This window comes from Leptonotus elevatus, chromosome 2 (assembly GCF_054856555.1).
Source record: "Leptonotus elevatus isolate MCC_2025b chromosome 2, RoL_Lele_1.0, whole genome shotgun sequence".
Taxonomy (NCBI): domain Eukaryota; kingdom Metazoa; phylum Chordata; class Actinopteri; order Syngnathiformes; family Syngnathidae; genus Leptonotus; species Leptonotus elevatus.
The window spans coordinates 5,793,911-5,938,089 of record NC_141240.1 but is presented as its reverse complement, the minus strand read 5'-3'; the positions used below and the strand labels follow the sequence as shown (position 1 = coordinate 5,938,089).

The following is a 144,179-nucleotide window of genomic DNA, read 5'->3' as shown; positions in this document are numbered from 1 at the left end:
AAATACACCATTCTCTTGGGAACAGTTAACTGTGCATTCTCTTCATATAATTTTTTTTGTGTTAATTTAAATGTACCGTGTGCGTCGTCTACTGAACGAGGGAGTGAGTGAGAGTGAAAATCTGTGCAGTATTTGCTCAGTACTTCGCTGTGGTGTGTTGCTTTTCTTGTTTCAATTCGGACATTTCTCCACTTTCATATCCTTGTGCCTCCACGCCCCTTGAAATCAATTCACATGGAATGAATCATTTTGGCTGCACCTTAAGCAGAGCAGTCTTTGTTCCTAGTCCTTTGCTTACATGACTCATGGCAGTCTTTACTTTCTGAGGCCTGAAAACCTCAAGGATCGAAATAATGACAGGATCACGAATAAGCCCAAATTGAAAAGATATGTGGTGTTCCTAAAGTCCTTGTTTAGGCTTATTTGTGCGCTTACAAAAACGTCTCACTTCCAGGAAGGCACTTTACCAGGTGGACCCACCATACAGTATACATTGTGGCCATGTACACTGTGAGAGTTGGATGTCTGCGTGTATGTGTGTGTGTTTTGCTACCTGGTCAGGCCCTTATTTTACAGAACTAATTTTTTCATACGTTTCAAAAAAAATTCTGCCATACCTTTTGACAACAACAACATGACTTGTGTGTGGGTCAACACTGAAAAAAACTATTTTGAGACATTATTGCTACAGTTTATAAATTATGTTACACATAATGGTTTGAACATTACAGACTGAATCATGTTTGCTTAAATTGTGTTGTACCACCACCAGGAAACACACACAATCCCCTTTCTCTGTATTAGGTAAAGAATTTCTGAGCTTTTCATGCTGCTGTTTCTGTCATCATTGTCCCAGTAACAGGGGATGATGTTCATCTGCTAATCCCCCCCCCCCCCCAACCTATCACGACAACTCTAAAATTCCAGCCATTTTACCAGTAGTTAAATTGAGAACAGTACAATCTTGTCTAGCTTCTTTTCCAAAATAGGCGAAATAGCTGTGCCACCTGTACCTTTTATATAATGTGAGATTGTAGGAATTTGGCAGAATGTTACCCACCATTAAATGTAACAGAAAAAAAGCTCAACAGTGCTCAGTCAGCGGTGACTTTCTCAAACAAAGCACAAATCTACCCATGCCTCATGGTAGTTATCTTGTTTAGTGACACAAATGACGGTTTGTTACCTTTGTAATAATTAGTCAAAAGCCTCAAACGGTCCTGGGCTTTTATTTCTCTTTTGGTTGGGGTCTTGTTCTCTACGATAGAATGCTTGCTGTTTCGAAATGTGACTTCCATGGCAAAAAGGCATTTCGATACAGTAGATTAGAGATGATGAGGACCAAAGAAAGTAGTTTATTATAGTTCAGATTCAGATTTACACACTCCCAAAATCTGATTTCAATCATTAATTTATAAAAGTTACACTTCAGTGTAACTTCCTGTTTATTTTTATTTTTGTCTGCAAAGTGGGACTAATGCTGAGCTCGAAGCCTCATTAATGTGCTCTACTGGGCCCAAAATGTATACTCCTATACTCCATCCTACTTCTTCTCCGCAAGTAGCGTCATTCATCACTGTCAGGGCGTGACACCCGCCTGTAAATGTCAGCAAGTGTGCTGCCAGAGCGTGCCCTTCATTTCACAGCTGGCGAGTAGGCAGCTGTTAGTGCCGGATTTTATTAATAATTGTGAAGTGAGTTGCGCTGATCTGCCTCCTTACTCAGCGCAAGCGTGTAGGCTGTGCACATTCAAGGGTGTATATGCCATTTCACGTCCAGATCATGATGGTGCCGCCATGCCTTTCGAATGACGAAGCTTTGCTCACATCAAGGCTGTGGCGTGTGTTTGACCTTCCCTTTGAGAGGCCATTGAAATTAGGGGTGGGACGATACGGGTAACTCACGATTCGATATTGTGACGATATGTGGCCCACGATAACAATAATATCACGGTACACGATATCTATGATTTCCGATATGTTAGAATTTTTCTCAATATATCACGATATTAAGTATGTGAGTGACAGTGGAAACTTGCCAACTGTTCTTCATCACCAATAGTGTCTAGACGCAAGTTCTTTGCCACTGCTTCTGCATACTTTACCGCCATTTAGAGGATTAGCGCCCCTATAAACAGGACAGGGGAGACTAAGTACTGACGGTGATCGCAAAGGATCACAAACGTCACAGTTCAGATCGGATGACGCATTTGAGTCACAGATCTAATCATATTTTGGAGCAGAAAACAAAACAAGTTAAATAGATTTATTTTATAAAACACTCTTGCCCATTAAAGCTACTGAACATAGAATATTCCATTTCGAATCACTACTGCCACCTGCTGATGAAAAATTAAACTGCACATTGTCACATCCGCAGACAGGGCGCGGGAAATTCTAACCTGAATCCAGTCTGAAAACTATTGGCCAGAGGCTTGCAGGAGTACCCATTGTGAACAGCTAAGGTGTTAATCTTAGAAGGCATTTCAGTCATAAATGGTCAAATAAAAAGCTTATTGTAAAGTTATTTTGGGGAAAAAAGTTCCATATTGTAGCTTTAAATAAAAACAAATTAACTGAAAATGACCAATATGGTTTTAAGGATTTAGGAACACAACTTTAAGTGCAAAATATACATTCTTATTTTATACATGCTCCATGCATAAAATAACAAGGTATTAATGGCTTTAAGTTGTGCTCCTAAAATCTAAACGGCAATATTTGACATTTTGAGTTGAATGTTTTTATTTATTGGCAAAGTTGTTTTAAAATAAATGTAGAAAAAGTTATTTTATTTAATTTTTTTAATAATGAAAAAGGCAATTTAAGGACACATTCCCTTCCTTTAAACATGGAGAGTGAATTACAAAATACAAAATAGCGTAGGTCCAGGATATTGAACTTTATATATATATATGTGTGTGTGTGTGTGTGTGTAAAAACAAAACGATACTATTGTTATCGTGATAGTTAAGTTTGGGGAAAATATGTCATCTGGAAATGTTATTGCGACAGGCCTATCTGTAGCTCTATCAACACCTCAAATGCAACATGAACAACCTGGCAGCATCTGTGTACTTTAAACTGTTCGTGCATTGCATGCATAATCTGGAGCCTTGCGGATTTCACATCTTGACACATCATGACACAAATTATGGTCCCATGTGAGTTAAGGTGTTGCCTCCGTTGCCACAGTGATGATGGCAGAGAGAAGACAGAGCTGTTGGTTTCCCAATGGTGGGAAGGGGGGATGTGTGCATCCTCAGTCTCTATGGCAATTACGACTAAGGGAACATGGAGTACCTCCATCATATGGAGACAAATGCAGTTGATGTTCTTCTTCCACGTGTCAAATTAATTTCACACATTTGTATGTGATGGATTGAAAGCAACACTGGGATCAGGAGGAACTGCTATTACATTTCCTGCCAACAAACTATTGTTTGAGGCTCTTAAATTGCATATCTCATAAAAAGATGATTCGATACTTACCTCGATACATGGGGTGCGTTACAATTTAAGGATGCAACGATTGTAAATTGTAATGATTTCATTTGGTTCGTCTAATCAAAATGATTTTATGATTCGAATCAGTTTTTGTTAAACCCCTAGTGGCGACCAAATAAAACACAATTCGACAATGCTGTGATGCAGCACTCCAGATGTGTTAATTATAACTTGTCATGTTTGATGGGACAAGAAATGTCACAGATTGTACGCATGCACACCAGGAAGTGTTCCCCTTGGGTTAGGACAAAAACAAACTAACAGCCCCCCTCCCACCACCCACACCCTGCTCCCCACGGCAGGCATGGGCCACACTGATAAGGCTGCGTAATTAATAGCGCAGCAAGACCAAGACCCAGAAAGGGGGTGGCCATGGTGGGACAACACTTCAAAAAATGCGTGGTAGCTATAGGGTGTTCTTATCGTGCCCACAAATACGTTAAACGCTTTCAAGGCTTATGCTGAGGAAGAAGATGTGTGTAACATTGTTAGTTGCTGTGGATCTTGACACCTTAAAAATGCTAAATGAAAGGAAAACTTGACTGATGGATTCAGACAGGAAGTATGATGATGAGGTGAAAGCATGTTTTGCATTTCATGATTTTACTTTCCTGCTGTTGCCGTTTGTCTGCATAACCACTAGGGGTGTTAGAAAAAAATAATGTTGGAAAAAATAGATTCGGCAATATGTCGCGATATTACAGCGCGCAATTCTTGAATCGACTCGATATGCGGCCGAATTGATTTTTAAACATACATTTTTATGGGAATATTCAACAAAACGTCTTATTTAGGGTTAGGATTCACACACAAAGCATAGAAGAATGTTACATTAATGGAACATTAAGCCTTAATATTTTATTTCAGTTCTGTTCAAACATGAAATTAGTATTTTCTAAATTTGAGTAAAAAAAATAGCAATAATCAATTTATAGATTCGTATGGGGATTAATCGGTATCATATCGAATCGGGACCTATGAATCGTGATACGAATCGAATCGCCAGGTACTAGGCAATTCACACCCCTAATAACCACACAATATGCTAAACAATTATGTCATTAGGAACTATTGGGGTGTTTCATGTGCAAACTGATCATCAGAGAGATGACAAGCTAGGCTGCAGTCCTGCAAGCGATCCATTAATCAAGCGACCTTCCTTCGTCATCCCAGGAGAACTCGTTGTTTATGTGAAGCCGTACTTGAAGTCACCACAAAAGGAGAGAAAAAGGAACAGTATGTTGTCTCGATTCTCTTGCATAACCTAGCACACCAACAGCGTAAAATATTTGGATAGAGCTAAACCTTTGACGGAAGCCGTCAAAACGGCCATTTTGACACAAAATATGGCCTTTTAACTTGTGTATAAGTAGATGTAAATACCTGGAAATAAAAGCTAAAATTGGCTCATACAGTATTTTATCTTTTGATTATTTTTCTGCAAAAAAATAGAAAAAGTAATTGGCATCACTGTTCCAATACTTTGAAAGCAGAGTGCTTCATATTTCACAATATAATCTAAATCTAGCAATAGTTTGGAAAGCATTTCGATTAGTAGCTGCCTTTGTAGCACCATGTATAATTTCTACTGCAGAAGAATTTGCACGCCTTGCATTTATGTGCCTGGAGTTTCTGCTGACTTAAACGGAACTATGTTCTCCGGGTCAAGCTCATATAACATCAGTCCCAGTTCCCCTGGTTTATTCCCTGCAGATATCGCAAAATATATCATGGCAGATTGAGACTAAAGGGAGATATTTTGTCTGACTGGGTTTCTGTCCTAATCCTCACTGCCCAGATTACCAACCCCCGCTCTTTAGTGTCCTGCACAATGACAGGATTGAGAAGCAAAGATAGGAAAGATGAAGACAGAAAAGTCATTCCTATAATAATAAACATTCATATTTTGCCCTTTACAGGCTTTCGGGCCGTCTGTAGAGTTTCGTGCAAAGATATTCTCGCCCTTACCATTTTTTAAAATGTATTTGCAAAGTGGGCTCAGTGTAGCATCTCATTGAGATTTTGAAAAAAAAATTGCCCGACTATCCATGTCCATTCATTGACTATCCATTCTGTTCATCCTAATGTGTATCTCCTAATTTTCCCCAATCCCTTTCTCGTGTTCGGCCATCTGCTCAAGCTTGTTGTCAAATCACTCCTGGTTTGCCGTCATCACACTCATTGTTGTCTCTCTACCCACTCCTGCCTCCGCTGTCATCCCGGGACACTGATTTATAAGCTTGCAAGGGACGGTTTGGCTCGCCCATTGCTTTCTCCTCCAGTAGAATCAGTGACGTAGTAACGGCAGTTGAGGAGCAGGAGGGAAATGATGGGCGTGGACATGACTAATAGGCTAAAACAGGATGAAACAAACCATTTTCATTCGTTAGAGACAGGGTTGGCAACGAGTCGCTTACCTGGATCCCAGGCAGAGAGAGAAAGTGACATATCGTGTTCGATAAGGGACAGTGAGAGACCAGAGGCACAGTGGATGAGGTCACCGTAAGAACTGGACATTGATTAAATGATCGGACACATAAAAATGACTCGAGTTGAAAGCATTCAACTCTTTGCCCCAAGTTTTGCTGCTTGTAGCAAAATTGGACTTGATCTTTTAGTTTTCCAGTCTCAGACTGTAGCACGCACTATCAGAAAAGCAGAACCCATAAAAAACACTGTTGTGCAGATGGCTTAGTGTCATAACTGATGGAGTTTTTGTGTCAAAACTGATGGTTTTTAAGTTGCCATGTGTTGCAGTGGAGGAACACTTGGGAAACTGCGTTACTTTAAGACACAAGAAAAAATGTCACTTTGCCCCCTATTTTTCGCGTGCGTTTGATCTCAAGATACGAACATAGCTGCTTCATTCATGCCACGCCTCAACAGAGAAGAGGATGGGCTTTTCCTTCTCGAGTGACGCACGCACACAAAAATAACCATTGCTAGTAGGGGTGTGAATTGCCTAGTACCTGGCAATTCGATTCATAGATCACGATTCGATTCAATACGATTAATCCCGAGTCTATTAATTGATTATTGCGATATTTTTTTGGCCTCAAATTTAAAAAATACTCATCAGTAAACTTGTACATGTACACTGTAAGATTTGTATGAAAATGTATTTATTTATCTGAAAATGTAGGCTTATAACTGAGCCACTGCATTTAACAAACAGGTTGCAGTCTGTTTCATGTTTGAACAGCACTGGAATAAAATATTAAGGCTTATTGTTCCATCAATATAACATTCTTCCATGCTTTATGTGTGAATCCTAACCCTAAGTAAGACGTTTTGTTGAATATTCCCATAAAAAAATCGATTCGGGTGCATATCGAATCGATTCGTGAATTGCGCGCTGTAATATCGCAATATATTGCCGAATCGATGTTTTCTAACACCCCTAATTGCTAGTCAATCTGGTGGTTAGTGATGCTAAAATTTCGGCTGATCCTAATTATTATTTCTATGTTGGTTCACATTTGAACTGCTGTAAACAACTAAATTGACTAACAAGATAAATCGTAGATTTTTCTTGGCTCCACCAATCATCCAATCAACGAATCCCTGCTTATGATTGGCTCTATATCAATGCTACGACATGACATGCAATTGGCACCTAGTATCTATGCAACCTTCGCACTTATTTTCTGGGCATCCAGCATTACTTGTGAAGAGGACTTCATGCCTTAGACTGCACTGGGTGAATCAGTCTGCAGGGGGGAAGGAGGCTCCATCTCATAAAACAACATTTGTTTGCCTGCCAGGGGCTTCAAAACCATTAACAAGATTAGGGCGAGCACAATGGAACTGTTCCCTCTTTTCCCTCCCTCAGCTCCTACCCCTCAGTATTCCCTCTGATTTTGTTCAGGCTGATTTAGAAATACAATGCCAACAGTGTTTTTCCTGCAGTGGCTCCTAAAAAACAAAATTATTCAATTCAGGCTATCCTCTGTTGCAGCTCACGCGCACCACTACATTGCTCTTGCAGTGATGGAGAAATTTTGAGATTTGACTCAACAGAGAGATTATACAGTATATATAACATGATGTTGATGGAGAACATGAAAAAGCCTGCAACGAAGGAAGAAACAATCAAAACCCCAGGCTCTGAGGAGCACCAACTGCCTTGGCCGGTGAAATGAAGAGACAGAGTAGAACGACAGAAGGTAAATAGATAAAACGAGATAGCGGAGTTTATCAATGAGAGGGCACAAATATAGCTGTATCAACAACAGTAAAGTTCCATGATGACAGCAACGTCGTCAATGCTCCCAACACTTACGTCCTCACCACCACTGATGACAAGCAGATGGCTCCAGAAACGGGAAGCACAAACCACAGGAGAGAGAAAGAGGAAGAGAGGGGAAACAGGTTAACAACATATACGTCAGGGAAAAAAATACTGCCGATTACCGATTAATTAGCCAATTAAAAACTATATATAATGCATAAAATAACAATGAAATACAAATATGCAGTAGCCAGAAAAAATCGCAATCAAAATATGTGGTTGTACAACTTTCAAGGAATATTAGTGAAGTGCAAAGTATTAAAATGAATACAACAGTGCTTCAGGTAACAGTTAGTAATACCTACAATTTAACCAGAGTTTTAGCAACACAAATTTGTCCCCTTGTTCTAAAGGCATCAATTTATCCAACAGTGGTGTCCTAATCTGAGCACTTTTTACCCATGTAAAAATATGACTTGTAAAGTAGAAGGAATAAAGAATGAATGCAGAGGACACAAAAAAGAAGTATGGCATCATGTCGAATGGAGACTGATTCTTAGAAGACCTTGCTTCAGAGGTGCCGGATGATAATTTCAGTTTTATCTGGGTTTTAGGAAATTACCAGTCATCCAGTTTTTGATGTCTTTGAGACGCATGCCTGGAGTTTGGAGAACTGACTGGATTCATTCAGTTTCATTAATAAAAGTTGCTTGTAGGGCTGGGCGATATGGCCAAAATATAAAATCTCAATGTTTTCATTCATTCAGGGCAAGTTATGATTTTAATTGTTTTTTTCTAATAAACCCAACAAACATTTATTTAAAGGTTTCATTTCTTCAAAATAATAATTCCTGTGCAAAATGTTCAGACAACGATAATGTGCAGTACACTGATTCTAAATCGGTTTCAACAAAATTAACATTCATAGTTTGTGCTTAAATGCCACAATTAAATATTCGGTAGCTATTGTTAACATGTCTTGTAAACCACCCATCCACCATTCTGCCAATATTACAACTCATAATAACATTTGGATGTAAGAGAACATAAGAACAGCCGTTTTTTTAATAAACCAGAAGACAAAACTCAATTTCACGGGGGCCGTGGCTCAAGAGGTTGAGAGGGTTGTGCAGTAACCGAAGGATCAGCTAACTGATTCCTACTGTCTTCAAGTCATGTTTTCGTTGTGTTCTTGAGCAAGACACTCTGCTCTAATTTCGTAGACTAATGTATGTGAACTAGGCATAAAAATGGGCACATCTCAATTTTCATGACAGTGGAACACGATTCTGTGCTGTCTTGCACTTTTCTGGGCGTTCCGGCGGACACAACTTCTGTGCCTCCATTGCATCTGGCAATTTTGTAACAGAAAGTAGACTGCTGTCAGGTGCATTTGATGGAGAGGTGCAGGCAGACGAATCGGCGCGCCACGTACCTGTGTGGTGGATGTCATCATATAAATTTGATAATAGCGTGGGACAAACCCTCTAAATCATTGTACGAATCAATTCAGTGAATGTATTATTATCACACTAAATACCTTGTATATTTTTAATGCAGCACCCCCCTGGTGGTACAATAATGAGTGGTGAGGAGCGCACAGTGGTGCGGTCCCACACACGTCGTGGGTGCAAGGTGATTTCAAATTGCCCACATCACATAATCTGGAAGGGGAGATCTGCCGATGTCATTCACGGACCCCAACAAGTCTATTTCAGTTTCTGCGATGTCAGGCCCGGCGTACTCTGGTTGACTGCGCTCAGAGCACTCCTCCCTTTTCAAATGAGGGTGGCAGTTACGATTGGCCGAGTTACTTGCCGAGTCAATGCCGAGCTACTTGTGTGTTTCAGTCAACAGTGATGTAAGCCGCTATCCTGCAGCCAGGTTCTCAAAACATGCCATTATAAAAAAAACCTCTCACCTTGTCTTATAGGTGCCGACAGATGGTTTGACGGGACTGCTAGCTGAGCCCCAGGTGGCCATGTTCTGCGGTAAACTCAACATGCATGTCAATGTGCAGAGTGGCAAGTGGGAATCAGACCCCTCAGGCACCAAGAGCTGTGTTGAGACCAAGGAAGGCATCCTGCAGTACTGCCAGGAGGTAAGAGGCTCTATTTATATTTGTCTATTTTCTGTTAGTAATCTTGGGGTCACGTGGAAGTGTGGAAAAAATAGGTAAGCGAGAAGCAGCCAGAGAAGTAATTTTCTCCCTGGGCGTTTTATCATCTCCATTTTTGATGCAATCGGTACTTGAGCTGCATTTAGCCTATTGCTAGTTGTTATAACATGGTTATTTTTGTCGCAGTGAGCAAACAAAAACAAAAAAAGAGAAGAAAAGAACCTGGTTCATAATGTTCCCTTTAGCTGACTATAATAAGGGGCAGTTTTTGCCATACATTGTGTATATTTTCCATCAGATTTACTGCATGACCTTATTTATTAGGGAAAGTGTGTACATATCTGTGTCCAATAAACAAGCCCCTTTCATCCATGTGACTTATGCCACAAGCTCAGTCTTTAAGTTGATAACAAAAATTAAGTTTAAGTAGTACAAAAGTGTATTTTGTTGATTATAAACTAGTTGCTAGTAACAGAAATGTTACACAGTGAAAATGGGTTATTTAAAGAGATGACACTCATGATGTTGTGCACAGTATCTGTCAAGGCGCCACACCAATCAATATACTACATTAAAATTGTACCACAATCAACAGAATCTTTGAAATCAGCTTCCCTTTTTCAGAGGAGATAAAGAAGTATGCATTCAGAATCAACAGTGTGATAACCTGTCCGAAAACCTTAGACAAATTATTTCCATGTGCAGGTTTATCCAGAGCTCCAGATTACCAATGTGGTTGAGGCCAACCAACCCGTCAGCATCCAGAACTGGTGCAAGAAGGGTCGCAAGCAGTGTCGCAGTCACATGCACATCGTTGTGCCCTACCGCTGTTTGGGTGAGTTCAGCTTTTGCACTGACTCAGGTGCTTTTTTTCTCCCAAGCAATTGTTGGCAGACCCCTACAATTGACAATTTGGATTGTACAAACCCTAATTCCAATGAATTCGGGACATGTTATAAATGTGAATAAACTAATATAATGATTGAAATCCTTTTCAAACTATGTTAAAAAGTGAATACACTACAAAAGCAAGATATTTAACTCTTTGACTGCCATAAACGTTATAAAACGTTTAGCATAAACCTAGGGAAGGGCGCCGAGGACGTTAAAAGACGTCCCCTATGTTTTTTTTTTTTTTTTCAAAAACGGGTGCAGGAAAGCCTTGGGCAGCTGTGCTGAAAGAATCAGGCTGATCTGATTAGTCAAAGACTCGTTTTGGCCCCTAGAGGGCAGCGATGACTCTCTTTGCACAAGGTTGGATGGGCCGCCCACCGTGGGCGTCAGTAGAAGACGTGAGGCGGAGCTAGAGTGTTGAGGAGACAATGGCTGATCCAAGCCACAATGGCTTGACCAAGCAACCGGTTACAAGCAGCTCAGCTTGAGCATTTTTTTCAAAGACGGAAAGCATCAATCAATACTAAAAAGCGCATTGATGTCAACGATGATGATGACAACGAGCTCTACGCCAAAGTTGGAAGCTTTGGCGTGACTGTTATGAACACGTAGTAAGCCTCACGGCTAAGCGCGGCTAGCGCGGCTAGCGCTGCTAAGGCCGGAAAACGCGCACAATAGCCGGCCGGGTACTTCTACACAATCGGACATTCGATCGGGCGATGGAGAGTTGGCATCGACCAATGCAGATTGATGATGATGATGAAGATGACTCTACGCCAACGTGACTGTTATGAACACGTAGTAAGCCCCACCGGCAAAGCGCGGCTAGCGCGGCTAGCGCGGCTAGCGCGGCTAGCGCTGCTAAGGCCGGAAAACGCGGAGCTGCACAAGCGGACATTCGATCGGACAATGAAGAGTACCCCGAGTCCAATGCATATTCATCGGAGGAGCGGGTACAGTCTGATCACGGAGAAGACACTGTTTCTGGACTACGATGCCACCATGAATGGAGTGGATAAAATGGATCAGAACATCTCCGACCAACCCGGTATAGCAACTGAAGGACACGGGGAAGCGAGACGTAACACCACCGTAACGTAACCGTAGCATGATCCTGATATTAGACGTGATGACACACTGCAGTATATACTTGCTATTCCCCGGAAAAAAACGGCCTGCAAGAAAGTGGCACACGCGAAGAGGCAATCTGTTGTGCAAATGCTGTTACGTCTCTTTGCACGCAGGAGAGTGTTACAAAAAGAAAAACTGTCGTTGAAACATCCACATATTTGTAAATAGCACCACAGTTGCACACATTTGTAAATAGTTTGCCAAATTGTTGTCAAATTGTTACACTGTTGAATGTAAATAAACGTATTTTGCTATCAAAAAACACTTTTTCATTCTTGGTGGTAGTGTTTTATAGAAGTAAAGCACTATTTAGGTGTTTGTGGCATCATTCATGGACAAAAAGAAGTGTCAAATTCACTAGAATGCATGAAATAATATCGTTTCACTAAAAGCTTGATTTCTCCGTATTTTGGTCCAACACGGGCGAAATTGGGTCAAACTAACCATTTTCTATTGTTGATTACTAAAGAACGGAATAAGGTAGAAACAAACTCTTTTTTTCTGATGAAAGATGAAAGTCCAATCTTTCATTTGGTAGTACGTGTGTTTCCATAGTCCAAACAGAACATTTTCTGTGGACCTTGAAAATCAGTCAAAATGCTTAAATCGGCTGGCACTGGCGGCATCCCTTTTCTGAAAACGTCTGGCAGTCAAAGAGTTAATGTTCAAACTAATGTTGGGCAATATTTATCATGAAGACTTCTAACCGTGGTTATTGTCATTTGTCACATACAGCAAACAAAATAAGTGACAGAGAACGCTTGTTTAACGAATAAAAGCATTATTTCTGCACACTTGTATCACACAGCTGTCACTAGGTGGCAGCTTGAACAAATGGACATAGCAATACGGTGCCAAAGTAAATGTAACGTCTATCCATACATACATTATATCAACCGCTTGTAGTCAAATTTGATAGCAAACAAGGTGGATAAAAGCAAATAACAAATACTACTACTTTGAAAAACTTAACTAAAACAACAAACCCATAATTATTATTATTATTATTTATTTTTTTAAAAGCCACTTCAAAGCATGCTGGGTACTCCTTCCCAATAATTTCAAGGGCTAACACAAGGCTTGAAATAATCGGTTTGTGGATCTAATGCATTATTAGCCTTATCAGAACACGTATTTGAAAGTTTTTCAGAAAATTGAACTGTGGAAAAAGAGCTTTGCTGGCATGCCTCCGTTACATACAAGCGGGTATTCAAGTCGAGACGATCGTTTCTACTACATCGCAACATAGCAACAAGCTTTGGCAGGCTACTGCACGTAAACATGTTGCGCTTCCGCTCCTAAATTGGTAATCACAGCCTCCATGACGGCGTATAAGAAGTACTTCTTTAGTTACAAGTATCGAAGTTCTCACAAACAGATTACGAGGCGTGATTGACGAGGAAAAGATGGAGAAGCCTTGCTAATTGCTATGTTAACCGGCTAATGTTTTCATGAAACTGGCATTAATTTAATTGCTTGGATGATCGATTACACTTTTTACAAAGTTCTCGCTGGTACTGCTTTAAAGTAGAACGTGTCCAACTTTGAATAACAAAATGGCAGCCATTTTAATGAGTCTCTGGAGATAAAAACTAATGCTACACACTTAGCAAAATGCTACAACATGCTTAGTTAAACAGAACATGGTGTGATTGTTATGGCGTCCCGTATGTCAGCCGGGAAGAGGAAGATTAAATGTATTGATAAGCGATTCAGAGCATGGATGGATATACGAAAAGCAAATACATTTAATGTCACTCAAGGTTATTTGTTTTCACAATGCAGTCCTGACATTTGATTTTGACTCTTGAAATCTGCATGTTTTCAAAATTACATAAAGCTCATCATAAAAAAAAAAATCTGTCTGAAACTTTTTATTTTTTTTAATCATAAATACATTTGTGAAAAATATATCGGTTATTGTGCCACTTCTGTTAACATTTGATAATTTTATATAGCAGCACTACTGGATGCATATAACTTGAGTTAGTGTATTCAATTGAATATAGGTTTAAATTGATTTGCAAATCATTTTTATTGCTTTCATTTACATTTTACACGTCAGGATTTCAGTACGGGGTTGAAGACCCAAACGCAGGGATTCGAGGCAGGAATGCTTTAAAAAAAAAAGGGGGAGAAAAAAGGAGTTTAGTCAAAGAAAAAAAAGGGCAAACCAGGTACGAGTTATCCAAAAAACATAAAACCAACACCAACCAAGTCCAAAACAAGTTCAAACAAATATGGGAAAATGACTCGACTTGACTCAAGTGGGAACAAATGGCAATCAAAAAGGACGAGGACACAACATTGACAATGAACCAAGGACCGAAAGAAACCAAAGAAATAATTACACATACTCAGGTGAGACAACGAGAGACATCTGGACAAGACACACGTGGCTGACGGAGCTGATTGGACAAGCACGGGTGAACACCAAACTTAACGAGAGAGACGACACCAGGGACACAAGGAAAATATGACAAGTGAAATCTAACCAAAACCAAAAGCAACAAACTCGAAACATGACACACGACATCCCAAGCTCCAATTAATTGATATTAGAATTTGAGTTTTATATAAACCTGCTTGATTGGGTTTTGTCATTTAAGTTGCATTGTTTGTCACTTTTCTACATGTGACTGCCACCTCTGGCCGAAAGCGTAACTGCAGCATCTGTGTCAAGCTCGTACATTTTTTTCTTCAGTTTTGGAGTCTGAGCTGGAATTAAGGCTGTGCTGGAAGCCAGCCTCGTATTGTTTTGTTTTTCAGTTTCCTTCCCAATACATGTCCACAGGGCAGAGATGGGAAAATCAGGTCCAGAAAGTAAAAACACTGCCACAGTTTGGCTTTAGCCACAGGTGCTTCTACTCAACTGGCAGATAAATGAGCTTGGGTGAGTAGAAGCACCTGTGGGCTTGTGGCTGCAGCCAAACAGTGGCAGGGTTTTGACTTTCTGGACTTTCCCATCTCTGCCGCAGGGATGAGCTTGACGTCACGTTCCACCACTCTACCCCTCCCCACTCCCAAGAAACCGAACACGCCACACTGAAGGGAAGATACAAGCAGTCCCAATGAAAATTAGTCAGAGATCTTTGTACTCATCTGGGCATTGGTGGAGCATGCATGATGTAGAAAACTATTTTAACATTTTAAACTCTGCAATGCACCTTTAAGTTTAATGCTATTTTCACTGGCAAAAGGAAAATGTGACAATGTTAGTAAGTGAGTGAAACTAATTTGCGTAAATGAAAATTGGTTCAATAATTTTTGCCTACTAAAGAGTCAGACAAACAGGTAAAGTTATTTGTCTTGTAAAAGGTACAGTCAAAGTTGCTCTCTATCTGGATGTTGTAACCCATCTCTGAGTGGGCAGCAACCATGTCACGCCCCAGAAACCTACTCTGATCTTGTGACCTTGGTCAGTCAACTTACTGAAAATAGGCTTAATGTGTTTTTGGTTTGGAGGTAAACTCAAGTACATGTAGAATACAACATATGTATGCAGAGAACATGCAAGGCCCCCAAAATCTGTTAAGATTGGTCCAAGGTGGAATTGCACTAGTAGAGTCCTTCTTACCATATCAAACCTCTTCCTTTGAGGACGTGAAGGTGAAGCAGTGTTATTCAAACAGAAGACAACTGACCCGTGTTTTCCATAGCTACAAAAGGGTACAATACGGGAAAAGTGCTACCATGACACCGAGCTGAAGTCGCATATTTATTGTGTATTAAATAGGGATGTTATCTGTGTTGCAGTGGGAGAATTTGTGAGCGACGCATTGCTGGTTCCTGATAAGTGCAAGTTCTTGCATCAGGAGCGCATGGACCAGTGTGAGAGCCACCTGCACTGGCATACTGTGGCCAAGGAAGTGAGGACAGACCCATGCACACAAACATCACTTCTGTGTCAGACAGGAAAAATAGACCTTTCTTCTCACGCTGTCCTTGTAATTTTCAACAATTCTGTAGTCCTGCACAGACCGGACCATGAATCTCCATGACTACGGAATGCTTCTTCCATGCGGTATTGACCGTTTCCGAGGGGTGGAGTTTGTGTGCTGTCCAACAGAGGCCGAGCGTGACGCTGACAGTGCCGAGCAGGATGGCGACGATTCTGATGTTTGGTGGGGTGGAGCGGAGACGGACTATTCTGACAACAGGTACAGGCATGTTAAAATGCAGAAATTTGAGATACCTGAGAGCTCGTCACTCAGCTGGATCACTGAAAGATTATAATAACGTAGTTATTGACACATGGGCTGGTAAATGTTTCAATAAAGGAGTGATAGTCAGCCTTTCCAGCCCATCATAAAAGTGTGCAGTGCTCACAGACAACTTAAGTATATTTGCCAACCTGCTCCATTTCCTTATGACTAGTCTCACCCAAACACAAGGGGGAAATTAAAGCAATGCCCACATAAGGGGGAGGTCGAGTTGATGCGTATGATTGTTACTACATGTGAGAATTTCATAGTGAGCATACCAAATTAAGTTGTTGTCAGAAGTTTACATACATTCATTAAAGTAATGAATGTCAGTCATTTGCGGCTTTTAATTTTGATAGTATATAGTCAAGTTTCAAAAAACTAAGTTAAAGTTACATACATGTTATACAAACTTGTGTATTACATAACATATATTCACCTAAATCTTTGAAAGTGGTGATGAATGTTCTAGAATGTCTTTTAGCTCGACAGGGCCAAGCCCTTTTAACTTCTTCTTGGTGAGTGTGGTTGATTGCAGCTGGCAGTTTCTCTTTAGCAGTATAAAAACGATAGATATTTTTTTACCAGTATGCAAAACGCTGGGGAATTCCAAAGATGTAAGAAGAACTAAAGAATTGTAGATTGAAATACACTGGGGAAGTGTTTTTGAGCGATACCTAAACAATTAAAAATTCCAACATTAATTAATAAAAGTTATCTGGATGTGTCACAACTTTGACAAGATCTTGGCGCTACCCTCAGGTGAAAGGAAATTGCTTAGGATGTTAAGAAACAAGACAGGAACCACTTAGTTTCTAGCCTACCATGAGCAGGAAACTACTGAAATGCAAATACTTTACACAGTGAAACAAGTTTTACATCGCATGGCCAATCAAGAAAGAAGCCTATTCTTTACAAACGCACATTCAGACTTGACTGAAATTTGCAGCTACCACCTACATGGACAAGCCAAATGTCCATCCATCCATTTTCTTAACCGCTTATTCCTCACTAGGGTCGCGGGGGTGCTGGAGCCTATCCCAGCTAGCTTCGGGCAGTAGGCAGAGTACACCCTGAACTGGTTGCCAGCCAATCACAGGTCACACGAGACGAACAACCATCCACACTCACAATCACACCTAGGGACAATTTAGTGTTCAATTAACCTGCCATGCATTTCTTTGGAATGTGGGAGGAAACCGGAGTACCCGGAAAAAATCCACACAGGCACGGGGAGAACATGCAAACTCCACCCAGAAAGGCCGAAGCCCGGACTCGATCTCACGTCCTCTGCACTGGAAGGGCGAACGTGCTAACCAGTCATTCACCGTGCCGCCCCAAGCCAAATGTGTTCTGGGAAAAAGTTATACGATCAGACAAGACAAAGATCTGACAGCAATACCGAGTTTGAACGTGCATTGCACTGGATGGAGTAATGAAGGAGAAGGACTCCCTGAACATTCATTCCAATATCATCAGCTAGATGGCTGAAAGTTGGACACCTTGGTCTAACAGGTCGATGATCTCAAATCTGCATCTAACCTTGTTTTGGAATTAATGATGGCTACAAAAAGTGTCTGGTAGAGGTCAAAGGGAATGAAGAACGGTTCTAATAAGCCTAAACCTAATATGACATTCTTGCCTCTTGAACGGGTGTCTGCAAACGTTTGGACTCAACTGTTCCCTTAGTGGCTGTACATGATAGTGTAAGGCAAATGTAAGTGTTTAGACAGTTTCACATAATATTCTTTGTTTGAGTTTGATTCTGTTGAAAGATGCGGCAGTGCTATTTAGTGTTGTTAAAATGTGGAATTGGTGAAAATGCATGATTCACAGCATTCACATGATAAATGATGGATGATGGGCAATGCTGCACAATAAACCAACTCGCAAAATTACAGTATTGTGACATGTAACAGGAGCTTCTGTCCTCATCATCCTCTTTCTCGGTTCATTTTGATTGCCCTTTTCCTTCCCCATCTTCCTTTCCCCTTCCATGCCTTCCTCTTTGCGCTTCCTCTCCCAGTATGGTGCGGGATCCAGAGCCAGTTGAGCAGCAAGCGGAGACCAAGCAATCTGTGTTGGAGGAAGAGGCAGCTGAGGAAGATGAGGAAGAGGACGTGCTGGACAATGACCAAGATGGAGATGGGGAGGAGGATGAGGAAGACGAAGAGGAGGAGGAAGACATGGCTGACACGCTTGATGATGATGATGACGACGATGAGCCAGCCGCCAATGTTGCCATGACAACAACCACCACCACTACCACCACTGAGTCAGTTGAGGAGGTCGTCAGGGGTGAGTTAGCACTTCCGTTGCACATGTGTTGTAGTCTTGTCTCATCTGGAAAATTGTGTAGGTAATTCATGTTAAACTCAAATAAGCGCCATAGAAATATTTTTTTCTTAGTGCAGCACTTTCAGTTTTCAGTGTGTTTTACATTCAGTTCCAGCTACTGAATATGATTTGTTAAACGCGTGGGGGTGGGGTTTTTTTTGTTTTGTTTTTTTGCGATAAGGGTGCAACCTGTTGAGAATTCAAGTGAATATGTTAGTAGATCATATTGCTAGGTGATGCAGTGGATGTGGATGGTGACAGGTTTGTGTGTATACTCTCCAAGATGTGTGCTGGGCCAGTGCAGAGACTGGTCCATGCCGGGCCATGCTGCCCCGCTGGTACTTTGACCGCCAGGACGGCCACTGTGCTCAGTTTATCTACGGCGGCTGCGGAGGCAACAGGAATAACTTTGAGTCGGAGGAATACTGCCTGTCTGTCTGCAGAAGTGTCAGTAAGTTCTGCGAGCAGCAGATGACCCAGACCTGCTACCCTCTTGACGGAGTGCTGCTTGTTTGACTCTAACCTCCAGCGAGATGCTAACTGCTCCTTCTGAACTTTCCCTACCTCCTGCCTCTATTTTTTGCTAATATATTAACTTTTCCTAATCTTGTGTGTTTTTAATATATTGTCCTTCATTCGATCTTTTGCGAGAATATCAAATAGTTATTCGGTGAGGAGCTAATTTCAGTGTTTGTAAGGTCTGTTATGGATGGATGTGTTTTTCTTTAGAGTTGTGAGCAGAGATGGGAAGTAATGGAGTGCAAATACATTGTTACTGTACTTGAGTAGTTTTTTTTTAGTACTTTGTACTTTCCTGGTTATTTATTTTTTAAACTACTTTTTACTTTTATCAGTTACATTTTAACATGAGTATCTGTACTTTTTACTTGATACATTTTCAAAACAAGGTTGTTACTTTTGTTTTTAAATGCATAAAAACGATTCAATAACTTGACCTCAATGTCGCCTGGCTCCGCCAATCATATGAAGCGTTATACACGGGTCCCCTTTACATCTCAGCTTGTGATTGGCTTTACGACACGCTTTCACATGACATGCAATTGGCTAGATTAGAACAACTCAACAGTGTGAACTCAACGCAGGGCAAATCAGAGAGTCAACTGGCCGATGTATCTCCATTTTTGCCCTATTGTGTGGAATAAGCGGTTAAGAAAATGGATGGATGGATAGCTAATATCTTTTAAATTGACGTAGTAGGAAACATCCGGTAAAAATACTTATACTTGTCAAGTACATTTCAGAGCCTATACTTTTTTACTTTTACTTCAGTAATTTTTTGAGTGAGTACTTTTACCGACGTTGATTTTGACACAAGTAATTGTACTTTTACTCAAGTAGAGAATGTCAGTACTTTTCACATCTCTGGTTGTGAGTTTAGTCAAAGTGAGAGTTTATTGCAGCAACCTATTAATGCTAATATTCACATGGGTTCAATGCCTCTGCTTTGGCCAAGACTTGTCCCGAATTGTTGGGGCTTGCCATGAATGTGGTGGTGATTTTTTTATTTTTTTCCCTATGGAGGCCGGCTGTTTTTATAGCTGTACGCCCACTTGACGGACGTTTAAATAGTGAGTAAAATCCTTTGAGTGTTTTTTTGTGTCCTGTGCAGTCACGCACTCTGAGCCGACATAACCAATTTTGATTGATGTCTGACCTTCATGCCCACACACCAACCAAGCACTTTTTGATGGTTCTTACTGAAGATAATCAATTCTGCTGATGACTAGTAATTCAGGTTTCACGGCATGTGTCTTAGTAAGATGTTCCACGATGTAGGATTAGTTTGAGCTCAGTACTTTCAGATGAGCGATACTCCACCCTGCTTTTAAAAACTGGGAGAGTGTTTTAAGGTTGTCATACAAAGGATGATGGGTCACATGAGGTGTTTGGTTTGCTTTCCTTTTCAACTCGTCAGGTCTCCACTTGCTATCATCTTGTTTACTTCCCTTCTTCTTGCCCTATTTTGAGCTCTATGTCCTCTATCAGCCGCACGTGACAATACAAATGATGCTTTATTTGTAATCCCAGTCCTCGTCTCCTCTTCTTTCCTCTTGTTGACACAGTCCCCACAGCCACACCTGGCTCTCCTGACGCTGTGGACCACTACCTGGAGACGCCTGCTGATGAAAATGAGCACACCCATTTTCAGAAGGCTAAAGAGAGCTTGGAGGCTAAGCACCGTGAAAGGATGTCCCAGGTATGCAAAGACGTATGCATATGATAGGATGATGACTTTTTGTATAATTAATATTTAGTTGCTTCTTCCATTAGAATAGTCAATAAAGTGTATTAGTACATGTGATTGTAGCGCCAAAGAAAAGAAAGGTTGTCTTTATAGCTGGGAAAATGATCAATGTTTTCTTTTTTTAATAATAAGAAATTGGGAGCAGAAAAGTTGTAGCAAAAACGGATAAGTGCATCTGTTAATCTTCCCCCGGGTGGGATGGCTGAACCGATTCTATTTTAATTTAATTCCTTAATGAAGTGATTCGCAGCAGATGGTGCGCACTGCACAGCAACAGCTTCAAAGCTGCAGACGAGGACACCTTGTGCAAAACTTGGAATGTCATATCCTTGTGCTGGAGTTTGTTGGGAGCGTTTGTTTTTGCTCAACTGGCTTCAGGACCCGCATCATCAGGTTTAACACAGTTGACTTCCCCTTTACAGACGCCGTTGTGTGTCGGGTGCAGGCCTGGGCTTAGTCAGAGAGGATGCAACAGAAAAGAGATAATACTTGCAAATACTGTATCATTTCTATGCTCGCAGTCAGCAGTGGAACGTTTGTGTAATTTTGTGACTCTGGAGAAACAGTCATGCCTACAAATGCTATTAGTAAAGTATTATTTTTCTTCCACGTGTCTCTAAAGCCCTATAATTGCAGAAAAGTTTTTCCCTTACTTTCACCAACCCAAACACAAATTGTTTCATAAAAGCAGTGTTGCAGCAACAATGTCATGTTATCACTACAGCTCTGCTCATAAACTGGAGATTGCATATTGGGGTGGATCTAATGTGTGAAGCATTGTTAAAGCAGTTGTTTTCTTTCAGCAGTCACACAATTACTAGCAATTTGTAGTTCATGTACATGATGTTTCTCTCTACTTGTGTGCAGGTGATGAGAGAGTGGGAAGAGGCTGAGAGGGAAGCAAAGAATCTTCCGCGCGCAGACAAGAAGGCAGTCATCCAGGTTAGAATATGCATCTTGTGAACATTTCAAATGCTGGCTTAGGAGATTCTTACCCGATCATGACTTCAAATGTTTCGATTGTGCATTTAGCGTTTCCAAGAGAAGGTGGAGACACTGGAGCAGGAAGCGGCCAGTGAACGGCAACAGCTGGTGGAGACTCACATGGCCCGAGTGGAAGCTCTTCACAACGACCGCCGCCGTTTGGCTCTGGAGAGCTACCTGACTGCGCTGCAGCAGGATCCCCCCAGGGTACACGACACACACACACACGCACACACACAAATCCACTATTTGAAGTGTCACATTTCTGTTTTCTTTCTGTTCTCCTGACCTGTGTCACGTTTTTCTTTTAACAGTCGCAAATATATATATTTTTTTTTTGGAGCGATGATTTATAAATGAGATATTTTGAGTTTGCCAAGTCTACTGTGTGTATTGTCCCCTATTGCTGTTCTCGACTTTCTCGCTCTATCTTCTGAAGCACTGAGACCATGTCAAGGCTAAAGCGCTAATGGAAAAGCTTTGTAACTGACTCAGACGCCTCAATTTCACAGTTCATAAATTCTAGTTTCATCGAATGTGTATCCAATCATGCTGTCCTGAGCCGCGTTCTGCCTGTCGCAGCCTCGTCATGTCTTCAGCCTGTTGAAGAAGTACGTGCGTGCTGAGCAAAAGGACAGACAACACACCCTTAAACACTTTGAACACGTCCGTATGGTGGACCCAAAGAAGGCGGCGCAAATCAGGCCTCAGGTATCACACACACAACCCCAACATTTGACTCTGAGTTAGTGATGAGTAAGTTGAAATGTGATCTTCACTATTTCAGTATTTATATCATTTGTGACATTTTTTGTTTGATGGGGGGCTGCAACATTTTTCTAATAGTAAAAATGGTTGCCTTGGCTCAAAGATTGGGCAACACTTCCTTCAATGCACTTTAAATGTGTGTGTGATGGTGTATGTAGGTGCTGACGCACCTGCGTGTCATTGAAGAGCGAATGAACCAGTCATTGGGACTTCTCTACAAGGTGCCCGGTGTGGCTGATGACATCCAGGACCAAGTTGGTACGTTTCACGTCACTCTATCCAAGAGAGTTTCAGCCCCTTAGTGTTTCGTTGAAAATGTGACATTTAAAGTGTAAGTCAATCTTAAACATATCTTGACAATAATATGTTATATGTGACCTCACTAGTCTAAACATGACATTGTGATCGACTGAAGATGACATCAATGTTGCTCAGGTAACAACCAATCACAACTCAGCTTCAGAAAACAGGTGAACTGTGATTGTTCGTTGCCTGAGCCCTGAGCAACATTGATGTCATCTTCAGTCGACAGCAAGTGGCAAAATGGCCGCCCCCTGAGATGGATAAAAATGGCTGGATTTTGCTGCCTAACTCGTATTCCACTAACACAATACTACCCAGAATACCATATTTAGACCAGTGGGGCTGCATAAAACATATTATTGTCAAAAAATAATTTGGGGTTGACTTCTCCTTTAAGCTTTTACAATGTAACCTGAATTATGTAGCTGTCTGTTTCGTGCCCAAAGACGTGTTCCTGTGATTGTATTACTTGTAACAGCAGGATTGAAAGGGCTAAATTCCATTCATATTATTCTTTCTTTTCTTCTTTTTTTTACTGATAAGAACATTGCATCTATTTGACCCAATTCTTGAGCGCATTCAAATTAAATTGTTTGTTGGGGAGATAAATCTGCCTGTCATCCCTTACTTTTTTCTCCCCATGCTTATTGGAGTTATATGCGTCACACAACCATCTGTGTCTCTGAGACTGTGACAGTCTGTAGTGCACTATGGATGATGCACAAAACCTTAGCAAGAAGCAAAAACCATGGATCACCGTTGAACTCAAATTTTGAGACATTATTGGAATCTTTTGTGTGGTTAATTTTGTGAGATGCAGTAATTTCTCGTTTTTGGGACATTTACCATCACTAAAAAAGTGCATCCTGATTCCTTCATTATATTTGTTTTATGAAATCAACAATGAGATAATAGTCCAGTAGATTCTGACTCATCCGTGACCCATCTCCTTGTGATTTTGTCTCTCATCAGAGCTTTTGCAGAGGGAACAGGCTGAGATGGCCCAACAGCTGGCCAACCTGCAGACAGATGTGAGGGTGAGCTACGGTAATGATGCTCTGATGCCCGACCAGGAGCTGGGAGATGGCCAAACTGAGCTGCTGACTCAGGAGGACACACTGGGCTTGGGAGGAGTCGGCTTTATCCATCCCGAGAGCTTCAACCAGCCTAACACTGACAACCAAGGTGATTACTATTTGGTCATTTGTGATAGTCGAAGTAACGAGTGCAAGTTGTACGAGAATCTGTCCTTCATAACTGAAGTGTTTCCTTCCTCCCTACAGTTGAACCTGTGGACTCCCGCCCCAGTCTTGAAAGAGGTGTCCCCACACGATCAGGTGGGCCTGCATGAAACATTTGTCTCACTGTTGTATTGGCAGGGGTGTCAAATTTCGATCCAGAAGGTAAAAACCCTGCCACAGTTTGGTTTTAACCACAGTTGCTTCTAATCAACCGGCAGGTAAACGAAACTGACTCCCCGGGAGAAGAACCTGTGGCTAAAGCCAAACTGCGGCAGTTTTTTTTTTTTACTTTGTGGACCTGGATTTGTCATCTCTGTTTATTGCGAGAATTGGCAGCGGACTCACTCGTATTTATATGAAAACATTGAAAATGTGTCTCAACTCAACTTAATTTATAAAGCACTTTAAAACAAGCATTGCTGTATACTCAGTGCTGTATATAGAACAGAAATCCGTCATGCGGTAAAGATGAGTAAAACAAGAACAACAAAACAAAACAAACATTGAAAGTAAGTATACAAGTAAATTCAAGTTGGTACATAGACAGTTGCAAATGTAAAAAACTGTTTTGCTTTATGAGGTTTTTATAGCATTAATGGCTAGGGATGTACCAAAATAAAATTTTGGGGCCAAAACCAAAGATGAGAAATGCTGAAACGCCCCAAAAAAATGTTACCAATTTTTTGTTATCATTGCATTTATTATAATTAATTAAAATGATAGACATGTTGCCGATTGCTACATTAAACACCAAACGCGGGGTGAGCAACTGCGCATTTTAATGTACAGTAGTTCGCACCGGCGGGCACGGATGCATGCGGTGCGGTGCAGATGGCGCATTTGTAGGCTATTTGGAGCGGGACACCGTGCCGCGCACTTAAAATCGGCACATTCACATATTCATATTAGAGTAAAATTTACACTTGGAAGAGAGCAAAATAAAATAAAAAAGATAAAAGTCACTTAGGGTTGAGGAACGAGCTCACGACCTACAGTTTGGGAGATTGCCACACTACCACCTGAGCTATGCCACGCCTACTACTGTTTGATTACCTCCAAGGGGAGACTAAAAACATCGACAACAGCTGACATGAGCGATATATTAAAGTAGCACAAATGAGCATTTGGTTTTTGTTGATTATGGCGGCACCTTTGGACAAAAGTGGTATTGTTTTCCCTTGAATTTCCCTTGAAAGAACCACATTTCCCATGAGGCCAAGCGGTTCATCATGAAATCCGGACGTCCAAGGTGTCCGCAGTTGGACTGAATTACATTGTTTCCAGTGGCTCTTTTCTATTTTTTTCTTCATACAGTACTGTAACGTTTCTCAACTATGTTAACAGCAGACGGTGGTTGTGAGCTTACCCTTCTTCACACAAACGGCTGCGCTCCCCCCCTCCCTGCCTTCCCGCGATGCATTCACAAACATTCGGAAACAAGAAAGAACACACCTTTTGTGTTGCGTGGCTGGTCGGGTCAGTGTGGAAAGGCGAACTATCAAGCTGATGGCTATTTATTGCTACCACGCAATTTTCCAATAGCTAACATTAGTATAATTATTTTTGATTTGAGTATGGAAAGCTACCTAATAAAAAAAAAAGCTGAGGCAAAGGCAAAATCCCCCCCGTCTTTCGCCTCCCCAGAGTGAAATCCTCCAGGTAGGCTTTTTATCATCATTATTATTGTCGCCTCAGACAAGACTCGTTTCTTGGGGTGTTTTGTAGCTTCTGCATGATAACAGTAATCGTGCGTAGACGTTTGACTCGACTTCCGTCTGGAACGACTGGGAAAAGGACGTATGCCGTAAAGCAGTTGGCACGTTTGTAGTTTTTTTTTTTTTTGTGGCAGAGTTCACATCATCCACCTCAAAGTTTTTTAGTGCCAGTAAAAATGATACAGACCCCTCAGGCCATAACAAAGGTTTCATAATCTAGCTGTAAGTCAATGTTTCATCAGCAGAATTATGAAAATATGAATTGAAGGTTCAATTTCAAATCCTATTTAGTATTGCTTTAACACACAGCAGGAGCTGCATGGCTCAGGGAGTAGATCGACTGTCTCCCAACCTGAAGTTGTGGGTTTGCTCCTCAACCCTTGAGTGACTTTTTTTTTACTGTCTTCCAAGTGTAAATTTGACTTTATTTACAGTGGAACCATATAGACTCAGTTTAGAGTAAAATTTACTCTGCAGAATTTACTGTGTGCCTCTGATTAAACCCATATAAAGTAGTCACATTTTACAGCACAATCCATGGTTCATAGAGGGCTTTCACAGCATCAGAGCAATCTCGTTGTTCAAAGTGTTCAGTAAGGAGAAGGGTACACATTAATATCCAAGGCATTAAATATACCATGGAACACAGACAAAACAGTCAGCTCTAAAACTGAGTTTAAAAAAATAAAAAATAAACGGTCAAGGAGGCTGCCAAGAGGCCGACACACACATTGAAGGAATTGCAGGGATTTCTGGCAAGTACAATTTAGTACATGTGGCAACCACCTCCTGTCTTCTTTGTCAGGGCTGCTGTTGGATGGCAAGAAGGGCGGGCTTATTTTTATGAAGAGAAAAATCCTAGACTGTCTAACTTTTGCAACAAAAAAGCAAAACAAAAAAACCTTCTCAAACTTATGTAGGAAAATGTGTTATGAGCGTCCAATGAAACCAAGGTTGAACTATCTAGCCTTAATTTGAAAATGGAAGATTTGTTCAAACACAACACAGCTCATCACCAAAAGAATATCATAGCTGCAATGAAGCATGGTAGTGGCAGCATCATACTTTGGGGCAGATTTTTCTTCAGCTGGAACTTGGGCCTTAGTCAAAAGGGAAATACCAAGAGTAACAAATTCCAGTCAGTGTCAGGCTCTTGCTAGAAAATTTAAAATGAAGAGGAACTTCTTGAGCATGACAATGAGCCAAAGCACACATCAAAATCAACAAAGGGATGGTTTCACTATAAGAAGAGCAACATTTTGGAATAACCCAGCCGGAGTCCAAACCTGAATCGGATCGAACAGCTGAAAAGGACTTCATTACACAGAAGAAGCCCTTGCAATCTGACACATTTGAAGCATTTTTGGAAGATGATTGAGTGCAGTAATAAAAGCCTGAGGTGCTACATCAAAGTATTAGTTTTAGGGTGTACATATTTACACAACCAGTTACAGTGGAACCTCGGAGTTTGAACGTCTCGGAACTCGTACAATTCAGACTTCAACCAAAAAATCGGAGTAAAAATGGCCTCGGAGTTTGAACTCATTTTCGGAGTTTGAACACCCAAACAAAGCAAGCTAAGCCGTACATGCCTTAAAAACGACTAGCCGAGTGAAGCCGAGCGGAGCCGAGCAATGCCGAATGCTCACGTTGCGGTAGTTGAGACGATGCACTGCTCATTTCCAGTCAGATTGTGAATACTCCCGCAGGTGCTCCATACTTGCGAGTGCATTTTGATTTTTCCACGACAATTTTCTTCGCCATGGGCCCAAAGAAAGACAACATTGCCAGTGGCAGAAAAAAAACCATAGTGCTACAAACCACAGTGGAATTAGGAAGGAGATTATCGCGCCGTTTTTACTAACGTGACTACTTCCGTAAATACTGACACAAAGACCCCGCTTAGCTGTTCAACAACGTGCCTGACGTTAAACAACGCACGAAAGAACCGCTCAGTAGTCTAACAATATGCCCAATGTAAAATACACAAACTCAGCACTGAACTAAAGATAGCATTAACATAGCATTTATCATCCACTGATACCATCACACCACAAAAGCTAAGCTAAAGTATTTTTATTGTTCAAATACTGTACTATACTGTAAATGTAAAAAAAAACAAATAGAAATTAAAATAGGATTTTTCTGTTTTTGGACCTTAGGAACGGATTAACTGCATTTACATTATTTCCTATGGAAAACAATTTTTGGGAGGTTGAACAATTCGGACTTTGAACACTTTGCAGGAACGAATTATGTTCGAACTCTAAGGTACCACTGTATTGTTTTTACCCCCGTTTGTTTTTCCATTGAGTTGTGCAGATTATAGGTGAAAAGAGTTTTGTAATTTATCTTGGTCTCTTTGTACAGGGGTGTCCATACTTTATATATCAACTGTACTGTATGTATGCAAGCAAGCGCATGACTGTCCCCATCCATAATAGATGACATTTCTCCTTCTTGCCAGTGACTGGGATGAAGATGGAGGCTATTCCTGAACTCCGAATGGAAAAGGGGGACAGACAGAGTACTGAATATGAAGTTCACCACCAGAAACTGGTAACCAAATTTGCTTCGTCTGCAATGTCAGAAATGAAAAGATACATTTGCTGACACGTGCAAGCCCCGCCCTCACCCACCCACCTCAACTGTCTTCTGGTAAATGCCAATGGCTGTTGCCGTGGAGATGGCTGTCCATCGACACCCATATGGATGCGTCAATCATCTCTGTAGTTTAACATCCCCCCCAAAAAAAACATTCATAACAGATTAAAAATAAGAGGGCTACCATTTCAAGATGCAATTTGTCTTAACATATTACCGTACTCAATTGCAGCTTGTGAATGCATGCGTGTCAACATGACAAGTTTCTCTCCTTCAGGTCTTCTTTGCTGAAGATGTAGGCTCCAACAAGGGTGCCATCATTGGCCTGATGGTTGGCGGCGTTGTCATAGCGACAGTGATCGTCATCACCTTGGTGATGCTCAGGAAGAAGCAGTACACCTCCATCCATCACGGAGTCATCGAGGTCAGAAGCAGCTGACGCGTGTATTGGGGCGGGTGATGGCCAAGCTGTTCTGGTGCCTACATGTATGTTGCGCATGTGCATGTGTGTAACCCAGCATCTCTCTGGCTCCACTCCAGGTGGACGCCGCTGTTACCCCCGAGGAGCGCCACCTGTCGAAAATGCAGCAGAATGGCTATGAGAACCCAACCTACAAGTTCTTTGAACAGATGCAGAACTGAGGGGGATGTCACGCACGCACACACACGATGACATTTCATTCCACACCTTAAGCACCTTCCCTCCCTCCCTCCCCTTCCCCCCTTCCCAGAGTAGAGTGCCGTCAGCAGTGCGTACTGAAGCAAGCAGTGACGGAGTACATGGAGCTTTTGCAAGCCGGGTTTCTTCCACGACTGCCTGGGCGGATATTGTGGCCAAGACAATTTGCACCACGTTTGTTCACTTTATTGGAGCGATACGCCTTTGACTTCGAGTTTTTATGTTGCTCCGTCTGATGTATGAGATTGGCCTTACCCAGTGCAAGCAAACCCACCGTTAATGGAAGAAGCCTGTTCTCTCTAAACTGATCTAGGGCCAGTATATTGTATTTTTTTTTCTTAGCTTGTAGCATATTTAGATGTGAACAGGAAAATCTGGCCTCTGATCAGCAGGACTACAGTTGCATGGCTCCATGCACCTCAAGTGCTCCATTTTTAATGAGAAAAAAAATTACTTGGTTTTTAATACAATATAGGCTAAGGTGAATCTGCATTTTACCAGGAATGAGGTCCAGTCTTTTTGTCTCCCTTTTTTGCACCACTACTGCACTCTACTCTCTACACTGGAGAATAATGACCGCAATTAATACCCCCACCCTACAACACCCTGCACCCCTTTTCCACACCCACTCACTCATCCATCCTTCTTTCTTTTATTTGTGAATTCTCATGACAGCTGGGCTGTGTTTGGTCACACAAGGCTCTTAAGGCTAAATATATGGAGTTGATAATGAAAATGTTGATGACCATGCTAGTAATTATGTATTCTGAAAGAACTGGTTTTATTTTAATTTTCTCTATGGGTTCAATTTTGTTTTTCAAAAAAAGAATGAAAACAGAGTGTAAAAAAAGATGTAAAGTCATTTTTTTAAACTTGTGTGTGATGTGCTGAAGTAATGCTGAAGTTGTAGTCGTTCCTATGTAGTGCATGACAAAAATGACAACAGGATTTCTAAAAGAAAAAAAAAAGATCTTAACACTGCTCTCTCGACCGTCTCTCACTTATAGATTATGCTAGCAAGATTGTACATTTCGTATCCTCTCGTGATTGCGTGACTTCAAACCATGATGAAAAAAAGATATAAGTCTACATCAACAGGCTCTGCTTTGATATTTAATACACACTTAAAACTGATCTGTGATTTTTTGAATTTTAAGTGTGTTTCTTTGTTTCATTTTTTGTTCAACATTTTCAGTTTTCTTGAAGGAGAAGGAGGAGCTGGCTTCATCTGTATATTATTTTCAGTTAATTCAATGTTGTATCATCATAAAAACCTGGTGTTAGGGGCCCAGCCCTTTTTCATTTTTGCTTTGAAGTTCGACTCTGGATTTTTTTTCTGCAAGGTATCTTATGGGTGATGGTTTGCAGGATTCTAGCAAAGGATGGGTTAGAATAACGTGTGCATTTTGTCATTTTTAGTCCAGTGTTTTGCTCTTTTAGCTGGCATTGTATCCAATTGTGGTTGAGCAATATGATTTTTTTTTTTATGTCTGTCTGCTGATAGGATAGGTGGAGCGCTGACGGGAAGGAGGGGAGATGTGAGTGATGTAGAAAGGAAATGACTTGCAGTTCTGGTTGGATAGCCAGGCTGGCAGGCAGACTGTATTTATAATGGGTTTTATGTCATTACCCCCTCCCTTCCTCCTCGCCTCTCTCCTTTGCCTTTGTTTCTCTTCAGGCATGCTGCTCACATCTCTATGCCATCCATGCACATTCGAGTTTTCTACTGTCTGTATATTGATCATTGTGCTGGAGCTGCTGGGACTGAGAGAAGTTATGAAGGCAAAGCTCAAACATTCATTTGATTCTAATGATAACAGTCACAAAAGCTGACAGCTCTTTCCAACGGCTTATTGCATCCCATTATCACATTGAAAGTCAAATGCGACCTCTCGCTGCGGTAAACATTTAAACTACTTATGAATGGTCATTGAATTTGTCTTTGGCAACAGATTTGTTGGCATGCTGTCACGCAAGTGCTCTCAAGAAGCACGACAGAGGGTAGTAGAGTGGAATTGTTCTGTTGATTGCATTGGTTTTTGTTCCGTGTAATATTCTGCAGACCATTTGCATTGACTGGGGAAATGCTTTCTACACTGTATTCCATAATAAAGTTTTGAATGTACCTACAGATGTGTGTGTTTTTTATGCAACATTGCTTCCATCAATTTGATATGCTTTGTAATACTGTATTGCACTGTGACTAAATATTTGGAACTACTGCCACTCAGATAAGTCTGCGTCTCAATCTTTCTGTTTGGAGTTAGCATGCCATATCCTTCTGTACAATACATCTTTCCAAGTGCCGTAGTACTCCACTTCCTCCTACAGTACAAAAACATGCATGGTTTTCTGAAGACTCTAAAATGAACGTAGGACGGTGTGTATAGTTGTTGGTGATCAGTCCTGGATGAGTACCAGGTTCAGTTATAAATAAAATGTACATTTGTTAAAGGGGAAGTCTAACCCAAAAATGTCTTTACCATAATATGTTCTATGCAGTCTCACTAGTCTAAACACGGTATTTTCGTTATTACCTTTGTGGAATATGAATTAAGCAGCAAAATCCATCCGTTTGTATCCATCTGAGAGGGGAGCCATTTTTGCACTTGCTGTCGACTGAAAATCACAGTTGCTCAGATAATGACCAATCATGGCTTGTCTGTTTTCTGAAGCTGAACTGTGATTGGTTGTTACCTGAGCAACTGTGAGATCCTTTTCAGTCAGCAGTAAATGGCAAAATGGCCACCACCTAAGATGGATAAAAACTGTTGGATTTTGCTACTTGGATTCCACAAACACAATGCTGTTCGGAATACTGTGTTTAGACTAGTTGTAAAGGAAAGTTTTTAGTTGACTTAACGACGCTTAAAAGAAAGAAATAATAAAAATTTCCCATGCAGGCCTAAAGGTTGCATACTCATACAGTGGTGTGTCCAGGAAGTGGCCAAGAAGCCCTATTCCAGGATCTCATTGGCCAATCCAGAGCAGATCCTTCTCCATTTGTCTGTTGGACAAGGCCATTAACCCATCATATTACAGGGTACAACATGCTGATCTACTGATGCACTGCCAAGTATCCCTTTCCAAATATACTGTAAGAATGTTAAACGAGTACACGAGGACTAATCTCCGGTCAAAATAGTGTTGATCAATTAAGTTTAGATGCAACTAGCCTGGAAATGGACCAACCGTTCAGGAAACAGGATGGCCACCACGCCTCTGACTACATTATTTGTTTAGTACACATTTTTCAGTTACGTATATATGACAGTCACTGCATTAGTCAGATATTGATATTTGCAGTGATAGTATGAAATATGATTGTCCAAAGATTTTAGAATTAAGGGCACATTCAGCAAAAGTAAAACAGTTAGAAAATTCAAGGCTTCACTCAACTCAAGTTCCTTCATGGATTAGCCATTTGTATGATTTTACTGGAGCTTAATTTGCTACATTTTTAGTGGGATGCTTTGGTGAAATAAAATTTAATTTAACGTGGAATAACTTGTAGGTTAGCGCACTACTTTGCCCAAAACGCCACAGAGTCTCTACCTGGAGTAGATTGGCTGGTTACTCTGAAACGTCAGCACGTCTGCCATGTTGAATGTGTCAGATCTGTTCTTAAATGTCCCTGATTTCATAAGTGACAACCTACAAACTAAGTGCACAAAATGTATGCCTCTCATTTACCCATTTCCACATACACTAATATTTGTGAAGCAAAAAGGAACCGGACACCCAAAAAACAAAACAAAATAAACAACTCTAAAGCTGATAAATATATATTTATTAAACTCCCTCAAATAATAAAGTTTTCATTTTGATACTGATTTAATAGTATTACGTGTACTCTAATTATATTCAGGAACTAAATACAGCTACATTTGGTCAGGAACACTATCATTTACACATCAGGTGAATTTTTCTGTATTTTTGTCCAGCCCACCATTGATTTCCCACAATACAACGCGCGCAGTCCTCCACATTTGCTTGCTGGGTTCCAAGTGTCAAATCCAAGGTGAGTATTTTTCTACATTATTGGCATCAATTGTTTTAACGGCCTCCGTGTGCTGAATACGAGGTTAAATGAACATTGGTGTGTTTAGAATGCCTGTCGTTGGCGTGACTCATAAAACGGTTGAAGAAACGCTGCTGTTTGTCGCGCTAGCGAGCTGAAGCTAACATCACGTTAGCTTCAGTCGACAAATGAAGCCAAGCTGAAGCTAACTAGCCTTTAGCCAAACTCAAACGACCTTGCATTGAGTATTGGCAAATGGCTGTTAATATAAACATAATGAATAAACTGTGACTGTAACCAGTCTTTGACGCTAATGCACTAGCGTGCTACTGTAGATAAGTATTTTCTGAAAGAAGCTAACGTGTGCGCTACACAGTACATACATGCTAACGCTTTGCGAATTGATTCCGTTTGCTTCTCCTTGACAAAACCTAAAACCTTCAAGGAAATTTGCATTTAAAAGTGGGACTCGGCGCTCGGGAGTTAGTGTGTGTCTAATGCTTAGAATGTGTATCACGAGCTGAGGTTTTCGGCTGCCGCTTCGTAACGCTTCATGTGTCCGCCTTCAGATGGCGCTACATCGCTTCCTCCAGCTGTCCTCCATGCTGCGATCCGCGGTCAGTCTGACCCTGCGCAGGAACATTGGCCTCTCCGCTGTCGTCCTGAACCGGGCCAAAGAGCTGGACCCCGTGCAGAAACTGTTCCTGGACAAGATCCGAGACTACAACACTAAGAGCAAGTTAGTCATTGATAAGTGAAGAACATTCTGCTTTTCGAATGAGTTTTCACTGCAGGCCCAAGTGCTCAATTTCACATTTGGAAGATGTATTGACACAATTTGTATCCTAGCGCAATTTTTGAGTGAAGCTTGAACATAAACGTTGATGGAAGCTACAAGCTGCTGATTAATGGGCTCGACACACGATAAGCAGCCGCCGCGGCAACATACGTCACTCGTGTTACAACAGATTTGATTGACTATTAAAATTGGAGGGAATCTAAACATTTTCATTGTAATGTAAACACATACGTTTCACTACAGTATGTAATTCCAGTATGAAGATCCATCCATTTATTATTATTATTATTATTATTATTGTTATTAACTGTTACAAACACGGTAAAGAAAACTTACCGGACAAATGAACCCTGTACCAACAAGCTCGCATGCACCGGCCTTTTTGTTGACGTCACGGAAATTATTGCGTGACGTATTGTACAAAATAATAGTTTTTTGTTTGTTTTTTACAAAATGATAAACGCTGCTAAAATTACCTCATCCATTTTGCTGGATAGCCTACTGTGTAGCATGCCCTGCCTGCGTTCATTGGCTCATCAATAAAACTTTCACTGATTGGTTGAAGCCCCGGCGACAGCGACAAAAGTTTAACCTGTTTCAACTTTCTAGTATCGCGTCGCGGGCCTACGTGTGCACGTCTACGTGTATGCGCACAATTTTTCACATGCACGAATGTCGCGTGTCGCTGAGGGGGAAGGCGATTTTTGCCTTGTCGCCCTGCTTCCGTAGGAAATGAAATGAGAGCGACGTCGCCTCGCGTGTGCAGAGCCCATTATTTTTGTTGCAGCCGGTCTCAAATTTGTAAAAAAAATGACATTCCCCTCATCATTTTCCGTTCTTCTTTTTTCAACATTTAATGCTGTGGCTGCCCCAGGGCTTCTGGTGGCATCGTGGATGCAGGACCCTCTTATCAGAAGAACATGTCCGAAGAGGTTTCTAAACTCGAGAGGCTATATGGTGGTGGAGACCTCACCAAGTTCCCTGACTTCAAATTTCAAGGTGGGAAATGTCTCCATTTCACTGTCTTGTCCTATGACAAAGAGCAAATGATGTTTATGTTAACTCGGGGTACATCCTTTGCCGTTTCAGGGCTCTACTCTAACTTTTACAGTGGTAGCACTGGTGCAACCGACTTTTTCAGTATTCCTTTCTTTGTCTCATTCGGAATAACTGAACGGTACTTTTGCAAAAGGCTCTGAGTTTCAGAACTGTCGGAGTGTACTTCCGATCGCACTCACGGATAAGGAAACGGTGCTCTATTATTGCAAAGTGCAGGGGGAGACTGGCTAAAGTAGTGAAAAAGATAGCGACTTTCAACCACAGTTTAAACAATGAGACTGCAGAGAGAGCATTAAAACATGCACTTAAAAAAAAAAGGGGGAAATAACTTACCAGCACACACTGAAAAGCTTGGCTGCATTTGCGAGCATATCGGTCACAGTCTTGAGGCCAGCTTTGCTCTGGAAACTAATTGTTAGAATTTATGTTGACGACCGTTCATGTTGTGGATAATTATCTGCCCAAAGCTTTTTAACATGGCTGTTCACGGTTAAATTCTGAAAACTATTGACCCAAATAATACTATATAATAGTCCTGAACTTCTTCATTTACAATTTTTTTTTATGACATGATCAACCGTTCTTTTTTTGTGCTGTGATTTATCTTCATCTAATAATACTCAAAAGTTGTGACGCCATTCAAGCAAGATAACTTTTTTTAAGCATCTTCAAGTTCTTTTGGGACCCTTTTATCTCTGTGCTCCAGTGTTTTCAATTTGCGTCCTTTTTCTCTTCATAACACATTTCTTTTGTTGTCCAAGTTTCTCTTGTCTACTTTGCACTAATGTTTTTTTTTTTTGCATGTTTCTTCCCCCTCCATAGAACCCAAGCTTGATGAAGTGCCCAAGTGAATGCTGTTCATCTTGTAAATCACCAATGTATAATATTTAATAATAAAAAGAGCTATGATGGTTGGATCATTGAGAGTTCCACTGAGTTGTTTGTAATGACACAAACTGTAGTAAAAGTATAATGTATTACTACTCATTGACGAGAGGAATTCTAGCCGTATGCAGGCTATCACACCAAATATGGTATATATGGCACATAAAGTCACAGTGTCATTCCTATTGTCTTGGGCTGCCGTTCCGTTCCGTCTTCAATTCCGCTTATCCGTGGTCGGGTCGCGGGGGCAGCAGCTTTAGCAGGGAAGCCCAGACTTCCCTCTCCCCAGCCACTTCAGCCAGCTCCTCCGATGGGATCCCAAGGTGTTCCCAAGCCAGCCGTGAGACGTAGTCTCTCCAGTGTGTCCTGGGTCGTCCCCGGGGCCTCCTGCCGGTAGGACATGCCCGGAACACCTCCCCAGGGAGGCGCCCAGGAGGCATCCGAACCAGATGCCCCAGCCACCTCAACGTGGAGGAGTAGCGGCTCGACGCTGAGTCCCTCCCGAATGACCGAGCTTCTCACCCTATCTCTAAGGGAGAGCCCGGCTACCCTGCGGAGGAAACTCATTTCGGCCGCTTGTATCCGGGATCTTGTTCTTTCGGTCACGACCCACAGCTCGTGACCATAGGTGAGGACAGGAACGTAGATCGACCGGTAAATCGAGAGCTTTGCCTTTCGGCTCAGCTCCTTCTTCACCACAACGGACCGATACAGCGTCCGCATCACTGCAGACGCTGCACCGATCCGTCTGTCGATCTCCCGCTCCAACCTACCCTCACTCGTGAACAAGACCCCAAGATACTTGAACTCCTCCACTTGGGGCAGGACCTCATCCCCGACCCGCAGAGGGCACTCCACCCTTTTCCGACTGAGGACCATGGTCTCGGATTTGGAGGTGCTGATCCTCATCCCAACCGCTTCACACTCGGCTGCAAACCGCTCCAGCGAGAGCTGGAGATCACGGCTTGAAGAAGCCAACAGCACCACATCATCTGCAAAAAGCAGAGATGCAATGTTGAGGCCACCAAACCGGACCCCCTCAACACTCCGGCTGCGTCTAGAAATTCTGTCCATAAAAGTTACGAGTCTTGGGCTGCCATTAGATTTATTTTAGCAGATGTTTTTATTTCTACAATATCACATTCTTTAAGAATATGTCGAGAATTTCAGTAAAGCCAACTGCTTTGATAGGCTAAAATGCCTTTTCATGTACGGTGCCAAAATAAACCTTATAAAGATTATGGAATGAACTAGTGATGCTTCCCAACCGGCTTGTAGTAATAGTAGGTATGAAAATTCACTGCTAACAACTTCAAGCAAGCCAAATGTCATCTGACCTAGTTGAGTGTCTGCTGTCACTTTGAATCGGTCTGAAATGACATCACTTTAGGGTAAAGATCAGAGACACATTTTATCCTCTCCAGGGTGAATATTTGAAGCTCAAAGTTATGTCACATGGGGCACATTCCATCTGACCTGTTACCTTCCTGTGCAGCTTTAATGTCAAGCCCTGGAGACACACCAAACAAAAGCTTACTGTGATCTGTGGAAATTGTGATCCAGATGTAGAGAATGAATAAAAATAGAATGGCATAATGACATTTTCAGTGGAATGTAAGCTTTGAACTGCAGTGCGTCAAGCTGCTAGTCAGCATATTAATGTGTTCCTTACAGGTTCTTTGGGAATACAGCAGTAATGTCACCATGTGTGGTGGTATACAGATAAAACAACAAACAAAAAGCAGGATTACTCATTAGTTTGTCACCCATGATGCACATACAAAGACGATTTAAATAGAAAACCTTTTTATTACTGATACAACATTCAAATAAAATTATAAACAATCCATTCACACTGTCTAAAAACTGACACACTTTTTTAACAGTGGCACAAAAAATATAAAGACAGAAAAGTAAGGCAAGGTTGTTGTTTTTTCTTTTCTTTTTTTACAAAAAAAAACATCAATTGATATATATATTTATATATATATGACAAATAAAAAAGGCACAAGGTATATATTGTATATATAAAAAAAGACCATGCAGGCACATTAGGATGGAATGGGATTGGTCTTTATAAATGACTAGAGTGACTAATTTTCCTGGGCTGGATTTTGTGTTGTAAATATTAACACAATGGACATGAGGCCCTTAGAACACTTGAGGCCCTCGGAACACTTTTGAGGCCCCAGTGTTATAGAATGGCGAGTGGAGCAATACTGAGGTAAACGACTGTTTGTTACAAAAGATTGATAATGCAGTGGAGCATCATCTTAAGAGGATTGTTTTAATGCAACATAATTCCTTAAGGGAGCCAGTCTTTGGTAAACGAAAATATAGGCAGTAAAAACAATCGGCCGGTTTAGGAAGTGTATAAACTAAATTTGGGGGGAAATCCAGTTCCAACATTGGCCACCAAGGGGTAGCAGAGCGACATTAAAGTACTGTATATGTCCTGGAAGTCCACATTAGGCAGAACTGAACAGGCTATGCACACAACTACGCAAGAGTATAAAGCCTTGCAAATGTCAAAATTGACCCATCAATGCCCCCCAACAAACAACGACAAAACAATAGTTCATTACAAATAAGAGCATATAATTGGAAGATCAAAAGCTTTTTCAGAGTTCGCAAGGCTGAGAATGAATCCAGAATCCAATATTGGCACCTTTATCAACAGGCTAATTGATGTCTTGTCAAGAGGAAGGCCAGCTTCTCACAGCATGAATGACTGTGTGTGTTTGAAATCCTGTGGCTGAAGAAGACAGAAAAGGATGTTTGACTGAAACACACCACAATAGCTCAGACATTTACTTAATCAGTTGTGTGCGCACGCTGCTGTTGAATAAAGCGGCCTGCACTTGATTAGCAGTTGTTTAAAGCAAAACAAACAAACAAAAATAAACACGATTAGCTTTCTCTGGAGTTGCTATTTTGATGAAGCTTTCTGTTCTCATTTGAGGTATGTAGAATGGAGTCCACATATCTTGATAATTAGGACGACTTTGAACGTTGGCAGTGACTAGAAGCTGGCTAGCGGTGTAACTGGTTGTGTTTATTGTTTTGAAAATGAAAAGGACTTTTTCTCTCAAGGGCAAAAGGGGGGCTTGACCGATACATAGGAATGCTGAAAAAAAAAATCTAAATATATTTCAGAATATCAAATAAAATACTTGGAGGAGCTCAAGTGAGGCTACTCATATTTGGGAAAGGGCTATTGCTAGCTCCCGAGCCTCCACCCATCCTCGGTGTAGCGCCATCCCTGACCACTATAAAAATGACAAGAAGAGTTTGCAGCCAGGGGCGGAGCCATGTGGTTGGCCAGTTTTCACTCTCTGGCCAGCCCACATCAATGGGAAGATTTTGATACCTGTGACTTTTCTGCCATTTTCACTTGGATGCAATGTTCTTGGACCCCTTGATACTTGGCCACGATTCATTTAGAGTAACTCCAAATTTAAAGAATAGACTGACAACTGATCTGAATGAAAACTTTAAAAGAATCTACCGGAAATGTCATCCAAAATCATTACTCTTACGCCATAGAATGCAAACAGTACGGCAGAGAAGGCATTGTTTATCATATCATCAGGCTAAGGGAGTAACGGAATACATGTTGATTAGTTACGTAATCAGATTGCAAAAAATATATATAACTGTATTCCATTACAGTTACAGGAAAAAAACATGTAATTAGATTACAGGTACATTTATTAAAAATGGGGATTACTTCAAGGGATTACAATTTCTAAGATGAGAGAGAGTGCAAAAGAGGGTGGGAGAGAGAGAGAAGGACAGAGCGAGAGAGAGCGCATGCACGCCCGTGCGAGTGGGACTGTTGCTACATGTCGAGGAGGTGGGAACAAACGAACTGACTAGTCGTGTCCTCCACACACGGGCAATTTGAAAAAGCTTCACGGACGGGAGGAGGAAATGGCGACTGGTATTCACTGGAACTTACTCGGAGCGAAAGTTTGAGCTGAGAGTCCAGCGGCATGCTATGCGCTGTAGCTTCTTGCTAGCTAGCCCGCTAGCCTACAACCATAATGTGAGTTACACCTCCCAAACAATTCTTCCTCCCACCAATTCACTATTTAAACATCATACAAAACATATACACGGCTAAACTTGTGACTGGGATAAAAGTTCATTTATCTATCTATCTATTTATCTGTCTATCCGTCCATCTATCTATCTATCTATCTATCTATCTATCTATCTATCTATCTATCTATCTATCTATCTATCCATCCATCCATCCATCCATCCATCCATCCATCCATCCATCCATCTATCCATCTATCCATCTATGAGGTGTGGTTGCTTTTAGTGACAGTTCGAAAACAGCATATGGCCTTCAATCAATCAATCAATCAATCAATAGCCTACATGCTTTTTAATTACACAAGGATTTTTGCTATTTGTAGGCTGCCCGGGTCCCTATCACCCGCAAATAGCAGGGGCACATTGTATGGAATATATATTGTGGAGATATTTATTTTTATTTTGTCTTCATGAGCATACTCAATATTGGAGTAATCCAAAAGTAATCCGTTACATTACTTTAATATTATGGTACTTGGATTACGTTACTAACTACATTTTCTTAGCAGGTAACTTGTAACTGTAATGGATTACATTTTAAAAGTAACCCTCCCAACCCTGCATATCATCCACATAGTCATGTTTTCATGAAATTAAATGCACACATATACCAGTCTTACCCAACACTCATAAAGTCAAGTCATCTTTATGCCACTGAGCAGAGGAATGTTTGCGAACGTAGTGAATGTTGATTTCTCATCAAGGTTCGTTCAATGTTCACCAAATGTTTTAATGTTTTTCCTTGTCCTAAAGGACATGTTCAAAAATTTCTTGTGACAAGAAAAACATTAAAACTGTTGGCGAATGTCTTGCCATTCTTTAGGGAATTTGCGACCTTGAAGGAACCCTGATAAGAAATCAACAATCGCTACCTTTGCAAACAAAAACGTTTGCCCCCTTAGTGGGATACGGACTTCAAAGCAGCAACAAACCAAAACAAAACATATTTAGAATTATGAAGAATGAAGAGATTTTTTTTGTCATTGTGCTTTTTAGATGTGATATGAATGAATGAACCATCAATCACAGTAAGACCGTCTGTTATAATTTGAACACTCTGATTTGCTGTTAGCTAGCCAATGAGTGCACGTGATAGAATTGTACTCAAACACTAAACAACGGTTAAGCTGAGCAAAACATTGGTTTGTATTACTCCATAGATGTGTTTCTGTTTTTTTCATGAGTGTGTTAGACCCAGTTCTGTATATATGTGCCTTTTATTTTATGAAACCCTGACTGTGGAGGGTATGATAAACAATGATTTCTTGGTTACAGATGGGGTTACAAAAAGTGATGATGTGCGCATATGGCCATCCGTCAGTGAGGTGTTGTGTCACCCTGGCCACCCCACTGAAAAAAAATTCTGGCTCTGCCCCTGTTTGCAACTGCACTGCTGTTATGAGATATGCTAACATTTAGCCTGTATTTTTCTATTTTTTTTATCATCTGACGATCCAATGTTTTTGTGCTCAGGCCAAAACACCGGGGCTCATTTCATTCCTCTAATTCCACGTTTGTAGGTCCTCGCTCCTCTGTTTACATGCTAGCACCTCCCACCGGGCATTCCATCGAGGACGGAAGAGATTCCCTTACCAAAAAGTAGTATATTTAAGTATGCTTGAAGTATACTCAAAATTAGGAGAGTATATTTCCAGTTTACATTTCTTGTACCTTTTGGAAGTATACTCCACCAAATAAATGTTAAGTGTACTTGTAAGTATACTAAAACTTATACTAGAAGTTTACATACTGTGGTATATACTCGTGTTGTTCTGATATTGGTGTCGGGAGAGGGCCCGATACCACATTAAAACAGTGGTATTGGCATCGGCAAGTACTAACAAGTAACATGCCGATACCATTATTTGTGACGCTAATATAGAACTTTGGATGCATCATCTTGTGTCTTGCTTGTGCACGACATTCACTGATGTGTGATGTGTTCACTGCATGCCGAGCCAACCAATGGCAGGGCAGCTTTTTCATATTGAAAAAACAAACAAAAAACAAACTAGGTATCGGTACAGCAAAACTGGGTATCGTAATCGATATCGGAGGCCAAAAAACGGTACTTAGAATGTACTTGTACTTTTTGAAGTATACTAAAAAATAGGAGAGTATATATCCAGTTTGCTTTTCTTGTACTTATTGGAAGTATACTGCACCAAGTAAATGTTAAGTCTACTTGTAAGTATACTAAAACATATACTAAAAGTTTACATACTGTAGTATATACTTGGAAGGTACTCGCTAAGGAACCAAAATTATAGGTTACATTTATTTAAATAGCCCAAAAGATCATGTGACTGGATAGCCGAGAGGTTAAGGTTTCGTACCAGTGTTTCTGTCAATTCATCACTGGGCTTTTTGCTGTTAACTAAACTGTGGACATAAGTGTACCACAAAATATACTTTCAAGTGCACTTAAATATACTATAAAGTATACTTAAAAGTATGCTTAAGTATACTTATTAATATACTTTATAATATACTTAAGTATACTTCTAAGTGTATTAAAATGTTCCAATTCAGTCTTACTTTTAGTACAAGAATAAGTACACTTGAAAAATCTTTTTAGGTATACTTAAGTATAGTCTATATTATATACTTTAAGTATACTATTTTTGGTAAGGGTTATCACCACAATGTCCCCTTTTTGCTTTACGTGAGATTAAAGTCAAATATCACCACTGTTACGCTTCACAACTTTGCAGATGCAAAGACGAATACGATTGGTCTGTCCCAAAACCTGCATCCGCCCATTTGAATGTGAACCATCATAACTGTAAGCCAGACTAACCACTTGTCACTGTTCTGCCACAATATATTTGATATAGAGAGAGATACTTACTTCTTGGGGTGGAGGGATATAGTTGACATTGGACCTGAAAGACAAAGTAATGATCAGTACCACTTCAGATTTTTTGACAAGAGAAGAACCTTGATGTCCGTTGGCCTTATCCTGACTCGTATCCCGTCCTTTATCTATCGCTTTCAGTTTCTGTCATGCCCCTCAGCGTTACACTCACGTGTCCTCAGTTCTGTTCAGGTTTTGGCTGCTGATGTGAGCGGCACCATGACACTCGGAGATCCAAAATGACCTGTTGGGGGGGTGGGGTTGGTGGTCAGGTTGACTGCTTTAAACGTGTTCGAGAAGTGGGCCTGATTTGGGATTGGCACCGCACACCATGCTTTTTATGGAGTTGAGATCATTACCATGCAGCCAATCATGATGCGGCAGCGCCAATGGGGATGCAAAGGTGAAAGTGGTCGAGTAATGAGCCATTCACATGCAGCAATCCAACCTATGAATGCTTTTTGCAAATATTTCTTAGGTGTTCCCCAAGGCTCTCGTTTAGAGCTACTAGATTTCTATTTATTTTCTATCAACATTGCTGTGTGAGTGGACTTTGTTTTTGTTAAATATTTGTTGGAATAAATGTACATAAGTTGTCCCATATTTACTCTTATAGTATTGCAAAGCATGACTCATGCTCTTGCAGCTGCAAAACAGGAACTGTGCAAGATAGCGGCTGAAACACTTTGCGGATGAAATGTTGAATTTTGACTGTTGAAACCTTCAACGCCGAAGAAAGACACGTCTGTATTATTATCTGCACAATGTATCCGTGACGGCTGCTGCTGTGTGTTCACCCAACCTTTAGTGCAACAACGACTGTGTCCTAAAATAAATAAAAAGAGAGGGCTGGGCAGAATGTGCTTCAGAGCGGTATGAGATTGTAACTGTGCACATCTCTGTCCGTTCTCCTCGCGAGCAAAAAAGAATCCAAGTCTCTTGTCTTCCTTCCTTGTCTGTTGTTTATTAAATGTTCTAGGTTGACTGAACCTGATAATAATGTCCTAATTACAAGCCACATATGTTGTTTAAAAAGTCAAACTATATCACTGAGCTGCTTCCCTGCCCTGTTAAATTGTGCTTACAAATTGTGCATCGGAAATCGTGTTGCATTGTCTTGGGGTCTTTGTGAAGAAGTGTCTTCTATAAATAGGAAGTTGACACTGACAGCTCCAGTTAGCTCAGTGGGATAAGCATCAGACTTGAACCTAGACAAAGAGCTCTCGCATCAGCGCTGGCTCTCTCCATCAAATACTGCGCAGTAACAAGCGAGTAATCAAATAATGTCAAGCGAGATGGGCCAAGGGTGGGGGTGGGGGGGCGTCGTGCATTTCTGCCTCTATGGCCAGCCAGGCATGGACTGTACAGTGTAAAGCCATCCCTTGTCACTGTGCGTTGTCATGCCAACGTCTAAGTAGAGATGAAATAATCCATTTCGAGTCACTGTCTAATCAGTTTAATAGGCTGCAGTGATCTCAGATCTCCTTGCTGATTAACAGTCACTAATTATTGTGCGTATAATTGATGCTCTTGTCCAGGAAAGTTTTGACACAGTTTCACTGGATATTTACATGTGTCAGCGTCAATCGACCAGCGGAAAGCAAGCCCCTGCTAAATGCACACATATAGACACACGCACAAGCACAGCTGTCACTCTGCTCAGGCCTGACTCAGCACGCAGACGCGACAACAGCCCCACCCCACCCACCCCGCCCCCCTTCCCTTCAATCCTCTGTGTTTACGATATTAGGCCGTGTTTGCTCACGTCAATGTTAATGCAATCACAGAGCTCTTACCTTCCTCTGTGTCCTGCTGGCGGATTATCCCACACAGCCATGGAATGGAAAACAAGAGTAGACATCACTTTTTTACTCAGAAAAAAACTAATAATGAAGAGCGGACAAACTCACGCGTGAAGAAGCCGTTGCGGTGCATGAGGAAGCCCCCGCATCCGCACACCAACACCACCAAACAGACCACAAGCACTGCTACCACCACCGCTGTGATGTTGACATCCTCTGGAAGGAAAACACAAACAATAAGTCAGGTTGTGCTAACAGAACAAACTCCAAACATGCGTTTTATGTTCTCACATCAAATTGGGATCTGATTCTATTGCCAACTGCACTCTCTCATGCTAGCAGCTAGTTGCTAAAGGTGAGCACTCTTTAATCTTTTAGAAGCATGGTGAAAAATGTTAGCGGGTTTTCCTCTCCACTGCTCCTCTGATTTTGTCCAGTGCTGAAAGGTGTGGGTGCAAACACACAAGCAGACGTGCACGCACGCACACACACACACACCTATCGTCATGTGCCTGCCCTCACACATCATGGGCTTTCCCACCCCGTTGGAAGCCCGGCAGCTGTACCGGCCACTGTCCGCTTTAGCCACAGCTTTGAACTCCTGCAGACCAGACATAGAGGAGACTGAAGCCTAATAAACGAACAATCCGAGGTGATCCTGCTATTGTGGTGTTTAATGGCCGCGTGATATCTCCACGTCCTGGCACTCACCAGCACGCCAGTGTGTGTGTCGATAAGATAGGTGGCATTGGCGTGGCGTAGGGGGATCATCAGCTGATTGTCCTTGTACCAGGTGTACGTAGCAGGCGGGATGCTCTGATGGTCCCGACAGCGCAGCTGCACAGCAGAGCCCGTCACCACCGAACTCGGGATTTCGCAGGAGGGTGTGTTGGGGGGTACTGGGGGGAGTGCACGTGCACAATGTACCAGCCGTTCTGATGACTTTTCAATGATACATTTGCAATGGGTCTTACCTAAGACTCTGAGTGTGACGTTGGTCTCGCCCAAATTGACAGAATCAAAAGGAGCGCTGATCTCGCAGCGGTACTCGCCGGCATCCTCCTGGGTCACCCTGCGCAAGGTCACGGTGGCCCCCTCGATGCTCGCCCGCCCCTCAAATGGACCTGAGGTCAGGATGTAGTGTAAAGGTTAGGCTGCTGAACACGTCACACACTTTTAGCATCACAGTATACGTGGAGCAACCATCCGTCTCTGATTAACTGCATTAGATTGTGGCCATTCAGATTCCTAATCCTTAAAGGGGAAGTCAACATTAAACATTTCTTGACAAAAATATGATATTATGTGACCTGACTAGTCTAAGCAAGACAGTCTGATTACGATTGTGGAATATGAGTTATGCAGCCAAATAAAGCCGTTGTTATCCATCTCAGGGGCGGCCATTTTGCCACCTGTTGTCGACAGGCAACAGCCAAACACAGCTCACTTATTTTCTGAAGCTGAGCTGTGATTGGTTGTTACCTGAGCAACATTGATTAATTGATTATTCAGAATGTCATGTTTAGACTTGTGAGGTCATATATAACATATTATTATTGTTATTATTATTATTGTATTATTGTCTGCAGCAAAATCCAGCCATTTTTATCCATCTCAGGGGGCGGCCATTTTGCCACTTGGTGTCGACTGAAGATGACATCAATGTTGCTCAGGGCTAAGGCAACAATAGGCATAACATGTCCTTCCCGTGATCCATCTTCATTACGCAGCCCCACTAGTCTAAATACGCTATTCTGGTTAATATTGCGTTAGTGGAATATGAGTTAAGCAGTAAAAATCTAACAATTTTTATCAATATCAGAAGGCGGCCATTTTGCCACTTGCTGTCGACTGAAGATGACATCACAGTTGCTCAGGGCTCAGGCAATGACCAATCACAGCTCACCTGTTTTCTAAAGCTGAGCTGTGATTGGTTCTTACCTGAGCCCTGAGGAACTGTGATGTCATTTTCCCTCGGCAGCAAGTGGCAAAATGGCCTCCCCCTAAAATAGATAAAAATGGCCGGGATTTAGTTGCGTAATTCATATTCCGCAAATAATATTAGTAATATATTTTTTTTTCAAGTATTAGTAATATTAATAATCAGTCCCACTAGTCTAAATACGTTATTGATGTTGAGTTAAGCAGCAAAATCCAGCAGTTTTTATCAATATCAGAAGGTGACCATTTTGCTGTTGAGTTAAAATAACATCACAGTTGCTCAGGTCTCAGGTAACGACCAATCACAGCTCAGCTTTAGAAAACAGATGATCTGTGATTGGTCATAGCCTGAGCCCTGAGCAACTGTGATGTCATCTTCAGTCGACAGCAAGTGGCAAAATGGCCGCCTTCTGATATTGATAAAAGCTGCTGGATTTTACTGCTCAACTCAACTCATACTCCACCAAGGCAATATTAACCAGAATAGCGTATTTAGACTAGTGGGGCTGCTTAATGAAGATGGATCATGGGAAGGACATGTTATGCCTTGGCAGTTGGCACAGGTGACAACTTGGACAGCGCTTGAAACATCCCAATACGAGAGTAGTGAACTCCTCCCAGCCCGTGCACCAAACTCATTACAGTAAATGACCCTTGTTGCCTAGCGATAAAGAGCAACGTGTGCCTTCTCACCTCGGAAGTGTCCGTCAAAGTATACGAAAGAAACATCTTTGCCCTTCTTCTTCCACTCAATTCGCGGGTTCTGGTCCCTCTCGGTGCGGAACATGCAGGACAGCACTGCATCTGAAATAGGCGAGTGATGAGATATTTATGGCACCAGTCACAGGAAAAAGAAAACAAAAATTCTATTTAAAGCCTTATCCTGTCAAGGAAGCATCAAGTCGAGAAGGGCCAGAGATGTGCTGCTCCCCCCCCCCCCCTCCTCACCTGAGAACTCGTGCACCTCCACCTTTTGTTTGTTGGTCGATACGGTGACAGGATGGGAGGGGCAACCTGGAGGTGGCGGGGACGAGAACAAGGAGAGTTAAGGAGACACGGAGAGGTGGGTGCGCTGACTGCACAATGCAATATTGCTTGTCATCCATTAGGGGGCAAGGTGAATTGGGTAACACGCGCCACCTTGCCCGCCAAGCGCACGAGGAGAATGCTTAATGCCGCTGTCGGTTACTGTTGCTTCATTGAGATGGGAAGGCGGGATTATTCCCTCGTCCACTTTAATCCCGCCAGGTTAAGGAGCAGCCAGCCGTATGTCTACTTAAGAGCAGGTTAAGATAAGGGCGCCCAACACCTCGCAAAGCTCACTGCAACAGCTTGTCCAGATTAACCTGCTCGGACCCAAAGACGTCGAGGTGTGTTTGCTTCCTCCGCCGCCTGCGTACCACTGATACCTCTCATCCAAACAGGGGAAGCAGCCGCAGTCTTTCCTGCGTGCTGATTGGTTTATCAGTCATAGTCCATTTTACAGGTTGAATGTGGGTGAAGGTCGCCTGAGGGGGAAGCCGGTTGGAAGCGCCGCACATGGCGAGGACGTTAAAGTGCTGCCGCATGAAAGATGCTGTCCCGTAGGTCAGCAAATTAAGGATGAGCCATGCCTTTTTGAAAAGTGCATCAATATGAAATGAGCCTCCAGAGAACTTGCTTAGCATTAAGGCCTCTAAAAAATTTCAATGTGATGCTGAAGACTTGTCAATTTTTCACAAGGAGTGCCACACAAATGCACGTCCACCAGAGGGCTGGACTGGCCATCTGGCATACAGGGCAGATGCCGGGTGGGTCCGCCTCTTTTGAGGCAGATGCAGTGCTTTTTAATGATTATTTTCCTACATTTTACCCCAAGAGACTGGCCAGCAATTTTGAGGGACAAGTCCGTTCACTCAGTTTGAATATAGATAGCAAACTGAAACATCATCAATATCACATCAGTGGCAGAACTACACGTTAGGCAGGAGTTGGGATTGGCCGGGCCGGTGGGCCAAAGTCAAAATGCCAGGGCCCATTTTTTTGTGTGTGCCAGTCCAGCCCTGGACATGAGTCATGCAGAAAAATCTCCCCTGTTCTAATTTTGACAAGTTTCCTGAGCTACTTCCCGTCCACTGGCCCATTGTTTGGGACTTCGCTGAGCACAGAGACGAAAGCAACAGGAAGGCAGACATGTTGGATTGACTTTGTTTTTCCTCAGTATTATGTCCATGGAGCAGTAATAACACACACTCCAAATGCAGCCGCTCGAGACGCTCTGCTGTTGGACTCAATTTGCGCCACCCTCACTTGTCAAACTTTCAATTAAGTGAATTAAAACTGCATACTCTCACCACCCTCCCCTCCCCGTGCCAACGCGTCGACTAGCGGAAGTGTAAAAGGATTAGGATTGTAGCCACGACTCACACACCCCCATGCCCTCGGAGAAGCATTGTCTCGCTGAAGGCACAACCCGAGGAATGGAGGGTGATACAATGAGATTAAGCGGGCACGGGAATGTATGGCAAAGAAGGGCCGATCGGCCCTGAGTGGAGATGACACGATTTAAGGGAGCGAGGGCGGGGATCCGGAGGAGCATGAATAAAAAGCGGGATTGAAGGCGAGGGAGATCCTCTCAGACAGGAAGACAATGAATGGGACAATCTCTTGTCACACAGCGAGACACGGCCCGCCGCCACCTTGAAGGGCGTCTCTTTGAGCACAAGCGGCCAAGCTGACAACATGCCCGACCGCGTGCGTGGCACGCACGCAAGGAAATGAGCGAAGCGTTTGTGCCTGCGTGCGAGGTCTCACTTGCTTCGCGCTACCACAACCGCTGTCAGTTTCAGTGGCCTCAATTAGCCACGATGGTGTTGGGGCGGACAACCAACACATGGCCTCTTTAGTCACCAGTGGAATGCTAACCAGGGATGTTAACGATATCCAAACATCACAATATGATCAATATCACGATACGGTATCGGTACGGTACGATATCACAATGTTGTGGGCAGGTTGGCGATGTAAATAAATTGCCCACGATAATGTGTAAAAACTCACAATAATGTAAAACAAAAACAAACAAAAAGAAGCTCATATTGTTGTGTTTGGCTGAAGCGGGCCAAAAAAATAAAAACTAATTTTGATGGAGATACTGAAAACTATTTGCTGGTATGATTTATAGGAGTGATAACTGCCACAGCGGCCAAAACATTCCTGTTTAATATTAAACTGTACGAATGAACTAACCACCAGAGGGTGCTAGAACTGCACAAATGGAATACAACCTCGCCTTATTAACTCATTTGCTCCCCAAAACATATAAAAAACATTATATTTTAAATATTGCCATGGTCCCAATTTTTTTTAAAAAAAATTATGCTAGAGCATACAGGAGGCTTAGATGCAGCCTCTGACTTGAAGAGGATGCTTAAAGCAATGGTAGTTATTACAAAAACGGCCAGCAGAGTATAAGAGATCAACCAGGGCTGTGTTGCAAAAAAGCAATTGTCCCAGTGTTTTAAACATATTTGTGAATAATGATGAAACTTAGCTATATTCATTAATGCTAATTGTTGGAAAACGGAAACAGATATAATTATAATTTTTTTCCTGATGAAAGAAAATACTCTAATATTCAGTGAAAATGGCTGGGAGTAAACGAGTTAACGGATGTGCTTCTTTTAATATTGTGAAATAACTGCGACAATATTGTGGCACTTAATATCATGCTATTGCTGTTATTGTTACATCCCTAATAATAATGTAAGGTTAAAAAATGACTAAGATTTAAGTTAATTTGTTAAAATATATATTTACTTATACATTTATGTTTCCAGAATTATTATTTACACATTTATACATACATATATATATTTTTTATAGGCTACAAGTAGCTAAATTAATGTGTTAAATCTGCTGTTCTCATTCACTTGCATTTACATAAAGTTTGCTAGCTCCTGATTGGTTAGTGTGGGTCAGCAGTGTTGTCGCTGTAGCTGCGTGTGTGACGAGTAAGCAGGTTGTTACAAAAGAAATCCGTCTCCATCCTGCTTTCTCATTTTAATTGATTGATTGATTGAAATTGATTGAAATATTTATTGACAACAAGCGAAGCATGTTTAAAAACATACGACACTGCTGCCAAAGGGATATAAACACAATAAAGCCATAGCCATTGCGGTCCCAAGAGTGCGTGAGTGTGTATGTGTCCATGTGCCAGAATGTCCATGAATGTATGTACATAATGTCCATAGGGGAAATGTGTGGGGGTGCCTCCACACAGAAAAGGGGGTGTAAAGGATCATACTCAAAACACAATAGGAAACGTAACAATAACTTAAACCGTTACAATATGCAGTTTCGAAAAGACTATACAACAAAGAAATTCAACCCCCCCCCAAAAAACTCTCTCCCATTCTCTCTTTCCTTCCCCCCTTAACCATTCCTTTAGGGCAGAGTAAAGAGTGTTCCATTAGCCACCAACGAACCCTCACGTGACACTAACATGGTGCTACTTCTTAAGAAAGAGACCAAAGCAGCCAGCTTTGACGTAAACAAGCCACAACCTGGGATTTTGCTTCTCGTAAGAGTTTTCTTTTCTAGAAGTTCTTCTGCACTCTGGTGGCACCAGGTATGACGCCGGCGGGCCGATGGGCCCGTTGTGCCTCAGTCGAGCACTGCGACAGCTCCGACTCACCGAGGGACAGCCACCCGCCTGCCCGAGCAAAAAATTGAAAGATGGCACGCTCGCTGCTTGGCACACGACTTTAGCCTCATTACCAGAGTGTTAGAGACGGGCCGAGGTGTTGCCAGGGTCAAAAGCATGGCTCGGTAATAATCAAGGCACTTATTCAAATGAGCAAAGGAACACGTGTGAAATGTAGGGAGGGCGACCCACAGGAAGCGTCCACTGCCTGTCTGTGTGAGCAAGATAACGGCACACGAGGTCAGAGGGAAAACAGGGCCAGGGGAGCTTGTGTCTCCGTTTGAACAAAGCCCCTCTGTAACACTGGAGCAACAGCTGTCCCAGTATGTGTGTGTGTTTGTGTGTGTGTCAGTTGAAATGGGGGATGTTGCCACAAAGTCCCACCCTTAACACTTCCTGCTTGACTCCAGCTACAATGCAACCTGCGTCAACCTGAGTGTCAACAATCAGAGAGCGAGATGATGAGTGGCGGCTGCTGGTTCATTGCAACCACATACACGCACACGCCGGTGAACTCCTGACCTGACAGGTGGCAAAATGAGGACCTAAGTAAAATGTGCGTCACTCACTGCGCTGTCTCATCACATCTATATCAATGCCACATTAGCACTTCTCCCCCGCGGTGCCAGCGATCACGCAGCCTTCCCTTGTGTGTGTCAGATTTCTTGTTCGCATGTTCACGTTTTGTCCCCAACACGCACACGCCCACCATACAATATGTTCCATTATCAGCTCTGGTGGCAGTACAACCACTGACCTCATCCAGCAAGGCAGGTGCCCACACGCTCGGGGTGCCAGGTACAAGTTGTGGGAAACCTGCCTTGGCTGTGGACAACTTGAGCGCAGAATTCACGACTAGCTGGGGAATCAAACATCTCTCGCGTGCAAATGTGTTATTATATTTTTGTCACAGAACACGCCAAGCGCGGATTCAAAAGAGTTAGTTGTGAGGGAAAAGAATAGTTTCAGCGGGCCACTTACATTGCATGAGTAAAATGATAATCGGCACACACAGGGACGTCCCCTCCATGGTCGTCCACAACTGTGGCTGAGTCTTGTCTTCTCGCGACGGGGCGACGAGGCGGATCCGTAGCCCTCAGCTTTCTTCTCGCACTTATTCGCAACTCTCCGATCATTCATCCAGCTTCCAGGGACGACACTCTTCTCTGCTGGGGAGAGTGTGGGGGCCGACGACCGGAGCGACCCGCCGCCGAGCGTCACGCGGCGCGGTCGTTCGTTCGTTCGTTGCGAGGCGCGCCTCGCGGAGCTTTCTGGTGGCCCGATGCCGGCGTCTTGGCCAGAGGAGAAGGGCGAGCCGCGAGTGGGAGCCAAGACGCGGGTCAGTGTCCTCTCTCGTCTGCCGGTTGAGGTGGAGATGGAGATGGAGGTGGAGGGACGGGGCGGGGTGGCGCTTGCTGAACGCGAGCAGAGGCGATCGAGAGCGCAACGCCGTGTCCAAGACGCGCACTGCAATGCGAAGTGGACACAACATCGCCTGGCTGGGAATGGCCACACACAGAACCAGACATTCACGTTCAACCTGAATAATAATTATATATAAAACAACATTAAAGCATCTTTCTCAAAGTGAAATCCATCCGATCAAGTAGAACTTGTCTACTACATTAACGTGGGCGTTCTAGGTTTACGACGTTCCCGTGATACGACGTTTGGGGTGCAATTGTTTGTGTAACGCCGTGGTCACGTGGCACAACAAGGCGTTTCTAGACCAGTTTTAATGTGGGGAACCTCTGGGGTCAGGTGTACAAGGGCACATTCAACCCGTTTCTAAGGCACACAACCAAGCAAGTCTACAACAGCAGCCTATTACATTCATTGATGTTATCCATGGACTTGGTTGCTGGAATATTGTGTCTTCTTCCCCATCACGTTTTGTCTATAGTTTAAAACGAACAATGAAAGACATTTTATTTCTGTAACCATAAATATAAATGAAACCGAGGCAGATATTGACAACACAATTTAGACAATAGTGTATCATCATTTTGAACAGCATAGACTAAATAAAATTGACCCCCCCCACCCCCACCCCATGAACATACATGTAGGCAACATGAAATTTGGGGTATTGATGTGTCTTGGTCAAGGACTCCACAATCGTGGAATGGTCTTCAACCGGGATTGCTTTTCTTCCTGCCTCACTGAGAGAAATGTCATGCTAATCTTAGAAACGTGCTCCTCGAAATCCATAAAATAACGTGGTATGCCTCAAGGGTCAGTTTTAGGTACTGTCTTGTTTAATTTGTATATGCTTCCTCTTGAGAATCTACATTTGGGGTGGGAAAACTCAGTCCTTGAGGGCTGGAGTCCTGCAGGTTTTGTCTATATGTAGATTCTACATATAGACAGAAATAATAAACGGCATGCGCAAGGTTCCAAAATCCTGTATGTGCCCTTGTATCTGCATGTCTCCTGATCGACATCAGTAACAATAAAAGCTATTTTTAACTGCATTGAGGTATCAAATCCTGAATAGTAGAGAACTTGCAGGGCAAAAACAGTCTTAGACGTTCTTGAGGCCCTGAGAGAACAACTTTTAACTAAATTACAAGCACTCCCTTTGAATCCCTCTTCTTTAATGTTGGAGTCATTTCAGGCATTGAGCTACTTTTATTCCACACATTCAAAATGTAACGAAAATAGGTCATCACTTAAAGAACACACATACCCATTCTCTTTTGGAGAGAAAGAACATCATGGAGACGCTAATGCATGCTTTTATCGCCATCCGGATTGATTATTGTAATGCTTTGCATTCAGATCTTCCTAAAAAGAGTATTAGGTTGACTTATTAAATAATTCAATAATATGTGTCCTGAGGACGACTAGAAGGCGGGAGCACATTTGACCAATTTCAAAATCCCTGCAACGGCAGGATCGATTTCACGGTTCTTTTATGTTTTCCAATTGTCTTTATGATCTTGAGCCTTCTTTTCTTTCAGAGTTGCTTTATACTCGACGTATCTTTGCAGTTCCTGAGAACCTCCAGATCTTGCCTTTTAGGACACACACTCCCACCTTTTCAATTATATATAAAACATAAGACTTTTATTAGCATTAATTGTACTTTATCTTGGAGGCACGGTGGCTGACTGGTTAGCACGTCCGCCTCCCATTCCAGAGGACGTGAGATTGAGTCCGGGCTTCGGCCTTCCTGGACCTGGGTGGAGTTTGCATGTTCTCCCCGTGCTTGCGTGGGTTTTCTCCGGGTACTCTGGTTTCTGCCCACATTCCAAAGACATGCATAGCAGGTTAATTGAACACTAAATTGTCCATAGGTGTGATTGTGAGTGTGGATGGTTGTTTGTCTCTGTGTGATCTGTGATTGGCTGGCAACCAGTTCAGGGTGTACCCTGCCTACTGTCCAAAGCCAGCTGGGATAGGCTCCAGCACCCCCGCGACCCTTGTGAGGACAAGCGGTTAAGAAAATGGATGGATGTTTTTATCTTTATGCTGCTTTTAATAGTTTTAGCTCTTGTATTTACATTTTAAATTTCACAGCTTTTATAGTTTTACATTTTTTCCTGATTATTTTACTGTCTTTCAGTACTGCACTGGAGATTGTGATGGTCGGTTGCCTGCCCTTTGGCTTCATATCGATGTCCTGGGGCCGCAGGGTCTGTTACTGCTCCTGCTGCAGATGGTGCCTTAAATTGGTGTTTCCTCACTTGGCTACTCTTCCCAGCCATACGTCGTAGGTCACCATCTCAATATTTTTCATCTGCGTGTGTGTTTCTGCACAAATGGGTACATTTTAACTACTGTAATGTAAAAGCATTTTGAGTTTTGATACCAGTAGGAGTATACAACTCCGATACCAAGTACTGGTCCCACTAGTATTTTGCTACACACAACAATCATAGATCATTTTAACTAATTTACTGCCATTGACGGCTATAGACGTCAACAATTCATTTGAACTATTTCTATTAGTTTAACATCTTTTGCCACTTTTGTTAACAAGAGTATGCAAATCTAGATTTTTTTTTATTGTACATTTAGAAGAGATATCAAATTTGTGACTAATCGTGAGTTAACTAGTGAAGTCATGCGATTAATTCCGATTTTAAAAATATATTACCTGACGCCCCTAATTTTTAATAATCTTTTTTTTTTTTATCGCGTCAGCCGTCGTAATTAATCGCATGACTTCAATAGTTAACTCACGATTAATCACAAATATGATATCTGTTCTAAATGTACAATTAAAAAATCCTAGGTTTTCATACTCTTGTTAACAAAAGGGGATTATTTTTTTTTTTACTAATAGAAATAGTTCAAATTAATTTTTGACATCTATAGCCGTCAATGGCAGTGAATGAGTTCAAGAAAGACCTATATATCAGCATTTTGCTGAAGTTAATGGCAAATTTTCAGGAAATTTAGGAAATTTAGTTGCTGATCATAAAACAGTAGCTGCCGTTGTGAGTACCGATACCTTGAAATATGGCTGGCTATCGGCCTGATTTGGATACCTGGTATTAGTACTCACCCATCCTCATATTTTGGTCTTCCTCAAGGACAACAATGAATGAACAGAAGTTAATGTATTCCCCAAAACACAGAAATATAAAGTGCTTTTTGGTACAGGTACAAATACATGACTGAGAACCCAACAATGAACGTTCGCTCCGGTTAGCTTGATGATGATGATGTCACCTTGACTACAATTTGGGGAGCACAATGTTAAATATAAAGGAACAAAGTGTTTCTTTAATTTTTCCGAGTAGTGTATTTGATTAGATTAATTGAGTCTGACGAACGTCGGTTTTGTTTCAAACTGAGTTGGAGTGGTCGACACGTTTTGGGATTGTTTTATTGCGCCCTCTCTTGAGAAATGTTGAAGGAAATGGAGTCATGCCAAAAACTACAGAAATGGGGTTTGTATTTGAGACACATTGCATTTATTGGTGGAGGTAAAGTTAGATATTTTTGGATTCATACACGTGATCATTCTTTTATTAGTTTCAGTTGTTGCTGCTGCATTTGCATTTATTTCTCTCTTTCTCCTGTTGACTCCCCTTGCCCACTTGTGATGCCGTGCGAATATATCACTTATCAGCCTACGGCAGGCAGATCAATGGTCCAACAGCCAATTACCATAACCATTGTCTGCTTGACTGGATGAGCGGAAAAAGACGGCAACTCCCCGACCAACTGCCTCAAGTGGCCTCGCACCAGGGAACAGGACGAGGGAGGCTGCGCAGAAGTTAATGAGTCACTTCTTCCAATGCTTTCAAGTCTGATATGAAATGAGCCTCATTGTGTGCCTCATGCGTCGTCAGGGTGTGTGGGGTCGCTGGAGATGGTTGGTGAATGTTTGAGGCTTGAGATGGCGCAACAGCTGCAAAGTGGACACATTTTCAGGCCCCTTAGGCTGTTCTCACATCACCCCTGATGATTTTGTGCTTAAACAGGCCATAAAGGACCCCCAAAGGAAGCACACAAAGTGTGAAAATGTTTCGGCAACTGCACGGTGTTCTGCTTTCTGTGCAGCACAAATATCAAGAGGGGATTTGAGAAATGATACGTTTGGAATTGCACGCAAACCAATAGATTTTCTCATTTGCCAGTTGTCTACAAGCACCTGTCACACATGGTTGACTTAATAGAAAATTAACTCCACACATTACTGTCTCATGCTCAATCATGAATAGACGCATCAAAGCCGTGCAGTGGTAAAAATATTTATAGACCATAGGAACCAATCAAATGAAAAATGGTGAAAGTCAGCTTCCTGTATCGATTGATGACATTTTATGCAACTGCTCATTCCTATCCTCAAAATAGACATTTGTACTGTTGGAAAACTGAGAACTCCAAAGGAAAGTTCTTTGGATTGTTTTTGTTTTTTTGTTGCCTTCATACGACGGCGTATTAGGGCCACGTATAAATAATTATTTTTTGAGGGGCAGGGGGTGTAATATGCCTATAAAAAGACTCACACATTTGCGAGAAAAAAACCTAGCAAATTTGCAACTTTATAGTGGTAAATTTGCGAGAAAATGTATGCTATTTCTTGATTTTTTTCATGCAAATTTGCCACTTTATATAGTCGCAAATTTAAGATTTTTTTCTCGCAAATCTGCCACTTTATAAATTCGCAAATGTATTAGTTTTTTTTCACGCAAATCTACCAATTTGTTCCTTTATAAAGTGGCAAATAAGACACTGCAGGAATATAAAAATAAAGAGTTTTTGCAAAATATTACATCACTTCTTTTCCCTCTCGTGAAAACTTGATTGAAAATGTTTAGGTTTCATATTCTGCGTATTAAGTCATGAAATGTCTTTTCTGAGGTCATGACAACCTTGACTAGCAATCTAATCACTTCTTGTGCGGACGCGCATGGATGCCAGATGCAATAAAAGTGCCCGAGATGTCGTTTTTACAAGTACAGGGGTGGCTTGACAACGGGGTGAAAATTAAAAATAGATCCAGTCTGACAGTTGTCCATCTTCTGAGCAAACTCTTGGCAGAAAAGCTAATGAGCGATCCCCTCTTCAGTATTGTCACTTGATATAAACATCACGAACAAGTGAAAGTGTAAGAAGCAGGAGTGTTGGGTGGGTGTCATGTGTCAGCGGCGGACTGGCATGGTCTCGCGGTGGCCTCAGAACACATTCAGACAGCCACCTGTCTGACAAGTGACGCACGCCACAGCTGCCAACAGGACAACCTCCAGTCCATACACACTCCGCGTTTGTTGTCGCAAATCGCTCGGGCACACGTGCGCAACACACGCTTCCAATATCACTCCAACATGCTCAGCTTCACAAAAAGACCATTGATGTGATTTCAGTGAAAACACGTGCAAATGAGTCGCCAGTTTGTTTAGTCAGTTTTATTGTTCAAATAATACATGGCAAGTGTGTGTGTGTGTGTGTGTGTGTGTGTGTGAAGAATTATACTGTTACTGGCTGCTTGATTGTGGAGCGGGAGCAGCAACAGGAGGCGGAGCCACTTCCTTAGGCGGCGGCACCTCCACCTCCACCTGTGGGTCAAAAACAGGTGATTTGTTATGAATGCACAGCTTTGCCTTTTTATCTGTTGCTTCATTAATTAACATACTGTACTTTGCTATTACTAAAGGAGACATTGTTGAAAGTTTTGATTGCAACAGCATCTATCCATATAAGCCCCGGTTTACAACGAGCCTGGTATTCCCATTAGAATGAAGCTGAACGTCCAAACCAAATTAAAATGTTCCATATAAATGCCTCAATTGGAATAAACAAGCCGAATTGCGGGCTTGGTCTTCATTTTAAATATATGTATTTGGGTATTGCTGTACGTTTGTCCAGAAGAAGGTAGGTCAAACATTTGTATTCGAATTGTAGTTTTTATTATTAAGCAACATATAGTGACCTTTTTAACAAATATAAATACTACATATGCTACAAAAAACTACTACTAAAACTAGAACAAAACATTTTACCCCAAAAAACCCTAATAAAAACAAATCTGCACTAAAAGCTAATTAAAACTAACCGAATTAAAAAAGAAAAAAGAAACACAAAAGAAAAAAAAAACCCCAAACGATTGAGATTTTTAACTGCTCTTAACCTGGGTCTTGTATTCTTCGTTATAGTTACTTTTTGTTTCATTTTTAAATTCAGTTAGTTTGAATTTGATGTTGAAGCAGGTTGACTCGTTTTAATTTTTTAAAGTTTTTATTATATTTTAGTAATTTGCATTCTTTGCAGATTTTTTTGTCAACAGTTTAAAATATTTTTCATTTAATTTTTTCCCCTCCCCATTTTTCTTCCATTTTTCGTGGAAAATGTACACTGAATGTTTATCAGCATTCTTTTGAGGAATTTTTAAAAATGTTTGACATGGCATCATCATCAACACTTTAGATTGGCCAATAACTTGTACAAATGACACCAACAAGTGTGGACTGACCAAAAGTACAGATGTCTGAAAAAATAGGAAATTTGCCAAATTGTGCCAGCGTGATATTATATATATCGCCACTCTATTATAACCACAAATGCATTTCACTTCTACGTGGATTTACGTTATTCGTGGGCCAGCCCAGTCCCCATCACCCGACAACTCTATATGAACAATTCGTCTTGTGTAACAAAAAAAGGTCACTATTAGGCATTGTGTAATATCAAGTCAAGCAACTACAATACTCAAACAGCTGTTCAACATTATTTTTCCTTCCATACAGATGTGCAGTAATATGCAGGCTTTCCCTCAGCGTTTTATGAGCCCGGCGGCTCACCAGGCTCTTTGTACTGACCCGGTTGGGCCAGTGTCCGTGAACTTGGGGTGGTCGTACACAGTCACATTCTGGCCCTGAGCCACTGTGAATGTAAACCCTGCAGTAGAACAAAACTGCTCTAATTTGGGTCTCTGAAATGCATACGGACCCGCCAAGTGTGAAATTAAAGCTTAAAGGAGGAGAAAGCTCCAATGACAACAAAAAGAGCGAACCGTTTGTTGCTTAGTTGGCAACACTGAGAAGCCACCGTGCCCAAGCTCCGCCCCAGTCGTTATGGTAACAAAAATGGACGTCCACTTGTACAAAGTAGAACCGCCCCTCCTCCAAAGTGAGTGACTTCAACCAGTGTGATAAATTGGTATTGAATGAGAATAAATTATTCATCATTAGTGCAGGGGGACAGACAAATGTCAAGAGATTATTATTAATAGAGATAGACCAATATGTTTTTTTTCCAAAGCCGATACTGATTATTAGTAGTCATGGAGGCTGAAAACTGATATTTGAAGCTGATATAAATTTCAAGTAAAAAAAAAAAAGGGGGGGGGGGAATTTACATTGATTTTTTTTTTTTTAAATACATATGCCAATCTGGAATTTGTTGTAATGTCGTAAATCATTTTTATTGAACATTTTCACTTTTCAAAATGTAGGTTTTTTTTGTTTTTACTTTTAAGACAATAGACAACTTTAAATTAAAAACAAAATGTTCAGGGTTATCAGTACATCTTAAACAGTTAAATGGAAACTTAAACAAGTAAATACCATAGCGCTCTTTAGTTTTCTACAGTAAATATTTTTTTCTCAAATTTAAAAACACCAGAAATTTAAAATATTTTATATTTTTTTGTTGTAATGTCAAACAAAAACAAAAGGTTCAGAAGGTGAAAACTGTGGAATGATATTGAATGGCATGGAATGCTGCAGAATGACCTGGGAAGAGCTGAATAATCTTCCCTTAAGTGAAATGAAAGAGTTCAATGTTTTGAATGTCACTTTGAAAGGATATAAATGTGAAATGTTGAATCTGCCATTAGGAATGCATGGGGGAAATTAGGGTACAAAATCAATAATTGTAGGTAAGCCGTGAATATTTGCAATACTAAAAAAAAATGGGACCTAGAAGGATGAATATTTGGAATATGTTAAAATTAGATTGACAAGAATCGGATGAATTATGTGGAACTAGATAGATGCCCCAAAAAATGGGCAGAATAATATTAACAAGTTTAAAGTATAGGAATAACGTTTTTTTATTATTAATTTGAGTTTTTTTTTTTTAATTGAGTTAGTTTTAATTAGTTTTCAAGGTGGTTTTGTTAGTTAATTTTTATTAGTTTTAGTTAGTTTCAGTATTAGTTATTTTTTTTAACTATTTTTTTATTTTTAAATGTGTATTACTTGTGTGCAATATTTAATAAACATAAACACTATGGTCAAAAAATTTCTTACCAGGGTTGCATTTGGGCTGAGTTAACTGAAAAAGCAGGCAAATTTGTCGCCAAGGAGCGACGTCATCTGAAGGTGCTTTTCTATTGGCTGCTGCTAGATGACGTCACTTCTGTGTGACACACTTTCAAATGCGGTTAATATCGAAATAAAAATACTTTAAATCACATTTAAAATCATCCCCAAAGGCTCATGCATCAAATTAATTACCAAAGACTAAAATGAAGGACATTTTGGCTATAATTATAGTAAGTTTTAGTTAGTTTTGTAAATATAAAATTTTGTTTGTTATTTTTGTTTTTTTTAAAAAGCATTTTGGTTTTTATTTTATTTTGTTAACAAAATAGTTTTTTTAATTTTAGTTTTTTTGTGTGTGTTAGTTTTCGTTAACTAAAATTTCTTCATCGGCACCGATAATCGGCAAGTCTATCCCCAATTATTAGGACACCTGTGACCTGTCTAAAAATCTAACGCATACATAGGACAACTCCTCGAAAGAAAGTTGGCACGCCCATCCTTCAGCAATGGCTCTTCTGCTGATTGTGAGTGAGACGCTCCGCTCTGGGACAAAAAGGACATGCTAACATTGCAAGCTGCGTGAGATGACGTCCTCCAGTCCAAAGCCATAAAAAGGGAGCAGCAGCCCTCCATGCAAATCTCATGCGTGTCAGAACTCCACCAAGAAGTGATCCACATATCATTCAATCCTGACGCTGATCCGACTCCATACGTTTGCCTTTAACAAAGTGCACTTTCAATTCCCCAAATAACAGTGGCGCTGTGAAAAGGAAATGTAGGCCGCGCAGCATCGTATGTCATCAGCTGCCAAATCAAGCGTGCCTATTAATGAGCAGTCCTTTTCCCGCACTACACACTCAGTGAGGCAGTGATGCACAGAGAATGCCAGAAAGGCTGCAGCAGAAATGTATTCTGCCTAGATAGCTCCATCCAAAATTAACTCAGCCTCGTTTCATCAGCAGGGATTTATGCATCTTTGCTGCTTCACTCGCAATCCACTTGTGTCGCCAAGCACCTCGTGGAGAGTCTGGAGAGATTTAAAAATACTTTTCGGGATCCTTCCTTGATGTCAACTTCACAAACGGGCGGTTTGTCCTTCATGAGCAGGATGAGAGCCCTTTCGCAATCTGTGCCAAAAACATAAACGCAAAGCCATAAAAAAAAAGACGACGTTAAATCCTCGCCTCTGGCTACAGTGTGAAACGTGGAGTGATGAGGGGCATCCAGGGTAAGGGCCTGGCTGGATTTAGAACAAGCGCTAATTTGGACTAGCATCAAGCATGGAGACCCGAGCGCTGCCTCGCTAGTAACGGCCCAGCCTGGGCTGGCAGCAGCGCGCTCGCTTTGATGTTTCCTGTGTGAAACAGGGATGTTTGTTCTCACCAGTTTGACTGCTCGCTGCCTCAGTTTCCTCCAGACTGTATGGTGGGCCTGCATCAACAACACAACGTGACTAGCAGTCACATGGACACACAATTCTGGCCAATCACACGTGACAGTTAACATATCCGCTAAACTCAAACATTTTTTGGGATTGGAGTCATCCATCCTACCTCCAGCTGCGACGGCAGTGAGAGGCCCTGCGCGCGGCGATGGAGGCCCCAGCGCCCTGCGCCCAGGCTGTGGAGCGCCGTCACCTCGTACTGGAAACACAGGCCTGTTCTGGCCACCAGGGGGCCCCCGCTCAAGAGAACATAATCAGCACACCTAGGAAACAGTGAGGGAGGGGGAGACTTTAGTTAGGCTTGGCATTTTTCATCACTTCTGACAGCAGTCGTTCGTAATATAATAGTTTCAAATAGCTCCAAGTTCTGCACTCAAATGATTATTTCTGTATCTGTAAACAGGTTATTTTATTTATTTTGCTGTCTGCCATTTTGCAAATAAAGTCTTCTCATCCGGAACTCAATTCAAGTCAATTTTATGTATACAGCGGAAGTTCCCAACCAATTTTTCAAGGCACTTAGCAAATGGAGCCGGGCAAAAATCTAGCTGGATGAGTAAGCAAAAATTCAACATCACAGAGAACAAAGACTCATTTTGGAGATCCGCCTGCCTCAGACCGAATGGGACTTACAAATTACACTGCATAGTTCAAGTGACCGTTCTGATGTTTTGCTCCCAAGTATGGAGGACCAAAACTAAATAAATGAAAGTAAAAATAAAAAAACGAGATTCAAAAAATAAAAATTTATATAAAAATAAATACAAAATTAAAGATATAAATATAATTAAATATCAATCAATAAATAAAAATGCTCTGCTCTCACATTTATTTATTTTATGCTGCAGACGCTCTGTCAGGTCGAAATGTTATTCAAATAAAGGGGCGGTCCTTGGCGTGTCTTGGGTTGGGTTCCGCTGTTGCAAATTGCCTTTCAGTGTTTGAGTGAGCGGCTCGGCGAAGAAGGAAGTCTCGCCGGCTTGCATTGGTGATCTCCAGCAATGGACGACTATCTTGTCCACTGTCAACACGACTTGCGACTTGAGTTGCTGGACAACAAGTCGTGAATCTAATAGTGAATCTTGAGGTCTTCACACTAATGGTGATTGTAAAAGTCAGAGTTGCTACAGGTTTCTTCTAGTTAAATTGAAGACTTCTAAAAACTTATTTAAGACCATTAAAAAAAAAAACTAAATTTTTTACAGCCTTATTGGCAAAGAAAAAACAAATTTGTGAATTTGCGTTAAAATTATTTCTCCAATGTGGAAATGTGGAATTTATTGATTGATTTTGTTTATTAAACATATAAACAAGTAGCAGAAAAAACCAAAGATAAAAAAAGGGAGAAAAAAACCAAAATTTTATACAAGCATCATTAGTTACAGTTTATATGCTCAAAAGGGAGTAAGAAGAAGTTGAAAACTTATCTAGTCCTACCCCTTATTCATTCTATGTTTTGACTTATTTCAATATTGATACAATAATAGGTTAATTGTATTTCAACAAAAGAAAATGTATAAACCTAGTCATATATACAAGTGCACTTTGACATGCGTACATTTGCCAGCAACATACGTACATGAAATTCATAGGCATATACCATAATACATTTATGACTCATATCCTTATACTCACATATAAAATGTTCATTACACTCATACCGATATATAAAAAAACAACAACAGCAATTTTAACAGCTCATGCCTGATTTAAGCAATTTTTCTAATTCAGCAAGTGACTGACATCTTTTCAGGTCAGTTCCAAAATTATCCCACAAAATAACACCTTTTACAGAAACACACCTTTGCTTAATATTTGTTCTTGTTTTAATTTTTTTGTAGACACTGTTGTAGACACTATGCTATAAGAACTCGCTCTAATTTCAAACAGCTTCTGAGTACTGCGGCAAAGTAGATTGTTGTGTACTTTGTACATTATTTGTGCTATTTCAAACCCGACTAAGTTGTAAAATGTCATTGTATTTGATTGAATAAATAGAGAATGTGTTGGTTCTGTATATTTTAAACGATTAATAATGCGTGCATGATGTAAGAATGCAAGATATGGAGTAGGCTACTCATGAAACACCAACACAGTGCACATGGCAGACACAGACAATATTACAATATTGTGGCGCCTAGTTTGCCAATGACTGTAAAAGCGATGTCAGGCTAAGACAAGGGGAGCTTAACACCGATAACGAACATGCCAACTAAATGAAAGGATTGTTTACTCAACCATGCGTCGTTGAATTTACAGTTCCTCATATTTCTAATATGGAATGGGTGGCTACGTGTAAACCAGGGATAGGCAAGTTCGGTCCTAGAGAGCCGCAATCCTGCATGTTTTCGGTGTCTCCTGCCTCCAACCCAGGTGTTTCAAATCATCAGCTCATAGTTACTTACGTTCTGCAGGAGCCTCTCATCTAACATCAAAAACATGCAGGACTGTGGCTCTCTAGGACTGAACTTGCCTACCCCTGGTTTAAACAAACCAAAAAATCTGCGTGACTGCATTGTGTAGTGGTGCTGGTTCATCTTCAGTGGACTATTGGAGCCATAGATTGTAATGAGTCTGACCCAGGGAAGTGTTGCACTCCCAATGATTGTCTCATCCGTCCTATTTATTTAGACTACACATCAAAATCAGGGCTCTAGACTAACTTTTTGTACTGGTTGCACTGGTGCGCCAACTTTTTTTTCTTGGTTGCATCAGTGCTAAAATGAGTTGCACCAAATGTTTTGACCACATCGCATTCACAGAGCTGCTAACCTATAGAAATTCACTTCCTGAACAATTTATTTTAATTGTCATATTTTTACATTTCTGTCAGGAACATCACAGCAGGACTGTGCGGAGAAGTGTTTTATATATCGCTGGAGTCAGGCCAAAATCGTCACTGCTCAGGAGACCCCCAAAATGTCCTATTTGTTCAACCATTAACATTGCATCATCATGGAGAGCAAGCCATTTTCAACACTTCAGATTGATCAATAATTCCTAAAAATGACACCCGCACGTGTGGACAGACCAAAACTATAGATTTTTGAAAAAAATAATGAAATTTGCCAAATTGTGATTTATAAGGCGATATATATTTCATAATATATATTAGGCATATTATTATTATTATTAAATTATGCTTGAAAGACTAAATCACTCACAAAATGTGTTGCTTAACAGTGACATTTCAACAACGCACATTGTGTGGCATGGCATGCATTTGGCGAAATAGGTCTTGTGGTCAATGTTGCAAACAAAGTTTGAGCTAACACGGCTGTCTGTTTATATATGTCCAATGTCCCTAGCTTGCATGTTCATAAGATCGTTAGTGTCTGTAAATGTCACCTGTAAAGCGTCACTGTCCCGTTGGGATTCTGGGCTGCCTTCTGCTCCACCGCTTCCTGTTGACACCTGAAACAGAAATTGAAGTCTTAGAGGTGTAGAGGTACATCATGTGATGATAGACACGGGGTGGTATGCATCTACCTGCTGTGTGAGAAGACTTCTAGTGCCACAGAGGGGGCCACCTCCAGAGGCTCCCAGGGCAAGTCCTGGAAAATGAGCTGCTGCGCTCCTCTCGTCAGAGAGCGCAATGACTCCTAGAGCATAAACACAAGCACGTGAGCTCCTGTGAGATCTGAAAGGCAGCAGCTAGTAAGCCAAAGGCATCCAACCTCAGAGGGAGTCCAAGAGTCTAGCTGAGGGTCCAGGACCAAGTCACAAAGAAAAGCCCCTGAAGTAACTGCAGGGAATGTATTCATGAAACAAGCTGCAGGACAAATCCAGGCAAAATCAAATATGAATAGTGAAACCCTAAACAAGCCTTCTACCTGGCACCTCTGGTGTGCTGAGCAACTCGACGGACAATTGGTCCTTGAAGGCCGTCTCCAGCACCTGGCCGAGAAGGGCAGCACAGGAACGCCAATAAGCCTGTCAATGAGGAAAAGGGGAGAGGCTGCTTTAAAAGGGACATAATATGGAAAATTGACTTTTTAAAAATAATTGGCTCTCAGGTTTGTTTTGTCTACCTGCCCAGCGACAACAGACGCAAATGAGCTGGATCAATTTATTTGAACTCATTCACTCCCAGCCATTTTCACTGAAGCAATCCCCTTCGCTCCTGGCTGTTTTACTGGATTTTGATTTTGCAATGTCCACAGAATATTATGTTCTGTTGCTATAAAAACATGGAACCTACCAAAAGAAAGATTAGAGTCTCTTCTTTCAACAGGAAAAAAACTATATTTATGGACCTATATTTAAGGCACATATTACTATCCTAGAAAAAAGGGAAAAGGGTTTATTATTTTCCGCAAAAATGCGGCCCGTACCGTAAATCGCACCGGCACAAATGAGGTATCAAACGATGCGGCTCGATCTGACTCGCTGCGGCATTATTTTTCTAAGAATTCAGAGTTACCATGGCGACGCTATTCCCCAAAAAGTCCCAAAAAAAAGTCCAAGACACGCTGCGCGCGCATACGTTAACCGACCGATATGAATTTTAGCTTATTTTGTTGCAATTTTTCCCATCTTTAGCTCAGTGTCCAAAAAAAATTTAAGGAATGAAAGCTCTTCCCCTTGTGCGGGTTCAAAGACAGTGAGCGAAATAGCCTTTTAACATTGGTGTGTATTGCGTCGGCTTGAGTGGAGCAATTAGCCTTTGAGTGACGGGAACCAAAAAATCTATTTCCAAAAGTTTCACTTCAACTCGTCACCATGGCCACAATCTTTGCTCACTAGACATCAAATTCGCACATTTTGTAGTCACAAGGGTCTGCTTTCAGACAAACCCACTTTTATTTGGCTAAGGTGTCATTTAGTACCTTTATTTTCACTTTAAGCGAGGAGAAGTCGGACTTTTTCGCCTATCTTTTCCATGTTAATTTCGGCGCCTTTCTCTCTTCATTTTTTTATAAATCATAAGTTTTCAACCTGCTCTAATTTGGTCATTTCTCATCCGATGAAAAAAATGAGAACATGCTCGCGTTCCCCAAACCTTTGCCGTTCTAACGAGCCATTTTTGGAATCTGCATCTTCAAACGTTAAGTCGTGAGAGGCTTTTGTTCGAGGTGTGCGTATCTCATGCATTTGTGTTGAATGTGTGTGCGTGATGTCTCCATGTTCAACTCCAATGTGTGTGCGGGAATGTGCATGTTTCTTAAAGAGACAGTAAGATACGTTTAGTTTATGTTGATTATGGTTAACTTCCACATTTCTTGACCGATTTCTATCGTTTAAATTTTATACTGTTCAGCTCTTTTACATAAAAAAAAACCCCGCAACATTATTATTCTTTTTTTTAAAGGCAATGGAATGGACTGCTATTTAAATAGTGCTTTTTTAGCTATACTGCCTGGTCTCTCACGTCTGCATAGCAACTGCCTCAGCCAATCATCTCTCTTACTGTTGAGCTCAACTCACCCCCTTTTTTTCTTGGTGTACTCAAGGCTTGGCCTATGTACGACTACTACTATTGCAAATACTATTACTACTACTACTATCTTGGACATATGATTAGGTACACCCTGGACTCTCGCCACTCCACCCACCCAGGGTGGCGGCCATCTTGGCCAATTAATTAGGTACACCAAGGATTCTCGCCACTCCGCTCGCCCAGGGCGGCGGCCATCTTGGCCAATTGATTCGGTATGCCAAGGACTCTCTCCCCCTCGCCCACCTGGGTCGGCGGCCATCTTGGCCATTTGACTACTACTAAAATTACTACAACTACAAGTACTACTAATACTACTAAAAGTACTTGCTACTACTACAAGTACTTGCTACTACTATTGCTACAAGTATTGCGTCTTTCCACCTTGCAAGAGTCAGCAGGCCCATTCAAAATTTCCGCGGAAATTTTTCTAGTTCTATCTGTTTCTGCATTTCAGCAATTAGCATTAGAATATAGCTAAATTTCATCGTTATTCACAAACCTGTTGAAAACACTGGGGAAAAAGAGCTTGTTGCAACATGGCCCTGGTTGATCTCTTATACTCTGCTGCCACCTTCTGGCCGTTTTTGTAATATCTACCATTGCTTTAATCAACCTCTTCAGGTCAGAAGTTGTATCAAAGCCTTCTGTATGATCTAGCATTAAAAAAACATAAAATATGTTTTTGGGAGTGAAGGACAAAGTATTAAAAAACTTATTTCTAAGTTTTCGGGTTTCAATTAGTTAATTGTGCACTATCCCTGTAAAAATAAACAATAAATGATAACATGAAAATAAAGAACACTCTGAGGGGGGTGATGAAGAGTGGAAACTAAGGCTGTTGGTCCTGATAATATGACGATGAAGATATGGAAGTGCCTCCAGAAGATGGCAGTGGATTTGTTGCCAATTTTTGAGAGCAATGGTGATGTGAAGAGTTGTAGCAACGGCAGAGGAAACAGGTTGATGGGCCACACAATGACAACCTTGGAAAGTGTAGTGGAAGTCAACTTGAGACAAGAAGGGAAGGGGGTGGGGGTGGTGGTGGGGGTGGGGGGCTGGGGGGGTTTGTGAGCAGCAACAGTATGGTTTTCATGCCTACAAAGAGCACCCCAGATATTTGCCCTGAGAATACTGATGATGGAGGACAGAGATGATCAGAAGGAGCTCCATTGTGTCTTTGTGGATTCAGAAAAAGCGAGATGCTGTGGTTCTGCGTCAGGGAATCTGAAGTGGCGAAGAAGTATGTCAGATGAGTCTCGTTATAATGATCAGTCAATGACAGCAGTGAGGTGTGCTGCCTGAGTGAGAAAAGACTGATGTGAAGGCGGGATTCTGAGCCCCTTCGTGTTTGCTGTGGCGATGGGCACACTGACAGATGAGACGTGAATTGAAAGAAAAGTTTTATAGGACGGTGGTGAGACCAGCCATGTTTGTATAGGTTCCCAGATGGCAGCAATGAGCAGAGGACAGGAGAAAGAGCTGGAGGTGGCAGAGTTAAATATTCTGGGAGTGGCGGGGATGGACAGGATCAGAAATGAGCTCGTCAGTGGGACAGCACGGACTGACCGCTTCAGACCAGAGACCATGCGAGAAAGGGAAGCTTGATCTGGCTTGCACATGCCGCAAATGAAGCTGCCAGGTAGGAGGAAAAGAAGAAGGCGAGAGAGGAGATTTATGGATGTACTGAAGGAAGACTTGTGGATAGCTCGCCTTAGCGCAGAAGATGCTGAGGGCAGTGAAAGATGGGAGAGGATGATTCACTCTAACAACCCTTGCATAAGGTTAACCCGAATGCGAAAGAAGATGAAGAGTTGATGTATGAACACAAGTTGACATTAGTGTTAGAGAAGTCGTCGTAACAGATCTTTTAAGATTTTCCCCAAAACATAGAGCCAGCAGTTTTGATCCGCAGTCGCTGGTCAAATTCCCCTGGTTATGAAATGTCATGTACATTGGGATATAAATTTAATTCTCACAATTATAAGAACAAGGGTTGGGCGAGTACGGATACCAGGTATGAGTATCGGCTTATTTCAAGGTATCAATACATGTGGCTACTATAGCAGAATAGACAATTCCCATTAATTTCATGCAATTTTAATGAAAAATGCTATATTGTGATTTACCCGATACAACTTTTTCACTTCCGATACGATACCAATATTGCACTGTACTGTCAGACAGGGCGGGACGATTAACTCTTTGACTGCCAGACGTTTTCAGAAAAGGGATGCCGCCAGTGCCAGCCGATTTAAGCATTTTGACTGATCTTTCAAGGTCCACAGAAAATGTTCTGTTTGGACTATGGAAACACACATACTACCAAATGAAAGATTGGACTTTCATCTTTCATCAGAAAAAAAATGTTTGTTTCTACCTTATTCCGTTCTTTAGTAATCAACAATAGAAAATGGTTAGTTTGACCCAATTTCGCCTGTTTTGGACCAAAATATGGAGAAATCAAGCTTTTAGTGAAACGATATTATTTCATGCATTCTAGTGAATTTTACACTTCTTTTTGTCCATGAACGATACCACAAACACCTAAATAGTGCTTTACTTCTATAAAACACTACCACCAAGAATGAAAAAGTGTTTTTTGATAGCAAAATACGTTTATTTACATTCAACAGTGTAACAATTTGACAACAATTTGGCAAACTATTTACAAATGTGTGCAACTGTGGTGCTATTTACAAATATGTGGATGTTTCAACGACAGTTTTTCTTTTTGTAACACTCTCCTGCGTGCAAAGAGACGCAACAGCATTTGCACAACAGATTGCCTCTTCGCGTGCGCCACTTTCTTGCAGGCCGTTTTTTTCCGGGGAATAGCAAGTATATACTGCAGTGTGTCATCAAGTCTAATATCAGGATCATGCTACGGTTTCGTTACGTCTCGCTTCCCCGTGTCCTTCAGTTGCTATACCGGGTGGTAGGAGATGTTCTGATCCATTTTATCCACTCCATTCATGGTGGCATCGTAGTCCAGAAACAGTGTCTTCTCCGTGATCAGACTGTACCCGCTCCTCCGATGAATATGCATTGGACTCGGGGTACTCTTCATTGTCCGATCGAATGTCCGCTTGTGCAGCTCCGCGTTTTCCGGCGTTAGCAGCGCTAGCCGGTGAGGCTTTATGACGAGAGAATAACGGCCGCGTCAAGGCTTCCAACTCCGGCGTCAACCTCGGGAGTGACCATCATCATCATCATCAATGTGCATTGGTCGATGCTTTTCGACTACTCTCCATCGTCCGATCGAATGTCCGCTTGTGCAGAAGTACCCGGCCGGCTATTGTGCGCGTTTTCCGGCCTTAGCAGCGCTAGCCGCGCTTAGCCGGTGAGGCTTACTACGTGATCGTAAACACGTCCAGGCTTCCAACTTTGGCGTCAAACTCGGAGTCATCATCATCATCATCATCAATCTGCATTGGTCGATGCCAACTCTCCATCGCCCGATCGAATGTCCGCTTGTGCAGAAGTACCCGGCCGGCTATTGTGCGCGTTTTCCGGCCTTAGCAGCGCTAGCCGCGCTAGCCGCGCTTAGCCGGTGAGGCTTACTACTTGATAGTAACAGTCGCGCCAAAGCTTCCAACTTTGGCGTAGAGCTCGGAGTCATCATCATCGTTGACATCAATGCGCTTTTTAGTATTGGTTGATGCTTTCCGTCTTTGAAAAAAATGCTCAAGCGTGAGCTGCTTGTAACCGGTTGCTTGGTCAGCCATTGTGGCTTCATCAGCCATTGTCTCCTCAACACTCTAGCTCCGCCTCACGTCTTCTACTGACGCCCACGGTGGGCGGCCCATCCAACCTTGTGCAAAGAGAGTCATCGCTGCCCTCTAGGGGCCAAAACGAGTCTTTGACTAATCATATCTGCCTGATACTTTCAGCACAGCTGCCCAAGGCTTTCCTGCACCCGTTTTTGAAAAAAAAACAAAAAAACATAGGGGACGTCTTTTAACGTCCTCGGCGCCCTTCCCTAGGTTTATGCTAAACGTTTTATAACGTTTATGGCAGTCAAAGAGTTAACCGACATTTTGGTGTGATTTTGATTTTGGCTTCTCTCGATCATTAAAACGGAATGATCGAAGAAAAACGATTAATGTGCAGAACACCGCGGCGTGTTTACAAGTTCCCTACGTTGTGAAAGTACCCTGAATGCACCATGTAGCTTGTAGCAAGCCCGGAGTGATTCAGTGTGATTCTGCCACCCATAAGCGTCCTTTAAGCTGTTTAATTACACTCCAGTTGGAGTTAAATGTAAAACTAAACAAATGATAAAAGAACTACATACAGTGTGTACTTAAATACAAAACATCCTTTGTTTTTAAAACATTGCTAGCTTAGCGCTAAAGAGCACGGCAGATCCAATTCAAACGCTAACAAGAAGTTAGCATCAACTTCAGGAGTAATAGTCCTTCATATAACGAATATTCACACACATTTGCTGTGGAAACGCATACCCACGGCCACAGGTAAGATAACACTACTCAAAGGCCAAAATTCTTCCCAATTTGTGAAAAACGAGCTATTTTAATCGAATTAAATTGCAACTTTCTTCTGTTCTCATTGTAAGTGTGTACACCACGGATGCACGGCACCACACTGCCCCTAAGTGGCCAAAACACACAGGAACACCCAGTATTTGTTTTGCAATTACTGTTTTAGTATACAGTATTTCTATGTTACTTTTTATTTTATTTTAACTTTTTCTAGTTTAAGGATTCACAGAATTTTCTTTTCCTCAAAATTCAAGGATACAAAATATATCCAAGGACTTTTTTTTGTGGTTATGCCAACACACATTTCCACACAAACTATAATGTCTGAGGTCCCAGATTAGCCCACCAAGTCCCCAGACTTGTGAAAATAAAATAAGAGAAAATAAATATGATAAAGAAGGTAATGTAATTCTTATGTTTGAAAATTAAGAATGAAAATTAGAGCTGTCAAACGATTACATTTTTAAATCAGATTAATCACATCTTAGAATTTTGATTAATCACGATTAATCACTTAAATAAAAAGGTTTTTTTTATCAACACCCCCCCCCCCCGCCAAATTTGAAGCACACCGGTTATGTGTTAATTCTTTTGACATTCAATGTTATGAGGATGTCTTCAACATTTTTTGATCCACTGTACGCGCTCATCCTCGTCTTTTTCTAATCAGTTAATTATTTGCATAATTTAAAATTGAAAAAAAATTACCCTAATATTTTGACATGCACAAATATTCAAAATGTAATACGCAAACATGTATTAAATGCTCTACTTTAATGCATGTAATTACGTTTATTGCTCAAACCATAACCAGTGCTACCTTAAATGTAGCCATCCGCTGTCACGCTAAAGGATCATCTTCATCTATGATCAAAATTAATAGTGCGATTAATCTGCGTTAATTCATGATTAATGCGATAATTCTTTTGTGATTAATTAATCAGTTAACGATTTAACTTTGACAACACTAATGAAAATGCAAGCGGCTTGAATTTCTTATTCCATAAGGTTATGTTATACTTTACAAAAAGAATAGTTTTTAAGAATAAAGTGTTCAACGTGAAGGGATGAATGGGCGTAAGGCTATGAGTTTTAAAATCAATGAATAATCGTATTATTAATCATGATTTCAATCTCAATCAAAATAACCGTGATTATTATTTTTCCCATAATCCTCCAGCCCTACTGTCGGATATCAATATCGATTCAATATCAGCAGGAATGATACATGCTTTAATTAATTTTTTAGTATGAAATGTTAAAAGAGACTTGATCAAGTGATACTATTCAAACAAAGAACAATAGTCAGCAACACTAGGTATGAGAATATATGACCCATTTAATCCAATCTTTTGGGTTACTGAGTTTTTGTATGTAGACCAATATAATCAGACAGTTTTTTTTTTGGGGGGGGGGTTGATATTGGACTGATCTCTAAAATCAATATCAGATCGGGACATCCCAAATATGCACATGTGAAAATGGTCAGAATAGTAGCACCTCTGCCTTAATTTGGGCCAGAAAACATGTCATTTAAATATAAATTACATTGACAGTTTACCTGGTTGACCAATGTGGGGTTGTCATCTTTAAATGTGAGCAACGCGAGTGTGCAGGAGTGAGTGAGCGGCTGGTGGAGAGGCCACGGTTCGCCATCCACCAGGGCCAAAGCAGAGTTGGTCACATGATGCTCTGTCAGGTCTGCAGGACACACAGAAGAAGGGTCTATTTAAAGTCCCGTACACGAGGAACACATGCAAACAAGACCAAATGGTGTTCTCAGGACTTGGAACTGGTCCCTTTAACTCACGCCTTGCACAGCTCTGCGGTGTGGACATTCCTCTGTTCATGATGAGCAGAGTACCATCCAGCCCTGGGCCCTGCATGGACACCTCGATCTTTTCCACACGGGGGTACAGAGCCCGCTGCCGGGCCTGCTCTCTGGAGAAGACGGCATTGCGGTGGCTGAGAGTCTCGAGACGCGCTGCTGCTACTGCTGCTGCTGCTGCTGCTGACCTAAAACCTGTGAAAATGGCAAAATTGACAGGTGCTGGAATGAACAGATTTCAATGATACATCAATTACAAGACATCTGACTAACCTTTATGCATTTTTAGTGTCTGTATGTGTTCATTTTTAGATTCAATAGTTCATTAGTACACATACATAACAAGTCCATACACTTCATGGGATCATCTGTTTACTGTCCCAACATACACACTCGACCCTAACAAACGTTGACGCAATGAACTTATTTGCCCAGCGGCGTAAAAACACGTGACACAAAACTGTCATTATGATTTTACTACTACTTTAGCGTAGATTAGTGATATACTACGGCGTAAACTGAAGATTTGCTGTTTTTTGACGAGTTAATATGAGGTGAAAGTGGGAGTTGTTGACACGGTTCGGCTGGACTTCGGTGGTGAGTTTGCTGGTCTGCTCCAGCACGAAGAACCGTAAATCACACTCGTACAAATAAAACTTCATTTAGCATTAGCTCCGAATAATGCACATTGAGCGAAAATTTCAGTATAATTGCTGTTTTGAGATAATAACATCGAAGGTTTAATTTACTTGAGGGGGTTTCACATCTTTCTATCAACGCTATTTGTTAGCTCCTATTTGAGCGACTTGTCATTGCTCGCAGTTTGCAACTTACGGCGTTGGAGGCGCTGGCAAGTAGCCCTGATTAGCATCGTGAATAATTTTTCGATGATAGCCTAAAAAGACCGCACACTGTCTATTTCGTTGGCCTCAAACTGAAGGACGCCATGCTAGGTCCTTGTGCTTCAGTATTGGGTCCGACAGGGAACTAAAACCTTAAGCTTCAGTTCCGTTTGGCCATGGAAGGAAACCAGTTACAATTGCGCCCACTAGGCGTCGCTGTTAGCTCTAACTTCTGCAGTTACGTAAACGACCCGCTACTTAAATGTACAGATGGAAAATCAGGGCGTGTCAGTGGCACATCATTAAGGTGAAGATACACGCCACGTCATGGTTTTACTTTTAAAACGGACCTCAGTGTTGCCCCAAATGACCTGGATGAACTATAGCCATTTTGCTAATTGGATTGCATCCAAACTTATGATCTTGGCAATGGTGTCTGACTCTCATGTGTCCTCTACTTTCATTCTCTAATGCACATTAACAAGACTTGAATGGAATTTGATGAATGCTGAAGTTTGAAAGTCCAAAATCAGCAGTAAGTACTGGAACAAATGGCAGCAGCAGATCAGGGACATCATCTGCAGGAACAACACATAAATCATCCACATCACAAATCCTCTATTAGGCAGAGCAAGGTCTGTTTTCACTATGAGACTGGAAGACATCTTGAGTTTGGAAGGAGACAAGTGGTTCAAAGTAAATGATATCCAGATGGAAAAATATATTGGACATTTTCTGCTCCATATTAATTTCTACCACAACCTTTGTTGTTTGCAGGGTCACGGGACGGATACACTCACATGTTCATCTAGACTTCAATAGAGTCTTCAATGAACCTAAACATACTGATTTTCAACATCTTAATGATCTTATCTTTAAAATGTGAGAGACCTAGTTAATATATAATAGCTGATAGCTAATCTTTTGTTTTTGTCATTCTTTCATTATTCTAGTTTAAATTGCAAGCTATTTTGCTGAGTTTGTTTTATTATGGACACTATACTGAGATTATTATACGTTTTTTTGGTAATACAGAGTTCTACACTGTTTTTGAATTCCACATAATACATATGCAAAATTAAACATACTGTATATTGTGTATATTTTATACACATTTGTGAGTCACAACATACAAGTTGTGAGTGAAGGATGTGGGGGGAGTGTGCAGGTGGCTGTGAAAGCTCACTTAGGATCATCTCTGCGTATGCAGAGTTGTGAAGCATAACAGTGTTGATTATATTTTAGTTTAATCATACCACTTGAAAAATGCAGCATGTGTTGTGATAGTCATAATTCAAATTAATTTGTGACACGCGTCAACAACGTAATGTCATCTTTAATTGATGTCTCTGTGAAATTACATCATCGAAAAGCGATTGTCTCATTCCTCCAAACGTTTGGCACTTCTCGATCCTGTATTGTTCACTTCGGCCGTTTCTCAATATGAAGAATGTCGAGTGCAGTCTAGTGAACTCCCCAAGTACGGTCTTGCTTAGAACGTACTTGAGAGCGTCCTTCGTAAGAACGTGAGACTCTTTATACATTGGAATGGCTGTATACTTGTTAACTTCACCCCTATTATTATTCCTGTGATGGCAACACGATATGCAACTTGGGATATTTTCCTAGCCAAACCGTATCCAACCGAGTCATCCTTGATTTAAGATAGCTGACAACAAAAACATCCGGGTAATCTTGGTTTATTTGTATTTTCAATAGGATCAGTACTTTGGCCACAACTGATGACATTTCACAAGATCACAAGGACGTAAGAATGGATAAGAACGCAAACTGAGAAACAGCTCTTGTCTCCTTGGCGGGATCTCTCAAAGGAGTCGCTAACATGTAAACTGAGGACTGCAGATGTTGCAACTAAGCAATGGTGGCAAATCCAGGTCCAGAAAGTAAAAACCCTGCCACAGTTTGGCTCGAGCCCCTTGTGCTAGCTTCCTAGCAGGTATCAGAGCACCCGGGGAGCTAGTTAGAGAGCTCGCTAGCTAGCACCTGGGGCTAAAGCCAAACTGTGGCAGGGATTTTATTTTCTGGACCTGGATTTGCCACCTCTGCAACTAAAGAAATGACATTCGACCTATATTTCCACCGAAAATCGCGGATCCCTTTCCCTGAACCAGCCTGTCATGGTAACACGACTGACCTGCAGCACGGTATCGCAGTGCATACAGAACGACGTAAAATACAAAGAAGAATAGTTGTGAAAACAAAGAACTAGTAGAACAAACTGCTAGCTGATCATCGTGCTCCTCCTTTTGTGTCCACAATCTTCATAATTGGCGATCATTCTGATTCCTGTCACAATCATGGTGTCTGTGGCTCGGCTGATCTTGGTGTTGACCACACACATAAGGATTTGTTATCAGAAATATTGAACATGTTTAACATTTATGATTGTCGACTCTACCTTTTCTAAGCAGATCGCTAAGGAAAAATTACTCTCAACACACAACACTGCAGAGTACAATAATAACTGAGGAAAATATTTTAGAGAAGTGAAGTGAAAGTGCACGCATACAGAGAAGGAACACAAACCAGCATGATACATTGGTGCAATAAAGATCAATTTATTTTTTGTTGAAAATAAGTGATGAGAGCTACTAACTGATGCAATTCAAGATACACTGTCACTATCATGTTCATCATACAAGGCATTTGTATCATCTGTAAGGTGTCAAGTGTCTACAAATTTCAACAATGATTGATTGAAATTGTCTCTTTGGGTGAGATTGTACTCAAGGTCAGCGTGAGAGTACAACTTCATGCACACATCATCCACGTTTGCGACATTTGGGATATTCCCAGAGGTGGCAAATCCAGGTCCAGAAAGTAAAAACCCTGCCACAGTTTGGTTTTAGCCACAGGTGCTAGTTAGTAGCTCCCTAGCTAGCTCCCATGGTGCTCGTTTACCTAGCTAGCTAGCTAGCATCAATGGGTAAAGTCAAACTGTGGCAGGGTTTTTACTTTCTGGACCTGGATTTTCCACCTCTGGATATTCCAAAGGAATCTCCTCAAAAGGTGCAGCTTTTTATTCTTAGACATTCATTCATCTATTCATTCATTCATAGTTAGGCGGGCCGGCTGCTGGGCCGACCGCTGGGGTGACACCTTCACAGTGCTGCTGCTCGACATCTGTGTAGAAATCTGCTGTTTGGTCTTTGCACCGTCAAGAAGAGTGCAAAAGGGAAACAGGACAGATATCGTATATTTGCTGCTGTCTTTTTCTTGGCTTCCCAAATTGATTTAGGGCTCCAATCCTCTTTGTTGATGGCTTTTAAGGTGGTTTTGGCACTGCACCACCTTTGGGAAAGCCCCTGAAATTGGCTGTGTACCAGGAGGGGGCTGATGGATGTGGGAGTTCAAAGGAAAATCCACCCTGTGTCCAAGAGATTTGATTTGATCTCATCTGTCTGCCTCACTGGATGCTTTCCTACATTTCCCAGCATGCCTCTCAGCCAAAGTGCATGCCTGACATGGAAATAAGAAGTGGCAACAGCAAGATTTTTCCTTGAGTCCTCTCCAACTTCAATCCATCAACATGATTTTATTTGCATTTGTCCACGCCTTCGGATCCATCAGCCTTGCGCCCTTCGGCAGGCCGATGGGCTGCTACTGTACGCTACAGGCGGGGCAGCATGCCTCCCTGCGGTCCGGCAGAGGGCAAAAATCCATCTGCCGCACGATCTCGGTGAAAAGCTCGTCCACCATTGTCTTGCTCTTGGCAGAGGTCTCCATGAAGGGGCATCCCCAGTCTTCTGCCAGCGCCTGGCCCTCGCTGGGCGACACCTCCCTTTCGTCCTCCAGGTCCACCTTGTTTCCCACCAGCACCACCGGCACCTGCTGGTACCTGGAAAGAAAAAAGGAAGCCATATGTAATAACTGTAGCCTTCTCTGTTTTGCACTAACTACTTCAGGAACTTCCAGATGCCTCAGAGGAAAAGTCAGTGATGCAGTGAGTGTCGGCCTATATATTGTCAGCTGCGGAAAGCGCAAGAACGATGCACAATGGAACAAGAGGAAAGTGACAAACACAGCTCTTCCAGCTTCCCAGGAGGCTGCCAGCCTTTTGTGGGTGTTTAATATCTGTAGGCGGTCCCATTAGAGAACTGTCACGACAAAATAATTCCTCTTTGTAACAATGCCTTCGCTTAGCATGCAAGCGGCGCATCTAACGGCATCTAATAACTGCTATTGTGCAATACGCGTGCCTTTCTTCTAAGCGTGCCATGTACCTCCCACCTGCGCCATCGATATGAGGAGACCAGGCTGGAGTGAGTAATGGATAACAGGTTAGTGAATAAATGAAAACACCAACAGATCACTATCGCCGATTCTTGATCTTTTTCATGCCACTCCTCTCCAGGTATTGTCCACCTGGATTCCTCAACTCCTGCCTCTGCTTTTGTGAGATGCCGGAGGAAGACAGAAAGGAAGGAAGAGTGGCATGGACAAGCTTGTCGTCCGACCTGTGTGTTCAGTGAGGGTGTGAACAAGGAGAGTGCCACGTGGGCAAATGCAAGCTGACAGTCTCGCAGGAGAAACTCTAAATATATCTACAAAGACGCAGGGAGTGCCGGCTTCTCCGTGGTGGAGCGGGTGGAGAGCTTGCTTCGCTTGTTTGTTGCCATGCTGGGCTGCATGCTGGCACTGTTCTGCCTCGCAGGGGTTACTTGCATACTGTGTAGGACAGTATATATTTTTCACAGCCAAGTGGCATCTAGTTGGAATGCTCGTGTTGTCCCAGTCGAAATGCACTGGCGGGTCATCGATTAATTGGTCAAAATGTGCCTGCTTCCACAGATACTGCATGCAGTATGTGCCACTTTCATAATTTTTTTTTTCTGGAGACAATGAAACTCAGGATTCTTTTAAACAATTTAAATTCATTGAACTGCACAACCCACGTAACCACTGTCAGAAATGGCATATGACGTCACATTGGGTGTCTTAAGTGGGTAACAAAGTTTTTTAACATCCTCCATATTTGAACACCCCCAAAATTTGACCCACGTGTGCTTACTACTTAACCTGGCATTAGCCAGATTGATAATTGTGATTCACTCAAGGGAGTTCTTCACACTATCAATCTGGGACTGCTCCACTGTGATTTGCTCGGAACAGGCAGTACATTCTGTACAATACTTCAAGCTGATTGGACAATGCGTAAACTTGTGCACGCATATCAAACTTTTGTTTTGACCAATCATGGCAACGGATTTTAATGTTGTCGTCGTAGGAGAATGGAGTATATGCCACGGAGGAGGCGGGACTTCCGACTTCCTGGTTTTCACACATCAGCTTTGTTTCTGTTTCCTGTTTGCGACGCGTGGGCCGCATCCCAATTCTTGCCCTTCCACCTTTGTGCCCCTCGGTTTCGCGTTCCCGTCAATGGGTGCGAGTGTGTAGTGTGTCTGTCTCAGTTGTCCGAAGCATTTGAGAAGTTGGGGTGGGGGGCGCAGGGGTGGGGGTGCGAGTGTCGGAACGAGGCCATTAGTGGCTGGAAACTACGCTAATATGTGGAACCCGGAAGGCCGAAGTCCGTGACATCTACCCCATAAAAAGCACATCTTTACCAGCTAAAACTGCACAAAGCGCCTCTCGCTGTTCAACATTCAACAAGGAGACGGTGAGTAATTCTGTAAGAACAGAATTAATTTCAGTGTCCATTCGTCTATGTTAGGTTTGTTTGTTTGTTTCCACTTCCTGGTTTCATCACAGCTTAATGTTCCACCCTAAACAACACCTGATTTGTTCTACCTAGAACATAGGTGTGAAACTTAGGTCCTCGAGGGCCGCAGTCCTGCAGGTTTTGGATGTTTCTCTTCTCCAACACAGCTGATATATGATCAGCTCATCAGCAAGCTCTGCATAAGTCTGATAACAATCCTGCTGATTGGAATCAGCTTGAGTTGGAAGAGGGAAACTTCCAAAACCTGCAGGTGTATGGCCCTCGAGGACCGGAGTTTGACACCTTTGACCTAGAAGGTCGGTCGCGAACGGATCAGCGGGAGCAGTACAAGACGGATTCTCGTGTTGTTTGTGAACAAATACCGCGAGAATTCAGCTTGCTGGCAAGGTTACTTACTACTTATAGCGTATTTCCACTGGAGCCCAGCACCGCACTGCTCGACTCGCTGGCGGGTCAGCTCAGCCCAACTCACGCACGCACTGTGTTTCCACCTCCAACATTCATCTGGGATGCTGGGCTGAAGTAGCACATAATCGGCTGCGCCAAAATAGTAGAGCGCGGGAAACAACACATAAACAAAACACAGAAGCCATGGAGGATGACGCTGCTTGGTATCGGTTGCTCGTTCTGTCTTTTGTGGTGCTTCAGATGTGGCGCTTTTTCAGTGCTCGCAACGCAAGGAGGATCCCCGCCGCGAAGAAAAGGACGTTGGAAAGCCCTCGAGGCTATACACGCTGATAGCAGTGGGAGCGAAGAAGAAGATGAACACTTGTCAAAAAGGACACGGCTGGTAAGTTTTTTTTTTTTTTTTGCCCCTCACCGATGTCCATTACTGATGGCATCACAGGACCGACCGCCCAATCAACTGCCGTGGTGTTTTACGTCATGTCCTGGGCTCGCTCTGGCCCACCGTAGGGTCCACTTCCGACACGGTCAGCTGTAATGGAAACGCTCGCCAACACCGTGCTGGCTTCGTACGGTGCGGTGCTGGGCTCCAGTGGAAATACGCTATTAATGTGTGTGGTGTGTACTTAACATGACTACCTCAGTTCACCACACAAGACATCGAACTTCTGTTGTAGTACCAACACTGACCTAATATTGTGCCCAAGGGCATCCAGACTGCTGAAAAATACAAAAAAGAAAGGCAGGCGCAGAAGAAGAAATACATTCCCCTCCGAAAGTATTTGGAACGGCAAAGTCACGTCCTTTGTTTTTGATGTACTGAAGATATTTGGGTTTCTGATTAAGAGAATAATAAAAGACAAAAGTTCAGAATTTCTACTTTATTTCATGTTATGTACATTTAGATGTGTTAAACAACTCAGGACAGAGCACCTTCTGTTTGAAAGTATTGGAACATTTGTATCATAAGCAGACTTTGGCCTTTCTTTCACTTTGGTAGAGACAAATTTTGGTCTCAACAGTCCATAAAACTTTGTAGTTTGTACCAAGTGGCTGTGCAAGAAGCTAGGCTAATTTTTTGCTTATCTGGTGGGTGCAAACTCTTCTCGTCTTTTTTTATTGGGGTGAATGACTTTTGAGACACGTTAAACACTCAATACAGCCTGCCAGTTTCAACACTTTTTTCTCCAGCAACTTTGGCTTGTTAGCTTTGGGTCATTTCCTAATTGGCTATTGTTAAATTTCAATTTCATGTCACAGTCTGCAGCTTAGTAGACCTTAGTGTTGACCATAAAATAAGGGATTTGTGATTGAAAATATTGAGCAGGTTTATTGATGGTGATTGTCTGACTCAAGATAAACCTTTTTTTCCAGTAGGTTGAGAAGGGGAAAAAAATCACTCATAACACTCCCGATGATTTGGTACGATTTCAGTTGTGCTAACTTGCAGAGGTGGGCAAATCCGTCAATACATCGGCCTGTCATTGATGGATGCACACCTTTCGGTGAACCTTCCGCATTTTCGGCGAGTGCTCTATGACACGAAGCTTCGTAAAAATACATGGACTGAGCACCGAGTGAAGCAGGTTTACGTCCGTCAGTCAGGGTCAGCATAGACAGTCCTTCTCAGTCTTGTGTATTTTATGAGGGTTTGCATCAAAGTACTTACCTCTGCTAACATGTTCTTGTGTTAATAGTTAATTTTCAGTCTGGCTTACAATTCAACGTTAAGTGTGTTCAATATCTAAAAACTTTCTACTTGGGATAAGCGATTCATAAAATGGATGCTGCTTTCATGTGTCTCACAATTGAGGGTGCGCTTGATGTTTGTTGTTGTGGCTATAAAGCTGCAAACATTCCTGCAATGTCATTAACAGACGCAGAGTTAAACTTTAGTTGTAGCTAATTACCGCTGAGGGTTGCTGTGCCGGGAATATACACAAAGAAAAGCAGTGTTTATATCTAGCAAAAAAAAGTGGGGATGTTTCACTTTATCCTCGGGGCACACAGCCTTATTAAAGCTACCTGCTGTTCTAAATAGCGTTTTTTACAAGGCCCATATCAGCAGCAAGCAAACCAGCATGAAGGCCTTCAATGCTGCAGTCTGCATCTGCTGCTAATTAGCAGCTGCAGGGCTGCAGCCAGCGTGTGTGTATGTGCCACACAAACAAACAAACAAATTCTTGAGTTGCGTGTGAAGTCTTGAATAAGTGCACAACAAATCTTCTGGCTTTTTGTGCTATTCAGCATTGCTACAATAAAAACAGTGATTGGGCCAGTGCAGCAAATGTGATGTGCTAATTAATTTCAACCATATTCTCAATGTTGTGAACAAAATCTGAGATTTTTTTTTCAGGTAGGGTTTTAAACAGGACAGTCTCGATGTTGAGTCATGTGTCCCAAGTCCTGGTGGATTTCACCAGACCCCTTGTTTTGTCCCACTTTTACACAGGTGTCATCCTGGCGCAGTGTTGCCAACTCCCTACTAACGAAAGTAGCTATTGGCTGTCCTAGAAGTCGCTAAATGATATAATTGCGTAATGTGCATAATTGGTAATTTGCATGTAATTGTATTGGACGCTGTAGGACAGAGGAATCTGTTTTTTATTTTATTTTGCCTTTGAAATAGGCCATCACTTCTCAAAATAACTTAATGACTTAAATGCTTTGTCGACCAGAAAATGTCGCTAGATTTGTCGCTTTTCACAAGAAAAATCACCAAGGGGCTTTGGAAAGTCACCGAATTTAGCGAGAAAGTTACCAAGATGGCAACACAGTCCAGTGTACTGTTTATTTATTTAGATATTTTTTAGTTGAGTCAACAAGCCAATTGTTTGGGCCATGTGTATTGTATATCAATCACACAGTTGCCATAGAGATTTATAAACCAATTAAAATGGAATTTAAAGGGAATGTATTTTATATAACTATAGACATATGATTAAATCTTACCTTTGACACCAAAGGGGAATGATTTTTTTTTTTTTTTTTTTAAACCCTGCTTGGGACAGAAACCCAGAACCTTCTGCTTACTGGGTGAGCGCACTAACCACTTCACCATTCATTCAATTAGGTTCAACAGTGTAGAAATTGTACTTGTAGATAACACAACTTTGGCATTGCAAATGTGAAGGATAATTGATTGCTTTGAATTTATTTGGACCAAATGTTTACTGATAAAGGATACTTTTGTCACTATCCCATGGAGGCCTCAGAGAAAGTGGGCGTGCCTTTAGTCCGCAGAGGCGATGTGGGGGTTGGTCCGCACCTGATGACGTCATAGAGCAGGGAATACGGCCCGTGGGCTAGATCAGGCCCGCAAAGGGGTTTAATCCGCAAGACGATTTTGTAAGGTAAAAACAAATAAATCGCAATGTCGGACTAATTAATCAGCCGGCCACAATCAAAACATACATTTGTAATTTCACAAGCAGCCCTCAGATGAGCAATGCAACTTTTAGTTGTACTTTTAATTGTCCTGGATGTCATTATTTTACACACAACCTAAAGTTACGGTATGTTTAAAAAATGCTTAAAAAAAAAATCATAGATTGACATAAACGTGTTAAATCCCACCCAAACTCAATTACTGGTAACACAAATACATATGACAAGGATTAACGTCCTTATATCTTCATTAACTGTGCCACACAGTGCATTCTGGGAACAATACATATGCAAAACAGGTCGATTTAACACGTTCGGAACTCATACGGGCAAAGTGTTGCTGCGTTCTATTTGCATTCGTGTTATTTTTTTTTTTTTAACAATATGATTACAGTGAAGCTCCGTAATTTATCCCTTACCAAAAAGGAGTATACATTAAGTGCATAATATAGAGTATACTTACGTATACCTAAGCTTATTTTTCGAGTGTACTTATTCTTGTACTAAAAGTAAACTTTAATTAAACTCCCTGGGACAAAATTGGAAATTTTTTAGTATACTTAAGTATGAAGTATATAGTGATGAATTAATAATAATAATGCATAAGATTTATATAGCGCTTTTTTGGACACTTCACAATTGATACATTATTCATGCACTCACATCATTCACACTGTGGCGGCGGTAAGCTACTAAAGTAGTCACAGCTGTCCTGGGACAGACTGACGGAAGCGTGGCTGCCAGTGTGCGCCTAAAGCCCCTGCGACCACCACCAAAGATTTACACCCTGCGCTATGGCCGCCACAGGATTGAATGGACAGGGATCGACCCAGCAAACACTGGTACTAAAGGTAGCGCGACCTTAACCTCTAGGCTATCCAGCCACATGATCTTTAGGGCTTTATAAATAAATGCAACCTATAATTTTGGTTCCTTACTTCGCAAGTGCCTTCTAAGTATATACTACAGTATGTAAACTTTTAGTACATGTTTTAGTATACTTACAAGAACACTTAACATTTACTTGGTGGAGTATACTTCTAAAAAGTACAAGAAAAGTAAACTGGAAGTATACTCTCCTAATTTTGAGTATACGTCAAGCATACATATACTTATTTTTGGTAAGAGAGGGTTTACCTACAAATAGCGAAAATCTGCATATAATTGACGGCAATTGTTTTTAAGTTATATACCATGATTTTACCACTTGCTAATATGAGTTTGACACCCCTGTCCTTTTCTCGGGTTGGGAGGGGCTGGTGCTTGGAGAGCAGAATAACCTAGAATTTCTCATAGAGGGGCAAATGGAGGAAAACACCACTTCAGTGATGTTTGGAATTAGCATTTTAACATGGCTAAAAGCTCCAAAAAGTTTATTTTTAATGTTACTGTCCGTTTAACCATTACATTCCTTCCTATTTTCTTTCACATTCTCATTCTCATTTGCAGTTAATCGTTAGCAGATGTATTTTCGTCATACGAGAACTACTTCCTGCTTCTGTAAGAATCATGGGAAATGTAGTCCTACTAGCCTAATGCCGCGGTCGCTGGAGACACAACACAAGCTAAGCATTTCTGGCGGTGTATTTTCAATGTTACAATGCTGGACCGGTGCGAGGTAAGGGGCACAGCCAGCTTCCAATAGCTGCCGGGATCAAGAAACAGCAAGTGCATTGACTTGTTTAACGCTGTTGAACTATCAACCAAGATAGAATTTAGCATTAGCTAAAGTTAGAACACAACCACCGGTCATCAGATTGACTAGTGATTACGTTTGTTTATAAATAATTCTTGGTGAAAATTTGTTGTATATTTGTTTTGTAGCCACATTTTAGTGTCTCGGTTTTAATTTTGAAAATGTGGTCACCCTAGTATGCTGCAAGCACGCCGTCAAGAGAAGCACTTAACTGGTGACCCCTCCATTGCTTGCACTCCAAGTTGGCCGCTAACAACGCTAAAAGCCTGAGGTCCAAACACGCTTTGTGGCCGCACCAGAGGGCCCCCTGAGATGCATAATTTTGGTCTCCACCCTGTTCCCGATCCCCTCCTGCTATTAGACACAGCACCAGTGCAGCGTGAAAAGGCGGCTTTGAAGCCCCCTCGCCCTCTTGGCACACGCGCGACGAGATGATCCGATTGTGTGAAAAAGTACGTAGCCGGGCGTCACCAGGTGGCGCATGCTAGCTCGCACTCTGTGGCATGGAGCAGCATGCAGCCTCATGTGAGAGCGAGGTCTGCAGCACACATTCTTTCCCACATAAGAGCCCAGCATTCCAGTTTACACGACTCCCTAATGGACGCCTGATGTCTTTTTGGCTTCAAACCCAACTCAATTCCATTAGGTTCTGGTGAGTGGGTTCATGCAACTTCACCGCATGTTGTTGGCTGGCTCAGCACAAATGTGGATCAGCAGGGAGGATGATCTCCTAAACGTGATGGCGACGCCCTGCGAACACAACGTGCACGGAGCGCCTTGTTAACTGTCTGCGACGGGCCATTTTGAGCACTTCGTCAGCTGCAAAATTCATCTGGTGCTCATCGGAACGTCTGCACCAGCGGGAAAGCATTGTTATTCTGCAGCAAAAGCAGACTCTCCACCAGCGAGTTGTTATCATCATCGTGGGACTTTGTGGGACCCACACGACAGGGTAAAATATCGTCAGGTTTGTTCTTAATGGTTTTCGTGTGTGTGTGGTGTAATCGAGATGGCCAACACAGCACACCACATATGTCCAGTGGCAATCATGAGCCCTTTCCAACATACCAGATATATATTGTAGTACCAGAGATGACCTGTGAAGGGCAGCACAGGCCATCCAGTCTAATAGAAGTACAAAAAAGAAGAAGACGGAGTAGTAGAAGAGGAACTAGAATAAGCTAGGCTGTTAGCTTATACATGCAGCAATGGTCACCCAGCCTGACCGATATACAAACAAGAAGACAACAGTGTAGTAGAAGAGAAAATAGAACAAGCTAGGCTAACTGTTAGCTTATCTCTGTGTTTACCGCACAATATATTTAGCTTTTATGATTTGGGAGGGAATTTTTTAATGGACCCCACACCACAGGATAATTGCTTAGGATGATCATATATTTTTGTAGACAGCGCAAGCAGAAATGCCGATGTATCGTGATTTTCATGCAGGACTTGGTCAGATTGCTCTGCGTCATGCCAGCACAAGATGCCCGGCATATCTGACAGCTTAGTGGCAGAAAGCCTTTCTAACTTTTTACGCCTGCTAAGACCACGTCAAAGTCTGGGGCAGGGAGTAGACCGTTGGTGTCACGCGATTGTGGTGAATTTAATCGGGGCGCAGGCAGACGGAATCGCAGGCTTGTAAACATGACTACTACTAAAAGTTTGAACATTTATGAAATAACAAATTGTACCCCTAGTGAGATATTTTTAATAACGAAAACAATTATCATATTTTACCTTTTGAAAAAATTGTTGGAAAAATTGGCCATGACATTTCGACTTAAACTGACCCACACAACTCCTGACTACCATGTACAATAGCTCTGCCACTGATGTTGATTTGTTCAGTTTGCAGTCTACACTATATTGTAAATGGATTAATGGGCTGCTCATCTGAATTGCAGGCCAGTCCGTTGAGGTAAAATAGAGGAAAATAATAATTAAATAGCCCCAAAAGAGCTGGCCCAGAGGGCATCTGCCCTGTATGCCAGATGGCCAGTCCAGCCATGCTACAACATTATCACACTATCTCATCAGTAATAATTGTTATAACAGCCCCTTCAATTAATTACATTGGTTTTTTTGTGTGGTTATGCTAGTGATTGCAAAGACATACACTCAACAAAAATATAAATGCAACACTTTTGTTTTTGCTTCCATTTTTCATTAGATGAACTTAACGATGTAAAACTTCTTCCACGTACACAATATCAGCATTTCTCTCAAATATTGTTCACAAACCAGTCTAAATCTGTGATATGGAGCACTTCTCCTTTGCCGAGATAATCCATCCCACCTCACAGGTGTGCCATATCAAGATGCTGATTAGACACCATTATTAGTGCACAGGTGTGCCTTAGACTGCCCACAATAAAAGGCCCCTTTGAAAAGTGCAGTTTTGTTTTATTGGAGGAGGGGGGGGGGGGTCTGTGGCCTCAGAAAAGCTGACTGTCTAATCAGCATCTTGAAATGGTGATATTGTGTATGTAGAAGAAGTTTTAGCTCTGAGTTTATCTCATTAAAGAATGGGAGCAAAAACAAAAGTGTTGCATTTATATTTTTGTTGAGTATATGATAACCAGAAATATAGAATTTACAGGATTAGCTGTAGGCTAAGTAGCATGTGATCCCAAAAGGCACACATGACTTTTTCTGGGCTAAAAATTTGTGTTTTTCTTTCTGAGGTACCTAATAATGTGATCAGCTTATTTTTCCATGTTTTGTTGAATCCTCCATCTTCTCATTCCAAATTGGCTTTTGCAGCAATTTATTAAAACAACAACAAAAAACAATAGCAAGTGTAGATTAATCAGACAGATGTTATGACTTATGATTATATAAGCGTGAATCTCATACAGTGAAAAAAAACACTTGAGAAGTACAGCGGTGTGAAAAAAGAAACATGAAATATTCATGAGCCACATGTACACTTGGTCGGCACACAGCACACAGCAGTGTCCCGCCGTCTATTTTTTTTGTTCATTCGGAGCCCCTCGACAGATGCATCAGCGACACGAGGACGGTGATGTCTGATGGCCTGCTGCTAATTGTGACTGTTCAAATGAAAGAAGGGTGGCTCAACTTCAATTTGAATTGAAAATATCTTCAGTAAGATGAGCATTGCAACACATTACAACTCAGATGGTCACATCTTAAAACAATGGTGGTGGCTGAGCCTAACATAGGGGTGGACCACACAGACATAAGGATTTGTGATCCTAATAAGTATTGAACAGGTTTTTGGCCTGACTGTTTTCTGAGCATATTGGGGACGGAACATCACTCTAAACACACCACACACCACAGGATAATCACTTAGGGTAATCTTTAAGAGACATTTGATGATCTAACCTTTCATTACTTTGATCGGAAGGTCGCCAGTCTACACCAGGTCACGTATAAACAAACAACCATTAACATGCACATTCACACCAAAAGTACCCAAGGTAAAGTGCGTATTCCTAGATCAAATTGAACTTCATCATCAAAAAAAAAATGTATAAATCACAGTGAGTATATTTGAAGGCCACATCAGTCACATGGTGTAACAAAGAGACTTTATTCAGTCAATTTATTATGAAAGCGATCCGAGATAAGGCCCAAGTATGCTGTGGGTTTGTGGGATGATTTCAGTGGGCTTGTTGACTAATGGTCTCAACTAAGTGATCAGAAGCACATCCCGAGTTAGTCATATGTATGAGTGTACAGCTGCAGGGCTCAGCAGCTGATTTTGTAGCACATGTCACTGCACTCATCAATGCAAAAAAAAAAAAAAACCCAGTGTATATTCATTGTTTTGATCTTATTTCTACTACAGTACAGAGTATCTATCTATCTATCTATCTATCTATCTATCTATCTATCTATCTATCTATCTATCTATCTATCTATCTATCTATCTATCTATCAATCTATCGATCGATCGAAATCCCACACCTTACAAATTGCAAGCTCACCTCTTGACCCTGATAATCTGGTCCCTCATGGGCTTGATGTCCTGAAAGCTCTGCTGGTTGACCAGACTGTAGACCAGGATGAAGCCCTGGCCGTTCCTGATGTAAAGGTCCCGCATGGAGGCGAACTGCTCGGTGCCGGCAGTGTCGAGGATCTCCAGCACGGACGGGGACGAGTCCACCTCGATCTCCTTCCGGTAGAAGTCTTCAATGGTCGGGTCGTACTTCTCGATGAACGTTCCGGTGACGAACTGCACGGTCAGGGCCGACTTGCCCACCCCGCCGCTACCTAGCACCACCACCTTGTACTCCCGCATCGCGCCCGGCTTTCACATCCGGCACATCCCGACCGCCCGACCAACCGACAGACCTCACGTTGTGCGCTCACGCCGCCGCCACGACGCGCCGAATGCGGTGCAGGCGGAGGAGATGTTGCATTCAGTCTCTACGGAGACGTTCCCACGCTATCTGGACGGAACCCCCTTCCACGCGCATCCATAATGCAATAGGCAGAAATAAGACTGGCTATAATTAGAAGCAAGCCGGCTGCACATCTAGCTAATGTGCTAAAACGACATTTCCCCCTCCCTCCCTCTTTCTCTCTGTGCTCAGCGACAGTAGAAAGGAAGGCGAATGTTTTTGTCTCCGGGAATACAAAAAAAAAAAAAGGTGCAGGGAATCCACGCCTTTGGATTAGATATTAGTGTATCTCTCAGGGTGACAGTGCAAGACTAGACTAGGGGGACCCTCGACATAGCCAAGATTTGCCGTACAGTTTTTCAATTTGATTGTTGCATATTCTTATGGCCTAGATTTTTTTTTTCATATATTTTCTGTAATTATTTTTTACAATTTATCAGTTCAGATTTAAGTTATCGCCGCCCCATATAAGGGAAATTGTCGTAAACCGAGGACCAAGCTACAAGTAGCATTAATAGGCCTACTATGTTGTTAAACTACCTCTTGGGCGGCTGAATATTGTTCTTGTTATCAATAGTATTTTTCATCCATCCATTATTTTCTGTAACTGGACAAATTTTACCATGTACGTTTAACGTTTCATATAGAATACTGTAAAAACAGTGGAATTAGGTGAGCCATTTGACTATTAGGAACATAACACAAAGAATACATTTCTCAAAAAATAAATAAATAAAATACAGCAAAACTATTAGAAATGCGTCTGCAGTCTCAAACCATCTCCATTGTTACCCCCTCTGCTGGCCAAAGCTGCGAATTACACCACGTCACGCAGGGGTCAACGAGTTCTACATCCTTGACTGTTTTACTCCGTTGTACTCGCCTCTTTTGGCTTCCAGTGAATAAACATGGCTTCATATAGCAGTAATTATTCCTTTATTTGAAATGAAAGTACGAAGGGGGTCATGAACAGAACGTCTCTACAAATTGTTTACAAAAAAGAAAACCATACACACAATGGACTTGAGATAAGGCAATGAGTTTGGATACGCTGAGTCTGCTCAGGGGACCAACAGTTAGGAAAGTTCTTCTGTTGGCCTTCTTTTACCATCCACTGTCCATGCTTAAAATACATGTCAAGGGCTTTGTGGGCAACAAAACATACCTCCCACCCCAACATTCATTTGAAAACACATTGTCCCCATGCAACATGGGTGGATTGTTGCACATATCTCTCTTGTGTAGGTTACAGGAAACAGCGTTTAATCAGTGTGAAAAGTGCAATCCTTAACTCTCATGTTACACTGAATAAAACATCTCAGTGTGGAGCCTGAATGTCCTTTGTCAGGCTAAGTCCTCAACATTTCATTCATAGATTTTGTCATTGTGTACATACATATTTATATATTCATATGGTGATTCAGTCTAGTGAGTGTCACAGCTCTACAGCGGCTGTTTTCTAGTGAAAAAATTAGTTCACTGTTACAATTTCAGCGAAGAATAAGAAATGTTATTATCTCCGTTACAATCTACCTGTATACAGTGTTCTAGGGGGAAAAAAAGTTAACTAAATTATGTCTTTTACAAAAATACCAAACTTTAGTAACTGCAACATTTGGATGCCACAGCAACAACTTAATATCGTTATGAAATACTAGCATACTAGAGTGAAAAGTACATCTTCATTTTTTTCTCTTTTTTGGTAAAATGTCATCTATACATTACACAGATTTTTGTTGTCCGACAACACAAGCAACTTTATTCCTACTCGCTCACTTCTTCTTTTCCACTTTGCAACAACAAGGTCATGTAGGTCCAGTATAGCTTCCAGCAGTCTACTGCTAGACTTGGAAGCTTCCTCCTCCATACAGCCGCCGGCGTGGCACAGCTCAATAAGTTACATTCATTTCAAATGTGTTTACAACAAAGTCATTAACAAGAACATAAGATAAATTACAGCAAAATATAACCTTTTAAGCGACCACAAATAAAACATGCACGCACTGCATGAAGATAATCGAGGAGAATGAAAGCCAAACTTGTGGATTGTCGGTGGTCATCAAGCATCATGAAATTACATTTGTTCTCAGTTAAAACAAATACAAATCATTTTTTAAAAACATTTTACAATATGAAATCTGCCGATTGGTTTAAAAAAACAAAACAACACAAAACATTTCATTTCTTGACTTGCATGAAGTGCAGGTGCACAGGGGTCCGAACATACTTTGATAGCACACACATCACAAACTTTAGAACCAGAATATAAACTAAATATCTACATTACATTACACACATCACCCCCCCTTCTCACTCATATTCCTTTTGTAAACTACTAATAAGAAATGATGGTACGTCGTCAGAGCTAGTTGGAGTTCCAGAAAGACACTTGTGATGTCCCAAAAATCTTTTTATTTCTTTCCCACGCCAAATGTGACGCCATCTTGTCTGCGACTGGCCATGATCCTGGTGAGCATGTTTAGGCACTTCTACAGTTTTCTAAGATGAAAGAGAATCGCGGGCCATGGCGGAGTCAGACGCGGATCGCCCTCCGACTTCAAGTCTTTAGGGTTGCCCGTTGCACCGTTTTGTTTAGCACTTAAAAAGCCCGCCACAACCTTCACCAAGTCCAGCATGCTCCCATGTCTGCCGGCAGACTCACGTACACACGTGGTTTGGGATGTCCGGGTGGGTCGAAAGCCCATCAAGCCCTTGGCACTGGCCCAACATCTTCTCCAGGTGGGACTTTGGCAAAATGCTTCAGGGTTGATACGATGCAGGTCACACTTGAATATGGCGTCAGGGGCAGATGGAGTCTGAGCTCAAAAACACTTGAGTGGGTCATAAGTTTCTGTGACTTCCTGTCTCCCACTACAATAGAGCGCACCATACGTCATAGTGCAAATCAAGCAGATTGTGTGTGTGTGTTTTTTTTTGTTGTTGTTGTTTCTTTTACTAAACAAGAACAGAAATTGTGTAGAAATGTGTCAAATAAATATGAAAGAAAGGTGGCGCTGTGACTATTGTGTGTGTGTGTGTGTGTGTGTAGGACAATACATTACCAATATCTTTGACTCTTATCGTCACATTTTCACTCTATATGGTGCTTGTGTGTTTGTGTGTTAAGCCGACACTGCAGTAAGTGCAGTTAAGTGTTACACTCTTAGCATGCAGGTTGCTGGACCTCTATGGGAGAGGGAAAGTAGTATTTACAGGCGGGCAGTTTGGGGGATTCTAGTGCAGCTTCTTCACACGCCGGCCCTTTTGTGGCGCTTACTTTAGGATGATCTGCAGAGGAGACACACAAAGAGGGAGAAACATTTCAACAGACATTCTACTCAGCACATTTTCTTTTTGCATCCGTTTTTCTGCCTATGTATTGCCTTGGACCCAGATCCAATCAGTCGTGGTACTTCATTTGGGAAAATTGGGAGAACATTTTTTAGATGGTGAGTAAAGTGCAGAGGTGGCAAATCCAGGTCCAGAAAGTAAAAACCCTGCCACAGTTTGGCTTTAGCCCCTGCTGCTTGCTAGCTAGCTAGCTCCCTAGCAGGTAAATGAGCACCATGGGAGTTAGCTAGCTAGCACCTGGGGCTAAAGCCAAACTGTGGCAGGGTTTTTACCTTCTGGACCGGGATTTGCCACCTCTAGTGAAGTGGTCTCCACAGGTGTAGGAAGCTGCTCATTAGTTGGCAAAAGCCAGCCAGTGAACATGACAAGGTGACAACAAATGGGGAGTGCATGCCACGTTGAAAGAGGTCCCATGCTGTCATCTGTTGGCTTTATAATCGTACAATTTCAACTTCATACAACCTGGATTTAATCGGCAGGTCAAACAAAGTGTTTCGATGATCATTTCAAGTGACGTGTATCCCATATGGACGACATGAGTCCACATGCACCGACGCCCACATTGCCCATTGAAAATGACGTGGCGGAAATGACGGACCTGAAATGGCACAATTTACCTAGCAATAGGCGCACGGCTCCTTTTGTCACCCGTTTGTAAAAAAGATAACAAAATATATTTCGCAGTATTGTTAAATAATCATACAATAATTATTGTGGAAATGTCCAGAAGCGTAAACTAAAAAAAATAAAAAGTTCCATATCACGTTATTACGTGAAAGCGTTTTAACATGATAAGTGTCATGTGATAATTATTACATTAAAACATGAAACTTATCATGCAAAAACTTGATCACTTTCATGTAATAATGTAAAAATTATGTAAAAACTTGAAAAACAAAACTTAGAATATCAAATAAAAATAAGTTCTACATCAGCTTCTTACTTTTTTTTTTTTTAAGTGATTGAGGCATTAGTAAAGTCAGATTACATAAAAATATTTTTAAGGTTGAAAATTGTAAAGGATTTATTCAGTAATGTTTTTGAAATACATTTTAGCTGCCTGATTATCTGCAACAGTGTTGCACCAAACAGTAAAACATATTTGATATGACAAACAAAATGTCTTTTAATTATCTGTTTTTCTTGAAAAGAAAAGAAAAAACGAAATAAAATGATGGCCCGTCTTTGAAATATGTTGGTGCCTAAATAGTCCTCCAATCCTTGACTGACCTTCATGCTGCAATGACGCACATGCAAACTGTACCACCTCAGAGCAAAAAATAATAAATAAACAACTAAATAAACAACTAAAAAACTAAGTAAAGAAGTAAGTAAGTAAATGAATCGTGTCACTTGATGGAGTGAAAATCCAGCCGAAAGGGGGCGCTGTAGTATAATTTGTGACCTGACCAGTCCTCGTAAAAGTTAGACTGCAACATGTGGGCAGTGGTGTCAAGTAACAAATTCATAATACTTCGTTACTTTACTTAAGTATAAATGTTAGGTTATTTCTAGTCATTGGAGTAGAGCAATTTTTCATCTTCATTTACATTTTATGCAAATATCTACTCTATGCTTTGCACTTTGACACACACACGCATGCACACACACACACGGTATCATTAGCATTTCATTTTGGATTGTATTCATTCCAGCTTGTCACTATCTGTTCAAAACATCTATACGGATAAATCACACCATGATAGATATAATTGATTTTAATTGTGGTTGGATGAGATTCGGCATTGTTATAGTGTTTTATGGTGTTGACTGTTTTCATTTGATTAATTCATTGTTTTAACTGTCTTTTTTTTTTTTTTTACTCCTCGTGCAGCACTTTGTAGTGGTTCTGGCTGTTTTAAAGTGCTCCTCTATAAATAAAGTCGAGCTGAATAAGCGGCATACAGTAAATGTAAGTCCCACAAATTACATTTGGCCAATTTTGTCATCTTACATCTGTGGCACTCACACACTCCTGCAGCAAAGTATGGATGCATCTTTACCTTCCAACAATGACACATTACATTTCATTACATTATATGAATGCATTTAATCAGAAAACTGCTTTGAAACCACTACTTTGGCACTTTTACTTAAGTAAAAAGCTCAAGTTGTCCTAATATCTATACTTCTACTTGAGTAATGAACATGAATACTTTTGACACTTCTGGATGTGGGCCAACTCAGTTTAGCATTGATTAGCATTGTTTGGATTCCAGTCCCAATTCAACCCTTTTTGTTTCAAGTGAACTCATTCTTTTTGCTTGTATGCTTTTTCTGGCTTCCTGCAACACAACCCCAAACACGCATGTTTGGTTCGCTGCAGAATGGCGGATCTGCATACTATTGTTAAGTGTTGTCTGTCTTTTGGTGTGTTAAAACTGTGACTGAGCTCAGGGTGTACCGCGCTCTCATAGGCTGCAGCTCCCTTGTGAACCTGAAAATGACAGGCAGTACATCATGAAGGGATGGATGGAATGATGTCACAGCTTGTCACAATCACATTCTACAGTCTATGTACAATACCCACATGTTTCACAGGTTGTCACAGGTATCGTTACTTTGCACATGTACCTAAAGCTGCGGCCAACGAGTCTATCTTCGCTGTATCTAAAAATAATTGTTTATTCGATGTTGCCAGGGAAACTATCTGTGGTGGGAGGGTAGGGGCCAGTCGCTCGAAGGACAGATGGAGGCAGACAGTAACGGGCTGACGTCACCGTTTTTCCTTGTCCTACATCCATGTTTAAAGCTGTGGCGCCACTTCCTGTTGTTGCTGCTGCATGCCAATTACAGGAAGTGTGACAGGAAATGACAAACATGGCCAGATCGTCACCTACGATTAATGCCCTTGTATTTTTCATTCATTACTTAGCATCCATCCATCCAAATTTTTGCTGCTTAGGTTACAGGTGAGCTGACCCCATTAAAGTAACCTGAGAAAACCCACGCAATCGCTGCTGACGGTCTACTTCCACATTTCCGCATTTTGTGACTTTTCCCCTGATATGTTCAATAAAAGCAGGGAAAAACAGTCCGATCTGTGTTAACGCTGCACTCGCATTGGCAGCTATCTGAAGCGTTACCAGATTTTTGATCCTCATTTGGAAGAGGTCTGATTATGAAATGAGGACATCTGACATCCATGCATTTTTCTCTCTCTTTGCAATGCCATGATGCACACCCCAATTGTATGGAAGCCCATTCCTGCCAGTAATACCCCCCCCCCCACACACACTACAGAGGTTCGTTTCTGCCAGTGGGGGGGGGGGGGGGGAAATGTTTTTGTTGTTGTGTTTTTTTAGAATCAGCCAGTGGGGGAAATAAAAGAAAGAAGTTTTAAGCCCGTTTTTTGTAATTATTTATTTATTTATTTTTTACTGGCGGGAATGGGCTTCCATATTGAACAAAAAATAAATAAATAAATCCACTAGCGGAAATGGGCTTCTAACATTGATAAAAAAATATATATACATTTTCCCCCTCACTGACGGAAATTGTCTTGGGGAAGGGGGGGGGGGGGGGGGTGATCCTACTGGCAGAAACGGGCTTCTCTGACAGTAAAAAAAAAAAAAAAGGGGGGGGGGGGTTCCCATTCCCACTGGCAGAAACGGGCTTCTTCTGACAGTAAAAAAAAAGAAAGAAAAAAAAAAAGAATAATTTTTGTTTTGTTTTGTTTTTTTAAATTATAACTGTCATTTCAACCATGCAGTGTAAATCCATCCTTTAGCCCAGAGGTGGGCAATCTCAGTCCTCGAGGGCCGGAGTCCTGCAGATTTTGGAGGTTTCTCACTTCCAACACAAGCGGATCTTGCTGATGAGCTGATCATATATCAGCTGTGTTGGAGAAGGGCAACATGCAAAACCTGCAGGACTCCGGCCCTCGATGTCCACCTCTGCTTTAGCCACTACTAGCTTCGGATGTAACCAAACGGATTAATCAAGTATTCTGGATAAAATTCTGACATCTTTGTTGTTTTATTGGCCTTTTTAAAGATAAACACATTACAGTCTGCTGATTGGTTGACTGAGGATTGTCACTGTGTTACAATTAAAAGTAATGGCGGAAAAAGTAGAAAACAAAAAGCGACATTTAAAAATACTGTAAATGATGACGGAAAAATGAATATATTGTGTTGCTTGCCAGCAAAACTGGCAGGTCTTGCTGCTATGATGTCACACTTTTGTACAACGTAGAAGAAGTCTGCATCCTGAAGGCAATTACCTCTGATTGACCTTTAACTTTCACTTTGCTGAAAGTCCAGGTTAAAAATGGGGAAACAGTGCACCCCTCTGATGCATCAAAATATTCAAGCTGTTGATGTGCCTGAACAAAGAAAAATGGAGGAGATGCAACTCCTTTTCTTAACGTCACATCATTGTCGTCATCCAGCGACTCTACCACTAATTCATCATCATCGCCATCATGATTATATGTCATTAGTACTTTCATAAAAGTTGAGCATTATTGGCATTTATTTTTCAAAGGGGAAGTCAAACCAAATATATATTTTTTCAATATGTTGCATGTGCCCCGACTAGTCTAAAAACAGCATTCTAATGAATATTGCATTTGTGGAATTTAGCCCCTTCGAACCCATAGATGATTGCAGTGGACAGGACATATTTGCATGTCTAAACCAATAAAAACGTATAATTTGGATGATGTCAACACTTCTGGCTCATGATTGGGTACTAGCTAACCAATCACAATTGCAAGTTGATTTGCATGATGTTTATGTTAAAAATGTTACATATAAACTTGGTAAGTTTACAACACGTTACAGCCATACTATCCTGGCGTCCACTATAAGAAATAAAAACACGAGGTAACCCCCCCAAATTTTTCCAGATTGTTCTTACGTGGGAAAAGTGTCAAAATCAGTAAAATAAATAAATAAAAAATTGCCCAGCAGAAAAATGCGGGTCTGAAGGGGTTAAGTCAAGCAGCAAAATCCACCAATTTTTAACAATCTCAGGGGGCGGCTATTTTGTCATTTGCTGTCAACTGAAAACAACATCACAGTTGCTCAGGGCTCAGGTAACGACCGATCAAGGCTCAGCTTCCAAACGTCACATGACCAAACTCAGAAAACAGGTGGACCACGATTGGTTACTACTACCCGAGCCCTAAGCAACTGTAATTTAATTTTTATTCGACAGCAAGTGGCAAAATGGCCCTGAGATGGATGAAAACTGGTGGATTTTGCTGCTTAATTCATATTCCACAAACACAATATTAATCAGAATTCCAAATTTACACTTGTGGAGGCGCATACAACATATTGTTAAGACAATTTTTGTGTTGACTTCCCTTTTAACTAATTTGCTGCCAAAAGGTATTAATAGGTTCTATTTTAATTATTACCATGGTGACAAAAAACATAATTATACGTTTTGTTTTATTTTTTTAACTGTTTTTTGTGCAAGAGCATAAAGAAGGCTTTGGTGCAGCTTCTGACATGGGCTTAAAGCAATGGTAGTTATTACAAAAAAACAGCCAGCAAGCGGCAGCAGAGTAAAAGAGATCAACCAGGGCCATGTTGCAACAAGCTCTTTTCCCCAGTGTTTTCAACAGGTTTGTGAATAATGATGAAACTTAGCTGTATCTTAATGCTAATTGCTGCAAAACGGTAACAGATAGAAATACACTTTTTTTTCCTGATGAAAGAAGAGACTCTGATGTTTCTTTTGGTAGGTTCCGTGTTTTTTATAGCAATAGAACACATTATTCTGTGGGCCTTGCAAAATCAGTCAAAATCCAGTAAAACAGCTGGGAGCAAAGGGGGTTGCTTCAGTGAAAATGGCTGGGAGGGAATGAGTTAAACATAGTAGCCTACTGTAAACAAAACTTGAATTATTGGCATTGAGTATTGCAATGTTCTAAGATATTTGTAAGAATTTGAAATGACAAAGCGTGTTTTGGGACCATAGTTTATGGTATTGCTAATACAGTCAAGCATGAAAATTTTGAGGGTGTGGTTGTGAATTAACATACCTGCGGTTTTTCGCTATTTGTGGTAAGGCGTAATTGCACTTTTACCTTGCTACAAGGACACCAAAGGGGTGAAACCAGTATGTCCCGAATGGTATGTATGTGAATGTGCTAACTGTGTGCCTTTGCATAGCACACAAGGAATACAGGCAATTCCCCTGCTGCAAGATGGAGGTACGTATTTAACAATAAGAAATGTGGAAACTTGAAAAATCATGCAAAACAGAACCAGGAAGTGGTGCTACACAACACAACTACTACATTGCAAACATGGGAGCTCTGAAGAAGTACTTGGGGAGAGCACCTCAAGGGGCTACGTATTTCTAAGGAAACATGATAGGCCACCCAGGAGGAACCCTCTACTCCCTGGGAAACCCCCACTTGCGTGAGTTCGCACCAAACAGGTGGAAGAGACGGATGGGGAGGGGCGAGGTTACGGCCACTTTGTAATTGAAGGCAAGACTTGTTCAGAGCTCCGCGGACTGATGAGAGAAACTTTAAAAAGAACAAACCTGATTGGCTTGGGCTGTTGCTGCGTAGGGGACACTTGCGGCTGGAGTTGTTGCTGCAGAGACAGTAGCAGGCGTAGCACTGTACATCATTGGGACTTTGTTTTGGGGATGAGAAAGGGCGAGAGGGAGAGAGGAGGATTTGGCGCAGAATGACAACCATGGAAACAGGCGTGCCACGTGCATGTTGGTGCGTATCGTTTGTTGTTGTTGTTGCAGATGGTGGCAATTGCGGCGGATGTTACAGTGAGCCAGCAAGCCATCGTTAGGGTTACACCAGCAGATGGCATGAAACCATTTACAATGCAAAGCAAGGAAGGAGGAAGAAAAGAAAAAAAGAGGAGACAAGCAGATTACAATCACATGTTAGGATCTTATTTCTTTTTTGCCTTTCTTTTTCTTTTTAAACAGAAAATCAGTTAGCTGCTTTCCAAAAGACTGAACGACGCAAGACTTCAACTACAACAAACCACTCTTCTGGCAGCAGAGTTTGGATTTTATTTAAACAGATACTTGACCTTTTGAGCAATTTTCAACAGTAAGAAGATAATATTTTCTCTATAATTAATGTGATAATTTCATTATTTTTCATAAACAATAAGTACTTTAATTTATTTATTTCTATTTCCTGTCGACTAAAGATGACATCACCTCTGCTGAAGTGTAAATTTGACTCTATTTAGAGTAAGACCAAATAGACTCAGTTTTAGAATAATATTTACACTTGGAAGTAAAAATAAATAAATAAATAAAAGTCACTCAAGGCTTGAGGAACAAACTCACAACCTTCAGCTTGACAGCCGCTCTACTTCCTGTAGCGGCCGTGGCTCAGGGTATAGAGCCGGTCGTTCAGTGACCAGAAGGTGGGCTGTTCGATCCCGCTCTCCCCAAGTCATGTGTCGTTATGTCCTTGGGCAAGACACTTCACACACATTACCTCTAGTGCTACTCGCACTGGTGTATGGAAGGTGCAAATGTTTGGTGGTGGTTGCAGGGGCCACAGGCGCACACTGGCAGCCACACTTCCGTCAGCCTGCCCCAGGGCAGCTGGGGCTACTTAAGTAGCTTACTGCCACCACAGTGTGAATGTGTGAGCGCACGAATAATGTATCCACTGTGAAGCGTCTTTGAGTATCTGATTAGATAGAAAAGCGCTATATAAATCCGATGCATCATTATTATTATTATTATAGCTTGGGAAACAGCCACTCTACTTCCTGAACCACGCAGCTCCTGCTGTGTGTTAGTATATCGCTCATGTCAGCTGGAATCTTGCTAATTCCAAGAGACCAAAAATGATGTTTTTGGTTTCCTCTTGGAGAAAAGCAAAGAGTAGGAGGAGCATAGCCAAGGTGGTAGTGTGGCTCCCAAGCTGAAGGTCGTGAGTTTGTTCCTCAACCCTTGAGTGACTTTTATTTTTATTCCAGTTCTTTATTTTTCTCTCTTGCAAGTGTAAATATTAGCCTACTCTAAAATAGGGATGTAACAATAATGGCAATATCGTGATATTGCGATATTAAAACTGCCACACTATATCGTCGTTGTCGCGTTAGGATATTGACCATTTGCACCGACATCATGTTGTCACGTGGCTGCCCTATGACGGACGGCGGAAGGAAATGATTGTTGAATGGAAGTGGACGTGACCCGGAGCGATTTAGTGACGTAGCGACTGCTATTTTACAAATTAAAAGTTATTATTCCCCATTGAGCCATGGAATCTATTACTTCAACCGAAGTTCGCCTATCAATCGAAGTTGCACATTTAGTACTCTTAGAGCGCGGTATTTACTTAAGTTGGAGATCGCTAGTTTGAAAACAGCCCTTACCTACCTATATCATTATGTAGTCAATGCCGTCTGTTCTCCTTACACCGGGACTGAATTAAAAAAGCTTGTCGCTGGCTGAGTCTCTGGGACGAGATGCTACATTCACACCGGGGAACAATATACCTCGTAATGCAAAGGTAAAACTTGTTTATTATGCTAACTGACTTATTTTTACACAGTCCGTTCTATATTGAAACACTGTGATGATATGTTACTATGTTTTCTAGCATGGAACAAATGACTATCGTAGTGGCAAGCTATGCAGTAATTTCATGAATATGACTCCGGCTCCAGAGTGAAAAACTCCAAGCACAAAGACGAAATCCCCCATTATTAAACAGTCAAATGCACTTAATAGTTTTGAAGAAGGTGCATTTTAAAACTAAGCTGCGTGTTCGTGCAGTTGGAGTGGACTATCTGGCTGCTGATGTAGGACATGTGATTTTAAACACGCAATTCGACACCTCTGTTACAATCTTTCTTAGAGTGTACGTTTACTAGTAAAATGTATGAACATTTATCTACTAATTACAACATTTATCTACTAACCTCGTAATAAACGATCGCTGCAAATCCGTGAATACTTTATGGGCTGCCAGTCCTTTCTGTTGATTGCTGCTATCAATCGACGTCTTTTGTCTTCATAAGTAGGTATGCGATAAAAAGCAACTGTTGGTTTACTCTTTTGCCTGTCTGTACAATTGACCGCACAGCAAGATATGACCGTTTTATAAGATAATCGATTAGATAAAGGACTTTACGCTTTATGAGATTCAATGGTCACAATATAGGCAAGTGGCACTTTTGCCGTCCAGCATCCCGTAGAGGGCGTTCCCATGAGGGCTGTGACGTCACATGCAAAAGGTCAATTAAAAGCAGCACATCTGTTAAAAAAGGCAGGTTGATTTCCATTTGTGCAGTTCTAGCACCCTCTGGTGGGTAGTTTTTTAGTGCAGTTTAATTTTCACAAGGTATGTTTTGGCCCTTCTATGTTTAAAATCCACGCTAATGGTCAGATGAAGGGGAACGTAATATGCTTGTGAACAGAGTAACTCAATGTGTGCTTGCATTAGCAAGTAAGTGCCTCAATATAAGTATATATTTATAAATTTTTCATATATAAGATTTTTATAATATTTTTAATTGCTGAAATGTACAAAAGCACAGTATTGTTTTTTTTTTTTTTTAGTATGAGCTCTCTCTCTCTTTCTATTTTTATTTTTTTTACAATATTGTGCCTTTTTTTCGCCAACCTCCCCACATTATCGTGATAATTATTTTATTGTGACCTTCATATCGTGATAATATCGTATCGTGGTGTTTGGATATCGTTACATCCCTACTCTAAAACTGAGTCTATTTGGGCCCACTCTAAATAGAGACAAATTTACTCTTCAGAATTTACTGTGCAGAAAACAGGTGAGGCATAATTGGCCGTTACCTATTTCATCAGCACAGGTGATGTCATCTTCAGTCGACAGCAAATGGGAAAATGTGTTTTAATGGGTATCAATTGTACATGAAAAATAATGAAGCTGTCAAATTAATTCGGGACAAAATATGAACTTTTTACTGCAAAAAATTACTGAAATGAGTCAAGTATCCCTTTAATATCTTCTACTTAGACCTAAAGAAGTACGCCAAAAACAACCAGTTCCTTATGAAAATGCAGCTTCACTGAGCCTTTACTCATATAAGACATGCTGATTTGTTAACTTGGATATTTTGTTATTCCAAGCCTGCACTGAGAAAACTAAGTGGAACAGTCGACGTGTGGTTTACACTTACTTAACTTTAAATAACTTTAATTATCTAACAACATGCGATTATCATCTACACATATTACACGTAGTGTGTGTGTGTGTGACTGTGTGTGTTGACAGAGAGACAGAACATAAAATGTGAGGGTCAGAACCTACCAAGACTGCTAGCAGGTGTCATGCACAGGACTGACCCTGGTGTGTTCATGCAGAGAGAGAAGAAGGGATGGGGGTATGGGTTAATTGACAGGGAGGAGATTCACAAAGATTAGACAAGTTACTGTGCTGATGGAAGCAAGCAGAGGGGTTCCCGTTGACCAGTTATAGTAGTGACAAAATGTGCAGCCAAACATCACCAAGGCCTAGCCTCATCATGATGACTTAACCAGCTCTTTTAATGTTCTTTCATTTTAAATCAATGCTGGATTGTTGCCTATGCAATTGATCTTTCAAAAAAAAGAAAGAGAAAAGGAAAGTGGGAGGACTATTGTGATGTGCCATGCTTTGAATCCAAACTGCAGCCAACTTGAAAATGGAGATGCTGCTTGCCTCTTACACAAAATATCACACGAAACCTGATATGGGCGTGGTTACAGACTAATGTATTCGCCACAGTTCGACACAGCTGACAGCGATGGAACATCAAGGTGAAGGCTAAACAAAGTCAATGCCATCTTTGAAGGGCAGAACTGAACTGATTATGTTGCAAGGAAGTTTAGAGATGTTGCAGCAAATACTTGAGATGACGACAAAAATAACCTAACTATGGGTCAAAAATGGACTGATCCTCTACTTGGTTCAATTTGACCCAACTTTGTCAAGAAATGGGTAATTTTGTGTAAAACAGCTCATAAATATTGGTCAGATCCTTTACTTGGGTCAAAAAATTGGGTCGTTTTGTATATAACAACCCAGAAAGTTGGGTCAAATTGACCCATAAAGTGGATCGATCCATTTTTGGTCCATAACTGTTTTTAGAGTAAAGTTTATGTGCTTGGACTTAAGTCTTGGACCACATCTTAATTGATGAACTGATCAACACGGTATATTGACTCTCTTAGCCCCCCCCCTCTTAAATGGCACTGCGTCTCAATACTTTGGCAACTGGTCACGAGAGGTCACTTGCCCTATCTGCACTTACCTGTAGGAAAGAAAGCAGGCTGTTGGAGCTGTGCGCTGGCCAGTGCCTGCTGGTAATGCAAGATACTTGGATTAAATAGGGAGCTCGCACAGTTGCTTTTCTCCAGTGCCGCTCTCTTTGGTAGTGGCTGCAGGATGCTGTGGGGAAAGGCCTGCTCACCGGAAACATACGAGCACACACAAGAAAAGAACAGTCCGTTTATATTTACATTCAACAATGAAAATGACAAATCTACAGTCTGACTATGCTCAGCACATAAATGCAAGAATGGACCAGAAACTATACCCTAGCAAAAATATTCAGAAAATTGTGCAGACAGAAATATTTTATCATTAAAATGTTTTTTTTCTTTTCAGAAATGTACAATATAAACTGCAATTACCGTTGGTGTTCTTAAAAACAGTACACTAAGAAACTTCAAACTGCATTACAGTGTTTCACAGTAAGCAAAAGAGCCAACTTAAACTTTGTGAGTGGCTACAGTACAATTAAAGAAAGCTACATGCAAAGCAAAAGGTGAAAGGTCAAAGTACCAGGTCTACAGTTGCCTCGAGGGGTCGCTTCATTGCTTTGGCAGTCGACTGAGTCTTTAATTAGCAGGCAGCGAGCACATGATGGCAGTGGGCCAATGGGATTCAAGCGTATTAACATACAGGTAACAGCAAGCAGAGGTGCATCATGGGGGACAGCATTGCATTGTGGATAGGTGAGAAGGAAAAAAACAAAAACAAAAAGAATCTGAATGCAAGTATACCACATACAAAACCATAAGCATGCACATAAACAAAAAACTCTTTCATCTACTTTAAACATTTGCTACTTTTGGAATTAGTTCAAAAACCATTTAGACAAAAGTGAGACTATGTTGTATGTCATTACTACTGGGCAAACAATTTAGTAGCATGACTAACTACAACTTTTGACAGCAACAAAATGCATCAGGATAAACAAGATCAACTGAATTATGAGCTCATCTTCAACTCGGATGATGTGAGGTGGTTGTTTGTTCAAGCCATCCCGCAGCATGTACTTGATTGTGTCATGTGATCTCATTCAATAATTTCATGTGTAGCGCTGTTTATCCTCCAAGATACTGTACATATTTGAGCAACAGTATCACAGCTCTATAAAAGTAACAAGACAAAGTTGTAGGGATGTTTAATAGATAGATACCACTTGTTTTCAGACCGATACCAGTAGTCACAGATACCGATACCGAGCACTGATACCACTAGTATGTTGATACATAAAATTTCCCCCCAAAAACAATGGCAGATAATTTTAAGGAAATATATCACAATATAGCATTTTTCCTTAAAATTGAATGAAATTAATGGCAATTTGCTATTCTTCTAACTTTCGAGTACCGATACCTTGAAATAATGCCGGGTATCGATACTCGCCCATCCCTACAAAGTTGTCCATGCAACGAGGACACAGCCTAAAGAGATGGAACCCGAATATCCAAAGTCGCCTTGTGTGCAAATCGCATCACAATATTGTACTGATGTGCTGTGGCATGAATAAACAGTGAGGTTAGTTCAAGATGGAGGATGGCGCTCTGCCATGAGATGAGAAGCAAAGGTGGCAGCACACCACTGCGTATGAGGGAGCTCTTGGCAAGCAACAAAGAACGTGGCACACTCACACTCAAACAACACCAGAAACAGAAAATCTGCATTTTAGTTTCTCCGCTTTCGATAACTAATGTGATTTATGGATAGTGATATTTACAACAGTGAAGCAATAATGGCTTTATGGGTCTCTGCTTCAGCTTCGACAATGGGCTCAAAGAAAATTGGATGAAAGGTGCTGACTAAACAACTGAATCGGCCAAGGTTAACATCCTCACTTCCAGCACCGCATTCTGCGGCTGGTAAATATACAATTAGAGCCAATAAGATGGGGCACATGAGGACCACGTTGTACGTAATGTAAGGCAGATGAACAGAAATGTGTGTGGCAAATGGGGAAGTTAATGAGCTGAGGGACTGTGCAAATATTAGAAGATTGCACTAAGGGGTCATCGCTTTGCCCCAAGTGGCCTTATGTACTCTATGTTTGCATTCAGTGTCCCAGCCACTTCACACGATCACATTAGTCGATTATGGAGGACGGACAAGGAGAGCAAAGCAGCAATGATGGTTGCCAGTGAACTAACGGGGGGAAAACGTACGGGCACAAAACGGATATATATATATATATATATATAGTGTTACCTCGGAGTTTGAACATAATATGTTCCTGCGAAGTGTTCAAAGTCCGAATTGTTCAACCTCCGAGACATTTTTTTTCCCATAGGAAATAATCTAAATGCAATAAATCCATTCCCAAGCTCCAAAAACAGAAAATTCCTATTTTAATTTCTATTTATGTTTTTTTAAATTTACAGTACAGTACAGTATTTAAACAATAACAAATACCTTACCTTTTGTGTTGTGGTGTGATGGCATCAGTGGTTGATAAATGCTATGTTAATGCTTTAGTTCAGTGCTGAGTTTGTGTATTTTACATTGGGCATATTGTTAGACTACTAAGTGGTCTTTGCGTGCGTTGTTTAACGTCAGGCATGTTGTTGAACAGCAAAGGGGGGCCCTCGTGTCAGTATTTACGGAAGTAGTCACGGTAGTTAAAACGGCGCAATAATCTCCTTCCTAATTCCACTGTGGTTTGTAGCAATGTATGTTTTTCTTTGCTGCCACTGGCACTGTTGTCTTTCTTTGGGCCCATGGCGAAGAAAATTGTCGTGGAAAAATCAAAATGCACTCCCGAGTATGGAGCACCTCCGGGAGTATTCACGATCTGACTACCGCAACGTATTCGGCATTCAGCATTGCTCGGCTCCGCTTGGGTTCACTTGGCTACTCGTTTTCAAGGTATGTTTGGTTTAGCTTGCTTTGCTTGGGTGTTCAAACTCCAATAATGAGGTCAAACTTCGAGGCATTTTTTACTGATTTTTTTGGTTGAAGTCAGATTTGTACGAGTTCCGAGACGTTCAAACTCCGAGGTTCCACTGTATACACGTTTTTTATGTGTGTTTTTTTTAATGCTAGAGCATACAGAAGGCTTTGATACAGCTTCAGACATGAAGAGGTCCCTTAAAGCAATGCTAGTTATTACAAAAAACGGCCAGCAGGTGGCAACAGAGTATAAGAGATCAGCCAGGCCATGTTGCAACAAGCTGTTTTTGTCAGTGTTTTCAACAGGTTTGTGAATAATGATGAAACTTTGCTATATTCCAATGCTAATTACTGCAAAACAAAAACAGATACAAAGAGACTCTAATCTTTCTTTTGGTAGGTTCCATGTTTTTGTAGCAATAGAACAGAATATTATGTAGACCTTGCAAAATCAGTCAAAATCCAGTAAAACAGCTGGGAGTGAAGGGAGTTGCTTTAGTGGAAATGGCTGGGAGTGAATGAGTTAAAGAAAGTGCAGCGGCTAACAGCAGCCTTATGGGGAGCCTGGGGGAGGGTGGGGCACCGCTAACATGCAGCCAAACATGTCCACCATTTTGCCAGCATTTCCACCTGTGTTGGCCAGCTGGGGGATGTGATGTGACTTTCTCATCCATCCTTGATTTCATTAGCACTGATCTGCTGAGAGCTGAACTCATCAAGAGCAGGGACGGGAGGGTGGGGGTATTCTATGTGCTGTCTGAACCAAGGGCGTTGTACAATGAAAGTGCTCGGGTAATAACAGATTGTTCATGCAGTATTATTTGCCTCACTTTGGAAGGACTATTGTTAGTGGACTGCACACTGGAACCTACTGGAATGAACTTGCAGAGGTGGGAGGGTGCTTGATACAGTAATAACAAAACAGAGCTCCACATTTAATGTTACTGTGGGGGTGTAACAAAGCGCGGTGTGTGTTTAATTTAAAGGAGGTGGTGAATCTATTCTCATGTGATTGTTATCATATACACATACAGTGCTACGCAAAAGGCCAGCATTGTTCTTTTAACAATGCTATAAGGTCCTATGATAAAAAAAAAAAGGCAACATAAATGTATATGTGTGTTGATTTGGGCGGTGTCGTTATGATTCTTCAGTGGACAGTTCCATAGTTACTGACACCCAACAGTAAACATGAAATCCTCCAGCAGCACCTTTATCCATGTCGTTGTGAAAGTGTACCGGATTCTTAAAATTGTTTTAGCTCTTCTTTTTTTTTGCCTGATTCAACTAATTGTATCCTTCCTAATATTTAACGTTTCATTTTGTCAATTTAAATGCTGTGATAAAAAGTAGTCAAACAAGACAGCTAGCATACGAGTTTAGCACTGTACTGTACAGTTTATTTTATACTTTATTTTCCACATTATAAGTTATTAGTGGTGCAACGGATCACAAAAGTCACGGTTCACATCGGATCACAGATTTGAGTCACGGATTAGATTGTTTTTTGGAACAGCAAAAAAAAAAGAAAAAGGATAAATAGTACTTTTTCTTCATTTATTTTCTAAAACGCCTTTTCCGATCAAATAAAATAAAATAAAATTCAAAATGTCTAATATAACTGTTTAGGATTTAGGAATACAACTTTAAGTGCAACATGAGGTAGAAACATTCTGATTTCATACATGGTCCATATGTAAAATAACAAGGTATTAATGGCTTAAAGTTGTGTCCCTAAAATCTAAACGGTTATATCTGACATTTTGAGTTTAATGTTTTTTTTGTTTTGTTATTTCTTTAATGTGCAAAAGTGTTTTATAAAATAAATTATGACAAATTTCTATGTATCTTTTCTTTTCCTAATAATGAAAAGACATCAAAGTGCAATTTAAGGCACATTCCCTTTCTTTATGTCACACCGCGGTGAGGTTGGCTTGTCATTTCCTGTTTTATTTTGAAAATTCTGACTCCTTTCGTTTCTGGTCACTTGCCTTTCCTCATGTGGTGTCAGTGTCAACCCTGATTCCTGATTGTGTCCACCTGTTTCCCATTACCCTCATGTGTTAAATGGTCTGCGTCTCCCCTGTATTGTGCCTAAGTGTTTTCGTCAGAGCCACTCAAGCCAGTCATAGTCCTCAGCCTTGTTGTCCTGTATCTAGTCATAACTTTGGTTTGTATTTTTGTATAGCCACAGTATGGTTTTGTTTAGGAATTATATTGTTTTGTTTGTAGTTTAGACATCCTCCCTTTTTGGAGCGCCTTTAGTTAACTTTTAATAGCCTTTGTTTTTTCCCTCTAAACGAGGAGTTTTTTTTGTTTAATAAATGTTTGCCTTGGCCTCAAACCCCTATCTCTCCGTCTGAGTCCTAAAACTGCCACATCGTGTCACTTTAAACATTGAGCGTGAATTACAAAGTAGCCTTGGTCCAAAATATTGAAAAAGAATTCCAGCTGACAAACTCATTTACAGCTACCAGTCAGGCACTCATTGGAATGCTAAAAGCTAGCTGCTAGCGAGTAGCCACTTACGTCGGAGACTTCTGCCGTATCATACAATGACAGCGTAATTAATTAGCGGTTACTTAGCAATTGAATATGAGTTCGGGATAGCGTTGAGTTGATGTTGGTCGCAACTTCAATGTCAATCAGAACTACGATAAAGAAATCCTAAACGTCTAAAATGGAAGTCAAGCTAGCCATCACGCCACAATGTGGGCCAACTTCAAATTAAAAGTGCAATAAGGATATTTGCAATTTTGCATTGCCGTCAATGTATTATTTGGTAAACTTTATTTTGAAGTTAGCCTGTTTCAGCTTCCTTGACATGTCTGAATGGTGTGGGGAAAAGATGCTGAAAAGAATCCTGTATCATTAATTAGGGGAAAAATTTCACCCCAAGTTGCCAAAAATGCTGCCATTCATGCGACTTACGTGATCCACAATGGGTTTCAACTTCCTCTGCTGCTATTATAGTGAATGTGGATTGATCATGTTGCTTTTGTGTGAATGCGCACTTTGGCTTTTTTTTCCACACCAACCAATCCGCGGATCGTGCTCGATCGTAGGGTCTGATCTGAAGCGACCACGGATCAATGATGATCCGTTGCACCACTATTAGCTATGCTCTATTACAGTGGCATACATTTCAAACGTATACTGTGCATGAAGGCTGCAGTGCTGAGCTCTCACCATGGCTGCTGTCGTTGCGACGGCCGTCTGGTTGGCCTGGTGTTGGGTGGCCTTGATCTTGGCCTGCAGATGGGCCGGTGGGTGGAAGTACTTGCACTTCTCGCGGGAACAACGGCTCTTGATGTAGTCCATGCAGACGGTAACCGTGTTGTCACTGGTGTCGATCATGGGGCTGTCACACGGGTGGGCAAAGCGGCAGTCGGTTTCGCCGCGAGCGCAGTTGCCCCGTTGGAACTCACGACAAACCTGAACACACACACACACACAGATGAGATAACGTGCAGGAAATGACAAGAGAGAAAAGACGGTAACAATTAAATCACAAATCATTCATCTCCTCGTGGATTTACATTTGTCTTTTAAATAGAAGTACTTTTGAAAAGGACTGCATGACATGCAACTAAACTATTTTGTGCCAAACCCAAAGGACTGTGCAACTACTGAAGCAACCAGCACTGAGGCCTGACTCTAATTCACAGGGGGATCTGCTTGTCATTGTCACTATGGGGCCCGTCACACACAATCACACACATGCAGGTCATTTGCAACGATCCAAACGCATCAAAGTTCACGCATGATCTGTGTAGGAGCCCCTACACGTCTCTGAGGGATGCCGTTTCATTAGAGAGATTCATTTACAGTAGTTGCTAAGTGATCGCACTTGTGAAAACAAACACATCGAGGCATACGCCTACGCATCCCTATATCTCATATGGAGATGACAATTGTTTATCTTTCTAAAGGTCGAGGGGGGGAACCACTTCCCATGCCTTCACATCTAACGTCTTCTCATTCAGCATCGTCCATCAGTGGGTTATTGTGATCTCGTAACCCCCTACCTTTAACTTTGTTAAATACACATCACGTTTTACATACAGAATCAAATACTTTAAAAAATCACTGCAGATGCCGCTTTTTTTCCAGTAACATTTACATAAGGAGCTGTACAGTATTAACAATTCAGCCTTTTACAAAGATAAAATGGCTAATTATGTCAGATTGAATTTTGCATTTGTGTATAAAGCATCATGAAAACTACCTTACTTGCACATTTAGCAACATACACCTCTGAGTATAGTGCATTTTGGTTCTACGCCTACAATAATAAACAAACATGTTAAATGAATCATTTTAGATAATGTCAGTGAAAATTCATCATAATTATCGTTGTAAAATAAATTTTAATTGTTGATGTACTTTTGCTTTGGACCACATTATATGAACAAGGGATTTGGCTGGTAGGTATACCGTTGCAGGGGGAACATGTGGATATTTGGAATTGGTATTATTAATAGCTGGTCTTCATCTACATCACAATAGAAAAAAACCTTCAATTTCATTTCAAATCGCTACTGCCACATACATTTTCCCTTCTTCACATACACAACGCGTACATGATGCCACATCCGCAGACAGAGGATGGGAAATTTAAACCCGAATCCAGTCTGAAAACTATTGGCCAAATGTTTGCAGGAATTCACGTTATGAACAGCTGAGGTGATAATCTACTAATTAAAACAGGTTTCAGTCATAAATGGCAAAATAAATTGTAAATGCTATTGTAAAGATTTCCGATACTTGCTAACATCTCTGTTGACAAATCTAAAATATTAGTAAAACATTAAACCGAAAAGCATGTTATTAGACGACACAACAGAGGAAGTCTCTGCTGTCCCTCCAAAAATTACGAAGTTTGCAAAAGAGTGCCTGGATCGTCACAATGTGAAACAATCAAAAAGGCACAGTACATTGACATCAAAACCTCATCTCATCTGTGAAGTGTGGTGGAGGGAGCATCATGGTTTCAGACTGCTCTGCTCTTCAGTGCCCGGATGCAAAAACATCTTCTGCAAAGTCCTGACTTCAAACTGATTGAGATGCTTTGGCATGACCTCATGAGAGTGAGTATATGCAACAGGAAACGTTTGGTTTCTGCCAAAATACGTATTAAATCCAAATGTTCACATACTTTTTCCAACCTGCACTGATCAGATGTTATGACCAATAAATATACAGTAGGTAACTCCAAAATGGTTTAGTTCTTGTTGTTTTTACATATTTATTTTTTATTATTTAGATACATGCCCTTGATTGGCTGGCAACTGGTTTAGGGTGTACCCCGACTACTGCCCGAGGCCAGCTGGGATAGGCTCCAGCGCCCCCCCGCAACCCTTGTGAGGACAAGAGGTTAAGAAAATGGATGGATGGATATTTACAATATTATTTAAATTATTTAGATTTTAAAAAATTCATTAAATATTCCAAAAATGTCAGAGTCTACATTTTTAAGTTGTCAGAAAACGAGACAAAAGGTAGATGAAAAAGTTACTTAAAAATGCCCAAAGTGGAAGAGGAAAAGCAGAAAATTACTATAAAAAGTCCATACAATTGCCAAAAATGTCACAGAATTGAATAAAAAGGCAGTAAATAAAAGTAACTATAAAATGTCCAAAAACAAAAGAAAAAACGGCAGAAAATGACCATAAAAGGTCTTTGGAATTGCCAAAAAAGTCAGAAAATTTATTTTTAAAAAGACAGAAAAGAAAATGTTCAAATAGTGACCATAAAATGTCCAAAAACAAAAGAAGAAATCCCGAACATTACCATAAAATTTCCACAAAATTGTCAAAAATTTCAGAAAATTTATAGCAAAAAAGGCAGAAAATTTATAGCAAAAAAGGCAGAAAATTTTCAAAAAAACTGTCTCCCAAAAATCCAAAAAGGAGGAAGAGAGGCAGAAAATTACCACATGTCCATAAACTTGCCAAAAATGTCAAAGAATTGACAGAAAGGCAGAAAAGTCTCAAATGTATAAAAAAAGGAATAAATAAATAAATAAATAAAAATAAAATAAACAGAAAGGTAGGAAAAAATGAATGTCTACCTATTTGATTTCTCTCCTATTTTTGTGCTGTGGTGGAGTTCTAATTAGCTCTTGGGCCCTTAGTATATCAGGCTAACACTAACAACCTGTTTTCTTCATCACCATCTTCAAATGCTTTGCGGCTCCAGACAGATTTTCTGTTATTTATTTGGCCTAATATGGCACTTTTGACAGTAAAGATTGCTGACCCCTGCACTAGCAAGACCCTTTAAGATAGAAGGAACGTCAGGACGGGTTACCTCCAGCTTGTCTGTTCGCAACAGTTTTTGGTTGGTTGATGAGGCCGTTGCCAATGATGCAGGAGGGCTGCCTGGCATGATCATGGGGGTGCTGGGCAAGATTTCTGCAGGTACCAGGCCCATGCTGTGTGACATGGGGGTCAGGTATGGCGTGTAGCTCAAACCTGCACTGGAGCCTAGACCCTGGCTGACTGGAAAGGTCTGCTGCAGAGGAAAAACAGTTCACGTACTCATTTATTTAGAGACAGCTGCAAAGCAGAAATGCAGAGCAGGAGGAGGTCAGGATGAGCCACTTCCTGTAAGCAGCACTGACCACAGGTTGCATGGTGGTGCCGGGAATCATAAATTGCATCTGATGGGCCAACATAGCAGCCGCTGTCTTCTGCTGGATCAGGTTGTTGCGCCCATTGATCTCCAGCTGGGTTTTCAGGTGAGCGGGTGGGTGTAAGTACTTGCAGTTCTCCCGTGTGCAGCGACCCTGAAATGGACGACAGACAAAGTTGGTCAGTCATGGTTGTTTTTTTTTTGTGGTGGAGAACTTCAAAAGTGGCTGCTTTATCACAGTGATCCTAATGATACATAATGATAGCGCTTCTACCCTGAAGAGGGAACTGGACCAGTTACGACTTGAGCATAAACTGAAACCTGGTAATATTGTGATGGACATGTGCAAGATAATAGTATTAGTAGTTGTCATAATCGTAGTATTAGTAGTACAAGAAGAAGAAGATCGAGAAGAAGAAGATGAGGAGACTTGGACAGGGAAGATGTCAGAAACATAAATTACAGTTGAATGGAAGCCCAGATATTGGAGATATGATTTCTGTAAAAAGCAGAAGGGTGGGTTTGCAGATAGAAAACGAATCCAAGACAATAAGATTGTGCACAAAGAATGAGGGAAACATTTACTGTCAAGCACAGCAACGCTTCAAATTCTTTGCGTCATCTCATTGATCACATTGAACGATGCGTTTGATGGGCTCTTGTATTCATTATGATTACTGCTGTTAATGTACAAAAAGTGCAAAGGGTTTGGGGATTTATGTATCTATACCTGTATTGTTTATGTTAATTTATTTTAGCAATATACTAATAACCAAGCCAATCGAAATATTCATGCCATTTAATCTGTAATATACCATTAATCATTGTCGGACTGGGTGAATCAGGTGACACTGTAAAAGCATTTTGAGAACCTAGAAAAAGCGCCATCCAAGTGAAGTGCATTTACCATCTTTCCATTTATCAAATGGCAAACGGTAACACAATATAGGTCTTTGATGCAGTGCTTATTGTGAGCAGAACTTTATTGTAAGGAAGAAGGGTTATGAGCGTGAAAGTGAGTAGAGGATGACACAGGGGCACAAGCACGCTGAGAAGAAGATGCTGGCCATGACATAGCACATCCTGTGGAGGGCGGAGCCAAGTGAAGCGTGATGAGAATCAAGAAACGACTCGGAAGCTGGTGTTGCTAAGATGCTGTTGCTTTGTCATTGCAGGAAGAGCAAGGTGACCCCATAAAGCATCACTCATTTGCCATTGTTGCAATATATTTATTCCACCCTAAAGTAATGAAAATGAAAATAGATCTACATCTCTAAGACTGTACATGTATGTGCGAAAGCCACAAAGCTGGAGGGAGCCAAAATGATGAGCGACTCAGGCTGACTGACCTCTACGCCCTGCAGTGAGCTGCTTAAACCTCCTCCTTTATGCTTCACATGATGAACCAACTCACACCTGCCCACACATATGCATATTAAATGCCTGGATCACAACAAGCATCACCCACGCACACCAACACTGTCATGCTTGAGGACACGCACGCAAACAAAGCAGCCATGTCCAGCCCAGAGGAGTAAGGTTGGCACTGAAGCTCACAAGTAAAGACTCACAACTGTCACACAGACAGTCAGGTACACCTGCAGAAGGTAGCTGTGCTACAGTGCAAGTGAGATGACACGTGTTAACGTCGCTCGGTCTCAGTAGCTTTGCGCAACTATATATTGATTTTTTTGGCACTAATTACTGGTCCAGATGATTTTGCACAAGCCCTCTTTTCTCAGTTACCTACCTACCACTGGAATCAGGCCAAAACCTTGTAACTCCAAAATCGTCACTTTTCAGGAGACACCAAAATGCGTATTAAACCATTAACATTGCATCATCAAAGAGAGCAAGTCATTTTCAACGCTCTAGATTGGTCAATAATTTGTACAAATGACACCCACACACGTGGATAGATTTTAGAAAATAATACATTTGCCAAATTGGAACTTGTGAAGTTTTGGCCCGGCACTAGCAGCATGTAAACCTCTTTTTCTGATATTCTACTTTACTTTGTATTTATAATTCAACTTAACCCTGGAATTTAAAAAATTGCGACGGTCGTCCCTATTCACATGCAAATTGAAAATTACCATTCAGAGCTTACTTTGTGCAAGGAGTAAAGACTAAATTTTCCATGAGCACAATAGCCACAAGCAAATAGCCACCACATATTCCGCCAATGCAGGCACACTGAGTGACTGATGTAATGCTATTGATGGTGGTGCATGTGTTGATAAGGTTTATTTAGATACTGGTATAGTGTTTGATAGTGGATAGTTGATAGTGTGTTAAAGGTGTATTGTGATTTGGTGCCCTAAGTGAAAGTGTAGATTGTGGTGCCAGTCATAGTTACACAGTGTACTTCACCTCCTATTAGTCACACAATGCCAACCGGACATTTTCATGAATTTATAAACCCCCCGGACACCCCAACAGGAAGTAAGAAAATGGTCTGTCCTCCCAAATGAGGACCCATTTGGTCACCCTACCATTTACTATAAATGAATTGCCTTAAATTATTACATTTTATAGCCTTGAGTACAATTTATATTGTAAATAAACATTTTAACCTTGCTTGTTGCCTTTCTAAATACCTTAAAACAAAAATAAACCATACAGAAATACAGATTCTTAGTCAATAATACAGAATCTTGAGCAATAGCATTGCTAAATATTTACCAAAGAGCGTTTAGCACACTCCAGTGGACAAAAACGGCAACGTTTTACTATGCAGTAAATTACACAATGAACATGAAATATAGCAACAGTAGTTAAACAATGAAACATTGCTCCAATACGAACCTTGTTCCTTTCTCAGCCAGGTGAGACCTTTTCCTGTATCCTTCAAAATAAAAATATCAACTATATTATAATAGCACAATAAAACATCGCAATTCTGCAATACAAAAATGCAAAAACTAAAATAATAGCAGGGTCATTTACATATTTTATTTTAGAAAACCTGAGGAGGAAAAATATTTGTAATATTTTTTTTTTGCCCTGCAATTTGGTGCTCCCTCCACTAGATGGCGGCCTAGGCGGCTGCCCTGAGCTGCGTCTTCCGGGTGTATCATCTTAATAATTGGTCCTCGATCTCGTTAATCAATCTGACGTAACAAGGTTGTGTGTGCTCGTTCCTAGCTGCACATGTACACTTTGAGTGTTTGTAGCATGTAGCCGGTGAGCTTCGGATTCAGCCATTTATCGTTGTAGGTCCACCGATCCAACCGCAAACTTTGAAAATGGCTGAGATCCGCAAGAGGTCACCTGTCTATGAAGTGAGGCCGGACATTTGGTTTCTACTTTTCCAGAAGATCCTTGAATACATCTCTAAGTTTCTGCATACACTAGCTGGTAAATTCAGAACTTAATGAATATTAGGTTACAACCGCTGTGTGCCTCAAGGCTCTGTGCTTGGCTCTTAGCTTTTCATTCTTCACACCAATGATCTAGTTTCAATACGGATATTTCTTTGTACTAAGCTTGTTGCAGATAATGCCGAACTTTACAGATATTTCATGTTAGTAATTTTGATGATGACATTGATTTCATCTAGTCTGAACTGCGATGAGTTTATAGTTAGTATACAAGCAAGCAGTTGGAAATGGCAGCTGAAACATGTTTTGTAGTGCATTACTGTTTTGCTAACCCAAGGAGGGATTTTGAAACAGACGGTATCATAGCCCCTGTTATGTCTGTGAAACTTTTAATATTTCCTACCACTGTTCTACAATTGCACAAAAAAAAAGTTTTTAAAAGTTTATCTGTTTGCTAATTTAGACACCCGTATTGAGTTCTGGGTGAAGATAAAAATAGAGAGTTTTTTTCAGAGCCTGACTACATGCAACCTATTTAGTGCTCCTTTTATAGAAATATCTATTTATCTAAAATCTTTTCTGGGTACTCGTATAGCAAATGCTTAGACTAACTTAACCTTCAATAATTACCTCAATAACGCTTGTTTGATTTGAGTACGGTCTTCAAGGTCATTCATGGTTTAGTTGATATTAATTCAAATATTAGATATACGATATTGGACCTAAGAATTTCCATCCATCCATCCATTTTCTTAACCGCTTAGTCCTCACAAGGGTCGCGGGGGGCGCTGGAGCCTATCCCAGCTTGCTTCGGACTGGTACACCCTGAACTGGTTGCCAGCCAATCGCAGGGCACACAGAGACAAACAACCATCCACACTCACAATCACACCTATGGACGATTTGGAGTGTTCAATTAACCTGCCATGCATGTCTTTGGAATGTGGGAGGAAACTGGAGTACCCGGAGAAAACCCACGCAAGCACGGGGAGAACATGCAAACTCCACCCAGGAAGGCCGAACCTCGGACTCGATCCCACGTCCTCTGCACTGGGGGGCGGACGTGCTAAGACCTAAGAATTTCAAAAATTATTTTACTTTAGTGACATATCTGAATAATCTTAACATTGTGTACCCTGTCTCTCTTGTTTGTTGACTTTCCAAATAATAAAAACAAAATAACTGTGTGCTTTGATGCCTTGTGTGACCAGGAGAGTGTGTGGGAGGTTGCAGCAATGTATAACAGTGTGCATGCCAAGATCTGGATAGCATCCAAAGTGGAATCTGCCAGTGTAGCACGTTGTCAGCATTGTGACCTACATAGGTCACCAAAAGCACACATGCACTCTCACACTGCAGACCCACACTCCTCACTTTATTCATTCTGTGGACTTGAAGAGGAGTAATTTTCTCCCAAGTGCTACCAGGCTGCTCATTACTTCTTTCCCATTTAAAGGGATGAAGTAAATTGTGTCTAAGCCTCTTAGCTTCATAATGTGCAACTTAGTCCTTGGACCTCTGCTGAGTTAATTGTGTCAAACTATGAGTGCCTTTCTCACCTGGTCTTTGCATCATTTAGGTTTATTTATTTTGTCCCTGTGATACGTTTAGTGCCACTATACAATGTATCAACGTAGTGTAATTGAAACTACTTAATATTTCATTCTAAGTTAAGTCCAAAAACTTCAGAATTATAGACTCACACTGAGGTATTTCTAAATTGTGTGATTCTAGGAGACAAAGAGTCATCATCAAATAACAACACCATACACCCACTAAAATGATCCATTCATCCAAGTGAGGGAGGTGTTAATCGCTATTGTGCATTGTAGGGAATACAGCCATTACTCACATCATGCTTGTCCCTTCAGCATGAAAGAGTAAAAACATCTAACACAATTATTGCATCGTGACTGCTTTACATTTGGGTGTCTGGGATTAATAACACTGCTCATTAGCAGGGGTCTTTAGTTTCAGACTGCCATACCAGAAGATTTAAAGGTCATAAAAGCAGGGAAGCTATATTGCTGCATCACATTGAAAACATTGTAATCACTGATTGTTAAACATTTGGGATCAGATAGATGACTGACTACAGACATGTATTTCTAAAAGGAAGACACACGCACGCACACACACAAACACACACGTCTATTCATTGCAGTGGTCTATGAAAAGGATCTTTGACAAGCACCGAGGCTTCTCTGTGATTCGGGCACCAGCCGCCAGTTTACAGCCACAGCTACGTGATGCAATTAACCTTTCAATCAGGCCGCTCACATGACAGCCTCTTATTGTAACTCTGCACGTGCCAAAAACTATGGTCCATTGGTGGTGGGGCTCCTTAAACAAGTGAGCACTTTCAACCAGATTGGGTAATTATATGCTTCACTGCAAACACCACTGAAGTTAGATTACAACTCTTGACGGAAGCCAACTAAAGTCATAATCAGATGACACCCATTTTTCTTTTTGCAACCCCTTCATGTGTTGCACTTTTTGTAATTGGTGTCCATTTGTTGGATTCACATGCTTTAAAGCAGTAATTCTTAGCCACGAGTGCCACCATGCGGGCCACGAGAAACTTTTCTCAGTTTTGCACACCAGAGATCCAACTAAATACAGTGTACTATTTTCCATGAGACACTGAGCTGCAATACAGTTTCCCACCAGTGAGCAGTAGTAATGTGCAAATCAGTTATTTACAAGCTCCGATATAAGCAGATCAAAACACTCAGCCAGGCATTTGAGCAAGTTATTCATCCTCAAAAGGAAAAAAAACGACAATGAAAATTCTTCCAAATGTCTACATGCTTGCAAAAGTGCAATCCCTTCTTTATGAGTAGCTTTGTGAACGGGGACAATAGTCAGGTTTCCATCCAATTACTTTAAAAAAATTTCAGCGAATTTACTGAAAATGCGCAAAATGGACATGCGACTTATGCCTGTTTCCATCTGGTTCTTATTTACGAATATTGAGGGGACTCTGCCGCTGTAGGTGGCGGTATACATCATAGAGATGTGATCCACCTGTAATTTAAAAGAAGATGAAGAAGAAGAAGAAGAAGAAGAAGCGACTGCGCCATGTGATTACGTTGTATGAGTTTTCTTTTGTAATTCTTGATAAACCGTAGTGTTTCTTTGCTGTTTTCCATCTAAAATAGCATTAATATTCACTTATTTAATTAATTCCAAAACTATTTATTTTTCATCGTCCCCCCAAACATGCCTTACTTTATCGTCCGACATTGCTATGTGACTACAAACGTACGTGTGACGTAATATCCGGTCAAAATATGCGAAGTGTATCCAGTCATGCCAGCGGTTATTCGCAAAACTTGTTTCCATAGCCAAAATTCACATTTTCCTTTTTTCGATACGCTTCAAAATCCACCCCCTCTAACCTTAAAAACTTTTTTTGCGAAATGTTAAGCCCTTTTTTGAATTCCTAGTATTTCCATTCAGTTTTATTTTTGCATTTTTTGAAAATTTGAATACAAATGGGTGGATGGAAACCCAACTAATGAGGCAAAGCATGGGACATACGGTGCGGCATGTGGACTAAGATTCTGCAACAAAGTAAGAAGCCTAGAAACTATGCATTCAACAATTGTGGAAAAGAGAGTAGAATTCTTCTTGTCAACCAAAAATGGAGATTGCTGAAATAATAGGAAAACTAGATTTTCATTTTTACTTCATTCCAACTTTATTTATTGAAGTGCAACGCAAATATTCCTGGCCAAATCAATACAACTGCCCTCGTAACACTTGCCATTAGAAAGAGGGATCGATCACCATCTTGGGGAGAACACAATTTTGTCCTAAGATGCGCACCAAATGGACAGCGTAGATCTGGCATCCCCCGTCTGGACTTCACCCTGACATCTTCATGAGTGGCACAAACAGTCCGCACCTCCTCCATCAGCCTATCTGAATAGCTGGAGTGATAAGTGCTGCATATCTGTGGGTGGCACAGACACAGAGGGCCAGTCTTCTAACAGGTCTGAAGAATAGTGCTTCAGTTGTGGGCCCCTCCCTTTCCCACTGTAACAATTTGCATTTTGCCTTCAAAGCCCACTCTATCCTCTGACTTGCTACGGACACAGAATGCCTGCGTGCCTTTAAGCTATGAAAAGCCTCACCTAAATCTTTATTTAAATTTCCCAATTCTAACAACATACGCCAAGTAGCAGGTCATTGAAATAAACCAATGAGGTCTTTAGATCCTGCAAATGCATTAAATGAATATGGAACACAATTGAGGTTAGCATGTTAGTATGGCCCTCGACAACTGTTCCAGTTTCTCACATTTGGCAAATGAATTGCTGACCCTAGGTGGAGGAGGTTTTTCCATACATTACATGGATGACAAAAATCTTAGGACACAACTCTTAATCACTGAATGCATCAGTCACGTTTTGGGTTATTTTAGGCGTCCAACCTTGTGGGAACAGTTTTGAAAGTCTTTCTGTTCAGCAGGAACTGTGTAAAAAATGCAGTAATGAGTTTATTGTGGAAAAACTTGACCTTACCCCTGATCTCAGACACAAGCTGTATAGAAAAATGAATACTCAAATACTAATCTGACATTTCATTAGTAACATATATATATATATATATATATATATATATATATATATATATATATATATATATATATATATATATATATATATATATATATATATATATATATATATATATATATATATATATATATATATATATATATATATATATATATATACACACACATACATACACACACACACCTGAAAATAAAAGCCTGGGTGGGCAATCTGATACAGGGTGTCTTTAAATTGCAACGTGGTTGTCTTCATTCTAAAAATCAAGTGGGTGGGCTTTCTTGTACCACAATGCCTTCTTCAAAGGTGAAAACAGCACATAAAGCAGTCACTCAAGTTGATCTTATTTTTTAGTCACGAGTGATTTGTTTTATTTTCTTTAACCTGTCTTATTGGGCTGCTTGGTAATGCAGAATCACCATTCTGTACGCTTTTTTATGCAGACACCTGTGTTTTGTTCTGTCAGCATTGCCCTGGGCTATCACTGCTTCCTTGTAAATTTGTGTGGTGATATTTCACCACAGCGATCAACATTACTTATAGTAAGGTTGGCTGCCATCTCACAACATTTTGCGAAATATGAAAGATGTGTAAGTGAGCAGTCTTCTTTAATTTTTTCCACTCAGAATATGAATAATTATTGATGATTGAAAAATTCCATTCAATTTAATAGTATGTAATTTTCACATCACAATTATAGCGACCAAAATGGTGTTATCAGTATTATCATACATTGTGAAAATATAAAGAGAATTACAAATAAAAGCACCAAAAGCTTTATTTTGAATACAAAACAATCTAATAACAGGGTCCGAACCTATTTTGTGTGGTAGCCCAAAAATTCAAGGAATTGTCTGCTTTTATGGAGGACTACAATAATCTGAGTCTATTTACTGTTGAGAAGCTGAGAAACAGGATTTGGACAATTTTAAATTAAACAACGTCTCTAAATGAATAATCGATTATCAAAAATAATTAACAATTAATGTAATAATTGATTGTTGTTTAATCATATAATTGTTGCACCTCTAAAACGGAGAAAGGTTCCGCATGACCCCCAGCTAACGAATGTATTTTTTGGTGGCTAGTAAAAATGTTGATTGACTTTTACCTCTGAGAAACCAGTAGCCACAATGGCTGATCAGCAAAGAAGTTAATGTCAACTTGTCAAGTCCTGTCCTGTGCACCTTTGGTTTAAAAAAGACTTGACCCATGGACAAACACTGATCCAGATTATTATTTCCCTTGGAAATAATAATACACTGACACTTGAATGGTCGTGGGCCTGCAGTTTTGAGAGTTGGTCATCTCTAATCCAACTCGAGGATGGAGCTCTGCTTTAGTTAATCTGATCATCTGTGACCTGCTGAGACATGAAACCCACCATCCCAATTGTATTTAATCTGCACTCACACAATACAGTACACTGAACCTGGTTGATTATAAACCAGACCCGGGTAAAGATCTCCAGCTTCTAGCGTGATGCTGTGAGAATAAATGTGGCAGAATTCCTCTATCAAAACTTTAACTCAACAAATCGGTGCGACTTCATAGAAATGGGTTACACACTTTTTATGTCCTACTTTGAAAGGAACTGTGCTACAATCCCAAGGGACAACAGCAGGCCTTCTGCTAATTTTGAAACCGTTTTAGTCACTCCTGGCATTCAAGGCAGTGAGTACTGGAGCACTCTAAAAATAAAAATTAAATCTACTACAAATGCAAATGAGAGGGGGGTGGGGGGGGGGGGGGAAACAAGCAAGCAAGACAAAGCATTTAGATCTTGTTGCCTCACTCGACCGCATGTCAGGGCATGTTGAGAAGTTGTTTAAATCCATAGGACAGATAAAGAAAGATAATGAGATGGAAGGAAGAGCGCAGATCTGTGCATCAAAGCCTCTTTCGAACACACTCAGCAGATAGGGGCCCAGGCATCGCATGGCTGCTTACTCCCCCACTTTGGAGATTAAAGCTTTGGTTGCTGACAAAAGAAAGTTGAAGAGGTATCGGTTCATAATTCACAATTCAGAGAAAGTAAAAAATAAGCACAAATGCAGGTGAGTCAAGCTCATTGTAGTTCAGAGGCCACATACAATCAACTTGTAAAATTCTATGAATTGTTTTAGCGCGAATTTCAAACCAGACTCACTGCTGTAGCCAGCGAGTGAGTCGATGAAGGCTGGCGTGGGTTCACTTCCCCGCCTGGGAGACCATGTTTATATGTTTGCATGTTTGTGTGAGTGTGAGCACAAAGAAAAAAAAGTGTAGTAGATTCACGGACGTACATATGAAATATATAATATTCCATATGTAAGACCGTGATTAAACAGTATCGATGGGCGGTTACGGAGTAAATTCAACATGGTTACACGAAGAGAGACAATAGTAAATGACTTATGTAATTGTTGCGGTAAAAACGTAATGATTCGTTTGATAATAGACTTCTGGTGCTGCAGAGTGACGTTACTCACGAAGAATAATGCTGCATTCGAGGAAAGTGGAAAGTTGGACTTTTCCGGAAGTGTGTACGGGAACGCCCCCTTAAACTCGGAAATGCCACTTGCGAAGTTGGGGGAAAAAAAGTACCCCGACTTCCCCGACCGACTACAATGTGACATCACTCTACAATGGCCACCCCTTTGGAAACACATACCGTGAATGATAAAACACAATTTACTTGAATATAAAACTAGATAACTTTCTTTCTTCATAAATATTCGACATAACTTCACGTAACACAACGTACGTGGCAGCATGCCGCTATCTCCCTGCATGACATCATACGGTGAACTACTGAACTGTATGGAATGCTTGTGAAACAAGATAAACACATAAATGAAGCAAAATTGCAAGAAGGCAAGTTTGCTGGAGGTTAAAATGAGTTTGAGGATCAAAACTAAAAACAATTTAGCACTATTCGCCATTTTGGTTTACTTTCACATCGAACGCTTTCAGGTCGGAACAGGGAGGTCGGAACAGGGAGGAGGGATAGACAGACAGACAGACAGATAAACAGATAGATTGTTAAATTCCGGATCCTGTACTAAGACAAACCACGACTACTGCCGTTAAAGCCTTATGGGACTGATTTTGGGTGTTTTTAGAAAGCGCCTAGTTTAGTTTTTGGATTGACTGATGCACAAAGGACTGTTTGAGCCTGACCCTGTAATAGCGTGGCACACAGTACGCCCAGATGGTAGGAGCGCATATTCATTGTTTAGAGCATGGTTCGGTTTGAAGATTATATTCTTGACCAATTAATTGCATGGTATTGTTGTGATCAGCGTCTTCAAACAGTTTGTGCAGAGGCTGGCCTACAAGCTTGAAATGAAACATGGGGTCATCCATGATATTGGTTTCTGTTGCACTGCAGAATTTTTTTTAATAAGTTTGTCAAATTTAACTTAACCATGCTACGGACTCAAAAGTACAAATCTGCAGATGTTGTTGACTGCCATTCACCTTTTTATGCCCAAAGGGGAATTGAGCCTTGCCTTGATCAGCTTGTTGTTTTATGGCTGTGATAAGTTCCCCAAGGATGGTCTCTTGTGTATTAAAGTCACCCCGAGGCATACAGACAGTTGAAGAAAACAGCCTACAACAACTAAAGCCACTGAGTGTTAAAGTGGCAAGTGCACTGAAGAGACTTCTTATCAGGCTTAAGAACCATATTTGATAACTCAAAATGGAAGGTATGCCACACTTAGAAACACTACCCTGTGATTCCTCCTACTTACCAATTACTGAAAACAAACACTTGATTTAAAAAACCAACAACAGTGTAGTGAAATACTTTAGTGTATGAACGGTTAAATGCTTTTATGTGTTCTGTGACTGACTGGCGACCTCTAGCTCAAAGTCAGCTGGGATAGGACCTAGTTACCTAATGAGGACAAGCTGGAATGAAAACGGATGGATAGATAATTTCTTCCAGTTATAGATGTGAAAAAGTATATATATCTAATTTGGGGGAGGGGGGGGGGGGGTTATGTACACACATGCATGAAATTTGACCTCTGCATTTGACCCATCACAGTGAACACAAACTGTTACGTGGCACACTGGAGCAGGAGAGCTGCTGAAGTGCCCAGGGAGCAATTTGGGGTATGTGTGTTTTGCACAAGGACACTTGACTGATCTTGAACCGAGGTCCCCACAGAGGCATTTGACAATATTAACCATTTGACAATGGCTGCTTTCTTGTACTACTGGTTAACTTTTTGTGTATTTCAATAAGTCCTGCATAATGATCGCCCTAAAGTGCCCTTTAGTAAAAGAGACATGATCAATACACCAGGGTCCAGTGACTCAAATAGCCTTTGAGCTACAGGCTGGGTTTTATTTGAATAACACTGCATGCAAGTAAACATATTGATCACACTTTTCAGCTATGTCATAATCCCATTTTTCCTGGCTTCTCAAAAGAAAGCAAATACTTAGAGGAAAGCTGTTTACAAATTAATGTCCATTCATATTTTCAGCATGTATGACCAGCATAAGTGGTACTGAAATTGATGGAAGCTAAAAATTCTGGTAGTTGTATTATGATTGCGGTCAATCGTCAGTGGTTTTTGTGTTGGAGTTGTATGTTTGTGTTATGTGAATCATAAGTTAAGTAAGTACACGGTGGAGTGAGAGTCCAGTTGAAGGGAATGATCATGTTACAGTACATTCCCATTGAGTTACTATAAATAATAAATTAAATAAATGCAATGGTTCATTCAGGCAAGACATATAAAATGAACAGTACCGGTACTCAGATTGGAGAAGCAACACTTTTACACCAGATTTTCTGATAACAATTAAGCATCTTGTTTTTCTGTTAAGTGGGTCTCCAGATGAATTAGTTGGCAGAGAGAGAGAAAAAGAAGCGACATTTAAACCATAAGTGCTGCCAATGTGCTTTCCCTCACTCTTGCAGTCAAGTTGACGTAAGGTGTTTGAGTTCATTGGAACATGAAAAAGAATAAAAACAAAGCAAAACCAACAACAAAATAAAATAAAACAGCTACAAAACAAGCAAAATTCAACAAAGCGCACCTAACAACGATTTTCCATGTTCAAAAGGAAGTGGGAAGAAGTCGCAAGTCACATTTTCTTAGTTTACATCAATGGTAAATAAATAAAAAATACAACAATATATTGCTGAGGATAACAAAAGTAACTAATAATGAAACACTCCATAATAATAATATAAAATAAATCTTCAGCGAGCTCATCATTAGAAATCCACAGAAAAGATAGTAAAGTACAACCTAGATCCAAAAAGCCAACAATAACAAAACACAAGACACAAACTATAGTAAACATAAATATGTAGTCAACAAATCAGCAACACTCCTAATCACTTAGTGGTTGTCTACCCCCTCCCATTCCCTCTGTATCTCGTCAATACATAACTTATATTTAGTTTTAAATTGATTTATATTTGTACATTGTTTTAAGTTCTCACACAGATTGTTCCATAATTTCACCCCACAGAATGATATACAGAACCTTCTTCTGTTTGTTCGAATAATGTAAATTTTTAGATTGTATTTCCCTCTTCATTTATAACCCCCATCTTTCTCTCTAAAATTGTTTTGAATATTTTGTGGTATTATTTTTAACTTTATACATAGCCTGTGCTCACTAAACTCACTATAACAAATTTTAAGAGTTTTGACAATAAAAATAGTGAGTGTGTATGATCCAGATACCCAACCTTATGTATGTAGGTGTTAAATATAATAAAAATACTGCCTGAAAAGTTAGGTCATTTTGCTCGCAATGTATTCTCATCTTTGTTTTAATCTTCTCTCTTAACCTCCCTAGCATTAGAGATTTTTGAATGAAAGGCGCGTGACGTGACGAATTGTATTTATTATCAATATTAGTTATGACACATTTTCACATGGGACTGGGATGTCATGGCAGGCCGAGTTCACTACAGTCTGTAAGACTATTTTGACCAAAAATGGATTAGAAACTATTTCGGTAGCAGGCCCCTCAAGATTGCTTTTGTTGCCTCATTAGATGGAGCCAATTAAGAGGAAATCTGTCTCATTATAAGTGACGGCCCTGGGGGACAGTTGCCTGTCTGTTGAATTGTTTGTAACTACCTAACACGGTTTTTGAATGTGCACACACTAGGGATGCAATTTTTACACCTAATGGAGAAAAACATGCCTTTGGGGAACAGTCAACACATTTTCAGAGAAAAGATTAATTATGATATTAAATATGGTGTGCAGAAAAAGCCATACTGTATGCCCGGGTGTATTGGCAAAAACAAAACATTGGTGTTTGTATACATTCTCTGACCTTTGTGGGAGAAGATGCATGGCGAAAGCTGTTGGTTTTTCATGCATGATATACAAGTTTCTCCAGCACCAAATAGAAGTGAGAAAAGCAAACAAATAAACGTCAGTCTGAGACAGAAATTGGATTAAGACAACCCATCAGTAATTAATCAAAACAACATTTAAAGTTCAAACATACAGTCTACCTCCTGCCCAACTCCCCATTGAGGTCCTAAGGTGCATCACATGCGACAGTAGCAGAAAGAGAGCTGTGGAGCTGCCTTCCGCTCACCATGTATAAGGATGGTAGCTAGTAATGTTTTACATGCAAAACTAACAAACAAACCACGTGCTTTGTCAGTACTGTGGGTTGCAGAGTGATGAAAAAGAGGATGACTCAGAGGCAGTGGGTGGACTGAGACCAGGTGAGACACTGGTACAGCAGATGGGCAGTTTTCTGTGCTGATTCTATCCAATACATAAGCAGCTAAAGAGGTGATCTACAGCATATTAGTTCTAATCAAGCAAAGAATTGTGATATTTCTATTAGCGCTGTGCAATTAATCGAAATTCAATTACTTATTATTATTAATACTCGGGCTGCAACGAGTCCTCGTCATTTCTGCCTCGGATACCCGCTGAGATAGTCGTAGTCAAACAAACGGCAGTATGCATGACAGTACACGGGGCTAACGCTGTGAGAAACCTAATTTCAAAATAAACCTTACCTTACCAAGTAGTATATGTAGATCAATGCATTGTATTGCTTTGATTTATTTTTTAAGTTGTTTCCGGAAGCGTGTCGTCGTGGTATAAGGGTTGACGACGTGCTCGTCTATTCAGAGTTTGTGAACAACGGCAATATAAATGGCCCAAACTATTGCGACAGACGTCAGTAACACAAAGTCCTGAAGTCACGTTTAAGCTTGTACGGCGACTGCTAGCAAACAGGGAGCTACCAGCACAAATCAGCAAGCTAGCCGCACTCGCTAGCAGCGGTAAAGTGCTCCAGCCGTCTGATTACTTTTCAAAGGCGTAAATACTACAGCCCGTAGACAGCCCGTAAATTAGCATTCCCTCCGACAATATTGACATTGCACTTAATCAAAAATCTAATTTACAAATGAATGCACTGACAAGATCATAATCAGTGTTCATTTGAACAAGTATGTGAACAAAACGTTGGCAAAAGGACAAAAAGGAATCACTAGTCAAGTATACATTACCCGGGGTAAGACATTTTACACTTAACAAGGCACATTTACCAGACGCAGTTAAACCAGCAAAATTAAGGCAGCTAACACCTTACTTCCTGTTAGTGTTTTGAAACCTATTCTCACCACTTCTGGCGCACTACTGAGCTGAATGACGCTAGCTTGAAGACAGCAATGGCAATCGTAGGAGTCTTTTCTATTATTAACTTCAGTTGCCAGTAAATTCCTGTAAATTACGTAGAACACAAGAAACGGTTGTAAACTAGATTACAGTGTGTTGCGGTAAAAGTAAATACAGTACGTAACTGTAATTTATATACAGTAAATACTTGTAAAAAAAATACAGGAATGTATTGAGATTTTACAAGAATTAGCTGGCAACTTTTTGCCAGTTATTTCTTGTAAATTCTACAGCCAATTTGTTACAGTGCAATTACCTTGAGGCAGGACGGCTGAAGAGAGTAGACCGCGTGCATATGCTAAGCAATTGACTAAAATGACTAAACTCACAAAGTCCTTCCTTTATTATTTTAGACTATGCTGTGTATTATCCCCTTTCTTTTTTTTTGGTATGTAACTTGACAGTTATAAAGAGCATGTATGTACTTGAACATGCTTAAATACTGTATAATAAATAATGATTGGTGCTGCCTGCAAGCTACAATTACAACAGTGTTTTTAAATACTGACATGCAATATTTACTTTAAAAAAAAAAAGGTATATATTTGATGTGATACTACATTTTGGAATTAAGTAGGACAATTGGCAATATACTCCCTGGGTCAGTATGTAGCCCTAAATGGATCCTTGGAACTCAAATTGTTAAAGAAGAAGATGGCTCTGCCCAAGCTAAACTCTCTCTACATTGTTTTCCATTTGTATTCATCAATGTTTTAGCATGTGCTGTACATTGCAATTGAAAGGTACTATTTGCTTGACACTGCTTTGGAGGTCCAGCACCCCAAAAGGTCAGTAGCTTGCACTTGGGTGTGATGAAGGTCTAGGTCATGCTTCTCCACCCTTTTCTCCTATGACTAGATGTTTGTTGAAATGTGTGTGTGTGTGTGTGTGTAATATATATATATATATATATATATATAAGGTAGGGATCTCATCCAGCCTAGTGAGTTCCTCGCTGTGTCTGTGCAAATGACCTCAGGGGACCACTGGCTCATACTGCACTGCACACACATTCCCCACCACGTTTGCTTAGCCCAGGGTGTGGCCCATTACAAGAGGATTACATGCAGGAATGCAGCCAAACCCATCTTTTTAAGCAAGAGAGGAACTGGGGTCTAAGAGCAGAAGCTACAAGTTCATGTACACTAAATGTCCCTTCGGGTAAAATCATGGAAGTAGAATGGCCCTAATTTGAGGTGGGATAAATAAATAATGAGTTGCATGATGCAAATATAAACTGTGTATTGTTTGTTCTTCACATTTTCAGCTGGTAATTTAAAAATAAAAAAACTAACAGAAAGGGACCTATTTTGTTTTGAAATTTAACACAAAGATTTTTTTTCTTGTTATGCATTTTTATTAAAAACTGACATCTATTTTCTTAACCGCTTATTCCTTACAAGAGTATTACATTAAAATGAAAGATAATACAAGACAAGGTAAAGAAATAATTAGTTTTTCATGAAATTTAAGTCAAGGCACAAATCACACTTAGGCTTGTGGCCCGTCTTTCAATTTCATGCTTTTGATTTGATCTAAACATGGTAATATGAACATTCAAGCAATTTCAATTATTTTTGTTACATTTAAAAACAGACAATCTAATGACCTCACTTTTCTCTCCGATTTAAAATAGAAAGAACAAATGATGCGAGGATCGTAAATGATTCTGAATTGATAAACACATTTCTAAAAAAAATTAATAAAATAAAAATAGTGTACCTAACGGAAAATATGCCCTGCCCTGTCATCATCTTATTTCAACAATCCAATATTTTCTCTAACCCTTGCTCAATGTACAAGTTTGAAACACCCCACGACCCTAAAAACCAGAAGTAAAAGTGTCTAAGTCAGATAAAGGTGTTACGACAAAGTGAAAGAAACCAGGGCACTTCACCCTCCAGGGAGCAGTAAATATTCTTCGTTTCAAATGAAAAAGCACTCACGTACCTAGGAGGCTCCTAAGTAATAAATATATTTTTTAAACTACTTTAAAAAAAAACCACACAAATTTTTTTTTATATTGCAATCGTTCAGTACAAACCAATGTACACTGTGCGTATCAGAGCCTCTCTGAGTGCCTTTCTCTGAAATACTCACAGTACACAGTTATGCATTATGCAGACAGTCCAAAACAGCGATATTGTTATACACAGGTTAAGTCAATGTGACATCATCATGTGACTTTTTTGATTGCATTTACTCTATAACCTAAGTATTTAGTCCAATCCAGCAGGCCCATTTTGCAATGCTGAACAACACAGTTAGGACTGTCATGGTGGTAATTCTTCTAATTGCTTAACATCTTACAGGAATTGGGTTCAGCTGTGACATATTGACGTGTCTACTGTACTGTAGGCCCCAAGTGTGAATGTTTTCAAGACCAGGTTAAAACGAATAAATACATTTTACTAAGCTATCTTTTATTTCAATATTTTGTTTTTAAATGTCTTTAGTTCTTTGTTTGATTGTACTTTTAATCATGTGAAGTACATTGAGTTACCGCGTGTATGAAATGCGCTCTATAAATAGCGCTCTATAAATAGCGGTCTATAAATAAAACTGTGTTGCCCTAGCAATGATTCAAATTCTGTGAACTTGGCTAAGTCGGCTAAATGAAGTGTAGCCGTTGAGGTCCTTGAGTCACATGTTTAAGCCATGTCTCAATGGAAATGAAATATACTTGGTCAGGCATCACAACCAAATTTGAGCAGGCTTGGTGTAGACTGAGAGGAAGCGGATAGTTCTATTTTAACAGATGACAAGTGTAGCATGAAAGGACTGTTTGACTCAAGCAAAATGGTACAAAACAGGGCAATGAAACCTTCTCCTGAACATCAGTCCAAACCAGCAGCAAAAGGAAGCAGGCTATTTCCTGTTAGGTTACTTAGCAACCAATGCCTAATATGGGCAAGGCATCATCACTTATCGTCATCGTCCCTGGTGTGCTGGAGCCTATCCCAGCAGACTTTGGGCGAGAGGCAAGGCATACCCTGAACTGGTAGCCAGCCAATCACAGGGCACACATTGACAAACAACCATCTCCACTCACTTTTCACACCAATGGGACAATATAGAGTCTTCAATGAACCTAACATGTATGTTTTCGGAAGGAAGGAAAGGAGAAAACCAGTGAGAAAGCACAACACTGGAACAGGGAGAACATGCAAACTCCAGATTTCTTAACTGTGAGGCTGATGTGCTAACCAGTTGACCACTGTGTCTCCTTTGTTATATAATATTATTAAATGTTTATTGCTTCATCGATTTTATATGTTAAATTGTTGAACATTTGAAATGCTTTCTTAACTTGTATTAAGAATTGTCTTCAATTATGGGGGTATGCTCAGAATAAACCAATCATATTCAAATTAATATTAAATGGGACTCACTACACACCTGCAACCATTAAATGTAGTGATAGACTTTTTTCAAAGCCAATATCGATTATAAGTAGTCAATGAGACCGATAACCAATATTTCAAGCCAATATTAATTTGTAGTAAAAGAGAAAACATTAGCTTAAAATAAAAACAAACAAAAACTACTTTTGCTTTTAATTTCAAACATATAAAGAATTGACACCTGTGTTTAAAAATTATTTAAAAAAAATCAGGGAGCATCTAGGGTCATCAGCATGTGTTAAGCGGAATTGAAAACTAAGCAAGTAAATAGTTCCCTTAAGTTTTTTACTGTCAATAGTTTTCAAAAATGTGAACATATTTTTTAATTTAAACTTCTTCTTTTTTTTTTTATAAAAAAATGTAGGTAGTTCTCAGTGTCAGCATAATTTTTTATAAAGTAGAAATGTAAATAAAACCATGAATGAAATATTCCCTGTATATTACTGTCTATATCACTGAGTCTATGAACATCTTACAAATCCTGATGAAAACTCTAAATTCGCTACGTTTGCAAGCATTCGCCGCTCAGTGAAATACCAGCTTTATCAGCCTTCAGATACGCAAAAAGTAATTGGTCTTTCCCTAATTAAAAGCATCCCTGATTGACCCCAAATAAACTTCAGATGTTCTATAGCAGGCTTTTCCTGACATTTTTAATATTTCTAGCAGATGCCAAAAGGTTCTTTAGTAACACTAACTGGTATTTGGAAAGGTTTTAGTTCCAGCTGAAGAAAAACAGCCCCCAAAGGCATGATGCTGCCACCACCATGCTTCACTATAGAGAGGGTGCTGTATTAATGATCACCTGTTTTGCTTGCCTCACACATACCTTCTGGAAATATGGCCAATAAGTCAAACTTTGCTTTCAAAATTGTGCAAACACTTGAAAACTCTCAAACTCATATAAGAAAATGTGTTGTAGTCCAACGATACCAAGGTTGAACTTTTGGGTCATAATTCCTAAACGTAAGTTTGGGGAAAACACAATACAACTTAGGGCTGCTCGATTAATTATAAAAGTTTCTTTTTTTTTCTTTTTTTATAAAAAAGGTACACATATATATATTTAAACGACTCAGATTTAGTATTATTAATCTTTTATTTTTGTTCACCATTATGCCAATTTTATAATTGTGGAGTGTGATAATTGAAATTGTAATTTAATTTTGATTAATTGCACAGTCCTAACACAGCTCATCACAAAAAGAACACTAACCTAAAGTGAAGCCTATTGGTGGCAGGATTATGCTTTGGGGCAGTTTTTCTTCAGCTGTACTGGGGCTTCGTCAAGGCAGAGGATCCCAATGTTCCTAACACTAGTCAGCGGTAGCACAAAACTTTCAGGCTTCAACTAGAAAGGAAAAATATAGAACAGCTAGAACAGCTCAAATTTAATGTATTTGCAGTTAATCCGGAGCACTGTAAGTGGTGGCAGGTGTGTGCTTACTCCTGTTTAACATGAGTGTGAATGTGATTAATTGTTTGACATATATATATATATATATAAATATATATATATATATGCCACAGTACATCCTGCTCCAAGTCCTGGTCTTCTGCCCCAGTTTCTTTGGGTATTTGTCATTGTCACGACTGTTTCCCAACCTTTTTGTTCCCCCTTGTATATCTTGATATGAATAGGCTTTTCCTGAATGTTGTCATCTTACTTGCAGCAGGTTACTACCCACAGCATACTGGCACACTACTTGGTTTGTGAGTTGAGCTAAATATAAAAAAATAGGGTGGTTTAGGTCAGTGTGTGTTGCTTGATGGTTGACAAGGAAACAGGAATAGAAGTCCAGCAATGGCTTCTTGAGGAGATCAGATGTGCGCCCTCACACAGATGATGGACAGGCATGGTAACATTAGAAGAACTTCCCAAATAAAACTTCACATGCATACCTGTAGTGACAGTGAACATGACAACAGACCTCTGTGGCCTTTAGCTTCATAGGTCAGGGTGATCAGATAACTGCGGCACAGCATTGAGCTAATTTGAGCATATGACAGCATGCACTCGTCCACCATTAGGAACTTCAAAGCTAAGAATCCTTATGTTAGATTCAAATTGTACTCTTTACATTGCTTACTTCACATTCTTTAGAGTTCCTATGAGGTCGTGTGATACTAAGTATAGTGCAGCTAACTACTATTATACTGTAAGACGATAATCTTACCTTTAAAGAGTCAAAACACGCAATTACTCTCCCATTTTCCACCTGGCAACTTTTGGATGGGTGGGCAAATTTGCACTCTTCATCACTGCGTGAGCAAGTCCCCCTCTGAAACTGCCGACACACTTCCAGGGTCAGCCATTTTGTGTCACGTATAGAGGCAATATTCAGCGCCATGTCTGCGTCGCTGGCTTAGTTGGAGCAGAGGTGCTCAGTTGAAGGAGGAGGCCTGTCCTCTGAGGAGCGCTTCCAATGTATTCCAGGAAAAACAGAAAACAAGTGATGGAATTTGCAGCTGTAAATGATCCACTTTCACTCAGTGGATATGATTGGTCTCTGTAGACAGGGAAAGGAAAGATTGGACTGGTGAAGACTTGCTGTGTTAGTAGATGATGGAATTGCACTGCTGCAGTAGTTGTCAGTTAAACTGTAGATTGTTCATCATTCAGCAAGACTCAAGTGCAACCTCAGGCCAAGCATGGTCCAAGATGAGTTCAATTGGATGTCCCAATCGCTCCAAAATGTCCAAAAGCATATCATGGAACAGGAGGAAGTTGAAAGGGTTCAAGTGGCCGTCGTGTTTGAGTTCTGTCACGATTACAGGTGGACTCAGGAACTCTTCAAAACTAGCCAGGGATCTCAAGTAGGGACGCTGTCTCATAAGAACCTTTCTATCAGCAATCTGGAGTGGAGAGAGCAAGAAAAAAAGAATGAGAACATTGGTGCGATCATGAAGCTTTATGTGGCTAATTAAAATCAGCAGCAAGGAACAAGGAAGTCTCGCCGGCTTGCATGGAGAGCTCCAACAATGGACGACCATCTTGTCCACTGTCACCACGACTTGTTGTCGAGCAACTCAAATGGTGCAAGTTGTGGTGACAGTGGACAAGATAGTCATTTATTGCTTGAAACACGCTTAGGACCGCTCCCTCATTTGAATAACATTTCGACATGACAAAGCGTCTGCAGCATGAAATAAATAAATGTGTGGTTGATATTTATTCATTTATTTTAAATTTTGGCAGTTTTGGTCCTCCATAGAAAGAGGCTATGTTACACAATACACTACAAAATGAAGTTTTTGCAGACAAGTAAAATAAAAGATAATTTTGAGAGTGAAAAACGTCGTTTGTTCTCTTCATGAACAAAACAACTACCGAAAATATACCTACCCATAATCCTAAAGAGGAAGGTATGGATCGTAATGGATGTTACCTATCCTATCCTATCCCATCCCTACTACTTGAATCCAGGCCATTGTCTAACAGAACCTGCCCCACTTGTCTGATCATGGCTAACGAAATGAGAAGCTTCTCAGCCAAATGGTTCAGAAGAGCAATGTCCCTCTCTAAGGCATGATTTAATTTAACAAGGTCTCCCCACGGAGGGAGGCAATCGTGGAAAAGACAGTCAGGTGAAAATCCTGCTAGAGCTGACCTTTATCAATTAAACCTCATTATTTTTAGAACTCATAAAAAGACTGGAGTGAAGCTACCCTACTTTGTCAGAATGTATGAAAGGGAAATGGTGCCACTTTCTCCCCTCTTCCTCATTTAGTCTTCCTCATATGATTGTGTTGTGGCCTGGGAACACATCCATCACATAGTTTTAGTTTTTTTATGAGGGACTTTTGAGGGTCATAAAAATTGTCATTCGAGATGATCTTGGACGGCTTTGGACCACTCCAGCATACAGTATGTAGTGCATGCAGCTTTGGTTTAGTCTTGGTCAGATTCAGGTTTTAAAGGGGAGGTCAACCTTAAACATTTCCTGATAATAATATGCTATATGCGACCTCACTAGTCTAAACATGACATTCTGATTAATATTACATTTGTGGAAGATGAGTTATGCAGCAAAAATCCAGCAGGCTTATACGGCAGCCATTTTGCCACTTGCTGTCGACTGAAGATGACATTACAGTTGCTCAATATTAACCAGAATGTAAACAAGTGGGGCTGCACAGAACATATTATTGTCAAAACATTTTTGGGGAGTTGACTTCCCCTTTAAGATAGAATGAACTTCTTTTGGCCTAGCCTTGTTTAGCTCGTGCTAGTGTCCGGCTCAGTGGTCTTCAGGCCTCAATGCAACAATAAATGAAGTAAAGGCCAAATGGTCCAACAACCACCATTTTGATCTCTGATTTGGGTAGTGAATATAAATCTGTGAAATGCAGTGTTATTTCTAATAGGCAGTTATATTCATCAACATTCATCAGAGGATGCAAATAATCTTGGACATTAAATTGTCTCACCTGTGTAGGACCATAATTCAAAGCCAAAATTAATGTTTAGCATTAGTGTGCATCTCTGTGTCAAGGCAAAAGACAGAATGACCTGTGAAGCAGGACAGACCTATAAGAATGCACCACAGTAGTAGACTTTATGGATTACTGATGCTTACCAAGGCCAGCTGGCAAGGGCATTATCTTGCTAGTCTGCTTAATTGTATGAGAGTCAGCGGAACTGGGGTGTCTCAAGTGAAAGTCATTGGCTTGACCACGGAATACCTCAAATGTAACCCATTAGGCTGGTATATGTGCACTCTCTGACTGTGTGCTGCATTTTATCTTTGCATTATGACTAGGTTACAATGGCAGAGGCCAAAAGCATGGCCTGCAGAAAACAACCTCCAATTCCAATGACGTTTCTGCATAAAATGTAAATACAAACAGAATACAGTGATATGCAAATCCTTTTAAACCTGCATTCAATTGAAAACACCAAAGGTATGATATACAGATGTTCAAACCAATGCAAATATTCACTCATTTTGAATTTGATGCCTGCACTACTATCCCAAGAATGTGTTTTAAATAGGGATGTACCGAAATGAAAATGTTTGGCCGAAACCGAAAACCGAAAATGAAAAATGCTTGACCGAAAACCGAAACGGCGAAAAAAAATTATGCCAATTTTTACTATCTTTTCCTTTTGGCTTTTCCCTTCAGGGGTCGCCACAGCGAATCAGGTGCCTCCATCTAACCCTCTGCTCTCACACTAACTACCTTCATGTCTTCTTTAACTACATCTATAAACCTCTTTGGTCTTCCTCTAGACCACCTCCTCCTGCCTGGCATTTGGAAACTCAACATCCTTCTGCCAATATACTCACTATCTCTCCTCTGGACATGTCCAAACCATCTCAATCTATCATTGCATTTATTATAATTAATTAAAATTATATTATTATTATAAAATATTAATTTAGCACTGGCATTTTAACAAAGCACAATATAAATTGAAATGTGCCCACAACGCAGACATGCTGGCTAATGGTACATTAAACACCAAACGAGGGTTGAGTATTTTCTGGCGGTGCGATTGCACTTTAAAGTCAATGTAGTTCGCACAGGCGGGCACGGATGCATGCGGCGGGACAAGGTGTGGCACATTTAAAATCCGCACATTCACATATCCACTGACGTTTAAAAATAAATTAAATACATTTGTTCACACCAGCTAATCGGCTTCGGAAACGGACTGCAAAGTCACACACAGTGTCCTGAACAGGTCTGTCGCCACTATGAGTGTTTCCGTGTTTAAAACTGTTGATAGCAATAGTGCTAGCATTAGCTAAAGTATTTAGTACGGCCACCGGGATGTCGGTGAAAAGTGGAAGCCTTCGAGCGGCTCTAACAAAAAAAAAGAGAAGGCGCTGTAGGAGAAAGAGTGGCTGTACTGCAGTACACGGCAGTTCTGTCTTTTTTCGACTCGCTTAAATGTTGTACACCAAGCGAGTCGACGCCCCTCTCCTCCGGTGCGCAATGATCCCAGGAGCTGCTGCGACCGACCGGTACAAACTTGTATGGTGAAAAGTCAGCGAGAAGCGAGGAGACACTCACCGCCGCGTTCGCTGTTTAATACAAACAGACGCTTGCTTGCAGCGTTTTTTTGCTTGCGTCACCACAACATTCTTTTCAGCCGTATTCTTTCGGCTTTAATTTTATTTCGGACGAATGCCCGAAAATGGCTATTTTCGGTGGCCGAATATTCGGTGCATCACTAGTTTTAAAGGTGTTAGTTGTACAGTTATCACATTGATTATAGACAAATTATTGTTTTCTTACTGCTGAAAATAGTTAAAGGAGTCAAGTATGCCTATAACTTATATTTGAAGAAGTAGCGACAAACTGTGTTAACGGACAATGATTTTCTGGAGTGTTACTGATGCCAAATTATATTTATCTTTTACACAATAATGTGGGTTTTTAATTCAGTGCCATCTGAGGGATCAAAGGTCACGAGTATTCAAAATTGCTTTTTGGCCTTGCTGCTTTCGTGCACAGATTTGTCCAGATTCTCAGAACCTTTTGATGATATTATGGACCATAGATGATGAAATCCCTAAACTCTTTGCAATTTTGCACTGATAAATGTTGTTCTTAAAATGTTGGACTTTTATAACACGCAAAGTGGTGAACCTCACACCATTCTTGCTTGTGAACAACTAAGCATTTCGGGCAGAGATGTATTTCTACTCAACCGGCAGATAAAGGAGCTCGTTTACTGCCAGTTGAGTACCTGCATGTGGCTAAAATCAAACTGTGGCAGGGTTTTTACTTTCTGGACCGGGATTTGCCATTTCTGCTTTCAAAATGTTTCTTTTATAGGCAATCATGACACTATTCACTGTACATCTTTGGCATGTTCCAAACAGGTGTTTTTATTTACTTTGATACAATGTCCCAACTTCATTGGAAATAGGGGTTGTTACTTAGGTAGAAATACAAATCGCTGTGACAGAATTGCTCATGGCCATCCAACTGTGTGGCTGTATTTCCACTTATTACCATTTTATGGTGGAAAATCACAGCTGTGGGGTGATTTGCATGGCCAAGAGGTAAGATTGGTCAAAGTTATTCAAGGGTGTGAAGAATGAACCATATTTCCAAGAAGTACTGGGAAAATGTTCCATTCCTGCGTGTAATGGAAAAATGCAGAAACATGTAGATTTTTTTTAAATGACCCTTTGTTTCTAAAAGCCTAACCTAACGTTCAAGGTGACTTTGAGTGGCTTGGTCACTTGCAAACTGTTCCTTTACACCTTTCATCCTCTCAGAAAGAAACAGAGCAGGTCTACAGTATATTTAGCAGCTTCATGTGGCTTTAATATACTGCTTATGAAATTGCATTTGGCATAAGCCTGGGCTCCTGGAATTGACTGTCAAGTAAGGGCTAGTGAATGTGACTTCACAAGGACTTAGCTAATGTTCAGACGCAACATAGGAAGCATTTTACAGAGTCAGCAGATTGGCGTACTGCACTTCATAATAGCCTTAGCTTGTGACCCATATGGCCCTGTTCATGATATGGGCCAGATCTTTCTCCTTGTTAGATGAGATGACCTACCACTTTCCGTTACGCTTACAGTACATTTTAAACATCAAAATAGGCTGCATTTAACTAGTAAAATGTAAATAAATTTCACATGCAAAACCCAAATCTGAATCTGGATGTCATTCTGTATTCATATTAGTCTGAATAATCATCATCAGTCTAGTCACATGCTGTAAAATCGTTGCTCACATTAAAAATTGGATTTAGAAAGTGATCTAAGTTTTGTATTCAATTAAATCCAGATGAAAATACTTGGAAATAAAAGATACATTTGATCGCTTGTTGCTCTTTTGATTCCCGATGTTTTCAGTGGATAGCTAAAATAAAAGAATTGGCCACATTGTTTCTTTACTTTTGTAGGGAATATTATGAAGCAGAACAAATCAGGATTGTTTACCGTAACTGTTCAACCTACTGTTGCTCTTTCTCTTGTGCAAAACAGTGATGGTTTGGATTAAATGTGTTGTATTAGTACTCGTGCTGTGCTAAAATTTACACAATTTTATATCCCGATATAGGTAATTTAATTTTATATCCCGATGTAGTATTTTTATTTAAATTACATGATATTTTCTCTATTAATTTATGAGGCACATATTTTATATCAAAAACACAAGTAAATGAAAACCCCCCAAATAAAAACACAATAAAACACAAATATCCAGACTGTGGAAAAATACCAATCAAAATATCTGGAAGTGTAGTTAGTTTTCAAGGAATGTACAGAGTTGTTGGGCACATTTGTAATGTAGTAGTGTGATGTTATTTACATCCATGCTCCACTTACAGTGCTGTAAACTCTTATTTGCTGGGGATTGATTACTCATGCCTGGAGAGTGAGGTACAAAGATGACGTGATAGACAGGTGACATTACATACTAACTGTGTTAGTATAACAGAGCTAGCCCAATACCACAAACTTCAAAATAACAATATAAACGATAGTTAAATAGTACGGTACACAGTAAATTCTGTAGAGTTAATTTTACTCTATATAAAAGTGGGACCAAATAGACTCAGTTTAGAGTAATATTTACACTTGGAAGAGAGTAAAATAAAGAATAAGGGGGGGGGGGTCACTCAAGGGTTGAGGAACGAGCTCACAAATTTCAGCTTGGGAGAGAGCCGATCAACTCCCTGAGCCATGCAGCTCCTGCTGCTTGTTAGTATATCGCTCGTGTCAACTGGACTCCTAACTAGATTGAGACCAGTTCGTGAATAGACCAAAACATTGTTTTTGGTCTCTGGGAGATAAGCAAGCAGTAGCAGGGGCATAGCTCAGGTGGTAGTGTGACAGTCTCCCAAGCTGAAGGTCATGAGTTTGTTCCTTAACCATTGAATGACTTTTATTTGTTTTATTTTTGTCTTTATTTTACACTCTTCCAAGTGTAAATATTAGCCTACTCTAAAATTGAGTCTATTTGGTCCCACTCTAAATAGAGTTAAATTTACTCCACAGAATTTACTGTGTAGATGTATTTACAGTATGTTGCACTATGATATAAATCGTAATATTGCCCAGCATACGTTGTATATTAGAATGAGTTTAAAAGCAACACATACAACAATACATATCTGCTAGGGCTGCTCGATGAATTAATTTGATCAATTAATTTGAATTGATTTGTCAGGACATTTTATTTCAGATTTTGCAGTTGAAAGCAAGTCCCCACAGACATGTACTGTTTGCACAATATGGTTGCGAACAGAATCAAACTAGTTTGCAAAAGCAGACAGACATGCAAAATGATTATCTTCATCGCAACTATACACAAAAACAGTAATAATTACATCACAATCACAAACAACCAGAGAACATAATCTGTAATGAAAATAGCAGAAGTCTCTCCACCCTTTTGTTTAATTATTAGTACATGAGAGAGATGAAAGAGTCTCCTTTGACCAGTACGAGGGAGCCGGCCAGGGTCATAGATAAGTTTCAGACTTAAAATTATTGGTGGCTTCACATTACACAATGCTAAGTATTTTCAATCCACGATGTACAAGAAAACATTCACAACTATGACCAGCAGTGATACCGCCCACACACGCACAAGTTAAAATTATTTAGCCCATGTGGCAAAAAAACAAAAAAAACAACTCCTGACATTTGCACTGTTGGCAGAGTAAAGCCACTGCTGTGATAATGCCTCACTCCCTCTCAGGAGTTGGTGCAGAAAACCCATTACAACACTGGCAACTACAATAATGGTCCTAACTGGGAGCTTCTCATTTTCAGTCTCACACTCTCACACAGATAAAACATCCCCTCTCCTCCCACCTGAACTGGTGTGCAGCACACTGCAGCATACTCTTGAAAAATGACTGTGCTTCCCCACCTCGTCTCAGCAGGTCCCCGAGCTTGGCCGTCTGCTGTCCCCGACACCGGAGGCACCTTGTGTGGCACTGGGCGACGGCTACAGTGCGGCTGTCTGCCTCAGCAACTGGAGTTAATGACCATGTGAACTGTTGTCATTCCTCGCACGCTGCCCAATGCAGCAGTCAGAGGCCCATGCCGACATGGGTTCCCTTTCAATATCTGTCTCACGCTCAGCCACGCAGCAAGCAAGCGAGCGATGAGGCAGGCAGGCAGGCAGGCAGGCCGGCAAGCGTGCGGGCAGTCGGACGTGCAAGCAGAAAGCAGAAGAGTGCCGACTTCAACTATTTGGCTGAAACATTTCCAGCAATCACACCCACCGCCCCTAATGCACACACACCCTAAAGCCAGCCCCTTCCTGCCCACCAGCAGGAGACAGTACCGCCCTTTCAGAGCTCTAGCCAATGGGAGAAGAGCAGCTATGAATCAATGCTGTCTGTGCATCCCTATTGGCAGAGAGTAGGCAATGAGGTGAAAACTGCGCTTACAGTGACATCCTCTGAATGCTAACTTGTCGGGGTATTTCCCCAATTTCATGCCTTGCCACGCTAGCCATTATGTCATTCCCATCAGTCAAAGCCATGGAATATTGAACAAATATGTCTAGGAACTCTACATGCATCTCTCAATGCAGTCCATAAGGATGATCCTCTGTGTCCTTGTCTGTGTTCTATTGATATGTCACACCATCC

General features: G+C 40.9%; 6 protein-coding genes across 14 annotated transcripts in view; 2 read left to right on the top strand and 4 right to left on the bottom strand.

Annotated features, from left to right (window-relative positions):
* The window catches only part of appa (amyloid beta (A4) precursor protein a), a 34,507-nt gene extending 3,393 nt beyond the window's left edge, over positions 1 to 31,114 (top strand). Inside the window, exons 2-17 of one of the 2 annotated variants that reach the window (XM_086067421.1) lie at positions 9,671 to 9,838; positions 10,562 to 10,691; positions 15,638 to 15,750; positions 15,851 to 16,041; positions 18,113 to 18,384; positions 18,707 to 18,874; positions 20,508 to 20,641; positions 21,557 to 21,631; positions 21,722 to 21,880; positions 22,256 to 22,384; positions 22,600 to 22,699; positions 23,717 to 23,929; positions 24,028 to 24,081; positions 28,168 to 28,259; positions 28,582 to 28,728; positions 28,845 to 31,114. In XM_086067421.1, coding sequence (XP_085923547.1) covers positions 9,671 to 9,838; positions 10,562 to 10,691; positions 15,638 to 15,750; positions 15,851 to 16,041; positions 18,113 to 18,384; positions 18,707 to 18,874; positions 20,508 to 20,641; positions 21,557 to 21,631; positions 21,722 to 21,880; positions 22,256 to 22,384; positions 22,600 to 22,699; positions 23,717 to 23,929; positions 24,028 to 24,081; positions 28,168 to 28,259; positions 28,582 to 28,728; positions 28,845 to 28,946 — 2,247 coding nt within the window. In that variant the 3' untranslated portion in view covers positions 28,947 to 31,114. The remainder of the gene's footprint in view (positions 1 to 9,670; positions 9,839 to 10,561; positions 10,692 to 15,637; positions 15,751 to 15,850; positions 16,042 to 18,112; positions 18,385 to 18,706; positions 18,875 to 20,507; positions 20,642 to 21,556; positions 21,632 to 21,721; positions 21,881 to 22,255; positions 22,385 to 22,599; positions 22,700 to 23,716; positions 23,930 to 24,027; positions 24,082 to 28,167; positions 28,260 to 28,581; positions 28,729 to 28,844) is intronic. The other variant, XM_086067423.1, reaches the window with a different exon arrangement.
* A 1,769-nt stretch (positions 31,115 to 32,883) lies between these two features.
* atp5pf (ATP synthase peripheral stalk subunit F6) lies at positions 32,884 to 35,782 on the top strand. The gene is made up of 4 exons (XM_086066944.1): positions 32,884 to 33,004; positions 33,574 to 33,743; positions 34,678 to 34,802; positions 35,685 to 35,782. Exons 2-4 carry the CDS (start codon positions 33,574 to 33,576, stop codon positions 35,711 to 35,713), a joined length of 324 nt encoding a protein of 107 aa, XP_085923070.1. The 5' UTR covers positions 32,884 to 33,004; the 3' UTR covers positions 35,714 to 35,782.
* A 1,754-nt stretch (positions 35,783 to 37,536) lies between these two features.
* On the bottom strand, positions 37,537 to 52,642 carry jam2a (junctional adhesion molecule 2a). Of its 7 annotated transcripts, none has more exons than XM_086069665.1 (11): positions 52,120 to 52,617; positions 47,400 to 47,465; positions 47,145 to 47,255; positions 45,485 to 45,634; positions 45,222 to 45,409; positions 45,009 to 45,111; positions 44,619 to 44,726; positions 44,505 to 44,520; positions 42,881 to 42,952; positions 42,703 to 42,736; positions 37,537 to 38,502 (listed from the first exon to the last, which is right to left on the bottom strand). In XM_086069665.1, exons 1-11 carry the CDS (start codon positions 52,166 to 52,168, stop codon positions 38,464 to 38,466), a joined length of 936 nt encoding a protein of 311 aa, XP_085925791.1. In that variant the 5' UTR covers positions 52,169 to 52,617; the 3' UTR covers positions 37,537 to 38,463. The 7 variants fall into 7 exon arrangements, with proteins under 7 accessions (XP_085925791.1, XP_085925793.1, XP_085925788.1 ...); XM_086069667.1 differs by having other exon boundaries at positions 44,505 to 44,517; XM_086069662.1 differs by having other exon boundaries at positions 45,222 to 45,634; positions 52,120 to 52,642.
* A 5,347-nt stretch (positions 52,643 to 57,989) lies between these two features.
* Positions 57,990 to 75,055, bottom strand: mrpl39 (mitochondrial ribosomal protein L39). 2 transcript variants are annotated; one of them, XM_086070268.1, is made up of 10 exons: positions 74,912 to 75,055; positions 74,060 to 74,272; positions 73,811 to 73,950; positions 66,141 to 66,240; positions 65,985 to 66,052; positions 65,797 to 65,909; positions 65,656 to 65,721; positions 62,417 to 62,570; positions 62,247 to 62,294; positions 57,990 to 58,154 (listed from the first exon to the last, which is right to left on the bottom strand). In XM_086070268.1, the coding sequence occupies exons 1-10, from the start codon at positions 74,946 to 74,948 to the stop codon at positions 58,074 to 58,076; spliced, it is 1,020 nt and encodes a 339-aa protein (XP_085926394.1). In that variant the 5' UTR covers positions 74,949 to 75,055; the 3' UTR covers positions 57,990 to 58,073. The 2 variants fall into 2 exon arrangements, with proteins under 2 accessions (XP_085926394.1, XP_085926395.1); XM_086070269.1 differs by lacking the exon at positions 57,990 to 58,154 and having other exon boundaries at positions 62,273 to 62,341.
* A 2,419-nt stretch (positions 75,056 to 77,474) lies between these two features.
* On the bottom strand, positions 77,475 to 90,778 carry LOC147178273 (ras-related protein Rap-2a-like). Its single transcript, XM_086068388.1, has 2 exons — positions 90,068 to 90,778; positions 77,475 to 78,778 (listed from the first exon to the last, which is right to left on the bottom strand). The coding sequence occupies exons 1-2, from the start codon at positions 90,379 to 90,381 to the stop codon at positions 78,541 to 78,543; spliced, it is 552 nt and encodes a 183-aa protein (XP_085924514.1). The 5' UTR covers positions 90,382 to 90,778; the 3' UTR covers positions 77,475 to 78,540.
* Positions 90,779 to 91,403: 625 nt separating this feature from the next.
* On the bottom strand, positions 91,404 to 143,815 carry LOC147178272 (muscleblind-like protein 2a). Its single transcript, XM_086068434.1, is given in 10 exon segments — positions 91,404 to 93,666; positions 93,669 to 93,772; positions 104,088 to 104,123; positions 105,070 to 105,220; positions 105,603 to 105,656; positions 111,159 to 111,404; positions 114,282 to 114,485; positions 114,595 to 114,759; positions 135,772 to 136,450; positions 143,450 to 143,815. Coding segments are annotated over 9 exon segments (1,161 nt in total). The 5' UTR covers positions 135,946 to 136,450; positions 143,450 to 143,815; the 3' UTR covers positions 91,404 to 93,639.
* Between the last annotated feature and the right edge of the window lie 364 nt (positions 143,816 to 144,179).

Bases quoted from the DNA above. Each gene is read 5' to 3' on its own strand.
- atp5pf (XM_086066944.1), top strand. From the start codon at position 33,574: ATGGCGCTACATCGCTTCCTCCAGCTGTCCTCCATGCTGCGATCCGCG. The intron at 33,744-34,677 runs GTTAGTCATTGA...TGGCTGCCCCAG, and splicing joins GACTACAACACTAAGAGCAA to GGCTTCTGGTGGCATCGTGG. The intron at 34,803-35,684 runs GTGGGAAATGTC...CCCCCTCCATAG, and splicing joins CCCTGACTTCAAATTTCAAG to AACCCAAGCTTGATGAAGTG.
- jam2a (XM_086069662.1), bottom strand. From the start codon at position 52,168: ATGGAGGGGACGTCCCTGTGTGTGCCGATTATCATTTTACTCATGCAA. The intron at 45,635-47,144 runs GTGAGAAGGCAC...TCCTGACCTCAG, and splicing joins CTTTGACGGACACTTCCGAG to GTCCATTTGAGGGGCGGGCG. The intron at 38,503-42,702 runs GTAAGTATCTCT...TGTCTTCTTCAG, and splicing joins ATATCCCTCCACCCCAAGAA to CCACAGGATTTCAAACACAC.
- mrpl39 (XM_086070268.1), bottom strand. From the start codon at position 74,948: ATGCTAATCAGGGCTACTTGCCAGCGCCTCCAACGCC. The intron at 73,951-74,059 runs GTGAGTTAAAGG...TGTGTCCTGCAG, and splicing joins ACCGCAGAGCTGTGCAAGGC to ACCTGACAGAGCATCATGTG. The intron at 66,053-66,140 runs GTAGAAGGCTTG...CATTCCCTGCAG, and splicing joins CAGCACACCAGAGGTGCCAG to TTACTTCAGGGGCTTTTCTT.
- LOC147178273 (XM_086068388.1), bottom strand. From the start codon at position 90,381: ATGCGGGAGTACAAGGTGGTGGTGCTAGGTAGCGGCGGGGTGGGCAAG. The intron at 78,779-90,067 runs GTGAGCTTGCAA...TTTTCTTTCCAG, and splicing joins CAGATTATCAGGGTCAAGAG to GTACCAGCAGGTGCCGGTGG.